Source organism: Oryctolagus cuniculus, chromosome 3 (genome assembly GCF_964237555.1).
Source record: "Oryctolagus cuniculus chromosome 3, mOryCun1.1, whole genome shotgun sequence".
Classification (NCBI taxonomy): domain Eukaryota; kingdom Metazoa; phylum Chordata; class Mammalia; order Lagomorpha; family Leporidae; genus Oryctolagus; species Oryctolagus cuniculus.
Window position 1 is genome coordinate 166,218,078 of NC_091434.1, and position 141,835 is coordinate 166,359,912.

Here is a 141,835-nt window from a genome sequence, read left to right on the forward strand (position 1 = left end):
TAGCAGAGAGCTAGATCAGAAGTGGAGGAGCCAGGACTCAAACCAGCAGCCATATGGGATGCCAGCATTGCAAGCGTCAGCCCCTGGCTGCTCTACTTGTGATTCAGCTCCTTGCGAATGGACCTGGGAAAGCAGTGGAAGATGGCCCAAATACTTGGGCACCTGCCAGTCACGTGGGAGTTCCAGGTTCCAGGTTCCCGGCTTCTCCCTGGCCCAGACACTGGTTGCTGAGACCATTTGGTGGAGTGAACCAGCGCAGGGAAGATCTCCCTCTCTCTTCCCACTCTGTAGAACTCCCTCCCCCGTGAAGCTCAAAGCCAAATTTGCTGTTTAATTTCTGAGCGGTAGGAATTCCTCCTCTGCACGTCCACCTTGTCTTTGACCTTGGTCTTGCGTGCCTGTCCTGTGATTTATTTTACGCGTCCCCGGATGCTGCGATTGTAAGCCGGTCAGGGCCGTGAGTGCACAAGCCCAGTCACCCAGCCATCAGTTACCTGTGACCGACCTAGGCACCCTGCTCCCTGCGCGAAAGGAGCCAGAGACGGTTTCTCACTGGGGGTTTCTTTTGTGTTTTTAAGATGGCATTTATCCCATGTCTGTGTTAACCAGCCTTCAAACTGCCTGCTGGCCCCTAGACGGCTCACCCTGGGACCTCGACCGAAACACAAAACAAAAACCCATAAAACCCAGGAATTCGCGCTTCTCACCCCACAGCTTCGGCTCCGCCCCCCAACGCCGCGGGCGAGCCCCGTCGTGTGACAACCGTCCGGAAACCCGATCTCAGTGTGCAAAACCGACGTTAGACTGTGTGGTCCCTCACATATGTACGACGTGCAGACCCTGCTGCTGACCGCAACGTTTAGGACAAACCTGGCGCCTGGCCGCTCGCTTTGCCGCAGGCGTGGCCTCACTCACTCGGCCTTCGACTGGCCTGCCTGAACTCGCGGGAACGCGGGCGCGCTCAGCGCGGTCGATGCGAGCAGCGAGTAGCTGCTTCTGCCTGTCTCTCCCCCCCACTTTTTTTTTTAGCCATAGCTATGGTTACCACGTCTCTCCCCGCCTCCCTCCACCTACCAAGAAGACGACTGACCATTGGCTTTCTGTCAGCAAGCTCTTCAGTCATTGGTCGCCGGTGAGACCGGGCTCTCCCCCCTTCTCCTGTCTCCCGGGTCTCTAGAGGAGCCCAGGAAGGAGGCTCCGCTGGTGCCGCCGGGTCAGGGTCTGCCGGGACCGGGCTGCGGCCGTCATTAGCGGGTCATGTCGGCCGCCCAGGGCTGGGACAGGAACCGCCGGAGGGGAGGAGGCGCGGCCGGCGGTGGCGGCGGAGGTAGCGGGGTCGGCGGGGGCAGCGGGGGCAGCGGGGGTCGGGGGACTGGCCAGCTCAACCGCTTCGTGCAACTCTCCGGGCGGCCGCACCTGCCAGGTGAGTCGTGGGGGCCGGGTCGTGCCAGCCTGGGGCGCGCGGGGGAGGGGATGCTGCCTTGTTTTTTCCTGCCTGTCTTTCCCGGGGGAGAAGGAAAGGCAGGCCCCGCGCGTAGCCGAGGGCGCGAGGGTGAGGTCAGCCCACCCGGGACGCGGTGTCCGTGTCCCGTGGAAGGCGCTGAGCCGGGAGTTGTGTTTTCAGGGGGAGAAGAGGCCGCCGTCCGGCTGACGTCCCCAGGCGCCCGGCTTCCCCGGCTCCCGGCCGCTGTCCCCTTCGGCGCCCGGCTGTGGGAAGTTATTCCCGAAAGGGCGCTCAGCGCAGGGGCCCCCCCAGGAAACGGCGTGGCAGAAGCCACCCCGAGCGTGAGAGGAAGAAAGGGGTGCGGGGCGTTGATGGTTGCGGGAGAGGGGACCCCCGGGCGCAGGGAGGTCGGCTGGGATCATCAGTATCGTGAAATGTCCAGAGACAGAGTGGATCGTAGCGTCCAGATTTCGAGGGGGCAAAACGAAGATCAAGTCCATACTTAGTAGGAAAAAAAAAAAAAAATCCTGGTGTCTACACTATAGAAACAACTGGTTGAGAACTGGGGAAAGGTGCCCAACCCAATGCAGTTATTTTACATTTTGGTCTGCGGTGCTGTATCCCGCAGTTCGGATGCCTTAAAAAGCAAATCGAGACTGGACGTGTGTGCACACAGTTGCAAAGAGGACATGGGTGAGCGAGGATTCAGGACAGCAGGGGAAGGCAGGGCGTTCCACAGTGCACAGAACGGCACCTAACATTGGTGAGCTTGGTTTTACCAGGAGGAGAACTGTCAGGGTTGATGGGTTCATCATTCACCATGTTTTTCTGTGAATGACGTTGAAGGCGATTCTGTCGGCCGTCTCTTTGTGTAGCTGATGAGTTTTGAGACCATGGCGGGCTGGGATTGTGTTTCGTACTGTGCCTTGTATTTTTTAAGTAGTCAGAGGTTATTTATCCGAAGACAACAAAGGGAATGTTGCCTGCGTTTGTGATAAGGCTATTGATGTGAGGAACGCGTTTGTCTGTGCCATGGAAATTAAATGGAGGCATTTGGAGGTAGTCAAATGTGAGATTAACAGAGTTGGGTTTTAGATGATAGTATTAGACCGGACAGCCTAGAATTGCTAACTATGTGATCTTTAACATTAAGAGGAAAAAAGGAGAAATCTTTTTTATTATCTGAAATTCGTAACAGGAACTTGGATTTTTGTGTACCGGCAGCTTAGAAGACAGATCTGTCGGCCGGCACTGTTGCCACCTCGCCCTCTCCTCCTGCAGTCTTTAGGTCTTTGGTCATGGATTAATTATTACACCACGAGCGCCATGGAGGCATTCTCAGGCTGTCAGGACCCGGTTGGTGCACTTCCTCACTCCCACCACCGGATGGCAGTGGAAGCCGTGCTTTCTGACCGGGGGCTTAGGTGTGGTGCTATTTCTGCATTCCCTTAGCACACAAGGCCAGCGACAGCCATCTGTCCAAAATCCGCCTGAACTGTGGAAATTCTTCAAGTGGGGTCAGCAGCCCCTTCTTTCTGCCTCTTGCACTCGATTGTCATTTCATTCCTCTTCCCCCCCGTGTGGGTATCTTGGTCTTTTGTGCACCCTCAAAATGGGGAAACGTGTTAGCGCAATAGCTACCCTGAAATCCGTTCGTATGAATTGTTCATTCTCCCAGGCATTGTATTTGAAAATCCTCCCCCTTCTATTTTGAGAGGTTGAAAACGATTTTCAGTGCCAGGGAGGAATGGGAACGCCAGGTCTGTTTATGGCTGACTCTGGAGGGCCAGCCTTGATTTTAAAGATGTACCCTAGCTAGCGTTCTCCTTCGACCTCTGACCCCACTTCCTAGTCTACTTCCCTCTCTACCACGAATTCCAGATTCCGAGCGCCCAGGGCCCCTTTTCCTTCATTTCTCCCCGGCACCCAGCCCTGTTTCCCCAGAGTGCTCTCTTCAGTGACAGCCTCTTCACCCGCCCAGCGATGCAGACCTGCAACTTGGGCATCCTTGTCAAGGTCGACCTCTCGCTCGCACTTCAAGCGTAATCAGCCACCAGGTCCTATGTGTTTCACTTCTGCCGTCACCCCAGTCTGTGCTGCCGTCACCGTCCCTTAGATCATCCGCAGAGCTTTTCCGAGCCTTCCAACCCGTGCAGACGCCAATCTTTGACAAGCACAAAGCTGTACTCCTTCCTGCATATCACCTTGCATAGGCTTTTTTGTTGTTGTTGCTCTTAGGATAAGGCGAAAATCCTTAGCATCGCCTGGAAGGCACCAGGTGGTCTGGCCCGTCCGCAGCCCCTCAGTTAATCCTGTGTTAGGTTTTCCTGCTCCGTGATTGGGCTCCACCTCCTTGGTGTGGCATGCTCCTGCTGCTGGCTGTTCCATCATCCCAGAATCCGCCTTCTCCTCATTCCGCTCTCACGTTTAGCTTCTCTGACCTTGGCCCTCTCTCAGCCACGCTCTTTTCCAGGGAAGAGTCCCCTAACTTCTCTGACCTGGTCATTTCTCCCTGTCCAGGCCCCTAGTGTGGTTCTCTGCTTAGCGTCTGTAGGGGATTCCTTGATAGGCACGGTTCGGTTTTCTTGAGCTGTGTATAAAGTATACATGTATATTCACACAAATACGTACACTGTACACTTAACATGTTTACATTCTAGGTACGTTGGCATTACTTCCGTGACATTGGATTGGTGTGGTGCAGTCCCCTATGGGTAGAGTCCAGTTCTAGACTCACAAGTGAGGTTTCTGTGAGCAGCTGCTTGCCTTTGTCGTAATTATGTGTTTGCTGCATAACCTAAACATTAACAACCTCTTGGGCCTGGAGTTTTCCCGACTCGTAATATCCGTGATAGGCAGCAGTGTTTTTTATAGGCTAAATATGCAGAGAGACCTTAGGAGCCAGGCAGTCAGGAGTACATGAAGTCAAGTAGTGTCATGACTTAACTGGAGTCGGTTTCACTAAACGCAAGGTAGTTGCGGGAAAACAGTTAAATGTGGTTGCTAACATCGAGACTGGGATACTGGCAACAAGGAGGAAAAACCCACCAACTGGTAAAGCTGGTTAAAAATAATGCTGAAGTCTTACGATCTAAAACAAGCAATATGTGTAGAAATCTAAGTGGTACAAAAGAGTGCAGAAAACTTTCCTCCTACCTTTGACTCCAGCTAAGTGACTGTTTCCCTAGAAGCAACCCATGATAAATTTCTTGTGTATGTTCCGGGAAGGGGCTCAGTGGATCTGTGTGGAGGGGGGAGGGCGGGGGCATGGTAGCATTCCTTTGTTTGCATAGGTGTTGAAAGTTTGCAGTCAGAGGTTGGGGTTTGTCCTGACCCCAGCTTCCTGCTAATGCAGACCCTGGTGGGGCAGCAGGTGACAGGTGATGGCTCAAGTCTAGGGCTCTGCTACCCACATGGGAACATGTGAGCTGTGTTCCTGCCTCTGGGCCCAGCCCCAGCATTTGGGAAGTAAACTAGCGGATGGGAGCTGTCTTTCCCTCTCTGCCTGGCAAATACATACATACAAACTTAATAAAATGTCTACAGTCTTGCTGACACAAATAGTGATACGATCAGTACCCCTGTACACGTCGCACTGTTGCACATAAGAGTGATTCTGCCTTGAGGATGGAATGGCTGGGTGGAAGGCTGTTTACTGCTTGCATCTGATAGATACCGTCAGGTTGCCCTCTGTGGAGGCTGCGCCAGTTGGTGTTCTACTGTGATCGTCGGTGTGCTGGCGACTTCCGTGTTCCTTTGGTAACATCGTGGGTTATTAAGCTTTTCAAGATTGTCAATTTAGTGAGAATATTTTTCTTATGTATCTTGTCAATTGGTATGAGCCATATTTGTTTCCTTTGTTTATATATCTTTATATTTTTGTCCATTTTTCTTGTGGGATGTTTCATATTGTTTATGGGGACCCTCTTTTAAGGAAATTCATTTTTAGTCTGTGGCATATGTTGCAGATATTTTCCATATGTCTTTTGACCTGGTATATTTTCTCAGCAGAAATGGAAAAATATTTTGTCATTAAATTTATCAATCTTCTTCAGATTCTAGGTTTTGTGTCATAAGAGAGGCTTTCTCTGTTTTGATATTGTTTCTAATTAAAATTGAAGTGAATGTTGTGTTTTCCCAATACTTTTATAATTTTATCTTTGTGTTAGGTGTACTTCTCACAATATATGCTGAGTTAAGTATAGAGGTAGGAGTCCAAGAACCCAAGTTTATTCCTCCCCAGGTAGCAGTTCAGCCACCACAGTATTAAGTGGTCAGTTTTTCTATACGAGTTGGTCCACAGTTGTTCTTAGTTCTTACGTATAACTTGGATTTGTTATTGGACTTTATCTGGTTGATCAGTTTGCCTATTTATGCCTAAAGAGCCCATTCTTGGTGTATTGTCCTCCCTCATTCTCTTCCTGTGTTTCTCCTGGTTTGTTTTTCCATAAAACTTAGAATGAACTAATCAAGCCCCCTCTTCCATCCTGTTGATATTTTTATTGGTACTGTGTTATACTTATAGGTTGACTTAGAGATGATTGATATTTTTTTGAGGTTCAAGGACACGGCATATATCCATGTCTTGTTGTTCAAATTTTCTTTTGCATCCCTCAATAACATATGTAAGTTTAGTTTCATATAGACGTTTCAGATTTCATCTTTATTCTTTGGTATTTCGCCTCTTTTGTTGGTGTTGAGATGGGGTTTCTATTTCTATTCTGTCTTTTATCTGGTTGCTTGAATATGGGAATGCCATTGATTTCTGAATATTAATTTTGTATCTAGCCACCCTTAGAATTCTAATATTGTCTGTAAGAATGAGTGTTTTTTTTTTCTAGAGAAAAGCAGTTGCAGTTAGTCATGTTTTACCAAATAATCATAATTTTATCTTCTCCTTTCCAATTTTTATCTCTGTTTTGTAAAACTGATTTGGCTAGTATGTTAAAAAATATTAAACAATAAGCTAATGGTGGATCCCTCTGTTATTCCTGACTTGGGTAGTATGCTTACAGTGCTTTCTTAAGATTTGATCGGGCTTTAGATCGAAGTGTGTGCCTTTTATCACGTTAAAGTATTTGGCTGTTACCATTGTAAAACAATGTTTTAATAAATGGAAGTGAATTTTGCCAGTGCCTCTCCAGCGTCTGTGGGGGTGAGTAAGTGATTGTCTCCCCTGACCTACAGCTGTAGTCGTGCTGATAGTGGTAGTTACTGAGCCCTGCTTGCATTCCTGATCAGCCCGCTTTGTCATGGGGTATTGCTGTTATAAACGTGCTGCTGGGTTTTGTTTGCTTAACTTAGAGATTTTCGTCACTCACATAAACTAAATTGATTTTTAGTTTCCTCTGTGTTATTTTTGTGGGATTATTTTACTTTCATAACAATTATTTTAAATACTTACTTCCTTCTCTATGCATTTTTCCTTCCCTTTGATTAAATGGCATTGCAGATAAAGGTTTGCCTGAATTTTCCATGAAATAATTTTGGGAAGAGACTAGCTCCTGGATAATTATGCCTACTTCTATGATAGTATAGCTGCTTACGATTTATATCTTTCGGGGAGATCAAAAGTCATTCACTTCATTCAGATTTTCAGAATTATTTGTGTGCAGTTGAGCAAGGTATTCTTTTACACTTTTATTTGTTTGCTTTGCAACTTAGCACATACTTTATTTACTGGATGGACAGCTCCCTTGTCAGCCGTAAGCATCGTGTGTGGTCATCTCCACTCTGTTCACGCTGACTGCAGGGAGTTGTGTTTCGGCTTTGCATCTAGCTTGCTCAGCTGCTGCATCTGCTGGTTGGTTTTCCTTCAGCACCAAGCTGGTTGCTTTCATACGAAATCTTATCTTTGATTGCTTGTATGGCCGTTCTTCCTGGATTCTTTACTTTGCGTCTTTATACCTGCAGTGGAGCCAGCACCGGAAGCCACCAAGGTGCATCCTCCAGCTGTGGCATCACTGGGCCTCCGATTTCACCTTCCTCGTCCCAAGCTTGCAGGGCTCTGGCCTGGCACACTCAGCTGCTGCAGGGCTGCTATTCCCCCGCTGCTGCCGAGGGCTGCTGGAGCAGAGACCTGCTAGGATTCTGAAGAGGTTTCCTGTGTCTGTTATTACTCATTTAGGAGTCCCTGTGTTCTTGTTTAGAACTAACTCTTAGATCTTTAGTTTTACTCTTTTCTCTATCTTAACTTTCTTCCATTGTTTTAAATCCTTTCCTTAACTTCCCATAGCTTTATTTTATGTTTTTTTTTTTTTTTTTTTTTACATTTTTAAAAAGATTTATTTATTTATTTATTTAAGAGGTAGAGTTACAGACAATGAGAGGGAGAGACAGAGAGAGAGAGGTCTTCCATCTGCTGGTTCACTCCGCAAATGGCCACAACGGCTGGAGCTGGACAGATCTAAAGCCAGAGGCCAGGAGCTTCTTCCAGGTCTCCCACGGGGGTGCAGGGGCCCAAGGACTTGGGTCATCTTCCACTGCTTTCCCAGTCCATAGCAGAGAGCTGGATTGGAAGAGGAGCAGCCAGGACTCAAACCAGCGCCCATATGGAATGCCAGTACCCTGCAGGCAGAGGATTAACATACTGCGCCACAGCGCCAGTCCCTATTTTTCTGCATTTTTATATTGGATATTTAATTTTTTTCCATGTGTTTAAGTTGCAAGATTTTTTTCTGAGTACAGTTTCAGTTGTTCCCTTTAGGTTGTAAACGTCTCAGTGTATTTACTGTGAAAGTATTTTGCCATTCTATTGTTGATTTATTTTAATACAGAATAATCATACTTAATTTTTCCTTAAATTTTCCCTGTATATGTTTTTTAACAGCGTTATTGAGATATAATTCATACACTGTACAGTTGACCATTTAAAGTGTACAGTTCACGGTTTTTAACTCACGGATATGCACAGCCATAACTGTTGTTAATTCTGGAACATTTCATCACTTCAGAAAGAAACTTCTGTGTCCTTTAGTTGTCATCCTGTCATCTTCCTTCTCCCTTGCCCCACCTCCTCACCCTAGCCCTAAGCAACCACTAATCTCTGTCTCTATAGCTTTCCCAATTATGAACTTGCTCATATGAATGAGTCATGTAGTTTGTGGTCTTTTGTGCCTGGCTTCTTTGATGTTTCCTAAGATTGTCCAGGTTTACCCATGTTGAAGCAGCTATCAGTACTTCATTCTGTTTTATTTGAATTGTGTACTGCTGTACTGGGTCCACCACATTCTGTTTGTTCATTCGTCTGTTGGTGCACATTTGGTTGTCTAGACTTTCTGGCCATTGTGAATTCTGCTGCTATAGACATTCTTGTACAAGTTTCTTTGAACAGGTTTCCATTCTCTTAGGAATATACTTAGGAATAGCATTGTTCTATGATAACTCTGTGTTATGTTTAATCGTTTGAGGAACTTCCAAATTGTTTACAAAGTAGCAAGAATTTTGTCTTCCCACCAGCACTGTTGAGGGTTCCAGTCTTTCCATAGTCTCGCCAACACCTGTTTCTCAAATTTTGTTCCAACCATCTTAATGAGTGTGAAGTAGCATCTCATTGAGGTTTTTGATTTGTACTTCTCTGATGACTAATGATGTCAAGCATCTTTTTATGTGTTAGGTGGCCATTTACTTTATGTGTTGGTCATCTCTTCTTTGGAGAGATATCTAGGTCCTTTGCCCAATTTTTATTGGGTTACTTGTCTTTTTATTATTTTAATAATTCTTTATATAGTCTTGATGCAAACCCCTTGTCAAACATGATTTGCATGTATTTTCTTCCATACTGTGGTTATCTTTTCACTTTCTTACCTGCGTCCTTGGAAGCACAAAATTTTAAATTTTAATGAAGTCTAATTACCCATTTTTTCATTTTGTGGATCATGCTTTTGGAGTCATATGTAAGAATCTTTTGTTGAATTAAGGCCATGAAGACATAACCTGTTTTTCTCTAAGAGTTTTATAGTTTTGCTCTTACATTTATGCCTGCCATCCGTCTTGAGTTAGCTTTTGTGTCTGGTGTCAGGTGTAAGCGTTATCTCAGCTACCTACCCAGTTGTCCCAGCACTGTTTGTTGAAAAGACTGTTCTTTCCCCATTGGATCATCTTGGCACCTATGTCAAAAATGAGTTGATAATGCAAGCATGGGTTTATTTCTAGACTGTTGGTTCTGTTCCAGTGATCTCTATGTTTGCTCATGTGCCAATGCCACATTGCCTTAATTATTGTGTCTTTGTAGTTAAATTTTGAAATTAAGAAGTGAGTCCTTCTACTTCATTTTTGCTTAGTATTGTTTTGGCTTTTCTGGGTCCCTCACGATTCTATACAATTTTGAGAATCAACCTGTTGGCTGGCAATACCAGAGAGCTGGATCAGAAATGGAGCAGCCAGGACTTGAACCGGCACCCATATGGGGTGCAGGCATTGCTGGTGGTGGTAGCTTTATGCACTAGGCTAATCCTCTGCCTGCGGTGCTGGCACCCCCGGGAAGGCAGTGGAGGATGGCCCAAGTGCTTGGGCCCTGCACCCGCATGGGAGACCAGGAGGAAGCACCTGGCTCCTGGCTTCGGATTGGTGCAGCGCCAGCCGTAGTAGCCATTTGGGGAGTGAACCAACGGAAAAGGAAAACCTTTCTCTGTCTCTCTCTGTCTAACTCTGCCTGTCAAAAAAAAAAAAAAAAAAAAGAGAGAGAGAGAGAGAGAGAATCGACTTGCCGGTTTATACAAATAAGCCAGTGGGTATTTTTATAGGGATTGCCTTGAATCTCTGGATCAGTCTGGGGAGTGGTGTGCTCTTGTTGTTTTTAAATTTGAGAAAAACGGAAAGGGTTAGAGACCTCCCATCCACTGGTTCACACCCCAGATGCCCGCAACCTGGAGCCAAGAGACAGACAGAAACTCAATCCAAGTCTTCTACATGGAAGGCAGGAACCCAGTTACTTGAACTACTTTCCAGGGTCTGCATTGGCAGGAAGCTGGAGCCAGGAATCACAGTGAGACACTTCAGTTTGGGGTGCAGGCGTCCTCACTGGCCAGATGCCCGGTCCGTGTTGCTGTATTGATAATGTTAAGTATATCAGTCCATGAATATGTGATTTTTCTTTAATGTCTTTTCTTTAATGTCTTTCAAGAGTATTTTGGGGTTTTTCAGAGTTCATTTCTATCTTATTTGTGTTTCTCAATCCTTTCATTCATGTTTCTTACTATGCTTTCAGTAGTGTCTGTACCTTCTGTAATGGCTGAAGCTGGGCTGATCGGAAGCCAGGAGCCAGGAGCTTCTTCTGGGTCTCCCATATGCATGCTGGGGCCCAAGCACTTGGCCCATCTTCTACTGCTTTCCCAGGCCGCAGCAAAGAGCTGGATTGGAAGAGGAGCAGCCAGGACTTGAACCGGTGCTCATATGGGATGGTGGCGCCGCAGGTGGTGGCTTCATCCACTGTGCCACAGCGCCAGCCCCAGTGTATCTGTTTTCTTGTGAAGATTTAATTTCTGTGTTGGCTTTGTTTTTTTTTTTTTCCCCATTCTTTCCTTCTGTTTTCTCTGCATATTTATAAGAGTGTTTTATTTGTTTATCTTTTTTAAAAAAGTTTCATTTATTTATTTGAAATGCAGAGTTACAAGAAGAGAGGGGGAAAGAGGGAGAGAGAGAAGAGAGACAGAAAGAGTAAGAGAGATCTTCTGTTTGCTGGTTCACTCCCCCAAAATGGCTGCAATGGCCTGTGCTAGACCAGGCTGCAGCCAGGACCCCCGAACACCATCTGGATTTCCCATGTGGGTGCAAGGGCCAAGTACTCGGATCATTTTCTGCTACTTTCCCAAGCACATTAGCAGGGAGCTGGAAGTGGAGCAGCTAGGGTTTGAACCTGCACCTGTTTGGAATGCCACCGTCACAGGGGCAGCTTAACCTGCTATACCAGTGTGCCAGCTCCTTTTATTTACTCGCTTGAATTGAAATCTCTTTAAGTCTTTTCTGCATGTGGGTATTATTTATTTTGGTATAGCTTGCTTTCTACTCCCTGTTACTACCACCATAAAAGGAATACAAGCTCCTTATTAAAATTGGGTTATATGGGAATATTGAAACAAGGAGAAAATCATCTATCGTAATTCCACTTAAAGACAATTATATCAATATTTTACTATCCTTTTAGTTCTGAGTGAATTATGAATTCTGTTTTATTTAATACTATATAAATTGCTTATCACAGTAGAAACTGGAGATTCTCTCGCTTTAAAAAAGACTTATTTATGTATTTGAAAGGCAGAGTTACAGAGAGGCAGAGGCAGAGAGAGAGAAGAGGCCTTCCATCCACTGGTTCACTTGCCAAATGGCCACAACGGCTGGAGCTGGGCTGATCCAAATCCAGGAGCCAGGAACTTCTGGGTCTCCCACGTGGGTGCAGGGGCCTAAGCTCTTGGGCCATCTTCCACTGCTTTTCCAGGCAATACCAGAGAGCTGGATCAGAAATGGAGCAGCCAGGACTTGAACCGGCGCCCATATGGGGTGCAGGCATTGCTGGTGGCGGTGGCTTTATGCACTTCGCCGCAGTGCCAGCCCCTGGAGAGTCCCTTAAAACTGTTCTACATAGGCCGGCGCCATGGCTCAATAGGCTAATCCTCTGCCTTCGGCGCTAGCACACCGGGTTCTAGTCCCGGTCAGGACGCCAGATTCTGTCCCGGTTGCCCCTCTTCCAGGCCAGCTCTCTGCTGTGGCCAGGGAGTGCAGTGGAGGATGGCCCAAGTGCTTGGGCCCTGCACCCCATGGGAGACCAGGAGAAGCACCTGGCTCCTGCCATCGGATCAGCGCGGTGCGCCGGCCGCAGCGCACTGGCCACAGCAGCCATTGGAGAGTGAACCAACGGCAAAGGAATACATTTCTCTCTGTCTCTCTCTCACTGTCCACTCTGCCTGTCAAAAAAAGAAAAAAAAAAACCAAAAAACTGTTCTATATAAAGGTTTAACTCACAAGACTTGTTTATGTTCTCAGTATTTTATTGGTGGACTCTTTTTCTCCTCAGCTTCTGGGGAGTGGGTTCCAGCTTATTCCTTTTCTTCACAGCCAAACTTTGATAAAGAATAAACACTTGTTACTTAAATTTTCTCTTCCTTTCATTCTGTTATGGTCTCACTCTCTCTTGTTCTATTTGAGTACTCTCGCTAAGGTAATACTTTCCTGCTTGTTAAATCCAGTAGATTTCTCTTAGTCCTCATCCTATCCGATTTCTCTAGAGTTCTATATTTTATTGTAACTATCTCTTCTTGTGCTAGACTCTGGGGATCCATAATAACTGGACAGAGTCCCTGTTGCTGCAGAGCTCCTGGTTGTCCTTTTGTCTCTTGAACTTTCTTATTTTATTTCACCTGCTCCTTTATATTGGAACCCAAGAGTGTATCTTTTATGTTTGTTTTCCCTTCTTGTATTTCCTGTTAATGCCATTACTATCCTAGTAATACCCAAATCTGTCTCCAACCTCGACCCCTTTTCCCGCCTGGTTTGCTAGTAGCTACTGGAGATTGCCACCGAGTGGCTGATAGGTACCTTTTATTTTTTTTTCTTTTTTTTTTTAAACTTTTATTTAATGCATATAAATTTCCAAAGTACGACTTATGGATTACAATGGCTTCCCCCCCATACCGTCCCTCCCACCCACAACCCTCCCCTTTCCCACTCCCTCTCCCCTTCCATTCACATCAAGATTCATTTTTGATTATCTTAATACACAGAAGATCAGCTTAGTATACATCAAGTATGGATTTCAACAGTTTGCTTCCACACAGAAACATAAAGTGAAAAATAATAGATGATTTTTTTTAAATGATGATGAAATCAGAGCAGACCTATTGTCATGTTTAATCCCAGTGAGAGTCAAGTTGGGAATTGATAATTTCTTTTCTTTTCTTTTTTTTTTTTTTTACAGAGGATCAGTTTAGTATGCATTAAGTAAGGATTTCAACAGTTTGCACCCCCATAGAAACACAAAGTGAAATATATTGTTTGAGTACTCGTTATAGCATTAAATCTCAATGTACAGCACATTAAGGATAGAGATCCTACATGAGGAGTAAGTGCACAGTGACTCCTGTTGTTGACTTTACCAATTGACACTCCTGTCTATGGCATCAGTAATCTCCCTATGCTCCAGTCATGAGTTTCCAAGGCTATGGAAGCCCTCTGAGTTCTCCGACTCTTATCTTGTTTAGACAAGGTCATAGTCAAAGTGGAGGTTCTCTCCTCCCTTCAGAGAAAGGTACCTCCTTCTTTGATGACCTGTTCTTTCCACTGGGATCTCACTCGCAGAGATCTTTTGCCAGAGTGTCTTGGCTTTCCATGCCTGAAATACTCTCATGAGCTTTTCAGCCAGCTCCGAATGCCTTTAGGGCTGATTCTGAGGCCAGAGTGCTATTTAGGACATCTGCCATTCTATGAGTCTGCTGAGTATCTCACTTCCCATGTTGGATCACTCTCCCCTTTATTTACTCCATCGGTTAGCGTTAGCAGGTACTAGACTTGTCTATGTGCTCCCTTTGACTCCCAGTCCCTCCACCATGACCAACTGTGAACTGAAGCTGATCACCTGGAACAGTGAGATGGCATTGGTACATGCCACCTCGATGGGATTTAATTGGAATCCCCTGGTATGCTTCCAACTCCACCACTTGGGGCAAGTCAGCCTGAGCATGTCCCAAATTATACATCTCTTCCCTCTCCCATTCCCACCACCATGTTCAACAGGGATCACATTTCAGTTAATTTTCAACACTTAAGAATAACTGTGCATCAATTACAGATCTAAACCAGTCATATTAAGTAGAACAGATAAAAAAACTACTAAGAGGGATAATGTATTAAGTTGTTCATTAACAGTCAGGGCTATGCTGATCAAGCCACCGTTTCCCATAGTGTCCACCTCACTCCAACAGGTTTCCCTCTTGGTGTTCAGTCAGTCGTCACCGATCAGGGAGAACATATGGTATTTGTCCAATATATATATAGTATATTTTTTTAAAGATTTATTTATTTGAAAGTCAGAGTTACACTGAGAGAGGAGAGGCAGAGAGAGAGAGAGAGATATCTTCCATCCGCTAGTTCACTCCCCAATTGGCCGCAACGGCTGGAGCTGTACCGATCTGAAGCCAGGAGCTTCTTCTAGGTCTCCCATGTGGGTGCAGGGGCCCAAGGACTTGGGCCATCTTCTACTGCTTTCCCAGGCCATAGCAGAGAGCTGGATCGGAAGTGGAGCAGCCAGGTATCGTCAAGGCCAAGGCATTAACCTGCTACGCCACAACGCCGGCCCCCTGATAGGTACCTTCAATTCAATATGCCCAGAAAATAATTTGATTAGTTTTTCTACCAAACCTCATCTTCCTTAGGCTCCTAATCCTGCCTGATACCACACTGGCTGCTTAGTTTAGTGAGGCAGGCCAGGAACCTGGGGATCACACTGGATTCCTCCCTTGTGCTCACTCCTTACCCAGTTGGTCACAGAGTCTTGTCAGTTTTTCCCCATGACCTTGTCCCCTTTTTCTCTTTGTACCTCTTCAGTGTCTTGATTTTATACTCGTGTTTCAGGTATGTAGGAATATTTGTAGTTAGTTGCCTTTAAGTTCTTCCTGGAACAAGGTACTTTGGGAAAGAGCAATTTAAAAGAAACATGACCATCTCCTGTAATGCACGCTGTCTCCTGATTTTGTGTTTCCCATTTCTTCTTCCTTGTCTCCTGAGGCCCACTCAAGTGTACTTATCTCTGCGGGGCTCTTTGTGTTCACTGTTCTAATGAGCTAGCTTGCACTTACTGGGGAGTTAGCTTTGTGTGTCTGGCTCCCTTTGAAGGGATCTGCCAAGCATTAATTTACACAGTCCCTGTCACCCTGAGAGGTAAGTCACTTCTCCATCCTCTTTGAGAGAAGACTTGGAGAAGCTACACAACTCGCTGACAGTTTACACAACTAACGAATGTCACTTAGGGGTCAGGCACGCTCTGCTGAGCCTTACGGCCCATGCCATTCTTCCTGTTCCTTGGGCTGCCACCTTTGGTGTGTCAGAGGTTCACTCTGCTTACCCAGAATTGCAGTATTGTCTGCTTACTAGCCCTGGGCTTCTTAAAGGCATAAATAGCACCGTGTCCTCGTATTTTCTGTAGAGTCTAGAATACTGCCTGGCTCATAGTGGGCTTTTAGTAAATGTTTATTGAATGAGTCACTAATGGTCAATGTCCATAGCTGTTCTTGCAAGAGTTGAATTTAGGTTATTCTACATAACCCAAATTTATTTAAGTAAAGACTTACTTTATTTATTTGAAAGACACCATGACAGAGAGGAAGAGACAGAGAGAGAAAGAGATCTTCAATCCGCTGGCTCCCTCCCCAGATTACTGCACCTCCTGGGGCTGGGCCAGGCTGAAGCAAGGGTTTCTTATTTGGATGGCAGGGGCCCACGCACCTGGGACATCGTCCACTGCTTTCCCAGGCCTATTGGCAGGGAGCTGGATTGGAAGTGGAGCAACGGGGACTTGACCCACCACACTGGCCCCATGACTGTAGCTCTTGAAAGTGAGAGGAAAGGAAAAGCAGGCAAGGTAGAGCTTTAAGACAGGAGGAAGCTGGGACTGCTTGTTGTCGCAGTGTGTCAGAAGGAAGGGAGAGTGTCAGTAAGATAAGGTTCTAAAGTGGTGAACTCTACTGCCCTCAGGACACTATCATAGGCTTTTGTGAGCTGCCTTAGGGACTGTTAACTGTTTCTAATGTGAGAGAACCAGGTTACCACTGACATTGTAACTTAGAGTTTACCATTTTTAATAGCCTTTTTTTAAAAGAAAACTTTAATAAATATAAATTTCGAAAGTACAGCTTTTGGATTATAGCATTTTTTTCCCCTATAACCACCCTCCCATCCACAAACCATCCCATCTTCTACTCCCTCTCCCATCTCATTCTTCATTAAGATTCATTTTTAATTATATACAGAGGATCAACTCAGTATATACTAAGTAAAGATTTCAGCAGATTACACCCACACAGACACACAAAGTATAAAGTACTGTTTGAGTACTAGTTTTACTGTTAATTCACACAGTACAATGCATTAAGGACAGAGATCCTACATGGGAAGTAAATGTACAGTGACTCCTGTTGTTTTAACAAGTGACACTCTTATTTATGACGCCAGTAATCACCCGAGGCCCTTGTCATGAGCTGCCAAGGCTATGGAAGCCTCTTGAGTTCACAAACTCCAACCTCACTAGACAAGGCCGGAAGGCTCACTTTGTTGATTTGTCTCAAGCATTTTTCTAAGCTCTCCTTAGTATCTTTAGATTTCTACCATTATCTAAACTGGGCAGGCTTGTAGAACATGTCAAGGTTGTTAAATATGTAAATATGATTTCCTATCATTGAGTTCATCCTGCTTTCCCTCCGGGATTTTTTTTTTTAGTTAATTTTTGAAACAGAAGCATTATGTAAGCATGATCAAATTGTAGAGTGTACAAGGGGAGGAGGTCTTCTTCTGCCTGAGCCCTCTCCTTTCCAGTCCCTCTGCAGATACTCTGCTTCTGTTGGAGCTTCTAATGCATCTTTTTTTTTTAATTATTATTATTATTTTTTTTTTGACAGGCCGAGTGGACAGTGAGAGGGAGACAGAGAGGAAGGTCTTCCTTTTCTGTTGGTTCACCCCCCAATGGCCGCTGCGGCCAGCGCACCGCGCTGATCCACAGCAAGGAGCCAGGTGCTTCCCCTGGTCTCCCTTGCAGGTGCAGAGCCCAGGGACTTGGGCCATCCTCCACTGTACTCCTGGGCCAGAGTCTAATGCATCTTGCCAGAAATAGAATTTGCATAACACACAGATACTCATATCTGGTATCTTAACAAAGTGTTTTATTTTTCATTTGAGAGGCAGAGAGAAAAAGAACGACCTCCTATCCACTGATTGACTCTCCAGCTGCCTGCAGCATCTGTGTGGGGAGGGCAGAAGCTAGGAGCCTGAATTCAGCCCAGGTCTCCCGTGTGGGTGGCAGCAACACAGCCCCTTCAGCCATCTCCCCTGCTTCCCAGGGCCCATATTACAGGAAGCCGGAAATGAGAGCCAGAGCCGAGGATCCAATCCAGGCGCTCCAGTACGGGGTGTGGGGGTCCTTACCAGAGTCAACTTCTAGGCAAATGGCCACCCCATCGAAATTTTTTAAAAGATTTATTTATTATTTATTTGAAAGAGTTACACACACACACACAGGTCTTTCATCCCCCACCTAAATTTTTAAACAAAATCACAAAGCATTTTTTCTGCATCTGTCTTTTTGTAAACTTAGAAATGTATTTGGAGGATTGTTCTGTGATAGCACATCTTAGATTGATCTCATTCTTCATGGCTGAAAGAGTTGTTTTATAAAAGTGCTGTGCTGTACCAGCCGCCTGGTTGGTGGATATATAGTTTCTGCTGCTAGAAAAAAATTTCTGCAATGTATAGTGATAAATATTGCCAACTTGGTCTTTAATATCTGTGTCTTTAAAGTTTTCTTTGAGTTATGGAACTTAGAAACTCAGACATATAAAATTTATTCCTTTGTTTTACCCAACTTTCCCATCCAGGTAGTCTTTTAAGTTGTTATGTTTTATCCCCATAATGATATTAGTTAGGCAACATTATTAGTTTCTAAAATGGGACCAGTGTTGTGGTGTAGGAAGTTAAGCCACTGGCACTGCTTTCGATGCCCGCATCCCCTGTCAGAGCACCAGTTCGAGTCCTGGCTGCTCCACTTCTGATCCAGCTTCATTTTTTAAAAATAAATAAATTTATTTATTTGAAAAACAGAGAGAAAGAGAGAGAGATCTTCCATCTGCTGGTTCACTCCTCAGATGGCTGCAACAGTCAGAGCTGGGCCGATCTGAAGCCAGGAGCCTGGAGCTTCTTCCGGGTCTCCCACGTGGGTGCAGGGACCCAGTAGAAGATGTGGGCCATCTTCTATTGCTTTCCCAGGTCATAGCAGGGAGCTGGATCGGAAATGGAGCAGCTGAGACTGCAGGTGGCAACTTTACCCACTACGCCACAGTGCCGGCCCCCAGCTTCATTTTAATGTGCCTGGGAAGGCAGAGGAAAATGATATAAGTACTTGGGCTCCTGCCAACCACATGGGAGACTCAGATGGAATTTCTGGCTTCTGACTTCATCTTGGCCCAAACCTGGCTGTTGCAGCCATTTGGAGAGTGAACCAGTGGATAAAAGATCTCTCCTTATCTCTGTCGTTCTGCCTTTCAAATAAATAAATAAGTAAATCTTTTTTAAAAAAAAATTAGCACATAGTAATTGTACATTGAAGTAGATACTTGGGCCGGCACTGTGGCGCAGTGGGTTAACGCCCTGGCCTGAAGCACCCGCATCCCATATGGGCACCGGTTTGAGTCCCAACTGCTCCACTTCCGATCCAGCTCTCTGCTATGGCCTGGGAAAGCAGTAGAAGATGGCCCAAGTCCTTGGGTCCTTGCACCCACATGGGAGACCCAGAAGATGCTCCTGGCTCCTGGCTTCAGATCGGCGCAGCTCCAGCCATTGCAGCCAGTTGGGGAGTGAACCATCGGATGGAAAGCCTCTCTCTCTCTCTCTCTCTCTCTGCCTCTCCTCTCTGTGTAACTGACTTTCAAATAAATAAATAAATCTTTAAAAAAAATAAAGTAGATACTTCTATGAACGTGTACTTATAGCCCAGTGGGTAGGTACTGCTGTTCCCTTTCTTATAGCTATAAGCTGAAGCCCATGGGTAAGACTTTGTCCAAGGACGTGTGGTTATTAAGGGACCAAAGGCGGGATTTGGACCCAGCCGCAGCTTGACCCACTGTGGTCTGTGCCCTCGTGTCCTTCCCAGCTCTTTCCGTTCCTACCATTATTTGGCTGCCTTCAGCTGGTCTATGCTAATAAAGTTTCCCTGCCACTCGTAATCTTCGTCTCCTAATCCATCTTGTATACTGAAACGAGATTAATCTTCCTAAAGTATAGCAAAATCCTTCCGTGGCTTTCTGCTGCATTTAGATTCCGGCTGGGTCTCGGGCCACTCCCCTCTCTAGTCAAGGGAGCTCAGTGGATCTGCTCCCAGCTCCATCGAGATGCCACCATCGGTTTGTCTGTAGGACAGAAGAGTGAAACGAGAAGTACAATGACTAGCAAGAAAACGAGGTCATAAATAATCCGTGGAGTAGAACGATACTTTGTCTTTGAGCTATTTCTCTTTTTTACTCACAGTAGCTCCTGCCATATGGTTTCAACAACAAGCTGCCAACTCAATTAATTTGAGTCAGATGTGTAATTGATCAAATGTTAACCACAAATATCTTGGTGTCACATAAAACAAATTCCTTAAAATACACATCACACAAGTCTGATACAGGAATATAAATTTGCCAGTGTGCATTCCGAACTTAATCGTTAAGAAATAAATAAAACATATTTAGGTTTAAATACACGCACACATGCAAAACAAAACATTGAAAACCATTCAGGGAGATAAATAATTTTTTAAAGCCTAAAACTTGCCTGTGCATTTAAAGAAAAATACTTTAATGCAGAAGTTCTTGTGAAATGTTATTTTTTGAAATTTGTATTTTGGTAAATCTGCTTCATGTAGATGCCTTATTAGAAATTATGTGTCCTAATCTGTGAAAAACTAATTACAAATTAAAATAAAAAAACATAAAAAAGGAAATGTTCTCCTTTGGCAGTATTCATAGCTGACCTTTTTTAGTTTTGCTTTTAAGCTATTTTTCTGCTTTTTGTACAACAGGATTCTTGTCAGTTATTCAGAATAACTGGTTTTAAATGTACTTTTATAATCAGTTTTACAATGTCAGGTATTAAAGATTGGTTATCTGGTGTCCTGTTTCTTTTTGGCAGACAGTCCAGTCCAGGCTTTTACTGCCTTTGGTTTGGTCAAGTCCCGGTATTTTCTTGGGAGGCCTTGCGTTTGCCAACAGAAAACAGCGACATGAGAGAAGGGACAGTGCGATCATGAGAACAGTTGTGTCTTTTTTTTTTTTTTTTAAGATTGTTTATTTATTTATTTGAAAGGCAGAGTTACAGAGAAGCAGAGGCAGAGCAAGAGAGAGGTCTTCCATCCACTGGTCCACTCCCCAAATGGCTGCAGTGGCTAGAGCCAGACTGATCTGAAGCCAGGAGCCAGGAGCTTCTTCTGGGTCTCCCACATGAGTGCAGGGGCCCAAGGACTTGGGCCATCTTCTGCTGCTATCCCAGGCCATAGCAGAGAGCTGGATCGGAAGTGGAGCAGCCGGGTCTTGAAGCAGCACCCATAAGGGATGCCAGCACTGCAGGAGGCGGCTTTACCTGCTAGTCCACAGCGCTGGCCCCATGTCTTCACTTCATAATCAATTACTTTTCTAGTTTTAATCAAGGAACAGACTGAATAGTGAAGCTATAAACGGCCTGAGTCCAGTCATTTATGTGTTGGAGATTGCATATTTGTGCTCAGGTCCTTAGTTTCACTTGCAGAGTAGGGAGGGCTCCCTGACCGGGAGGAGCTGCACACGCTGGGTCCTTCAGAGAGGCTGGCTGCACAATTTTGGTTCAGAACCCATTTTCAGAGTATACTAATTTAACAAAAATATATTGGGAATCTTTTTATATTTAGTCTCTTACATCTACACCTAACCTAGCATATAATCTTTTTCTTTCTTTTCTTTTCTTTTTTTTTTTTTTTTTGACAGGCAGAGTTAGTGGGAGAGAGAGAGACAGAGAGAAAGGTCTTCCTTCCATTGGTTCACCCCCCAGATGGCTGCTATGGCCGGCATGTTGCACCGATCCAAAGCCAGGAGCCAGGTGCTTCCTCCTGGTCTTCCATGCAGGTGCAGGGTCCAAGCACTTGGGCCATCCTCCACTGCCTTCCCGGGCCACAGCAGAGAGCTGGACTGGAAGAGGAGCAACTGGTACAGAATCCGGCGCCCCAACCCAGACTAGAACCCAGGGTGCCGGCACCGCAGGCCGTGGCGCTGGCCAGCATATAATCTTTTTCAAAGATGTTTTTGGGAGAAGACTAATTTCTGGATGCTCAAATTAGGTGCAAGGAATCTAGAAACAAGAAAAGACCAAGTATATATTCTGGCTCTTAAGTAGGCTATTGCTATAAAGTTTTTTCAGTATAATTAATACTCAAATATTTAGTTACTAGGAAAGGAACTGGGTTATAGTCCAGTACTGCAGGTTGTAACTTGTACTATTTTTTTTCTTAAAGAAGTTTTACTGGAGATAAAAAGGAAGGAGATGAGTACTGAATTACAAACAAGCTTTGCTGACTACAGATTGTATTTCAAGGCGGCACGTTTACACAGATACATGCAGAGTACCAACGCAGGCAGACCTTTTCCTTAATCTTACAAATACAGAAAACAGCTTACAAACCGAAAAAAAAAAAGGCTTTAAAGTGGACTTTTATCTTCTTCATCTTTCATCTTTCCTAAGGCTTCTTAGAACCATGAAATGTTAAGATTAAAAAGACCTTAGAAGTCATCTTGCCTGTCATCTATCTAATGTAGCAGGCCTCTCTTTTGAATCTTTTTTTTTTTTTTTAAGATTTATTTATTTGAAAGAGTTACAGAGAGAGGTAGAGACAGAGAGAGAAGTCTTCATCCTCTGGCTCACTCTCCAAATGGCTGATAGATTTTTAACTTTTATCTTAGGCTAGTGTACTTATTTCAGCCTCTGAGAGGAACTTACTTGGAGCATTGGGCTGCCTATTACTTCATGGACAGAGCTGCCAGGTCTTTGTAGGCACTAATTATTACAAAGGGTACCCTGACATTCCGCCGCAGCTTCTAGACTTTTCTCCTAGTTGTATCTTCTAGAAGCATATAGAACAAATTGGGACGGTGCTGTGGCAGAGTAGGCTAAGCTTCTGCCTGCGGTGCTGGCATTCCACTTGGGCACCAGTTCATGTCCCAGCTGCTCCTCTTCTGATCCAGTTCCCTGCTGTGGCCTGGAAAAGCAGTGGAAGATGACCCAAGTGCGTGGGTCCCTGCACCCGCGTGGGAGACCTGGAAGAAGCTCCTGGCTCCTGGTCCAGCTCCAGCCGTTGTAGGCATCTGGAGAGTGGACCAACAGTTGGCAGACCTTTCTGTCTGTCTCCACCTCTCCCTCTGACTCTACCTCTGAAATAAGTAAAATCTTTAAAAAGAAAAAAAATTTTTTAAAATATAGAACAGGCCGGCGCCGCGGCTCACTAGGCTAATCCTCCGCCTAGCGGCGCCGGCACACCGGGTTCTAGTCCCGGTCGGGGCGCCGGATTCTGTCCCGGTTGCCCCTCTTCCAGGCCAGCTCTCTGCTGTGGCCAGGGAGTGCAGTGGAGGATGGCCCAGGTGCTTGGGCCCTGCACCCCATGGGAGACCAGGAAAAGCACCTGGCTCCTGGCTCCTGCCATCGGATCAGCGCGGTGCGCCGGCCGCAGCGCGCCGGCCGCAGCGCGCCAGCCGCGGCGGCCATTGGAGAGTGAACCAACGGCAAAGGAAGACCTTTCTCTCTGTCTCTCTCTCTCACTGTCCACTCTGCCTGTCAAAAAAAATAAAAATAAAAAAAAATAAAAAAAAAATATAGAACAAATCTACTCCTCCTTCCATTGAACTGGTGCTTTGAAAACAGTTGTAACATTGTGACTCGAAATTCTGGAGCCGGTGCCTCCGCTCACTAGGCTAATCCTCCGCCTTGCGGTGCCGGCACACCGGGTTCTAGTCCCAGTCGAGGCGCCAGATTCTGTCCCAGTTGCCCCTCTTCCAGGCCAGCTCTCTGCTGTGGCCCGGGAGTGCAGTGGCGGATGGCCCAGGTGCTTGGGCCCTGCACCCCATGGGAGACCAGGATAAGTACCTGGCTCCTGCGCGGTGCACTGGCCGCGGCAGCCATTGGAGGGTGAAACAACGGTAAAGGAAGACCTTTCTCTCTGTCTCTCTCTCCCACTGTCCATTCTGCCTGTCCAAAAAAAAAAAAAAAAAAAAAAAAATCTCATTTTTGACCTGGGTCCATCAATTTATGAGTCTGTAGACAGTCTTCAAGAGATTATTATATATGTAAAAAATTGTGAGTATATGTCCGTATTTCTGAGAACAGAGCCAATAATTCTTTTTAGTATCAATGGAAACTAATCCTTCCTCTCCTGGCCCCCAGATAATATACTGGTTCTACTGAGCTAAGCCTAGTAATTGCCTTTTTATTTTTTCAAAAATTTATTTATTTGAAAGGCAGAGTTACTGAGGGGAGGAAAGGTGGAAGAGGGACACTGAGACAGACAGAAATCTTTCATCTGCTGGTTCACTCTCCAAATGGCTACAATGGCTGGGGCTGGGCCAGGCCCAACCCAGGAGCCTGGAACTCCTTCTGGGTCTCCCCTGTGGGTACAGGGACCCAAGCACTTGGTCCCTCTTCTGCTGCATTCCTAGGCACATTAGCAAGGAGCTGGATAGGAAGTGGAGCAGCCGGGACTTGAATTGGTGCTCATATGGGATGCTGTTGTAGTAGGCGGTGGTTTAACTGGCTGTGCTATAATGCTGAACCATTGTTTTTGTTTTCGTTTTTATGATTAAAAGTAAACTTGCAACAAGCCAGCTAGAATCATTGTAGTACATATTCTAAGTCTTGGGGGAGTTCTAGTTCCATTGAGAATTGTAGAATTTTTAGAGCTTTAGAGATCGTCTACTAAACATATGGTTTATGAAGTATTTAAAGTTAATTCTTCCCCAGCGATAGATGTTGCTGTGCGGTGAATTAAGCCATCGCCTGTGATGCCTGCGTCCCAGTTTGGATTGCTGATTGGAGTCTTGGCTACTCTGCTTCTGATCCAGCTTTCTGCTAATGCAGCCTCGGAGGCAGCGGATGGTAGCTCGAGTGCTTGGATTGCTGCCCCCCATGGGGGAGTGCCCATGGAGCTCCTGGCTCCTGGCTTTGGCCTGCCTCAGCCCTGGCTGTTTTGGGCTTTTGGGGGGTGAACCAGCGAAAGGATAATCTCTGCCTTTAGAATAGATGGAAGCAAATAGACGTTTTAAAAAGTTAATTCTTCAGGGCTGCGCCACGGCTCAATAGGCTAATCCTCTGCCTGTGGCGCCAGCACACTGGGTTCTAGTCCCGGTTAGGGCGCTGGATTCTGTCCTGGTTCCCCCTCTTCCAGGCCAGCTCTCTGCTGTGGCCCGGGAGTGCAGTGGAGGATGGCCCAAGTGCTTGGGCCCTGCACCCGCATGGGAGACCAGGAAGAAGCACCTGGCTCTTGGCTTTGGATCGGCCCAGATCCAGCCATTGAAGCTATTTGGGGAGTAAACCAGTGGGTGGAAGATCTATTTCTCTCTCTCTGCCTTTGTGTCTTTACCTTTCAAATAAATAAACAAATATTAAAAAAAAATAAATCTTTAAAAACAAAAATGAAAGCCAATTGTGAACCCTTGAAAGCAAAAGCAAAAATCAAACAGAAAAAAAGTTAACCTGAGCCAAAAGGATGGAGTTTTTGTTCTAAAATTTTTTTAAATATCTTTACAACCATTCATAAACATTAAGAATATGATGATACAATTTTATTAAACATTTATTTATGTATTTGAAAGGCAAAGTTGAAGATGGGGGAAGGGGAGAGAGGAGAGAGGGAATTGTCCATCTGCTGGTTCACTCCCCAGATGCCCGCAATGGTTGGGGCTGGACCAGGCAGAAGCCAGGAGCCTGGAACTCTATCCAGGTCTCCCATGTGGGTGGCAGGGCCCAGGTACTTGAGGCACCACCTGCTGCCTCCCAGGGTGTGCATCAGGAGGAGGCTGGGCGGGAAGTAGAGCGGGGACTAGGAGCCAGGCGCTTTGAAATGGAATGCAGGTATCCCAAATGGTTTCTTACCTGCTGTGCCAAGCTCCTATGTCCCATTTATTTCTCTCTTGGTGCCAAAAATATTTGGAGTGACATACAAACAAACATATGTGAAACTAGAATGTTTAAAATAAATTGATATATTGGGGCCGGTGCTGTGGCACAGCGGGTTAAAGCCCTGGCCTGAAACACCGGTATCCCATATGGGTGCCAATTCTAGTCCTGGCTGCTCCTCTTCCGATCCAGCTCTCTGCTATGGCCTGGGATAGCAGTAGAAAGTGGCCCCTACATCTGTGTGGGAGACCCGGAAGAAGTTCCTGGCTTTGGATCGGCGCAGCTCCAGCTGTTGTGGCCATCTTGGAAGTGAACCAGCAGATAAAAGACCTCTCTCTCTGCCTCTACTGCTCTCTGTAACTCTGCCTTTTAAATAAATAAGATAAATCTTTAAAAAATAAAATAAATTGATATATATATGATGCTGTTAAAGTCCGAAGATAAATGTGTCATGAGTGGGGGCAAATAGGTGCCCTGGCCCCAGTAGTGCAGCTCCCTGAAGGTGTATTTCCAGTGTGTGTGTCAGGGAAGTGCAGTGCAATGAACTGTCAGCAGCTCATCCTAGTAAAGGCATCAGAGTACATACATAGGCTGCAGCACAATTGTTCACAAACTTTTTTTTTTCCAATTGTGAAAATCTGAGGACTTTTACTAGGAAATATTAGTTATTCTGAAACTTACAATGACTTATTATGATTTAGATTTTCTTTTTTTTTAACTTTTATTTAATGAATATAAATTTCCAAAGTACAGCTTATGGATTATAATGGCTTCCCCCCCATAACGTCCCTCCCACCCGCAACCCTCCCCTTTCCCACTCCCTCTCCCCTTCCATTCACATTAAGATTCATTTTCGTTTCTCTTTATATACAGAAGCTCAGTTTAGCATACATTAAGTAAAGATTTCAACAGTTTGCTCCCACACAGAAACATAATGTGAAAAATACTGTTTGAGTACTAGTTATAGCATTAAATGATTTAGATTTTCAATGAGATAGTGTAATGGGTATATACCAGAACTTTGGGAGGAGAGCAACTTTTTTTTTTTTTTTTAAGATTTATTTATTTATTTATTTGAAAGGCAGACTCACGAGAGGCAGAAGTAGAGAGAGAGGTCTTCCTTCCGCTGGCTGGCTTCTCAAATGGCCTCAATGGCTGGAGCTGAGCCTTTCCGAAGCCAGGAGCCAAGAGCTTCTTCTTGGTCTCCTTTGTTAGTGCAGGAGCCCAAGGACTTGGGCCACATTCCTCTGCTTTCCCAGGAGCATTAACAGGGAGCTGGATTGGAAGTGGAGCAGCCAGGACTCAACCGGCGCCCATTTGGGGTGCTGGCACTGCAGGTGGTGGCTTTACCTACTATGCTGCAGTGCCAGCTCACTGCAGGTGGGGGCTTTACCCACTATACCACAGCACTAGCTCCCTCTCTCTGGTTTTTTAAGAAATCAGAACTGACTGAAGTCTTACTTGAGTGGGGCACAGCTCGTCACCTGCTGCCTTCCAGGTGTGTGTATTAGCAGGAAGCTGGAATAGAGGGCAGAGCTGGGACACTCGATATATGGGACACAAACGTCCCAAGTGGTGGCTTATGTGCTATGCCAGATGTCCACGCCTGATATTGCAGTGTTGAGTGTCAGTAAGATTTTGGGTTTTCTATTCTCCCCCAGTCAGTGTTTATTTAAATTTAAAGGTTTTCCTTGTTTCTTTGTTCTTTTCTTGTGTATTGTTTGTTTTTGGATTTTTTTTTAAATTCTGGATATATATCTTTGAGTAATTCTTTTACCAGAAACTGAAGGAAACAAATTTTTTGTGTCCTTGAACATCCAAAAATGTCTGTATTTCACTCTCCTATATGAACAAGAATTTGGGTAGATGTAGAGTTCTAGGTTTAAAGTACATTCAGTTGTCCATGACCCTTTGTTGAAAAGGCAGTTCATTCACCAGTGCGTAGTCTACATTCTGGACTACAAATGTTTGGGTTTACTTCTTGTCTCTCACTTCTCTCCCATTGATCTTGATGTCCATCCTTTGGCCAGGAACACAGTGATTTGACTACTGTATCTTTGTTGCAAGTTTTGGAATCACTAAGTGTGTGTCTTCCACCTTAGTTCTCTTTCATGATTTGTTTTGTTATTCAGGGTTCCTTGTGTTTCCATATGAAGTTTTCCGATTAGCTTGTACATTTCTGCAAAGAAAAAGAGAAGTTGGAATTTTAATAGAAGTTGCTAAATTTTTAATATACTGTCTCCTTTTCGTATTTCGGTCTTGTCTTTCTGCTCATTCATCTTTGAGAGTCCTAACTTGTTAGCCCTCCTGTGAGTGCTGTATTGACTTTACGTTGCCGCAGGTCCCCGCTGACTGGGTAGGTGTGGAATGTGTGTGATTTGTAACCATTGCCAGCCTACTTCAGTGACTGTCCCCTCTTCTGCTGGGTCTGATATCCACACAGGCCTTGTCCTGTCAGCTCCAACTGTTCATACTCAGTGTTCCCACCTAGTGAGTAACACCTTTGCTGTTAGTTGCCACTGTGACATCTGGGAGCAAAATCCTCTATTCTGTAGCACTTGACTCAGAGGTGGGTGGGTGGAGATGGTTCCTGCTCTTTCACTTCCTGCTACCTCCTAACCTGCCATGCTGAATGTTTTGTAAATTGTTTCAGTTCTTCCGTGGTCTTCTGTCTCTAACCTTCTTTTCACCGCGTGGCCGCCTCTGCACTGATCTGTAGGACTGTGGTTTACTTGTGTAGCCTGATTCTATCAGCTTTCTATCTTTCAAAATCCTTCATAGCTTTAGTCCAGTCAGGGCATCTCTTGGTTTCTTTTGATTATGGGTTTTTGAAGAAATGTCTGTTATTTGGGAGACTTCAAGGGAAGACGAGCTGACTTACCATCTCAATTGAGTAAATGACTATTTAATAAAGAAGAGAAAAACTTTTAACAGCTAGCCAGAAAATAAACTGTTGATGAAATTATTGAATAAATTACATTTTTTGTTTAGAAGGTTGCTTTTTTTTTTTTTTAAAGATTTATTTATTTATTTGAAAGCGTTAGAGAGAGAGAGAGAGAGAGAGAGAAAGAGAGGGACAGAGAAAAAGGTCTTCCATCCGCTGGTCCATTCCCCAGTTGGCTGCAACGAAAGGCTGGAGCTGTGCTAATCCAAAGCCAGAAGCCAGGAGCTTCTTCTGGGTCTCCCACGTCGGTGCAGGGGCCCAAGGATTTGGGCCATCTCCCACTGCTTTCCCAGGCCATAGCAGAGAGCTGGATCGGAAGTGGAGCAGCCAGGACTTGAACTGGCGTCCATGTGCAATGCCGGCACTGCAGGTGGCAGCTTTACATGCTACACCACGCCAGCGCCTGGAAGATTGCTTTTTAAGCAGTTGCTAAAAAGATAGGCAGTTTGAGTATATAAAAATGAAAACACTGAACAAAAGTTCAGACCAGGAATATATTTAAATAAAATTGAAAAGGATTGCTCTCTCTCTCTCTCTCTCTCTCACTATAACTCTACCTGTCAAATAAATAAATTAAAAAAAATTGAAAAGGATTATTTATTTTATAATAAGAACAAACAGGTTTCTCTTTGTTTCGTTCTTTGGGTGAAGAAGAAGCCATGAAGGATGAAGTCAGTGCCTCTGTTGCCTCAGTCGTCTCCAGAGTCAGCATCAGCCTGTGCCTGTGGTGCAGTCACGCTGGTCGCTGAGAGCGGTGTGCCAGAGGTGTTTGACAGGTGCCCCGAGAAAGCAGGAGAAAGTGTATCTGATTCAACTTTGGTTCAGTAATGCTCAGTGTTACTGGCTGTTAGTGTAATTTTAAGGTAGTTTTACATTTTTTCCATTATAAAATAATTTGTCATAAAATTTTTGGATAACATTGAAGGGGTAATAACTCCAATCATAACACTGTTAACACTTTGATATGTTTCTTTCTGGCATTTAAAAGTTATATGTGTATATATGTATATATACATATACACACACATACACATATGTTTTTCTAAATTAAAGTGATTTGGTATTATTGTTCTTCCAGTTTAAAAGTTATGCCTGCTTATTAAGAGAGCTGGGAAAATAAAGACCAGCACAAAGGGAAAAAAACAAAAATCATTCATAATAAACAACCAAAGATAACCACAATTAAAATTTGATGTATATCCTTCTTGTATTTCTCATTAATATATGCAAACACTCTTCTCTACTAAAATAATGCCATAGTTAAAACTATTTGATGCCTTGTATTTTTCATTTGCAATATATTATCAGTGTCTTATCATGTTAATAAATAGTCTTATCTATACTTTTTCAGTGTTATATAGAATATGAACATATCTAAGTATGTTTATTTAGCATACCTACTTAACCATCTCCCTGTCACTGGACGTTGAAAGTGTTTCTGATTTTTTACCATTATAGGTAATCCCATAGTTAATATCTTTGTCCATACATCTTTCCATGCCATCTATGATTATTTCCTTAGGAATAGATTCCTAGAAGTGGAATAGCTGGGTCCAAGGGTATGTACATCTTAATGCTTTTGATAAATAAAGGTGTCAAATTTTAAGCTAATCACTTGTATATTCTGTCTTGTATTGCTGTCTAATTGTTTATTGTGTCTGTCTGTTTCCCTAATTAGAACATAAGCTTCTCGAGAGTGAGGGATGTTTCTTAACACATCTCATGTATCCTTTGGCTGTGTGGACTCAGGAGCCATCAACACGTAGCTTCTTGATTTAAAGTAGTGGTTCTCTGGACTTTTGGACATCACAAACATCTAAGTTAAAAATATATATATATACACACACTTTTTTTTTTTTTTTTTTTTGACAGGCAGAATGGACAGTGAGAGAGAGAGAGACAGAGAGAAAGGTCTTCCTTTGCCGTTGGTTCACCCTCCAATGGCCACCACGGAGCCAGGTGCTTATCCTGGTTTCCAAGAGGCAGGGCCCAAGGACTTGGGCCATCCTCCACTGCACTCCTGGGCCACAGCAGAGAGTTGGCCTGGAAGAGGGGCAACCAGGACAGAATCTGGTGCCCCTACCGGGATTAGAACCCGGTGTGCCGGCGCCGCAGGGCGGAGGATTAGCCTATTGAGCCACGGCGCCGGCCAATATATACACACTTTTTAAAGGGTAGACACAGGCTTGCAAATTTTCTTTTTTTCATGAAAGGATATTTAGAAACACAGCCAACTACCATTTCCTATTTCACCATCTCATAAAATAAAGAATATGTGACAATAAAAGATTCTAATCTTATTTTAAAAAAAAGAGTAGTAGGCCTTTGAATAGAATGTTTTTGTTTTTTGAAAAACTTTCTACCTTGTCTGTATTTTTCTCATTTTATGTTGGACTGCTGCATCTCCACCTTAGCCTGGCATCATTTGGGAACCACTGATTTAAAAGACATAGAGAATTTAAAGATAAATTTTCTTGCAAGATGAATAATTTTCACCTTGCCCATGAATCTGTTTTGTCCATGCATTAAGGACACATGTGGAAGTAATGTCATCGCGTTACATAGAATTTGTGTATGTGTACACATTCTATAGTATGTGAACCGGACCATGGTGATGAACATCTGAATGTATTTCCAGTTGCCAAAAATGGAAACTGTTCTCTTTCTGGGCATTGGAGACAGGGTAAGTGGGCAGGATCTAGACTCTGAAGACCTGGGCTTGAATCCTGGCTGTGGCATCAAGTCAGTTTTCCCTTAGTTTCCTTACTTCTAAAATTATGATGATAATATCTTCTTCAAAGTGTTTTTATAGCCCCTGTTACAGTTACTTGACTGTGATGTAATTGGTTGCTTTCACATCTGCCTTCCTCACAAAGCCATGAGCTCTCTTAGGGAAGAAGTCATTGTTCTTTTGCAACCTTAGATCCTAGCCTAGGGCCCAGGCATAGCAGGTGATTAATCAAATGACTTGTTGAATCAATAGAGGGTTGTTGGGAGAATCATAAGGTTATATATGTGGAAGTCCTGTGTAAGCTTTAAACTTAGCTCTGCAAATGTTAATTGCTTTTATTTTATTCCAAGAGCCATCTCTGAGAGCCATCCAAACTTTGTGAAGACAGAAAATTATCTCATTTAAAAGTTTGTTAAATGCATTGCATTTTTCATCTGTTTTATAAGAAAGCAAATTTTTTAATTGGGGTTAATGTGGAGCCAGTTTGCTAACTGGGAAGGCTGATGAACGCTCTCTGCATGGAAGTGCCAAAATAGTAAATGTTTGTTTTATTTGGCTGTTGGCATATAATTTTAAGAATAGGAAGTTCAGCTTATTTCCTGTTTAAAGAGTGGTACCCACTGGCTTATCCTCTTAGTCATATAACTGATAAAGGAAGGATGATCCCACTGGCTTACCTCTTAGTCATATAACTGATAAAGGAAGGATGTTAAACCCTGAAGGGAACAGGCGTCTGTGATTTGCCCAGTTGGTTCTGGTCCGAGCTCCTTGTTTTTGGCTCTCACTGACTTAGAAAATGTCGTCATTTTTAATGTGTTTGTAAAGCTCTTGATGAATTTTAGCCACAAGATGGCATTGGTGATTGTTGAGTGCCCATAGTATTGAATCAGAATTAAAAAAAAAAAAAAAAAAAAAAAAAAGGGCACACAATTGTTTGTATTCTTTTGGGTTAAAAAGTTGAAAAGCTTCATCACTGTTTATGTATAAATTTTAATTTTTGCTTCCAAAACAGAGTTAAATGCTACTTTATGTCATTTCTTTCTGTATTCAAGTATTGTTTTGTTTCCTGTTTTTCTGTCTTTATAACTACAGTAACTTTGTATTATTTGCCATGTGTTGTATGTGTCTGACTTACTGCTGATAATTGTGGTAACAGGTAAGAAGAAAATACGATGGGACCCAGTTAGGAGGCGCTTCATTCAGTCCTGTCCCATCATAAGGATCCCTAACAGGTTTTTGAGAGGTGGGTGACAACTAGCAAGAGATCTGTGCTTCATGTGGGTTACAGAGAACTTTGAATGAATTTTCTAAACATGAAACTCTACTTTCTTAAAACTGTGTAGGCAGCTAAAATTGGAATAATGAAAGTCTAGAACTTAATTTTAAATCTCTGTTTCATCTTGACCATTACTGGAATTATAATTACAAGTTTTGGGGAGTTAGACTCATGTAATGTGTGTCAGATGGTAGAGGCAAATCATCTCACGGTCGTCAGTGGTATTCCACCCTAACTTTAGTCAAAAGGCCTTTGAGGAAATAATTTGTAAACTATGGGTATGGAAAGAATTTTCTAAATGTGATTCTAACGGAGAAATAAAAGATTAATTTATGTGATAGTATAAAATAAAAAGCCTCTTATGTCAAGTACCACAAATAAAAAGATAAATAAAAAAGTAAAATACTTATAACAAATGTTTAATGTCATGAATATATAAAGAGCTCTTATAAGTCACTAGTTTAAAACCAGATGCCTCCTAGAAGAACAGGTAGAAGGATATGAATGATCAATTTGTAAAACAATATAAATAAATAAATACGAACAAATACTTATTTTTACTGTTGTTATATACATGGCAATTAAAGAATGAAGATATTTTCACACATTAAATTGGCAGAGGCTCAGCTTAAGAATGGCCATTGTTGGTGGGAAGAAGAAACGTGTGCATTGGAAGGAAGCGTACGTTATTTTACACAAGTTTTCTGGGTTCAGTGTCAAAAACCCTAAAAATGTTCATACCCTTTGACCTAGCAATTACTACTTTCAGAAATGTTGCATTCCTGTTACTTGTGATTTCGTACATCAAACATACTGTATACTAAAAACAGAAAATGTGAGAAGAGTGTTGAAAACTCTGCTCCACATTGTTTTTGTAGATAGAACATTGTCAGGAAAACATTCTTAATGTTGCAGTTTAGACTGTACTCAATTATTTATAATCCAGTATATTGATTTTAATGGAAGAATTTTTTAAAAAACCTAGCTTGATAATCCTATAGCTGATACAGATTTTTCCATGTCTAGGGCATAACCTATTTTTAGCCACCACTTTGGAGCACACAAAGCATAAAATCAAGCCTCAGTCGGTCAACATAAGATAAGTAGGGTCATGTGCCATCTTTTAACATAAATAAGTAATTTTATTGACAAAAATTGAGAGTTTTATGTAACAACAACAACAAAAAACCATTGTACATGTGTGACCAAGCAGGCATTTCTAATTCTGTAATATTTTTTTCATTTATAAATTAGAATGATAATTTATTGATTTACAGTGAGAAACCTAACATGGGCTGAGTAAAGCATAAATTAAGGTTTATTCTATAATGTCTACTAAACAAGCATAATTAAGAAATTATTTAATCAGGATTTATAATTATATAAAAACATAAACAAATGGAGTAGTGAAATAATTGGTTGTATCTAGATGGTGGCATTGTACAGTCTGTTTTTTGGTTTTAATTGTGGGAAAAAAAGGATTGCACAGGTAAGTCACGTTCCATTGGTTTTTGTAGGCCCTCATCGGCTCAAACAGTGGCTGAGAGAGGTGCGGTCCGCGGTGAGAAGGGCAAGGTGGGAGTGCACTGCCCACCAGCAGGGTCAAGGTCACCGCGGCCTCCAGTAGCGCATTGTCCTTCTCTTGGCTCTCACCTTCTTTGAGCTGTGTGTGGTATCTGATGCGGATGACCCCTGTACCTTCTTGGACTTCTCTCCTCTTCTGGGTTGTTCTAATGTACAGTCTTGGATGTCTCCTTCCTGCCTCTGCTCATTCCGTGCCCTTCCCCACTCGAGACAGGTGCTGCTGCCTTGCTGTCCCCCTTCCCATGGTCTCCTTTATGTGTCGTCCACTCCCACGGCTGAACTATCTTCGTTTGTTCGTTTGTTCATGCTTCCATTCCTTTAGTATTTCTTGATTGCGTCCTACATGCCAGGCACTGTGCTAGCTTGATGGTCTAGACAATAGAACATGAGGCGAGCAGACAGTTACAGCATAACTTGACTGTAAGTCCTCGTGATGAGGGTCCTGACGGGGTGGTGTGACATGGGGCGCACGGGGAGGAGGGTGAGAAAGGAGTGGCGTGAGGATGGCTTTTCAGAAAGGGAGGGAGGGTGGGGACAGACAGCTTGAGTAAAGTATTTAGGCCAAACAAGGACGCGTTGCTGTCAGAGATCCATGGGGTGGGATGAAGACGGACAGTAGAAGCCAGAGAGGGCTCTGGCCAAGTGGGGCACCCCTCAAGGGGAGTTTCAGGATCAGATCTGGTTCTCTAGCTGGTGAAGAGATTTAACTGAAAAACTGTTAGGAGATTATTATAATTAGCAAGCTGAGAAGTGTTAGAGACTTGAAGCTAAGTTATTTTCAGGGAAATCTTCTCCTATAATGCTCAGTTGTTTTCAGGGAGACTTGCTTGGCAAGCCCGTCCCTCTTGCTTCTGATGGCACCCTCTTTCCTGCCTGGATCACAGCACTCACTGGTAGTTTGTGTGCTTGCCCTTTCGTCCCGTTAGACTGTGAGCTGTGTCAGGACTGGGACAGTGGGGTGGGTAGTGCCTTCATTTCTTCTATCCCCAGTGCCCATGCAGATACATCAGATGTATTTGAGTTGAATTGAATTATTGAAAAGGCCACTGGCAAGGAATAGGATGGGATTAAAAAGTTTAGTGTGCTCTCAGTTTCTCTCTGGTGGTAGTGGGAGTGAACTCAAATGATTGAGTATGGTGTAGTGAAAACGATACTGTAGCAGTGAATAAAATTTCACTCATAAAATGGTGGTCTGAGCACACCCATCACCTTCCTCTGTTCCTCAGATATTGAAAATGCCAAAGTAGACGAAAGACAGGTAACAAGTCAGTATTTTTAAGAAACAGAATAGGGAGGCTTGGAACCAGCTTACCCGCAGCTGAATTCAAGCTCTGCTCTTTACCACGTGTGTGGCCTTGGGCAGTTGCTGGGTTTTTTGTTTGTTGGTTTGTTTTGCTTCAGTTTCCTAATCTGTAAAATTAGGATGATGGTGCCTAACCCCTAGAATTACTGTGAAGACCAAGACCAAGAGAGATAATATATGTAACACACTTAGGAGAGTTTTTCACGTTTAACCAATGTTGAATGGATGTTAGCTGCTATCATTTTTGTTGTTATAATGCCAGAAATTTTGAGGACTTCCAGGTTATCAAAACCAATTGGAATTGTTTTGATTGAGAAACCAGTACAGAATTCAGGGCAGTTCAAAACGGGTACAGCTGCCGCATGACGGAAGTCCGAGGATGTCTTCATAGGGCTGAAACTTTTAGCGGAAGTCTGCAAGTTTAGGAAGATGGGGGCAGGTCTGGGGGGAAGTGGAGTGTCCGGGCAAGTCATTGAAGAACCGCCTTCCAAACAGTTACTTCTACCAGTCTCTCCCTCCCTCCATACCCAGAGCTCTCGCAAGGGCATTAGATCTCAGAGTGACGCCAGGAGAACAGCTCGGCAAGCAAAGTAGAGGATTTGGTTTGGGGAGTTTGGGCAGGCATGGTGAGCGTGGACTGGGGTTGGAGAAAGAGCCCACAGAACAGGGCCTTGGGCGCTGGGCCTCACAGTAGGTTGGAGGAGGAGAGTGAAATGGGGGCAGAAAGAAAGGGTGTTCCATCGAGGAGTGGTGCCCAGAAAAGGGCTATGCCTGCCATCTGTCTTCGTCCTGAGGCCGGGTCGTGTATGGAGAATAGAGGTTTGTTTAGCTCACAGTTCTGAAGTTACAGAGCATGCATCGGCATCTGTGTGGCTTCTGCTGAGGGCCCCGTGCTGTGTCGTGCGTGCCGTGGTGGGGAAACAGAGAGGGGAACTGGGCATGTGCAGAAGACCCTGTGTGCAGGAAAGGAGGCCGAGAAGCTTTGGTACCTCCCCCCACGGTGACTCCCCCCCCCCCCCCTCCAGACCAAGCCACTCTGGAGAAGAACTGACCCAGTCCCTCAGAAGGACCTGGATCCACAATGAGGGCAGTGCCTGATCACCCCCCGCTGACCTCTCTCAGTTCCTGCCGCCTCTCAGCACGTTACACTGGGACCAAGCTTCCAGCAGACGAGCCATATCCGAATTGTAGCAGGTCATGGTACCATAGTAACTGCCTTACTTGGCAGTAATACAGTCAATGTGCTCCCCCACACTTTCAAAGGGAAACCTGTGTGTCAGTGTACCGCTGACCTGCAGAGCCACGGGCCAGTCGGCCTCCCACTGGGAGGTTTTGGAGACAGATTGGTCCCACTGGTGAGGAATTACGCGCAGATGCAGCCCTTTGCTTACTGATGCGATTAGTGATCAGGGCTCCCAGGACATCTGAGGAAAGCCAGGCCTGGAAGAGTGTCACTGAGATGAGTAGCAGCCAGCACCCCGGCTGCCCGTGCTGGAGACGGAGGTAATGAGGAGGTGGAGAGGAACTCCAGGAAGTTCAAAACACCAGACGGAGCTGACAGTGAACTGCATCCATGGATTTGAAACCAGCTGCCTGGAGAAAAAGCAATAGTTGATGAATTAGTTAGGCTTTTTTATTATTATTATTATTATTATTGAAGTATGGATTCCTGAAATAAAAAACTCAGTTGTAGGGTTAAACAATAGACTTAAGACAAGTTATCTTTCATGAAAATAGAGGAAAATATGTAGACCATAAAGTGAGTAAAACAACGGATAGAAGGGAGTTTATACTTTGACAGCTCTAAGTGATCCAGTATTCATTTCATAAGAGCTCCAGAGGGAGCGGTCAGACGATGGAAGAGAGAAAAAGGAAGTAAAGGATATTTCTCTTACTGAAGACTGAGTTTTCAGGTATAAAAGGGCATCAAGAGCCAAGCAGAAAAAAATGTAAAAACAAAACAACAAAAGGCCTCTTTCCAGCACGTTACTGAGACACTTTCTGATTGCAGTAGACAGCGAGTTCCATGGAGAGACGCTTGTGTTGGGCAGCTCACCTGCACTGATGCTGCTGGAAGATAAATGCCTTCAGTGTTCTCAGAGAAATTATTTTGAAGGTGATTTCTGTATCCAGCCTCACTGATGTTTAAGCAGGGCATAAAAATAAATAAAAACTGAAAGTTTATGACCTACACCCATTTTGAGAAGATCAGAGGAAGAGAGACTCCGAATAAAATGAAGAAGAGGAAGCTTTGGATGTAAGAAGGAGTAGTGTGCACAGAAACCAGTAATTCTTAGGCATTCTAGAAATTTGGGAGTAGTACTAAAAGGCTTACAGTTTTTCTTAAAGATTTATTTATTTGAAAAGCGGAGGTACAGAGAGAAAGAGAGAGAGAGAATCTTTGATTTGCTGGTTCATGCTCCAAATAGCCACAACAGCCAGAGCTGAGCTGATACAAAACCAGGAGCCAGGAGTTTGTTCTGGGTCTCCCATGTGAATGCAGGGCCCAAGTTCTTGGGCCATCTTCCACTGCTTTCCCTGGTGCATTAGCAGGGAGCTGGATCAGAAGTGAGCAGTCGGGATGTGCACCAGTGTGCATATGGGATGCCATCGTTGCACACGGCAGCTTAACCTGCTACACCACAGTGCTAGCCCCAGTCTTAACAATTTTTTTGTGTAATTTACAAGTATAAGATTTACTTATTAAAATGGGAATTCAGATGATACGGAAATACAAAGGATGAAAAGTGAAGGTTACTTTTATAAGCATACATAGAAAATTTGTATAGAACATTTTTTACAAAAGACATCTCAATAGAAGAATATACAATTATAAGAAATTTCAGCAGGCATTTCCCAAAAGGAAAAGATCCAAATGGCCAATAAACATAAAAAGCTGTTTAACCTCATTAGCAAAGAGAGAAATGCATGTAAGAACTATGAGCTAGGTCTATAAATTCACAGGAAGCACTGAATTAAAGACTGGCAGTGACAATACCAGACATCGCACAGATGTGCAGCAGCAGGGACTCCACGTGCTGCTTGGATGTGTGAACTGGTGCCACCGTTTTGAAAGCACACTGGCCTTACCCAGCGAAGGTAGAGATTTCTATTCGCTAAGACTCAAAAATGCCGTTTTTAGACTTAGAACCAACTGAAATGTGGGCCCCTGCACACTTGAAAGGATGTACAGGAATGTGTGTAGCAACATTTTGAGTCAAATTTGAAACAATCCAAATGTCCATTCACACAATTTAGAGTGAAGCTGTGGTTTGTGTTCGTGCAAAGAAAAGGTATTTCGGAGTGGAAGGGAACAGACCACCTCCACCTCAGCAACTGGACTGTCTTAGACGTCTTTGTAAAAGGGCCCCAGGGGAATTCATAGTGCATCGGGCCACCTTGAATGAGACCAGTAGACAGTATTGTTGGAGATGCATACCTGGGTATAGTAAGAGTATCAAAAGCTAGCAGGCTCTGTGATCATCATAGAAATCAGTGGTTGTAACTGGAAGTGAGGAGTGGCCTGGTGGTGGACAGCGGCTACATGTTGCCTTGTTAGTAAGTTGCTAGATGCTACAGGAACGTGATGTTTGTTTTTGGACTTGGATGATAACTGCATGTTCCCATATAATAAGTTCTTTTATGTACATTCCTGGCTTATATTTCACAATAAAAGGAATTAAATAAAAAAGCAAAAGTCTTTTTTTCATCTTCACTCAACGTATTGCTCTTTCCAGAGATAACCACCATGAATAGGCAAGTTGTTGTTTTCCAGGCACTGCTTATTCTTAATGTCAATGGAAAAGTAAAAGTTTGTGTTTTACAGAAAGTTTGGGGGTATAGGATGGGGGAGGGGAAGTTTGATTTTTTTAGTGAAATCTGAAAAGTGGAAAAATGAAACAAGACAGAATGGTAAATAATACATATATATATGTATCATGATAGGGATAAATCTAAATTAAAAGAAATCAAGATCAGATGGGGTTTATCTGTGCAGTGTATTTAGTTTGTTACTTTAATAGGTTAAAGGAAGAAGTATGATTTTCCTGATATGAAAAAACATTTAATAAAATTTGATAGCATGTTCATTTTATTAAAATGCATCAAATTGTGTACTTATATGCTTTTTTTGTATGATACATTTCAATGCAAATTTTACTTTTTTAAAAATAAAATCAAACCCATTCCTAGTAAGAAAAAAATTCATAGGCATCTAGAGATAAAAGAAAATTTATAGTACTGATAGAATTATCTACAAAAATTGCAAACGTCATACACACTCACACACAATGAGACCCTACCAATATGATCTCCACTCTTCAAACTCGTTCTGGAGGTTTTAGCCGATACACTGGAATACCAAGAAGAGATAAGAAGCACGTATGTTGGAAGAGCTGAAAGTTGTCATTGGTAGCAGATGGTCTGCTAATAATTCAGATAAAATAATAAAATTCAAAACCGTTAATATTAGAGTCACAGTTGTATGGAAATGTATAAAGTGCTTAGAAATAAGAAGAAAATAAACTATAGTGATAGATTTTTTTTTAAAGATTTATTTATTTGAAAGGCAGAGTTACAGAGAGAGAAGGGGAGGCAGAGAGAGAGAGAAAGGTCTTCCATCTGATGGTTCACTCCCCAATTGGCCTCAATGGCTGGAGCTGCGCCAGTCTGAAGCCAGGAGCCAGGAGCTTCCCCTGGGTCTTCCCACGTGCATGTAGGGGCCCAAGGACTTGGGTCATCTTCTGCTGTTTTCCAGGCCATAGTAGAGAGCTGGATCGGAACTGGAGCAGCCAGGACTTGAACTGGCGCCCATATGGGATGCTGACACCACAGGCGGCAGCTTTACTGGCTATGCCACAGCACTGGTCCCGTGCTAGGTTTTCTTCTTTTTTTGTTTTTAATGAATGGCTTCAGATTCTGTCTCTTCAAGAGATGTCTCAAACAAAAATTCCCAAGGGGCTTTTTTTTTGGACAGGCAGAGTTAGAGAGAGACAGAGAGAAAGGTCTTCCTTCCGTTGGTTCAACCCCCAAATGGCCGCCAAGGCCGGCGTGCTGCACCGGTCCAAAGCCAGGAGCCAGGTGCTTCTCCTGGTCTCCCATGCGAGTACAGGACCCAAGGACCTGGGCTATCCTCCACTGCCTTCCTGGGCCACAGCAGAGAGCTGGACTGGAAGAGGGGCAACCAGGACAGAATCCGGCGCCCAACCAGGACTAGAACCCGGAGTGCTGGCACCGCAGGCGGAGGATCAGCCTAGTCCCTCCGTGGCACCGGCTGGAGGGACTTTTTGTAGATTTAAACAAGGTGAATCTAAAATTCATTGCAGGCTGGCACTGTGGCGCAGCGGGTTAGAGCCCTGGACTGAAGCGCCGGCATTCCATATGGGTGCCGGTTCTAGTCCCGGCTGCTCCACTTCCAATCCAGCTCTCTGCTATGGTCTGGGAAAGCAGTAGAAGATGGCCCAAGTCCTTGGGCCCCTGCACCCACGTGGGAAACCCGGAAGAAGCTCCTGGCTTCAGATCGGCACAGCTCTGGCCGTTGCAGCCATGTGGGGAGTGAACCAGCGGATGGAAGACCTCTCTCTCTGCCTCTCCTCTCTCTGTAGCTCTATCTTTCAAATAAAATAAATCTTTAAAAAAAAAAGTTCATGGAAAATGTATATAATGAAAACTTCAAAATCATTACAGAAAAATAATATTATCTTTCGAAAAAATAAAATAAAATTCATTGCGTCTCATCTCTCTGTAACTCCGACTTTCAAATAAACAAATCTTTAAAAAAGGGGGGGGGGGGCAGTGTTGTGGCACAGCAGGTTAACACCCTGGCCTGAATCGCCAGAATCCCACATGGGTGCCGGTTCGAGTCCTGGCTGCTCCACTTCCGATCCAGCTCTCTGCTGTGGCCTGGGAAAGCAGTAGAAGATGGCCCAAGTCCTTGGGCCCCTGTACCCACGTGGGAGACCCGGAAGAAGCTCTTGGCTCCTGGCTTCGGATCGGTGCAGCTTGTGCTGGAGCCGCCATCTGGGGAGTGAACCATTGGACGGAAGACCTCTCTTGTCTCTTTGCCTCTCCTCTCTCCGTAACTCTGACTTTAAAATAAATAAATAAATCTTTCAAAAAATTTCATTTTAAAAGTCAATGAAGAAAAATGCCTAAAAAGGTTTTTTTAAAGATTTATTTATTTGAAAGAAAGTTACAGAGAGAAGTAGTGACAGAGAGAGAGAGGTCTTAGCAGAGAACTGGATCAGAAGTGGAGCTGCTGGGACTAGAACTGGCGCCCATATGGGATGCTGGCGTTTTAGGCCAGGGCTTTAACCTGCTGCACCACAGTGCCAGTCCCTTTTTAAAAGATTTTATCCATTTATTTGGGAGGCAGAGTTATAGTCAGAGGGAGGGAGAGACATAGAGAAAGGACTTCCATCCACTGTTCACTCCCCAAATGGATGCAAAAGCTGGGACTGTGTTGATCTGAAGCCAGGAGCCTCTTCTGGGTCTCCCATGTGGGTGCAGGGTCCTAAGCACTTGGGCCTCTTCCACTACTTTCCTAGGCCATAGCCGAGAGCTGGATCAGAACAGGAGCACCGAACAGGAACCTACGCCCATATGGGATGCTGGCGCCACAGGTAGAGATTTAGCCTACTATGCCACAGCACAGGCCTCCTGGAAATTTTTTTTTTTTAAGATTTGTTTTGGGCCTGGCGCTGTGGCATAGCAGGCAAAGCCGCTGCCTGCAGCACCAACATCCCATATGGGTGCCAGTTTGAGTCCCGGCTGTTCTGCTTCCTATCTAGCTCTCTGTTATGGCCTGGGAAAGCAGTAGAAGATGGCCCAAGTCCCGTACCCACTTGGGAGACCTGGAGGAAGTTCCTGGCTCCTGGCTTTGGATTGGCACAGCTCCGGCCGTTGCAGCCAATTGGGGAGTGAACCAGCAGATGGAGGACCTCTCTCTCTCTCTCTGTAACTTGTCTTTCGAATAAAATAAATCTTTTTTTAAAAATTATTTTTACATATTTCAAAGGCAGAGTTATAGAGAGTGATGGAGAGACAGAGAGCTTCCATCTGCTGATTCATTACAGCCAGGGCCAGGCCTGTCCGAAACCAGGAGCCAGGAGCTTCTTCTGGGTCTCCCACATGAGTGCAGGGGCACAAGCACTTGGGCCATTTTCCACTGGTTTCCCAGGCACGCTAAGCAGGGTGCTCAGTGGGAAGTGGAGCAGCCGGGAAAAACCAGCACCCATATGGGATGCCGGTGCTGCAGGCAGTGGCTTAACCTATACCACAGTGCCAGCCACAGGAATTTTTGATAAAGAACAACAAAGGATAATTTGTCTTACTACGTACCAGAAGATAACTTCAAAACTACAATGATTAGACAGGGTGGTAGTGCTGTAGGGATAGACAGTGGAACTAAGTAAGGGCAGAACCCATGCATGCTTCCAGTATTTTCTTTTTAAATTTTTATTTATTTGAAAGGTAAAGAGAGGGGCAAAGAGGGGTCTTCCATCTGCTAGTTCACTCCCCATATCCCTGCAACAACAAAGGCTGGGCCAGGCCGAAGCAAGGAGCCCAGAACTCAATCCAGGTTTCCCATGTGCATGACAGGGATCCAAGTATTTGAGTCATCACCCGCTGCTTCCCAGGGTGTACATTGACAGGAAGCTGGATCGGAAGTGAAGGTGGGACTCAAACCCTGGCATTCCAGATGGGAAGCAGGCATCCCAAGTGGCATCTTAACCACTGTGCCAGACGCCCACCCACACGTGGAGTGTTTTCAGAAGGAGGCATCTCTAGGGTGGTGGCAGCTGTCTCAAGTATGCTTTACTCAGCACTTGAAATTAACTCATGATAGGCCGGCGCCATGGCTCACTAGGCTAATCCTCTGCCTGTGGCGCTGGCACCCAGGGTTCTAGTCCCGGTCGGGGCGCTGGTCCTGTCGTGGTTGCCCCTCTTCCAGGCCAGCTCTCTGCTGTGGCCCGGGAAGGCAGTGGAGGATGGCCCAAGTGCTTGGGCCCTGCACCCGCATGGGAGACCAGGAGAAGGACCTGGCTCCTGGCTTCAGATTGGCGCAGCGGCAATTTGAGGGTTGAACCAACGGAAGGAAGACCTTTCTCTCTGTCTCTCTCTCTCTCACTAACTCTGCCTGTCAAAAAAATTAAATCATGCCGGCCGCAGCAGCCATTGGAGGGTGAACCAACGGCAAAGGAATACCTTTCTCTCTGTCTCTCTCTCTCTCACTGTCCACTCTGCCTGTCCAAAAAAAAAAAAAAAAAAAATTAAATCATGATAATCCTATAGTCTGTCACAGCAAGTTTCTTTCATTGATGCTACCTTGACACTAAGATGACCGTGCCTAGAGAAGCCAGCAAATCCTTACGTACCCACTCATACAGTGTATGGAGTCCCTATGGAAACCAACAAGTGTGAATGGATTGCTTTGGTCTGAGCACCTGGGGGTTCTGTCTGCCTGCTGGTAGGGGCAGAAGCCAGCTGGACTGGCCTTTTTGACTGTCCTGACCAGGCTAACAGGTATACAACAGAAGACCTGTCTTCTCAGGTCAGGGTAGTGCTGTCCTGTGTATTTTAAAAGAAGCAATCAGTTAAGTAGATGTATCCTTTAGGTTGTTTGATACAAGTAGTTAGCCCTTTTAGAGATAAAAGTGTGTGGGTTTTTTGTTTGTTTAAGGAGAGGCAGAGACAGACAGGGGTCCTCCATCCACTGGTTCACTCACCAGTGGGCCACAATGGCCGTAATTGTACCGATCCAAAGCCAGGAGCCTTTTCTGGGTCTCCCACATGGGTCATCTTCTATTGCTTTCCCAGGCCAGCAGAGAGCTGGGTCGGAAGTGGAGCAGCTGGGACTTGCACCAGCACCCCATATATGGGATGCCGGCGCTGCAGACTGGGGCTTTAACTGGCTGTGCCACAGCACTGGCCCCAGTGTGGGGTTTTTTTCTACCAAAAATGTTCAGTAGCTTGTCTGGAGGTGGGTGCTTTTATAAATAATACTTATTGGCCGGCGCCACGGCTCACTAGGCTAATCCTCTGCCTTGCGGTGCCGGCACACCGGGTTCTAGTCCCGGTCGGGGCACTGGATTCTCTCCTGGTTGCCCCTCTTCCAGGCCAGCTCTCTGCTATGGCCAGGGAGTGCAGTGGAGGATGGCCCAAGTGCTTGGGCCCTGCACCCCATGGGAGACCAGGAGAAGCACCTGGCTCCTGCCTTCGGATCAGCGTGGTGCGCCGGCTGCGGCGGCCATTGGAGGGTGAACCAACGGCAAAGGAAGACCTTTCTCTCTGTCTCTTTCTCTCACTGTCCACTCTGCCTGTCAAAAAAAAAAAAAATATGTAAAAAAAATAAATAATACTTATTAAGCAATTGGTAAATATTGGGAGCTACTTTATGTAAGCTGTTGCAGTTAAGAGTCTAGGATGTTGCTTTGTATCTATATATAATTTATGTATCTTCTTTTAAAGATTTATTCATTTTATTTGAAAGGCAGAGTTACAGAGAAAGAGAGGGAGAGACAGGATCTTCCATCTGCTGGTTCACTGCCCAAATGGCTGGAACGACCATTGCTGGGCCAGACCAAAGCCAGGAGCCTGAAACTTCTTCCCAGTCTCCCATGTGGATGCGGAGGCCCAAGCACTTGGTCCATTTTCCTATGCTTTCCCAAGTGCATTAGCAGGGAGCTGGATCAAATGTTGAGCAGCCGGGACTCGAACCAGTGCCCATATGAGATGCCGTCACTGTTAAGTGACGGCTTAACCTGCTACACTACAGCACTGACCCCATAATTTATAGATCTTAAAGAGCCATCGATTCTATATACAAGCTGGCGACTTGAATATTGGGATTGTCCTAATTCTACTTTAGGCATGTTGATTTAGGATATGGTAAAGGTAGCATTTCAAATGGGTGTAGCAGGGATAACGTTCCATTAGTGGTTTGGGAACAGCAGCCTGTCTGTTTTGTGTGTGAGGAATTAGAGCCCTGCCTTATACCATGCACTAAAGCATTCTGGATGTATTTTAATAATGAATATAAAAATGGGAAATTACTAGAAACAAGTGAGTGTATTTTATTAATTTTATAATGACGCAAGGATAAATGAGATGTAAGGGATCTTGAAGAGAAAAAATTAAGTGATTCAGTTACACAAACTCTGTGTGTGTTGAAAAATACCATAAACAAATTAAATGGCGGGAAACGAGCTGAAATAAATATAATAATTTCTTAAAATCTGTGAAATAATAGAGAAAATGATATGCTCAAGCAGTTCCGAAATGCAAATAGATCCATAAACACGTGAGGCAGTTAGATCAGGAAATGCAGATTTATCGACACCAGTTCTGCCAATCAGATTGGCACAAATGAAGAGGTTAAAGGATGTGAATAGATACCTCCATACATATCGCTGGCATTATAGATTGTTCCAGTCTTTTTGGAGAGGAATATTGTGTCTGTAACAGTTTTAATAAAGAAGTTACTTATTTATTTGAGGGGCAGAGAGACACAAAGAGAGATCTCCCATCTGGCTGGTGGTTCACTCCCCAAATGCCCACAGGACTGGGCCAGGCAGAAGCCAGGAGCTGAGAACTCAGTTCAGGCCTCTCATCTGGGTACCAGGAGCCCAAGTACTGAGTCATCACCCACTACCTTGCAGGGTACACATCAGCACAAAGCTGGAATCAAAAGCAGAGCTGGGGGGCCAGTGCCTGCAGTGCTGGCATCCCATATGGACGCCGGTTCAAGTCCTGGCTGCTCCATTTCCGATCCAGGTCCCTGATAATGCACCTGGGAAAGTAGCAGAGGATGATCCAAGTCCTGTACCCACGTGGGAGACCCAGAAGATGCTCCTGGCTCCTGGCTTCAGATCAGCCCACGTCTGGCAATAGGGGCCATTTGGGGAGTGGACCAGCGAATGGAAGATTCTCCTTCCTTCCCTTCCCCTCTCTTTCCCTCCTTCCCTCTCTCTCTCTCTCTTTCTGGCTCTCTGGCTCTGGCTCTGGCTCTCTCTAACTCTACCTTCCAAATAAATAAATAAATATAAAAAAAAAAAAAAAAAAAAAAAAAAGCAGCGCTGGGTATGGGATTCAGGGTCCCAGGCAGTGTTTTAGCTGCTGTGGCTAACACTGTCCCCACCCCTGTAACAACTTTGAATGTGCACACCTTTGACCCAGAAATTGTATTTCCAGAAGCACTCATACATTTACAGACAAATAGATACATGGGGGAAGCAGTACTATCATATTATCTATAATAGTGTAAACGCTGGGAACAACCAAGCATCTGACAGCTAGCTTTCTCCTGCTTTGGGACTAGAAACTAAATCCTGTTTCTCTGGTTACCGTAAGCTGTTGCTTATGAGACCCAGGGTAGAGGACAAGTGCCTGTGACATGGAGGAGAAGATGGTTCACACCTCCTAGGCTAGGTACACATCCCAGAACTGCATATTCCCTTCTGGGAATTAAGTTTACCTCTGCACCCAGGTTGAGTTTGTACTTTTTTACTTCTGCATTTTCTAACATGAGTCCCTGAGCCAGGTAACCCACATCTGTGGGGAATTTTATTAGCAGCAAGTAATTTTTAAGAAAGAGATTTGTATGTGGCGAATCTAGAGGCTGCAGAGAGCTACTTTAGATTCTGACACACACTTTCATCCTTGTCAAGGCTGAGGAGCCTGTGTCGTACTCCACATAATGAAAATCATAGCTTAGTCTCCATGACCGTAGACCTGACAAATTCCTGTGATTTCCAAAAATGGAATGGCTTCCTAATACGTTAGTCACTCTAGGGCTGTAAATACAAGACAGAAATCTGCAGTCACTGACAAGAAATAGGAGGTCCCTCTGTACACCCAGCTGTACGACTCCTTGACGGGATGTTTAATATTTATCAGACATTGATTAGAATCTCTTTACCCAGGAGTTTAATTTGCATTAGGCATGATGTTACTGCCAGAAGCCAGCAGTTGGGCTACACTCATGCTGCTTGACAGAAATAAGTGGGCCACAAAACCTCAAAGTGTCAAGTAGCCGCAGTGAGTAAAAACAACAGGTGACATGAATTTTAGTACTTTTTTTTAGCCTAATATATTAAAACTGTCAACCAACATATAATCGATAGTTAAAAGTTTACACTCCTGTTGGGGTACTGAATGCTTTGAGGTGTAGTGGGTATTTTGCATTCAGAGCTTCTCCACAGTCAGCCCAGGATGCACTGCCCTGTGTGGCTAGTGGCTGCTGCACTGGCCAGTGTGGGCGAGGCTGTGGCTCCAGGGTACCAAGAGAGTGATTATCTTACCATTGCACTGCCAGCGCTTAGCACCGAGCATGGTAAGTGCTATTTTTAATTCAGTGAATTAGTGGATAAATATAAAACCATCTTTTTCCTAACCCTTCAAGGTGTCATCCATGTGAGTTCCATTTGTTACCAAAATAGTTGGCAGTACACTTTGAACACCATTCATGCCGTGCAACCAGTTAGAAAAAAAATCTTAGAATATACCATGTTGCCTAATAGCCACTTTAAAATTATCTGTTGGCTCCAAATAACACAGCAAATGACCTGATATTCCTTTTTTGATAAAACATTGCAAGACATGAAATACTTTCATAGGTAAGGTGTTCTTATTAATTTTTTTAGATTTTGTTTATTTATTTGAGAGGTAGAATTACGGACAGAGAGAGACAGAAAGGTCTTCCATCTGCCGGTTCACTGCCCAAATGGCCACAATGGCTGGAACTAGGCTGATCCGAAGCCAAGAGCCCGGAACTTCTGGGCCTCCCACGCAGGTGCAGGGGCCCAAACACTGGGCCATCTTCTACTGCTCTTCCAGGCCTTAGCAGCGAGCTGGATCAGAAGAGGAGCATCTGGAGCTAGAACCAGTGCCCATATGGGATGCTGGCACTGCAGGTAGAGACTTAGCTTACTACACCACAGTGCTGGCCCCTTGATAGAGATTCTGAAGACTTGTTTGTTGAACATAGCAACTCTCTCTCTCTTTTTTTTTTTTTTTTCCTTTAATTTTGTCTTGCTCGGGGGTGGCGCTGTGGCTTAATGGGTTAAAGCCATGATCCGCAGCACCAGCATCCCATATGGGCACTGGTTCGAGTCCTGGCTGCTCCACTTCTGATCCAGCTCCTTGCTGATGCGCTTGGGAAAGCAGTGAAGGATAGCCCAAGTGCTTGGGCCTGCACCCATGTGGGAGACAGGGAGGAAGCGCCTGGCTCCTGGGTTTGCCCTGGCCCAGTCCTGGCTGTTATGACCATTTGAGGAGTGAGCCAGCAGATGGAAGATCTCTTTCTCTGTCTCTCCTTCTCTCTCTCTCTCTAACTCTGCCTTTCAAATAAATAATCTTTAAAAATTTTTTTTTGACTTACTCATTCTTAAAAAGAAGCATTTGTGTCTTGGAAAGGTCATTGGGTATTCTAACACCTGTCCCCTAAAGCTTGTCCCTCGAGCATAGTAGTATCAAAAGCACACTCAGAGTTGGACACTGTTTTGATCAGCCCTGTTACCATTTACTTTGGCCTGAAGTTCAAGTCAACAAAGCTTTCAGTACCTGTTAGACAGCCCCAGCTCTTTCAAGTGTTGTGATTGACACAGGGTAATTGTTACACATGCCCTTTGCCCTTTGAGGAGTTTATAATCTATTTGGAGAAGAAAAGCAAAGTGACGAAATGCATGGAGAAAAGCTAAATGCCAGATTGTTCAGTGTTTCCTGTATACCCTTGGCTTGACTACAGAAAGTTTAACACGAATACATTCCTCTTCCTCAAATAGCTCCCAGCCTGCTGGAAAGACACATGTAAACCAGAAAGCATGTTGGAACCTAACAGATGTGTAAAGAGGTACGGTAGTATCCCTAAGTACACTGAGACTCAGGTCAGCAACTTGTCCAGAGTCAGAGAGAACTTGGGTTCAGACCTGGATATTTAAAGAGCCCTTGCTCTTTCCTCCATGCCACACTTTGTGTTTCAGGAAAGAGAAATTGATGTCTCCACTTAGGGTAGATCACAGCTCACTAGTATATTTGCCAACTGATTATAGTTTGACTCGTATACTACTGTGTTTACATAGTTGTGATGTAATCATGTTGTTAATTACGTGTGTACCCTAGTAATTGAATAGTATGGTTCTGAAGTAGAGGAGCCCTAGGGGTTTTGTTTGTTTTGTTTTGATGAGACAGAGCTGCACAAGGTAGACTTGGAAGCACTCCCACAAGTAAGGATTGATGGGCACGGAGACTAGGCCAAGGTGTAAGGGAAGGACTGTGGGCTTTGCAAGGAAAGACCCACTGAAGCAGGCAGTAGTGAGTGTGAGAGGGGGTCCAGCAAGGCCAGCAGGGGAAAGGCTGGGCGGCGCCGGGCAGCAGATGTGGTCCTTGAGCAATCGGCAAACAGGAGATGGAGGACTGAGTGACTCTTGATTCTCTGTTGTTTTGTCTTTTCAGTTGTTGTTTGAAAGGGTAGTGTAGAAAGTGGGAATTTGATTTGAAAAGTAAACATATGAGGCCTTTTATTAGGTGGCCTGTAAATACTTATGTACATGTATAACATATTTATTAGGTATCTAGCATTGTCCCGAATATTCATGACCATTACACTGATATCTTGTTACTAACATACAAAAACAGATATATTTTTAGGGTTAACAAACAACCACAGTAACTTCTTATTTTATCCAGTATATATTTAAGTATCTTTGGATCTGTAGCTACACAAAAGTTTGCCTGGACTGGCATAAAAAAAAATTGGAAGCATAACAGAGATAACGTAAAGGTTGTTTTGTTACTCTAAAAAAGCCTTGAAGTAATTGTTAGCGAGCAGTTGGTGTAATTTAAACTTTAGAAGGCTTTCAGATACAAGTTGTAGAAAAGCTTTTCCTAGTCAAGTTCTTAGTAGGCTGAAAGCTATTCTTTGAGATGAGTGTAAGGATTTTCTTCGTCAGCCGCCATAATGTCTGGAATGGTGTTTAGATTCTGAATTTTGCTGGAAGTCCTTCACAGACAGTTTTTTTAAAATATGTAATTATATATTGTGGGGAAATCCTAGGTTTTATATGTGTATTTTTATTTATACATGACTCATTCACATTTGTGATTATATTTATGTAGTTCTCTAATATTCACAGTTTAATTTAGTTGACCTGTGTGTGTGTGTGTTTCCTTTAAAGAAATAAGAAAATTTGTCATGCTAGCTTTTTGATTATCAAACAACTCCTTCTCCTCCTCCTCCTCCTCCTCCACTTCCTTCTCCTTTTCTTAAAAATTCCAAGTTGTCAGCCGTTTTCTTGAGTTTATCACGCTGTTTTGCCTCCCTTGGGAAGAATCCTTTTACAGTTAACAAAAAGCTGAAAGTAATTACACGACATAGAAATGGAGACTAGCTCCTTAAAAAAAACCTTAAGTAGTATGTGTGAGTGCATGAAAAAAAAAAAGCAGATTAAAAAGTACACCCATGTTATAAAGCTTCCCTGGCCCCCGTTTGTAGCTAAAATGGTCGTTGCCTAATTTTTGTGTGCTTTTAGTCTGTGGGCCATGGTGAGACCCTGTCTTCTTCTCTCCTAGGCCACAGACCTCCACCAGCACGAAGTGGACATCGTTGTGTGGCAGATAACACCAATCTCTATGTGTTTGGAGGTTATAACCCAGATTATGATGAGTCAGGAGGGCCAGATAATGAGGACTACCCTCTCTTCAGGGAGCTTTGGAGATATCATTTTGCTACAGGAGTATGGCACCAGATGGGCACCGACGGCTACATGCCCCGGGAACTGGCGTCCATGTCACGTGAGTGCATGCAGTTCTGAACTTCTGAATTTACGAAGCGTCTGGGAGGACCACTTCAGTATCATGTGTTCCATGTCAAGAATTTATAATACTGCAATATGACTTCACTTTAGTGGATAGACTTGTTTACAGTGGTAGTAATATATAGTATGATGGTTCAGAATGAGCTGGGGCATGAGTTCGAATCCAGCTGTGCACTGTATGTTTGCCAGATTTATTTTAGCTTTAATGTCCTTACCTGGAAAATGGGATGAATAGCATCTCAGAGGGTTCAGTACATGCTGTCTCAGATAGGCTGGTAGATCAGCAAACGAGGTTCCTAACGATGATGATGGGTAGCCACTGAGCGGAGTACTCCTCACCCATGGTCGCTCATCCTCACGGCAGCCCTGTGATGCAGGCACTGGAGCGACTGCCGTTTCACAGGTGAGGGAATGGGGGTCGCAGAGAGGCCCTGCAGGGTCCCAGCTAAGCGTGGAGGCTCTGGAGCCAGACCACCCAGGACGGAATCCAAAGCACTGTCCACCTCTGTTTCAGTGTCTACAAAAATGGAGAAGGTGAGGACAGTCCCTACCTCGTAGGAGTGTAGTAAAGATGAATGTAGGGAGGTTAGGTAACTTGTGAGGTCACACTGGAATTTAAGCCCGGATCCCTGTTTCCAGAGCCTATGCTGTTGCCCACGACATTGTATCAGAGAATTAAACATTTTTTTAAAAAGCTACCAAAGCAATATAGTGGCCCTGTTTTGTAAAGAAGATAGTGTGTGTGTGTGTTTGGTGATGAGTGGTTCGTGTGTGTGTGTGTGTGTGTGTGTGTACGTGGAGGGGGGCAGGAACAGAAGAGATACAGAGAGGAAGAGCAGCACTGTCACTTGCAGGATGTTGGTATATTGCTTTTTATCTGGGAGAGGATTAAAATGGCAGAAACCATAATTTACAATGCAGAGATCATCCCCTGGCAAACCAGAATGAGCCTGTAATCCCTTCATCCAAGTCCCACCTGGTCTTGCCAAGGCAGACGTGACGCTTCCTGTCCTTTGTTTTGCTGCGCACCGGAACCGCCTGGAGCAGCCCTGGCACGCTATAGCTCATGTGGCCCAGTGTTCTGCGCCGTGCACGGCACCCCGGGTACTGCGCGCATGTCGCACAGCTGCCGGTGGACTGAGAGATGCTCCGGTTCCTGTGAACAGGCCCTTTTTCCTTTGTAGTACTTAGATGTCAGTGGTTTGAGCGCATGGCAGGAGACTTCTTGGCATCGCTCGGGTATTCGGAGTGGATGTGGGAGCTGCAGGCAGCCAGTGTGTGAGTGGAATCCATGCTTCTCCCTCCCCAGTTGTTCTGCACGGAAACAACCTGCTCGTGTTCGGAGGCACGGGCATCCCGTTCGGCGAGAGCAACGGCAATGACGTCCACGTGTGTAACGTGAAGTACAAGCGATGGGCTCTGCTTAGCTGCCGCGGGAAGAAGCCCAGCCGCATATACGGACAGGTACCAGTCTGCGGCCAGCTGCGGTCGACGTGTTTATTCGTATCTTTTTACTCTGGGGGCGGTATCAGAATATTTATATTACTACCCATATTTTTAGTGAAAAATAAATTCAGTGTGGTTAGTGTTTACTTAGTCCTGATGTGAACTATAATTTTTAAATCTTGTTGCTTGCCATTTCCTTCCCTTTCTTGCCCTCACTCCTTGTGTCTGATCCAATTTGGGGTCTTGACCTAGGCCTAAAAGCAAGTTTCTTTCAGGTTCAGAACCCTGCCCCCATCCCCACCCCCAGTGAGAAATTGGGCTCCAGTCGGGTGTAGATCCTCCCCTTCTTCGAGTGGTAGGGTTCTTTGGGGAGCTTTCTGACCTAATGAGGAGAGTGAATGTCCCTGAACTTGGTTAAGAGATTTATGTGTGGATCTGAGCTAACACAGATTATGCTGGGATTAATGTGGTTCCAGCGCTTCAGACCTTAGGTTTGCAAAGTTATATCCAGGAAGACGGGGAGCACCATACACCAGAGACTGGGTGAGAGTGAGAGTGATGGGCTAAGCTTAAAATGACCACGCACTCAAGCTCTAAGAAGTGACCATAACATAGCTGAAGTCACATTGAAGAAGAATCAGCGGAGGCTGTTAAGTGCCTTGGGCTGCTACCAGATTTTAGTGGCTAAAGTTCATATTTGCTTCCTCCTCTTCTTTTTTTTTTTTTTTTTAAATATTTATTTACTTGAAAGGTGGAGTTGCAGAGAGGCAGAGGGAGAAAGAGAGAAAGTCTTCCATCTGCTGGTTCACTTCCCAGATGGCTGCAATGGCCAGAGCTGGGCCAGCCTGAGCCAGGAGCTTCTTCTGGGTCTCCTGCACGGGTGCAGGGGTCGAAGGACTTGGGCCATCGTCCACTGCTTTCCCAGACCAAAGCAGAGAGCTGGATCGAAGTGGAGCAGCTTTGAAGCGGATGCCGGCACTGCAGATGGAGTCTTTACCTGCTACCCCACAGCACTGGCCCCCAGAGCAATTTTCTTTCGATTGCTTAGAAAGGGAGAGGGTTTTCAGTGGAAGTGCTCATGTCAATATCTATAACTTCTTGGGACCTTCCTAAGGATCATCTAACTCCTCTCCTGTGTAGGTAGAACTTGTTTTCAGTTGAGTTCAGACGACCTTCCTAAAGGTCGTCTCCAGGTTCTAAAAATACTCTGCAAGTTCTTCAAAATCTTTAGTCCTTTAAAAAGGGAGTCTGATGTTTTAAAAGGTTAAAAAGTACAAAGAATTTCATAGACCCTGACTTAATCTAATATCAGATAATAAAGAATTGATATTCTTTAATCAATGCTAATGAGTAAGTGCTGTTCACGTCTCCTTGTTATGCAGGCTATGGCCATCATCAATGGCTCCCTTTATGTCTTTGGAGGAACAACCGGCTACATATACAGCACAGACCTGCACAAATTAGATCTCAACACCAGAGAGTGGACACAGCTGAAGCCCAACAACCTGTCCTGTGACCTACCAGAAGAGAGGTGAGGTTCCAGGTTACAGCACACTGATTACTTCTTGGAAGATACGACCTCTTTCAGAATGTGGGTAACATGAAAGAGACCCTTTGGCCTTAGTTAAAATAGCTAACTGGCTCTTAGGTCCTGGGTCAGCCCTAAGAAAAAGGTCTTCTGGTGAAAATAGTGCTACATTAGCTGAACTATAGAATTTTTTCATGTTATTTCCTCTTATCCTTTAGTCTTTATATGTTAGGAAGGTATTAACACTTTGGAGAAAAAATCAAATTGCATTTAACAAGTGGAAACAGTTACTTTCCAGTTGCTTTTTTATTTCCCTTATTAACTTGTATATTAGGACTCTTTGGCCTATTTACTTGCACTTGTGTCTGCAGAACTGGGCACAGTGCTATACCCATGGTGGTGCTCGGTGACGTTGGTTGGATGGGAGAAAGGATATATGGGAAGATGGATGGGTGGATTGGTGATGGATGGGTGTATTGGTGATGGATGGGTGGGTGGGTGGGAGGGTAATGGGTGGACGAATGGGTAGATGCATGGTTGGATGGATGGGTGATGTATGGATGGGTCAGTGATAGGTGGGTGGATGGACAGGTGGGTGAGGAGTGGGTTTGGGTGCTCTGTTAGACATTCAGACGAGGAATGGTTCTGTTCTGTTGCCTTCTATTCGGAGTCCTAGCTCTTTGACTCTTCTGTCAAATAGCAGTAGCCTCTTTAACATTAAACTCACTGAAAAACTTGAAGATTTTTCCCCCTCCATGTTAAAAGCAAAGCCAATAAGCAAATAGTTATTCACTCTACGTAGACTAATCCAGTGTTTCTGTGTTACTTTAGACAAAACGGCATCTGAGTGCTAAGGAAGACTTTGCCTTCATTGTAGGATGTCAGTGGGCTGATTATCGCAGAACCACCAGGAGAGGGTCTGGGAGCTAGCTTGTACTGGAACGGGTTTTTGATGTAATTAATTTTATCAGCAGAAGGGCCTTTAGGGAAAGGAGGAAACTGATTGAGTGTTCAAAGCACTTTGAGATGGTTGTCTTCTTTAAATCATTTTGTCGACATTTTATGAATTGTTTTAGCTTACAGCTAGACTTCATGTATAAAAGTTCCCATAGTCTTTCATATTGTACCCACAGTCCTCTGTACCATAATTTTCCCCATAATTTATGGGGGTACTTCAAAAAGTTTGTGGAAAAGTGAAATTAAAAGAAAAATTTATTTGGGTCAAAAATTTGGCATCTATGCAAGCTTTTTCATTATATGCCTTCTCTGTTAACTTTTTTAAGTCCCTGCAAAGATATTTTAATTTGAAATTCCAGAGTCTAGGGCCTCTAATTATATATAGTCAGGTCATTTTTTAGAACTGTGACCATTCCCCACCTTATTCAAAATTGTCATCAAAAGATGATAGAAAATCTAGAAAATACAAATAAGCAAAATGAAGAAAATGACAAAATCGAAACTCAGAGATTAACCAGGGATAACATTTTGGATTATATCCTTATAATCATTTCCCGTGCATGTTTGTGTATATGCAAGTTAATAAGACTATAGCCTGTTGGCCTATATAACTTTTTTTCAGTTCCTGAGGTAGGGGAAAGGAGAGAAGAGCAGCTCTCAATATATTAACCATCCTTTATGTCTACATCCTTACTCGATGCATGATAACCCATTTTATGTATTTATTCTGTAATTTAGTCAGTTCTGTTAAGTGCTTATACTATTTCGAGTGACTTATTATTACAAATAATGTTGGTATAACAATCTTGCAGGAGTGGACATTAAGCCTAGTGGTTAAGACTCCTGCATTCCATGTTGGAGTAATTGGGTTCCATAGCTGCCCTGGCACCCCCATACCCACATGGGTGACGTGGATTGAGTTCTTGGTTCCTGGCTTCAGCCCAGCCCTATTCTGGCCATTGCAGGCATTTGAGGAGTGAACCAGTGAATGGGAGTGCTCTCTGTCTGCCTCTGAAATAACTAAATAAATTCTTAAAAAGATTTATTTATTTATTTGAAAGGCAGAGTTAGAGAGAGAGATCTTCCATTTGCTGGTTCACTCTCCAGTTGGCCGAAACAGCTGGAGCTGGGCCAATGCAAAGCCAGGAGCCAGGAGCTTCTTCTAAATCTCCCACGTGGGTTCAGGGGCCGAAGCACCTGGGCCATCCTCTCCTGCTTTCCCAGGCCATAGCAGAGAGCTGGATTGGAAGTGGAGCATCTGGGACTCGAACTGGTGCCCACATGGGATGCTGGCACTGCAGGTGGTGGCTTTACCTACTAAACCACAGCACTGGCCCCTAAATAAATTTTTTTTTAATTAAAAAAAGGGTTACGCCACTACTTGCAACTCCAGCATCCTGTATCAGAGAGGTGGTTCAAGTTCCTGCTGCTCTGCTTCCAATCCAGCTTCCTGCTAATGATCTTGGGAAGGCAGTGGAAGATGGCCCAAGTGCTTGGGTCCCTGCACCCACATGGGAAGCTGAGATGGAGGCCCTCTGGTTTTGGCCTGACTCAGCCCTGGTTGGGGCCTTTGGAAGATTTTTCTGTCTGTCTCTCCCTCTCTGTTGCTCTGCCTTCCAAATAAAATAAATCTTTGGGGAAAGAAATCTTACAGCTGGATCTCAGGTAGATCATTTGTCGCTTAGTCATAAACATTTTATTGTGTATTTTCAGATACAGACATGAAATTGCACATGATGGGCAGAGGATTTATATCTTGGGAGGTGGTACTTCCTGGACAGCTTACTCCTTGAACAAGGTATGCTCTTTTAAAAAAGAAGGGCCGTGTTTGATTTAGCAGTTAAGTCAGTGCTTGGGAAACTCGCATCCCGTATGGGAGTGCCAGGTTCAAGTCCCAGCTCCTCTGTTTCCGAACCAGCTGCCTGCGGCTCACACCCTGGGAGGCAGCAGGTGATGGCTTAGGTGCTTTTGTTCCTGCCACCCCCTTGGAGACCCGGATTAAGTTCTGGGCTCCTGGCTTTGTCCTGACCCCGCCCTGGCTATTGTGGGCTTTCTACCTTTCAAATAAAAGGAAAATAAAGCAATAAAAATCGTGATGGTGATGCGGCACAGCAGGTTAAGCCACTGCGTGGAGTACCCATATCCCATCTTGGAGTCCTGGCTGCTCCACTTCTGCTCCATGGGTCCCTGCCACCCATGTGGCATTGTGGCACAGCAGGGTAAGCCTCTGCCTGCAACACCAGCATCCCATGTCAGAATTCCAGGCTTCTGGCTTTGGCCTGGTTCAGCCCTGGCTGTTGTGAGCGTTTCAGGTTGAACCAGCAGATAGAAGGGTAATAGCTTGCTCGCTCTCTGACTCTGTGTCTCTCTCTGTCTCTGTCTCTATCATTCTGGCTTTCAAGAAGATAAGAAACATAAAAAACATTTTTGAGAAAAAAGAAAACAGAGAGGGATAAGGCTAGAAAGAGGTCCACACCACACCAAGCAGGCGGCTCTGTCACGTCAGGTGTTCTGATTTCTGAGCAGCTTCCTGAACACCTGTTTTGTGTTAGATGCTCTTTATATTGTAAGGTCATATTCTGGGTCCCTGATAGCTTTCCAGTGGACAGCATTCACCACACTCTGAAAATACTTTATGGAAAGTAGGCCCATAACACTAGATGAGAAAAGTGGTGAAAAGGCAAGCTGCACCGCTTGAATGGGACAGCTAATGAGAGCTGGAACCAGGACTCTGGAGAGTGTCACGTCCTCCCCGTCGTCAGTCCTGTGGATCTCAGAAGCACAGGTGCGGTCAGGGCTGCGTGTGTGAGCTTGGGAAGCTGAATCCTGGAGGACTTCCCTGACCCCTGCGCGTGGCATTTCTGAAATGTCACGACGGTAACGTATCCCGGTGAGAATCGTGACCAGGCTGCAGAGTCCTTGGTCTTCTGCAGAACCTTTCTCGAGTCTTGTCAGAGCTGCATTCCCACATTTCCTTACTGGCACTTGCTGCTTCTCCATTATGAAGACGAGTGTGAGTGTTGGAGCCTGGTGTCCTCTGACACTGGCATCCCATATGGGAGCCGGTTGGTGTCCCAGTTGTTCCACTTCCGATCCATCTCCTTGCTAATGGCCTAGGAAAGCAGTAGAAAATGGCCCAAGCAATTGGGCCCCTGTCACCCTTGTGGGAGACCTGGATGAAGCTCCTGGCTCCTGGCTTTGTCCTGGCCCAGCCCTCCCCATTGTGGCGATTTGGGAGTGACCCAGCGGGTGGAAGATCTCTCTCTCTCTCTCTCTCTCTCTCTCTCTCTCTGCCTCTCTGCCTCTCTGTAACTCTTTCAAATAAATAAACTCTTCCAAATAAATAAATAAATCTTTAAAAAAAAAAAGAGAGAGAGATCATCTATCTATTTCCTGAATGCCCAAAACAAGCAGGGAGCCCAGAGCTCAGTCCAGATCTCCTACGTGGGTGGCAGGGACCAAGCACTTGAGCCATCATCTGCTGCCTCCCAGGGGGCTCGTCGGTGGGAAGCTGAAGCAGGGCCAGGCAGGCACTGCAGTGTGGGGTGCAGCCATCCCAAGCAGCCTCACCGCTGTGCTAATGTCTGCTCCAAGATGTTTTAAAATCCATTTCCAGACCACGTCAAAGCATAGTGACTTATTTCTTTGTTTCTTTCCCCAAGATCCACGCATACAACCTTGAAACGAATGCGTGGGAGGAAATCGCAACAAAACCCCATGAAAAAATAGGTAAGTGTGAATTATTGGTGCGTTTATCTCCAACAAGCGTATTTTATACTTTTCCTTGTCTGGGAAGGGAAGAAGTAATTGTTTGGAGTTGGCAAGTCTAGGATCTGTTGAACTGGTGTTGGGGATTATTTACACTCCTTGAGCCAATTACCATTTTGCTTAGCAGCAGAGCAGAGACTTTTACTGGGGGATTGTTGCGTTCTGTGCAAGTGTGGGGATACGCATGGAGTAGGAAACGGGAGCTTAAGTCAAGCTCTGCCTGTCTGCGCGGGAGGTGCTGGGAGAGCCACGAGTGACCCCCGTCTCCGGCACCTTGGCATCGTGTTGCTGTGATGGATTCTGAAATGAGGACCAGGCCGTGTTTGCCTGGTGCCTGAGTTATGCGCATGTCTTTCATTATGTCCTATCGGTGTTACTCCCAGTGTGGCTGTGAATAATGGAATTCCTTTGTCTGTGTTTGGCAGGGTTTCCTGCAGCCCGGAGGTGTCACAGTTGTGTTCAAATAAAAAATGGTAAGGACTTTCAAGAACACTTTTATTCCATTTCTGCACTTGTGTCTGCTGGGACTCTTGTTTCCTAATGGTAGCTGCTCTGAAGAGGCGGGTGGCTCTGGGATAGGCCTGCTTCTGGTAGCTTAAACCTAAAGGGAAATGCAGAGGTAGGCATCTCAGCAGTTTCCGAACGATAAACTGGTCTGGATTGGGCTTTATTGTGTCACTGGAACTAGTTATCCGCCCCTCAGCAGGTATCTGTGGTTATGGCAGAATGCTATAATCTAGGCTGCCTCTGTAGCAGAGAGCTCAGGGACACTGTATTAAAATGGTGAAAACTCCTTCAGCGTGTGGCTTCCCAAAGTTTATTCTGTCCTCTGTCTGAGGCCAAGTAGAACTCTCAGCTCATTCTTTGGCCACGTTAAAACAGCGGCATTGGCTGGCTTCAGGAAACAGCTGCAGCCACTTTCTCTATGTGTTAGAAATGATTCTTTTCATTTGTAGCTGACTGGATAGCCTGGTGTGCTGACTGGAGGAGGGCGTGCATAAATGAGTGTGATAGCCTGTATCCTTTCAGGAGCTTGGTTCCGGCTTAGCTAGGATTACTCTGCCATTTCTAGTACCGAGAGACTTTAATTTGCTTCTGCTTTATGGATAAGATTTATAGATAGCATTGTTTACCTTTGCAGCTCTGAGAGTGGAGCTGTACAGTAAAGTTTTCCTTAATCCAAAGCAGAGAAGTTTTTGGTGCGTTTTCTAGTTTCATTAAGTTTTGTCTTAAACTTCATCTAGACCTCAAGGAAGGCGTGTATTCATTTGACCCTGAGGTCAAGCACCAGCCAAAGGGAATTCAGCCGTAGTGCTGGACGTTCAGCCTGAAGATTCACATAGCCTTGGTTAGACGTTGCCTGATTAGTTACAACTAACTGACTTTACAACGAACAAACCGACAGCTTTCACTTTGGGAAGATTTTGTTCCTGACCCAGAGCCGTGCAGATCACACGGAGCTGCAGATTGTCCTTTGGCCAGAAAGGCTGGAAGAACCTCTTTTGTGCTCCCAAGCCGAGCACTGCGGTGCGCGCTCCTACTCGGGGTAAATGTCTCCTTAGAGGGCATTTATCTCCATGAGCAGATAAATGTGTGTTCTTTCTAGGACATTAGTTAAAAGAGCAGTTTGAAAGCTGATGACCTGTAGATCTGTTTTGTTTTAACTCGTATGTGTGTTAAACTTTTTTTACATTAGTGGCTAACACTCAAAAAATCAAAATGTTTCTTAAAACAAAAATCTAGATTTTTCCAGCTTCTCTTAAACAATGGGAAGTTCCGGCCACTGCAAACCTTAAATCCGTTGTGGGATGAGTCAGCCTGAGCGCACAGGCGTTGCCTCTTTGGAAGCTGGGGTGCTTCTGTTCATCTGCCCCAGACCCCATGCTCATGGGCTTCCTGTGCCGGGGACCTGCGGGTGCCTGAATTTGAGAACCGTGACAGGAAGCCTCCGTAGAGGCGTGCACCCTTAGTCCCAGTCAAGACCCTGACATAGTGTCCCGGTTCAGCTGGGGGACATGCCAGTGGCACGAGACCACACAGCTGAGGTCCTCTGTCGCGGGGCAGCTCACCTCCCTGGCCGACTGTCACCAGCTGTGTGATGTTCCCGGCGCTTTTCCTTTGTGTGATCCTGGCTTGCTTTCCCCGGTAGACGTTTTCATCTGTGGCGGCTATAATGGAGAAGTGATCCTGGGAGATATCTGGAAGCTGAATCTGCAGACGTTTCAGTGGGTGAAGCTCCCAGCTACGATGCCAGAGCCAGTTTATTTTCACTGTGCAGCTGTCACACCGGTAAGTTTGTGTTTTCACATCTTCCTTGCGTTTTTACAGATGAGAGGGAAATCTTTTTAGGGAGATTAGCAAGGAAAAATGATCTGATATTGGCAAACTTGGGGTCACAATGTTTCTAAAACTTCCTCCCAAAGCTAGTTCTTCCTCTGAAAAAAGAGGAGGAAAAACCCCATCATATGCCCATTTTAAAAAATAACGCAAATGAGGCCAGCGCCGCAGCTCACTAGGCCAATCCTCCACCTTGCGGCGCCGGCACACCAGGTTCTAGTCCCGGTCGGGGCACCAGATTCTGTCCCGGTTGCCCCTCTTCCAGGCCAGCTCTCTGCTGTGGCCAGGGAGTGCAGTGGAGGATGGCCCAAGTACTTGGGCCCTGCACCCCATGGAAGACCAGGAGAAGCACCTGGCTCCTGCCAATGGATCAGTGCGGTGCGCCGGCCACAGCGCGCTGGCCGCAGCGGCCATTGAAAGGTGAACCAATGGTAAAGGAAGACCTTTCTCTCTGTCTCTCTCTCTCACTGTCCACTCTGCCTGTCAAAAAAATAAATAAATAACACAAACGTAAAAGAAGCGTGTGGCACTCGGGCCCTGCGGTGACGTCAGAGGTCAGCCTAGGAGGGCAGAGCGGTTTTACGCCCATGATACCATAATGTTGGAGATGCCGCTAAAAAGACCTTTATTTTCATCATTGTATTCCCAGTATTTGGCACTTGAATACTTATTATAGTTTCAGTTTTATATTAGTTAATAGCAAGTAAAGTTGTTTTTGAAGTAGGTAGAAAAAGCTACAGTGTTTCCCATCGTAACTCATTCATTGTTTAAAGCCCTGTGGATCTCTGCACCGTGAGGAATCCTTGTTATCGTGTCTCATCTGAATTCAGCCTGCTCTGCATTTTCTGGCTGAATCTGCAGCGCCGGTGTCCGTTCCTCTCCCATTTCACTTTGTCCTCCCCCGACTGCTGTTTGTTCGTAGGCTGGTTGCATGTACATTCATGGAGGAGTCGTGAACATCCATGAAAACAAACGGACTGGCTCGTTGTTTAAGATCTGGCTGGTGGTACCTAGCCTGCTGGAACTGGCATGGGAGAAGCTGCTGGCCGCCTTCCCGAACCTAGCAAACCTTTCCCGCACACAGCTTCTGCACCTGGGACTCACACAGGGACTCATCGAGCGCTTGAAATGAGGATGTATGAACTGTTCATTGATACTGGAAATGTTAATTTAAAGAGACTCCTTTATTTATGGGCAGTGTAGAATGTGCTACAAAGAGGATTGGTTACCCTGATCAAGGCCTTATTCAGAAAATACATCAGATGCCTTTCTGTACATTGGTTTTTTAGTTTATGGACATCACCTTCCCATGTGCTTTCTTCTTTGCTTCTCTCTCCCGCCCCAGGGTGCACACACACTCACATACTCCTTCCCTCTTGGTGGAGTTGCGGGCGAGTCTGAAGGCACCTTGATAATGTTGTGAATCAAGATGAGATAAAGAAATTTTTTTTAAAAGGAATGTTGAACATATGACCATGTCAGCCAGCGCGCTACAAATTAAAACAGCAGCAGCAGCAGCAAAAATAATTTTAAAATCCAGCAACAGCTACAAGAAGTAGTCTGGAGGACAGAGCGAGACAGCTCAGCTCCAGATCCTGCCCGTTGTACGTGCACCAAGATGCTGACCGAGGGGCGTCTGCCCGAGGGGCTACCGTGAAAGCAGGGCTGACGCGGCTGCACAGATGGAGCCCCAGGACTGTCCTGGGCTCTGGAGCAATTCTCGGCGAGTTGTCTTTTCCTTACCTTGGTGGCACCAGCAGTGGTGCAAGCTGGCCTGTCAAGAGACAGTTTTCGAGTGGAGAAACCGACGGCGGCCAGGGTTGGAGTTTCTGGGCAGTTCTGAACGTCTCCTCTACCTGTTGCTGGTTGTGGAAGTCTCTCTGATTTCTTCATGGAGAACTGTAGGCCCTAAGTAAACAGGATCAGTTCCGTGGGAGGTTAGGCCAGAGGCGCGCGGGCCAGAGAACCTGCCCCTCCTGGGCGTGTTAGCTGGGCCTCTGCTTGGACTGTCACGGGCCGTTTGCTGCTTCTGCAGTTTCTGGACCGTGTGCTAGCCATTCTCTAGCAGTCGGTCCTTGATGTCCCCCTTACTTGTTGCCGCCTTCTGTCGCTGCTTCAGTGTGCGTGGTGCTGGGAGTCAGTGGCCGGCGGTTGGGTCAAAGGCCTTAGGGGAGGAGCCACAGATCCCCCTTCCCCTGGAACCAGTATCGTTTCCAGGAGGACAGTGAGTGCCATTTGGTTTTTGTGGTGCGAAACTTCACTTCTGATTCCTTTCATGTACTTCTAACAAGAAAGCTGACTTCATTGTCAGTCGCTTTGCCGCCTGCTGGTTCCCACGCAGGGCCTCACGGCGGGACCCAGCGGGGGGTGAGAACCCAGCTCTCCTTGAAGTGCCAGCTTTTAAAGTCACCCTTCTTTTTCCTTCATCCCAGAAGGGATCTCTTCAGTTCATGTGTGGATTTAAAATCACCTGGGAGTCATGGCCAGAAAGCTACCCTCGAGTGTTCAGTTCTAGGGAAGAGAGTGCCACGGCCTCTGGCTCCTGCCTCCTAGGCCTTCTCACAGCCTGACTGTGCTGAGTGCACCCACGGGAGCCTGTGCTCTGTGCTGACCACACGGCCTGAGTTTGGGTCCTTTCTGGGGAGTGAGGAGGCTGGAGGAGAGGCGGGGAAAGCCCTTGGCGGCCTGTGCACCTCTCCCGCCCACCGCTGAGGCGCTGTCTCCAGAGCAGGTCAAAGCGAGCGGCTCCCTTGGTCCAAGACAGAGCTTCGCTGCGTGGCTGCAGCCCGTTCTGTGGCTCTTTGGTGGGGCAGTGTCCCAGGTGGAGCAAGTCAGGCTGTCGAGGGTGGGGAAGGGACTTCTGTCCTCCATTTATAGAGAGAGGGACCAAAGACGGAGGGCTCAGCCTCTGTGCTTAGACGTCTGTGGGCCTTGGGATGCGCTCAGGTCTCCAGCTCTGCTCCGCTAGAAAGCTGGAGAGGCAGGGATCTGGCTCAGTCCCTGCCAGCTCGTGTGCTTCTGAGGCCTGACCTGAGGACCTGGTGACGGTGTCGGGATGTCTAAGGAGTCTCGTCACCTGACACTGGGACAGTGACGTAGTGTGACAGCGCTGACTGCTGTCGAGCCGCACGCGTGCACGTGTTCCGGATGCCAGATGACGCTCTGTGCAGTGGAGCGGAATGCAGTACAGGGGTCGCCAGGCACTCAGTCCGTCCGTACCCAGCACACGGGATTCCGCACACTGCTGCTTGATTTGGGAGAGTTTGCGCCTGCCGCTTCTCTGTCTCTTCGAGAAACTCCCAGCCGCCTTCTGCGGTCCTGTAAATGTAAGTGCAATATGTAGAAACGCATTTGAATAGATACAGATTATATATATAGGGTATGACTATAACGCAGGTCGATTACTTTTTTGCCTCTGTCTTGGGGAAACCAGTTCATTACCGGAGAGTTGAACTATGCCAAGAATTTCTGGTATGACTGGCTGGCTAGCGTAAGCCGACTCCAGGGGAAGCTGGGTTTTCTTACTCTAGGTCTTAGAGACTTAGTGTTCCTTGGCTTTGTCAGAGTTGAGGGTTTTTTCCCCCCACTCATCTTTGTACCACCTCATGTTTGCCTGTCTTGCCCTGGAACAAGGAAGTCCACCTGCAAGGAGTTCCCTACGTGGAGAACTGAAATCTAATAGATAATACTCTCAGTTCTCCTGTGTGTATACTAACTTCCCTGCGAATGTCAGTACTTTGTTAGATGAAGAGAATGGCGATGTCTTCATTTAATAAGGTATTTTCCACATCCTACGAAAGTTATAAAACTCAAACAGAATAGATTGAAATGTTAACTGTCCTTCAGGGGCCAAAGAAAACCCTTTGCACTGGCAGAATCTTCATTTTTCAGGCCTGAATGACATGATCTAAGAATTTAAGCCATTCATGTCCATTATTACATAGCGAGATTTAAAAGTATAACAATAAGCATAGTCATATTTCTAAGTAAAAGGTATGATAGCAGGGACCGTCGGTTACCCAGAGTAGCACGATTAAAGCACAGATCATTGAAACCCATAGATAATCAGTGTTTCAACTTTCCTATCAAACAATTGATTGATTTCTGTTTCCTCCCTACTCCTTTCTCACAAGCACGTCTCCTTCAATGGGACGGGGCGAACCGGTAGTTAGAAAAGGAGAAAGAAGACCCACGGAGGGGCTAGAAACCAGGAAACTGACAGCAGTCAGCTGTGCTTGGTCAGTCGACAGCCGTTGGGCTCTGGAAGTTAGGGACCGCGGCGGTGATCCCGAGCGCAGCTGTGACTGCTCGGCCTGACCCCTGCCCTGACCTCCAGGCTGTCTGTCCTGGAAGCACCAAGCCCCCGTGGGCAGAGCAGCTGTGGACGTGCAGGGGCAGTCCCCCGCCTGAGCACACTGCGTGGATGCTGACCAGCACTTGCTGTCCTTCTCGTCCTGTGGGAGGCCTCTCTCCTCTAGCACCTGGGAAAGGTCCGATTCTCCTCGGATATGATGTTGGTCTCCTGCGGTAAAGCCAGCGCTCTCACGGATGTGTACAGAGTGGCACAGGGGGTCGCGGGGGCTACCTGCCAGCATTCTGATGTAGCACAAAAAGCCATTCTCCTTTTTTTTTTTTTTTTTGGTCTATTTTTCCGGCGTTGAGCTTGGGGGTGGATGAGGGTTTATGGTTCCATGCTCACGAGCCCCCAAACTAGTCACTGGCCAGGGCCAGGGCGCCGGCAGGGCGGAGGGAGGCTTGGCAGGTGTTGGCCATGGCGACCCCCTTCTGCAGGTGCGCGGTTCGGCGGTGAGCGACCTCTCCCCTAGTCTGGTGTTAAAAGCTGAAGTCCTGACTTGTGCTTCAAAAGTGGTACCCATCTTTTGAGTGTCATATTTCGTGTTTTTAATTTTGTAAAAACTTTGAAGAAGTCTTGGAAAGGCCCTGCAGAGCCAGGGTACAGGGTGCGTCACAGGCAGTTTCCAGAGAAGACAAAGCGGTCCCACCCGAGCGGTCCCTGCTCTCTCACTGGTTCCGCACTTGGAACACCAGGAGGCGTCAGAAAACGTTTGTTTTCTCCGAAGCCACTTCCTGTACACAGAGCGTTTGCGGGGGGGGCACGGCCTCCCCCGGTGAAGGCGCCCGCGAGCGAGTGACAAATGTGCCGGAAGGGCCTAGGCAAGGAGGGAAGCCTGTGTCTGAACCGCACTCTGAGGGGGGAGCCGAGGGCGGCTCGGGCTGCACGGGCGCGTGAGGTGGCGTGGAAGTCCTTTTGCAGTCTGGTGTGCATGCCGTGTGATCAGGACAGCTTCTCCACTCTCCTCGGTTTCCTGCAGGCAAGTAGGAAACACAGTGAATTTACCCGAATACGTCCTATCTGTATTTATGTACCTTGTCAGTGTTTTGCTGTTGGTTTTCTAAAACAATCTGATCAATAAATCTTACCCAAATCTATCCGGTTCAAGGCTGCTTTGATTGTCTGCTAGGAACCTGCGAACATGTGTGAGCTCGCATAAAATAAGTGACACAGCGTCAGTGCTCCCCAGCCCCTCACCTGGCCAGGGGCAGTTTCCTGTGTGACACCTCGCACTCCCCAACCCTGCCCTGCCAGCCTTGGGCTCCTGTGTCTGCCCACCACCTGGAGCGCCGGGCCCGCAGCAGTGCCTGCAGTAGGACACGGCTCCCTCTACCAGGACGACAGCGAGGGAGCAGCTCAGGGGGCAGGCCACGCTCCCGCCTGGTGCCCATCCCACAGACAAGTTAGTATGGGGGCGTCGGGGCTCCAGGGAGCCGGAAGGGAAATTGTGACCTTGCACTTTACGGAGCCCGAGGAACTCTCTTCATGACCCGCGGGGGAAGCCCCAGAGGGGCCCCTGAGCTCTGTGCAGGTGCTGTGGGGAGAAACCACAGCCTCTGTATTCCAGATGCTTCCCTCTGGTGCGTTTCCCTGTGTCTCATGTCCAGACGAGGCAAGGCCACCTTCAAGGTCTCCCTTCCAGAATCACACGTGTGTGTCTGATTGTTAGGGTTTCTGTTGGCTGTGCCTCAAACAGAATTTTAGCTACTGCAACGTAAATCTTTAAGGAAGAAGAGAGACAATTCCTACCCATTCACCCACCCGACGGTTAACACATCAGTGCCTCAGAGCAGTCTTCTTCCCTTTGACATTTTTCTCCTGTTTCTTTTAAAGCGCACTGCCCTCACACCTACCAGGCATGAGCAGTGTGCCCTCTACCCTGTAGAGTTTACATCAGCCAGCGCTGTGAAATGACCCTCTTCCCATCTGATTTGGTTCTTGGAAAAGGCAGCCAGCCCCATCTTGGCCTGGAGGGCCGGGGCTTTTTCTTCTCCTGACAGGTAGAAAATTCTAGCTTGTTAGAACGCCAGTCCTGAGCTATTCCAACTGAACCACACAACCACATTGTCCTGCAGTCCATCTTCTGCGGTAATTGCTTGAGGGGGGTGCGTGGACATCACTGAAACCCCCGGACTACCTTCACATGGAAGGTCCAGATTCCAGCCCAGCACTAGGGTTCTAGAGCTTTCTCTGCACTAACGGACATGTTCGGTCTGTGCTGTCCACTGCAGTGCCAGCCTCTGGTCAAGGTGTGGCTATTCAGCACCTCAGCTGCGGCTAGTGTGGCCGAGGAACCGAACTTTGAATTTAATTTTAACTCACTTAAATATAAATAGGCACAGATGGCTGGCGGCCACGTATTCGTGTAATTCTAGAAAGAGATGACCGGAGTTGGGAGGCAGGGCTGTTCTGCTCTGTATGCCACACTAGTCCCAAAGGTTTGGCTTTATGTATGCTGTTTTCACACACGCTGCAGTCAGTTCCAGCCAGCTGGCTTAAGAGATTTGGGGTTCTTTTTTTTTTTTTTATTAATACTTATTTATTTTTTAATTTGAGTTACAGAGAGAGATAACTTCCATTAACTGGTTCACTCCTCAGATGGCCACAACAGCCAAGAGTTGGGCCAGACTACAGCCAGGAGCTTCTCCTGGGTCTCCCACGTGGGTACAGAGGCCCAACCACTTGGACCATCTTCCACTGCCCTCCCAGGTGCATTAGCAGGGAGCTGGATCTGAAGTGGAGCAGGGGCCAGCGCTGGCACGATGGGTTGACACCCTGGCCTGAAGCGCCGGCATCCCATGTGGCCTGGCTGCTCCACTTCTGATACAGCTCTCTGCTGTGGCCTGGGAGAGCAATGGAGGATGGCCCAAGTCCTTGGGCCCCTGCCCCCGCATGGGAGACCTGGAGGAAGCTCCTGGCTCCTGGTTTCAGATCGGTGCAGTTCCGATCATTGCGGCCAACTGGGGAGTGAACCAGTGGATGGAAGACCTCTCTCTCTCTCTCTCTCTCTCTCTGTGTGTGTGTGTGTGTGTTGCTCTGACGTTCAAATAAATAAATCTTAAAAAAAAAAAAAAAAAAAAAAAAAAAAACACAAGGAAGTGGAGCAACTGGGACTTGAACCAGTGCCCATATGGGATGCCAGTGCAGCATATGGCATCTTAACCCACTGTACCACAGAGTGACCCTAGATAAGTTTGTTTTTTTTGTTTGTTTGTTTGTTTGTTTTTTTTTTAAGACTCTCTAATGTCATAGTACAATAGCCCTACTTTCCTTTTCCTTCAGGTGGGTCGGGTAATAGTCACCCGTCTCTTGCTACCATTGATTGTGTGCTTAGAAGCTGTCTGGCAGGAATAGACTGTAGATTGTTACAAAGTGTTCGCTCAGCAGTGCAAAAGTAGCCCCTGAAGGAACTGAGCCTGAGAGGGTGGGGGAGGTGCACGGGCTGACCCCTGCTGGCTGGCAGGAAGCAGTGCCAGGGTCTTGGCATTCACGGGAAATGTGTATGATGAGAGCACGAGGATGGACTTCCAGTGTTTATTTTTTTGCACCAAAATGGACTTACCTTCTAATTGCATTTTCCTCGAACTTTTTGAATGTCTCATCTATAAAATACTTCAAATTGAAATAGCCGGGTAAGCATATTAATTAGAGACGTGAAGGGAACCATCCCCTCTCCCCCCAAAATAAAACAGCTAAAAAGAGTATTTTAAAGAGGCATTGTTGGCCGGCGCCATGGCTCAATAGGCTAATCCTCCGCCTTGCGGCGCCGGCACACCGGATTCTAGTCCCGGTCGGGGCACCGGATTCTGTCCTGGTTGCTCCTCTTCCAGTCCAGCTCTCTGCTGTGGCCAGGGAGTGCAGTGGAGGATGGCCCAAGTGCTTGGGCCCTGCACCCCATGGGAGACCAAGAGAAGCACCTGGCTCCTGCCTTCGGATCAGCGCGGTGCGCCGGCCGCAGCGGCCATTGGGGGGTGAACCAACGGTAAAGGAAGACCTTTCTCTCTGTCTCTCTCTCTCACTGTCCACTCTGCCTGTCAAAAAAAAAAAAAAAAGGCATTGTTGCTATTATGGGATTTTTTTCCTGGAGAGGCAGTGAGATTGTGCATGTCCCCATCCTCTGCTGGTTCATTCTTCAAATGCCTGCAGAGGCAGAAGCCAGAAACTCAATCCAGGTCTCCCATGGGGGTGACCAGGACCCAGCTACCTTAGCAACCACCTGCTGCCTCCCAGCTTGGACCCTCCAGTGTGGGATGCAGGCTTCGTTCGCAGCCGGAGTCGGCCACTGCTCCAAACAGCTGCGCTCAGCCAGAAGACAATTAGGACTGGGTGGGAAGTGAGAGGACAGCACGAACCGCTGCTTTCAAGTGTGTTCCTGTTACACTGCTTCTCCTGTCTGAAGCAGAATCTTTACTGCTTAGTTCTTCTTCTTAGATTAAACCAGGCTGTGCCGGTTTGCTGGAGAACTAATATTTTAAGTTCCTCACTGCTTCAGATGCAGGCTGACGTGTTGGGGAGCCTTTGGTTTAAAAGCCGGGCCAGCGCCGCGGCTCACTAGGCTAATCCTCCGCCTGTGGCGCCAGCACACCGGGTTCTAGTCCCAGTTCGGGCGCCAGATTCTGTCCTGGTTGCCCCTCTTCCAGGCCAGCTCTCTGCTGTGGCCAGGGAGTGCAGTGGAGGATGGCCCAAGTACTTGGGCCCTGCACCCCATGGGAGACCAGGAGGAAGCACCTGGCTTCTGGCTTCGGACCGGTGCAGCGCACTGGCCATAGTGACCACTTGGGGGGTGAACCAACGGAAAAAGGAAGACCTTTCTCTCTGTCTCTCTCTCTCACTGTCTAACTCTGCCTGTAAAAAAAAAAAAAAAAAAAAAAAGCCAGTCGTGGGGGCGGGTGTTGGCGCAGTAGCTAACCCGCCACTTGGGATGCACCGCATCACGGTTCCCTGGGTTTGAGTCTGGACTTCACGGGTTCCAGCTCCCTGCTGATGCACACCCTGGGTAGCAGCAAGTGCTGGCTCTAGTACTTGGGTCCCTGCCACCCACATGGGAGACCCAGACGGAGTTCTAGCCTCCCGGCTTTGGCCTGGCCCAGCCTCAGCTGTTGTAGTATTCAGAGAGTGAACCAGCAGATGGGGAAATTTTTCTCTCTGCCTCTCTAATTAATTAATTAAAAAATAAAACCCAGCCCTGGATGCTGGTGGGAGGAGAGCCTTTTGAAGAGTTTTTAAAAATAAAACCCAGTCTGTCAAGTTTTAAGTGTGGTTTTCATCCTGTTGCCCAAAGCCTGTTCCTCACCAACCTGTCCATTCATAAAATCAAGCAAGGACATTACTGCAGGGCAAAGGCGTCTGACATATTTCACAGACGGCTGGGAGGGTGGGAGTGGGGTGGGGTTCCTGAGTGAATCTACAGCAGACCCAAGAAACCTGGGCACAGGCCTAGCATCTGGCCCCGCAGTCCCCAGTGCAGAAAGGAGCCCCAGTCCTCAGGTGCCCCGGCAGCCGGCTCAGCAGCAGGGCCTTGGAGCCCAGGTCGGAAGGAGACAGCCACTCGGGGCTAGGAGGAGACAGGGCACCTGCAGCTGGGACCCCACACCAGCGCCCAGGGGCTTCAGAGCAGTATGGCAGGCGGCATCTGTGAGAAGAGAAGGCAGCTGTCCGTCCCTGTCACCCCAGTGGGGAGGCTGTCACTGTGAGTGCTGTACAGTGTGCTCTAACTCTGCCCCACCTCATGGGAGGCAGCAGGTTTCTTTAGTCTCCCACACCCAGACACATAACACCCCGGCCCACAGGCACCTGCTGCTCCCCGGTGCTTAGCTGCTGAACCTCAGCAGGAGCAGGCCAAGGTCGGGTCATGGTGCACATCAGCGTCCACTCCTTGGGAACCCTGCGCTGTCCTCACACGCGACCAGGAGCATGAGGGACGCCAAAGCTGCCAGGGCACTCCGCAAAGCCACAGCTTTGCGCCTGATCTAAGCCACCTCCCCTGAGAGCCCGCCTCTGCCCAGCGGGTGCCCGGCTCCCTTGATGGGCCAGCCCTGTCCTGGAACAGAAGCCGAGCCGTCTTCCGCCCATGTCACAGAACGGTGGGTGAAGGCAAGCTCAGGTAAGTGGCTAGACAAGCAAGTTACCCAGACCCTCGAAGCCGGGAAGAGGGTGCCGATGCCGGCAAGGCTGCGGGGGGCCTCCCTGAGGACGTTCGGGCTCCCGGCCTTCTGCCCAGAGCCGCCCAGGCGGCCTCTCTGCCTCCCCCTGGCGGGGAGCGCGCCGCCGTGGCCGGAGCGCAAGGGGCGCAGGCGAGGCGCCCGACCCCGGCCGGCCGTCGTTCCCGCCCTGGGCGCCCAGCGTGGCGGGGGTGCGCCTGCCTTCAGGGAGCTTCCATCGGGGGCGGCCGAGGAGCTGAGGGAGAGGAGCCAGGGGCAGGGGACACAGGAGTTGGGGGTCGGCCTCGCCAGGGGCCTGCCAGTGCGCGCGGGGGCTGGGGTTGTGTCCGTGTCCAGGCCAGAACTCGGCTGCTGGGGTCTTCGGGAAGGGCAGGAGCCCGGGAGGCGAGGCCGCGGGAGTGGTCGTCCCAGCGTCCCGGGTTCAGAGCAACGCCAGGGGGCTCCTGTGGCTGCAGCAGGGCGCGCGCCCAGGCCCCGCCGAGTGAGACCCAGGGCAGGCTCCCCTCCACCCGCGCACCGTCCACGTGCGGGACCCAGGGCAGAGGCCACGGGGCGGCGGGGAGGGGGCGCCGGCCAGGGCAGCCTCAGACCCCGCTCAGTCGGCCCCCGGGGCGCACAGCCTCCGCCTGCAGGCCCCACGCCCTCTAGGAGAGGGGAGCCGCTCTGAACCGGAATGATCTGGTTCCGAGCCGACTGGCTCCCCGCCCCGCGCTCCCTCTCGCTCTGCGACAGGCGGGCTTTTGCCGCAGTCCCCGACCAAGGTAAACAGAGCGAGGAGGGGGCGAGAGGGAGCGCTGTTTTCATGGCAACCCCCAGGGTGGTCGAGGTGGCCGTGGGGATGGGGGAGAGAAAGCCCACCCTCCCAGAAAAGCAACAGGGAGGGGGCACCCTGGCCCACGCACACGGTGCGCCTCGGGGTGGGGGTGGGGGTGGGGGTGTGGTCGATGACCAGGGGCCAGGGGACACGGGGGCCGCCGTCCACCCCGGGAGCTCGCACAGCCTCTCCGAGCCCAGGCCTGGCGGGCAGCCACAGAGGGGACCCAGGCCAGAGAGGACCCAGCTGGGAGACCGCCCTGTGTCTGCGCAGGTCTGCGTGCCAGTAGACATGGGGCGCCCGGAGGGTGTGCCTGGGCTCCTGGCAGCGCCCTACTGCAGCCAGGGGCAGAGGGGGCCGGGAACCTGCTACTAAGATTAGAGTAGAGCCTCAGAAACGCGGGCCACCCACCCATCAGCTGGCCGCTCTTGGGCAGGGGGTGGTCTTCTGTCCCCTGTGTACCCAGGACTGGGCGGTGTGGTGAGCTTGCAGGAAGCAGGACGGAGATGCCCTCCAGCCTCAGTTTCCCCACGTGGAATGGTGGGTCCTCTAGACCCCAGCTTCACTTCTTTTTTATTCTTTTAAAGATTTATTTATTTATTTGAAAGGCAGCGGCAAAGAGAGAGAAGTCAGTCTTCCATCTGCTGGTTCACTCCCCAGTTAACCTCAAGGGCCGGAGCTGAGCCGATCAGAAGCCAGGAGCCAGGAGCTTCTTCTGGGTCTCCCATGCAGGTGCAGGGCCCAAAGACTTGGGCCATGCTCCACTGCTTTCCCAGGCCATAGTAGAGAGCTGGGACTGGAACCAGTGCCCATATGGGATGCTGGCACCACAGGGGGTGGGTTTACCTGCTGGGTCTCCCATGCGTCGCTCCCCCTCTTCATGGAGGAACGACACTAAACCCCGCCTAGGCTTCATATCCAAGTCACGGCACCATTATGTCGCTCCCCCTCTTCGTGGAGGAACGATACAGGACCCTGCGCTGTTCTTTTGTCTGCTCGGCCCTCCCCGGGTTTGCTGCTGGTTCTTCCCGGGTTGGCTACCGTCCCTTCCACCTCCGTGGAAGGGCGGTTCCCCCTAGCCACTTTCCCCACTTCCGCGGGGGAGTGGCATACCGCCGGCCGGCTCTCTCGGGGGCTGCACAGGTGTTCCTTCAGGTAGATGTTCCCCTTAGATGTTCCTGGTGCATGTTGTCTCTCTCCTCCTTTATAGTCCTCTTCCACCAATCCCAACTCTGCTACCCACACGCCAAGTACGCTGCTCTCCTCCAATCAGGAGCAGGTCCTACAGTTTATTGGTTGAACTGGAGGCAGCTGTGTAGAAGCTGTTTCCTCCTCTCCCAGCGCCATATTGTGGGAGAGCAGATGCATAGAATAAGTCTTAATTCCAGTAACTTAGTCTAGTCCGAGTTGCTCCCCACACCATGCAGGTGCAGGGCCCAAAGACTTGGGCCATGCTCCACTGCTTTCCCAGGCCATAGTAGAGAGCTGGGACTGGAACCAGCGCCCATATGGGATGCTGGCACCACAGGGGGTGGGTTTACCTGCTACACAACGGCACCAGCCCTCAGCTTTGCCTCTTTTTTTTTTTTTTTCCTTTTGACAGGCAGAGTGGACAGTGAGAGAGAGACAGACAGAGAGAAAGGTCTTCCTTTGCCGTTGGTTCACCCTCCAATGGCTGCCACGGCCGGCGCGTTGCGCTGATCCTATGGCAGGAGCCAGGTACTTCTCCTGGTCTCCCATGGGGTGCAGGGCCCAAGCACTTGGGCCATCCTCCACTGTACTTCGCTGGCCACAGCAGAGAGCTGGCCTGGAAGAGGGGCAACCAGGACAGAATCCGGCGCCCCGACCGGGACTTGAACCCGGTGTGCTGGCGCCGAAAGGCGGAGGATTAGCCTAGTGAGCCGCGGCGCCGGCCAGCTTTGCCTCTTAATGTGGGCCTGGGAGCCACGTCCAGGACAGAACCACGTGTTGGCAGAGAAGCCGGAAGAGGACAGGAGCAAGGCGGACCACCTTTCCCTGTTTCCCTGGGCCTCACCGGGAAGCGCCCCGTTTTCTCTGCCCCCTGTGCTCGCTCTGCTCCCTCTCCCTCGAGCTCTTACCTCCATCAGCACCTCTCTCGACCTCTGGATTGCCGGCTGCACACCTCCCTCTCTGGCGCTCCCTCCTCTTCCCGCCACCCGACTTGGGATCCACGTGTTTGCTGTCTGATTCCGAGAATGGCGGTGCCAGTGCCGGGAGGACAGGGCTGTCTCCGCCTGATCTTGTCCTGTCCATCCTGAGCTCGGCACGTGACAGGTGCTCAGTGGCTTATGGTCCTCACCTGTGCTCCCCCGAACAAGGGAGAAGGGGGCTGCTGCCTTGGCAGAGATCACCAAGTAATGCCACACACGGGGACGTCAGGGGTCACTGTGCAAAACTAGCTTTGAACAAAGAACCAAGGTGGAGGAGGCTGCTGCTGCTAACACCAAGCCTGGTAGCACCAGCCCAGCTTTGAGTCCTTCCATGGCACAATGGGAAACCCGGGTCCTGGCCCACTAGGTACAGCAGGGTGGAGGGCAATGACTATGGCCTCCCTGCCCCTACCCAATGCCGAGGGCTCAGGGGGATTGTGCAGGGTGGGTGGGGGCGGGGCAGCTCTCTGTGCTCTGAGCCCTTGGTGCTGGGAGCCTGGTGGTATCAACAGGGGATACAGGAGTGGGGAGAGGGGAGAAGGGCCCACCGTTGGCTCTGCTCTTGGCAGGGGGGCCTTGCCCGTCCGCAGCCAGGTCGCCGGCGCGCCCGCTGTGTGAGGCTGCCACTGTTCCCTGCTGGGTGTAGCCGTGGGCAGCAGGTTCTCACAGCAGAAACCCCTGTTTGTGGAGTGAGTCACCTTCAATTTCCTGCCTGCCTGATGGACCTGATAAATCCAGGACACCTTTTATTGCTTTTGGCGAAAAGAAAAGGGGAAAAAAAAAATACCTGCGGTTAAGATTTACGGAGCCAAAACTGGTACAATGCAATCTTCAGAGTAATTTACACACTGAGTTTCCAAAGATGAGAAGTGAGCATTTCAGAGGTAATTTCATAAAAAGGGTCATCAGGCTCATCACGATGCCACTTTAATAGTAGTGTCTGAAATCGTTAATTAGCTTTCTTGGAGTCAGCAATGCAAAAAGGGACTGGAAAAGGACTACACATGGCAAGGTCAGACAGTGAGTGTACGTGTGGGGCAACAGATCTTGAGAGAAGCCTTGCCGGAAACAGCCGGGTGGGATGTCTGGCCTGGGCTCATTGGCAGACAAAATCAGAGCGGCTGGAGACCGGCGGTGGCTTGTCTGGCTTGTCCGTGCCGAGCCGAGGCTGGCCTGCCACCTGTTGGATTGTCCTGCAGCACCTGGGAAATGCATCCCGCCGAGCGGTGCACGGGTGTTGACAGGTGGCTGTGATGGGACCTGCAGGTGTGAGTTGCGGCCCGCGTGGGAAATGGCCTGGGAGTGCTCCAGCTCGGACTATGAGCAAAGCCACCTGGGCTAGTTACAAACACAGTCTTCACAGCTCCGCACAACACGGTGCCGCGCCGGCTGCCTGGCGGGGCAAGGTTGACGTGAGTGGGCCTGGTGGGCGGAGTGGGTCCCTCTCAGAAACGGTATCTCGCAGTTCTGACCTGCGGCCCCCCGGGATGTGACTGTTTGGAAGCTGGGTGTCTACAGAGGTCATCTAGTTTAACTGACGTCATTGGGATGGACCCCAAAGCAACACGACTGGTGTCCTTATTAAAAAGGGGGACGGGGCTGGGGCTGTTGCATCACCGGTTAACCTGTGGCATACGGTTCGAGTCCCGGCTGCTCCACTTCCCATCCAGCTCCCTGCTATGGCCTGGGAAAGCAGAAGATGACCCAGGTGCTTGGGCCCCTGCACCCACGTGGGAGACCTGGAGGAAGCTCCTGGCTTCAGAACGGTCCAGCTCTGGCCATTGCTGCCGTTTGGGGAGTGAGCCAGTAGATGGAGGATCTCTCTTTCACTTCCTCTTTCTAACTCTGTCTCTCAAATAAATAAATGTTTTTAAAAGGGGGGGTGCTTTTGGAAGGAGTCAGTGTTCTGGTGTGGCGGATAGAGCCACCACCTGCCATGCCAGCATGTCTTATGGGTGCCAGTTCATGTACTGGCTGCTCCACTTCCGGTCCAGCTCCCTCCTAATGCACCTGGGAAAGCAGCAGAAGGTGGCACAACTGCTTGGGCCCCTGCACCCATGTGAGGGGACCTGGATGAAGCTCCTGGCTCCCAGCTCTAACCATGGCAGCCACCTGGGGAGTGAACCAGCAGATGGAAGACTCTCTCTCTCCTTCTGCCTCTCCTTCTCTGTAACTTTTGAATAAATAGATACATTTTTTTTTTGACAGGCAGAGTTAGAGAGAGAGAGAGAAAGGTCTTCCTTTTTCCGTTGGTTCACCCCCCCAAGTGGCCGCTACGGCCGGCGTTTTGCGGTCAGTGCGCTGCGCCGATCCAAACCCAGGAACCAGGTGCTTCCTCCTGGTCTCCCATGTGGGTACAGGGCCCAAGGACTTGGGCCACCCTCCACTGCACTCCCGGACCACAGCAGAGAGCTGGCCTGGAAGAGGGGCAACGGGACAGAATCCGGCGCCCCGACCAGGACTAGAACCCGGTGTGCCAGCGCCGCAGGTGGAGGATTAGCCTAGTGAGCTGCAGCGCCGGCCTAAATAGATAAATCTTTAAAAAATAAATAAATGAAAGGGGAACTTTGGGCACGCACCATGCTCAGGTGCAGTCAGAGCCTGGGGGTGGGTCTGTAAGCCAAGAGCGGCACAGATGGCCCAGTCACCAGAACCTGGGGTGGGGGTGGGGCTGGGACATGTTTCTCTTCCGTCTCAGATGGCACCAACCCTGCTCACACCTGGGTCTCGGACTACAGCCTCCAGATCCGGGAAAGAATGAATTTCTGTTGTTTACGTTGTCTTTAGCTGTGCTGTTTCGTTATGGTAGCCTTGGGTTTCATCATTCTTAGTGTTCCTGGATGTCTTTTTATTTTCTTTTAAAATGCAGGCATTTGGCACAGCCAGAGGTCCTGCCACCACTGCTATTTCCGGCTTCCTGCTAATGACACTGACAGGCAGCAGGTGACGGCCCAAGTACTTGAGTCCCTGCCACCGTTCGGGGAGTGAACCAGCAGGTGAAAGATCTGTCTCTCCCTCTCTCCCTCTCTCCCTCTCTCCCCTTCTCCCTCTCTGTGTCACTCTGCCATTCAAATGTTTTTTAAAAAATGAAATGAAATGAAAAATCTGCTCTCAAAATATTGTTTCAAGAACCAGGATAGGCCGGCGCCGCGGCTCACTAGGCTAATCCTCCACCTAGCGGCGCCGGCACACCGGGTTCTAGTCCCAGTCGGGGCGCCAGATTCTGTCCCGGTTGCCCCTCTTCCAGGCCAGCTCTCTGCTGTGGCCAGGGAGTGCAGTGGAGGATGGCCCAGGTGCTTGGGCCCTGCACCCCATGGGAGACCAGGAGAAGCACCTGGCTCCTGGCTTTGGATCAGTGCGGTGCGCCGGCCATAGCGCGCCAGCTGTGGCGGCCATTGGAGGGTGAACCAACGGCAAAGGAAGACCTTTCTCTCTGTCTCTCTCTCTTACTGTCCACTCTGCCTGGGGGGCGGAGAGGGGGGAAGAACCAGGATAAAAATGAGGAGATGGCGGTGTGGCCCAGTGAGTTAAGCTGTTGCTTGAGACCCAATAGTGGAGTGCTAGTTCGAGTCCCAGCTGCTCCACTTTTTTTTTTTTAATTTTTTTTTTTTTTGACAGGCAGAGTGGACAGTGAGAGAGACAGAGAGAAAGGTCTTCCTTTTTCTGTTGGTTCGCCCCCAAAGGCCACTGCAGCCGGCGCGCTGTGACCGGCGCACCTCTCTGATCCGAAGCCAGGAGCCAGGTGCTTCTCCTGGTCTCCCATGCGGGTGCAGGGCCCAAGGACTTGGGCCACAGCAGAGAGCTGGCCTGGAAGAGGGGCAACCAGGACAGAATCCAGCACACCGACTGGGACTAGAACCCGGGGTGCCGGTCCGCAGGGATTAGCCTAGTGAGCTGTGGTGCCGGTCACTTTTTTTTTTTTAAGATTTATTTATTTATTTGAAAATCAGAGTTACACAGAGAGAGGAGAGTCAGAGAGAGAGAGAGAGAGGGAGAGGTCTTCCATCTGCTGGTTCACTCCCCAATGGACCGCAATGGCCCAGAGCTCCACCTGGGTCTCCCCCATGGGTAGCAGGGACCCAAGTGCCCGGGCCATCTTCCATGGCCGTCCTAGGTGCATTAGCAGGGAGCAGGGTTGAAAGCAGAGCCGCCAGGACTGGAACCCGCGCTCTTGACACGGGATGCTGGCCTCACAGCGGCATAGCCGCCGCGCCACAGTGCCGGCCCCTGGAGTTCAAATCCTTGCTTTAGTTCAAGGCGACAGGATCATGTTCGAGCCAGGATGGACTTCTTGACCCCAAACAGCGGACAGAAGGCGGCTTGTTTGGGTGGGGCCGCGGGATGCAGGAAGCCCGTGGCAAGCTCGGGAGCACAGCTTCTCTTTCTTTAGGGAGTGACTTTTGGTAAATTTGGATCCTAAAATGGTGACCCTGCTCACTGTTCCCGGGGAGCGAAGTCATTCCCGTTGGCGTGCGATGCATTTCCCACCCTCCCAGGCATGGTCAGCGTAAGGGCGAGCTGGTGGCCTCCTTGTGGCCAGGAAGTCCCTTCTTGCAGCCGGATGGGGGCCAGTGCCATGGCCCTTTTTGTGTGCTTTGAATGGTCGGGCCTGGGAGCGAGCGCGACAGGATGGGGGTGGCGAGGCCGTCTGCCGGGGACCCTGGGACTCACTACCCACAGCCCGGCGAGCCGCGAATTATGTTCATCTTCCTCCCTGCAGGGAGTGCTGTCAGTCTCTGTCTTCCAGAAGATTCTTGTAATGACTTCTCTAAGAGTTTGGGCTCCACGCGCTTCAGCTAAAATTGGACTCAGCTTGGGAGTGAAGAGGCTGAGGCCTGTCCAGACACTGGACCCAGAAGACCCCCAGAGCCCCCTGCCCCACCCAGGGGCTGCTTGGCACACGAGCGGGGAGAGCAGCACCGAAGGCGTGCCGTCTGCTCCCCCAGATCCTGCTGCCCGGGGTCTCACCAGGAGGCGCAGTGCCAGGGCCCCTCCCTAAAGAAGGGCACCCCCACTTCTCCTGGGCTGGAAGGGCCGGGCACAGAGACTGGGGCAGGGCCCACGCTTGTTCTCGTCAGCCACCTGCCTGCCTGTCCCCAGCCTCAGCTGCACCCACGTCTGCTCTAGGGGAAGCGGGGAGGGTGGGGGCCAGGCCAGGCAGGTGCAGCAAGTGAGCCATCACAGAGGGAGGCCTCCCCCGCCCACCACCGCTGCCCCAGCAAGGCCCACAGGGCCATGAAAGTGTCCCCAGGGCCTCCTGACGTTGTCGCCATTTGATGTTAGCAAACAGCTTCGCTGGGCTGTGTATGGAACCCCACACTGGGCTCTGGGGAGCATAAAGGACATGAAAAGGAGCAGGGACTGGGGCTGCTGTCAGGGGTGTTACAAAATCGTTAGAAAACACGCATGTGCCTGATGGCCTGTGAGCGGAACAAAGCCCTTGGCTGTGAGTATTTGTGCCTTGCAAACCATGGCCTTCCAAAGGGTGCAGGACAGTGGCGACCAGTCCAGGCCCCGGGAAGCTCACGAACACTAGCGTGCGAGCACGGCCGACCCAGGGAGGAGTTTGCCTCCAAGGCAAAAGTGCTGTCTCCCCGGAAGTGCACACCAGCAAGTGCACCTCATCTGGGGCATCTCTGTTGTCCCTCGCTTTGTAACTCTGCCTTTCAAACAAATTCATAACTTAAAAAAATATTCCTTGCTTGAGAGAGAGAGAGAGAGATTTTTCATCTGCTGGTTCACCCCCACATGCCTGGAACAATCAGGGCTGGGCCAGGCCAAGTCCAGGAGCCAGGAACTCCTTCCCACATGGGCGCAGTCCCAAGGATTTCGGCCATCTTCCACTGCTTTCCCAGGTGCATTAGCAGGGAACTGGATCAGAAGCTGAGTAGCAGGTCTTCTTTTAAATTTTATTTTAATAGATTTATTTATGGGGCTCAGCGGGTTAAAACTGCTGCCTGCCTCACTGGCATCCCATATGGGCACCGGTTCGAGTGCCAGCTGCTCCACTCCCATCCAGCTCTCTGCAATGGCCTGGGAAAGCAGCAGAGGAAGGCCCAAGTGCTTGCGCTCCCCCCCCCCCCCGCCCCCAGCACACACACACATGGGGGACCTGGATGAAGCTCCTGGCTTCAGCCTGGCCCAGTCCAGGCTGGGAAGTGGATGGAAGTCCTCTATCTCTCTTTTAAAAAAAATTTAAATTTATTTGAAGGCCTGAGTTACACACAGAGAGATCTTCCATCCTCTGGGCCATCTTCTACTACTTTCCCACGCAGGGAGCTGGACTGGAGGTGGCGCAGCCGGGACTTGAACCGACGCTCATAGGGGATGCTCGCGTGGCCGCCGGCCCCCACAGCTGCGCCTTTAAAACAGTCCGCAGCTGGTTTGCTGTAAGAGGGGCTGCAAACCACTGAGAATCATTCAGCCCTAAGGAGCGCTCCTCCAGCAGCCCCAGGCAGGGGAAGGAACGGATTCCCCAGTGCGGAGGCGCTAGCAGAGAGGACCGGGCGCCGCAGGGCAGCACAGCCAAGGCCCCAGTGCTGTTCCTTTCCCGGCTCCGCTGTGAGCCTCTTGCCTCAGTGGCGCCAAGATTTACTGACCTCACTTCCGGGGACAGAAAATGGATACAGGAAGGTGCGGGCAGCCAGGGCCGTGGTCAGGAGATCCAGGTGACGCGCGTGGCTGGGAAGGCACGTGGGGGTGTTGGTGGCCACTCTCCTCTGGACAGCCGCTGGCTGAGGCTGGGGCCCTGGCTCTTCCCCCCTCGGGGGTGGCCTCCAGCTTCCCCAACGCCCGCAGGTGCCCCCAGTCCCCAGCCAGGGCGGAGGAGCCTCTGGCGGCAGCACCCAGGATGTGAACAAGTCCTCTGGGGCCACGCTCAGCGTGTGGCTCTGGAGAGGCCGCCTGCAGCCAGAGAGGGCTCGGAAAAGTCCCAAGGCCTGGGCAGAAGCCATCTTGACCTCCTCTCTCTCGGCCCATGGCCAGGCGCAGGGCGGGAACAGCCCGCTGGCCACCGCAGGGAAGACTGGCAGCTGCTCACTATGACCCCCTCTCCCCACTGCTGCCCCCTCCCGGCCCATGGCCACCCTGTCCCCACACTGCCCCTCTCAGGGCCTCTGGGCTGAGTTGAGAGAAGATGGAGAGGTTCCTTGTCATTGTGAGGAAGGGTGGCGGGCGGTCAATTCCCAAAAGCTTATTCTAGAAACACGGGCCAGTGACAGCCTGTTCAGCGTGGCTTTGAGGGGCCCACGGAGAACCAGAGGTCACCAGGCAGGCGGGAATGGCCATGTGGGGACGGCCAGGCTGCCCCAGGACCTCCCTGAGGGGCCACAGGGAGTCCCCTGCAGGCCCAAGGCTGTCCTAGCGCCAGAAGGGACGCTATGGAGCGTGAGCACTCGGGAGCAGGGCCACTTCTGCCCTCTCCCCCCGGCCTGGAGCTGTCTGGGAAGCAGAAAGAACTGCAGCGTGTGGCAGGCCTGCTCAGAGGCCAGCAGAGGGGCAGGCCAGGCCGGGGGCTCTGAGCCAAGCCTGAGCAGGTGGCCCTGCCCCCTGAGGTCCCGCAAGAGCCCTGGCGCCTCTCCCGGTGCCAGCTGTGTAGCCTGGCACGGAGTCTGCACCCAGGAGCGCTTGTAGCGCAGGCGGCTGCCCAGGGCACGAGGGGCGCCTGCTGATCACTCGGCTCTCCTCCACCTCGCTCCTCGCAGAGCCCTGGGGTAGAACGTGCCCACCTGACACCTCGCCCAGCCTTGCGGCCTCTGCTCCATGCAACCCCTGTGCCTTCCAGCTGCTGTGCCTGCGCCCTGCTCCACCAGGACGCCTGTCCGGCACGCCCGGCCCGTCAGGGGTGAGCGAGCCCTTAGCACCTGGTGGGCACACAGTACACCCTCTCTACCCACCTAACACCCCGGGCATGGGCCCCTGCCCGGAGGCTCTGTGGGGTGGGGGCTGTCCCTTCCCGGCTACCACATCCCCCCCCCCCCCCCCCGCAAAGGAAGCAAGTCCAGAGTGGCCTCTCATCTCCACTTTGACCAGAAGGCCTGGGGAGAATCAGGGGAGGCTGGGGCCGGACAGGGGCCAGAGGAGAGGGGGCATCGACCACTCCCCAGCCTGGAGGCTGCACTTCTCCCAAGGCCCCAGCACCAAGCAGGCCTGGGGGGCTCCGGGGTCTTCTGTAAGACCAGACAGCACCATTTCCGAGCCGTGACAAAGGGGGAAAAACTCTGCCCTCTGCCGGTCCACTATGCCTGCCTTTGGGCGACTGAGCACGGGGTGGCCACTTGCCCACCCACTGGCCGCTGCCCCCGGAAGAGCTGTTGAAGGCCATGGCCTTGAGAGCCTCCGACAAGGCGGCCTGTGTTTCCCTTTTGTTCTGGGTCCCGCGGGCTGTGCCGCAGTGTGGGCTTGAAACACAGAGAATGCTGGTCAGGATGCAGCTCCGCCATCGCAGCGGCTGTGGTTTGTTGGTTTGTTAGTTTTAAAGATTTATTGTATGTATTTGAAAGGCAGAGTTACACAGAGAGGTCTTCCATCCACTGGTTCACTCCCCAAGTGGTTGCATTGGCCGGGCTGTGCTGATCTGAAGCCAGGAGATTCTTCCGGTTCTCCCACGTGGGCACAGGGGCCCAAGGACTTGGGCCATCTTCCACTGCTTTCCCAGGCCACAGCAGAGAGCTGAATCGGAAGTGGAGCAGCCGGGACTTGAACCGGCACCCATATGGGATGCCAGCACTGCAGGCGGTGGCTTTACCTGCTACGCCACAGCGCCGGCCCCTGCCGTGTTTCTTGCTCTAAAGGATTCCCGCATCTGGAACATTTCATTCCCTGTCCCTTGGGAAGGGCAAGAGGCTGGGCCCATTAAGTGCATGTTTTCAACGTGGCTGCTGCATGCGCCACCCCCAGTACAGCAGCCAGGCTGTGGGGGTGCGCTGAGTCCCCTCCCGCAGCGTGGACTGTGGCTGCCCGGTCACCTCCTCCCCCCCTTCCCTAGGGCTGGGGTTATTACCTAGAGCAAAATGGCTTCTCCCCCGTGTCCCCACAGCAGGGCGTGTCCACGTGATGAAGTGCTGAGGAATCTTCCCTTAGAAACAAACGGGGTGGCCTGCGCCGTGGCTCACTAGGCTAATCCTCTGGCTGCGGCACCGGCACACCGGGTTCTAGTCCCGGTCGGGGCGCCGGATTCTGTCCCAGTTGCCCCTCTTCCAGGCCAGCTCTCTGCTGTGGCCCGGGAGGGCAGTGGAGGATGGCCCAAGTGCTTGGGCCCTGCACCCCATGGGAGACCAGGAGAAGCACCTGGCTCCTGGCTTTGGATCAGCGCAGTGCGCCAGCCGCAGCACTGGGGGGTGAACTAATGGTAAAGGAAGACCTTTCTCTCTGTCTCTCTCTCTGTCCACTCTGCCTGTCAAAAATAAATAAATAAATAAATAAATAAATAAATAAATAAATAAATAAATAAAAAAGAAAAAAGAAAAGAAAGCAATCTGACGTGGGAAAGTGCTTCCAGAAAGATGGAGAACAGAAAAACAATACCCACGGGCCCACTTGAACAAGCGAGCTCCCATTAGGGTGTTCTCATCTGGCCCTGGGCGATACACAGGCATACGTCTACATCATTGTAATCACATAGACATCACATCTGATTTCTCTTTCCTTCTACCCAACATTTCCCCCACCGACCTATTCACAGTCTTTTCAAAGTGGGAGGAGTTTTTAAAAGAAGTTGAAATCAAAGTCTGGTAGCATCTCATCGTAGCATCCCCAGGTGTTATCTCCCTGAGTTGATGTACTATACTTTATTAAACCATTTTATTACTGGGCAGTTATGATTAGGATGTGTTTGTTATGGTTTGAATTCCATGAACATTCTTTTTTTTTTTTTTTTTAAATCAAGTTTATTTATTCATTATTTGAAATGCAGAGCGACAGGGAGAATGGTTTATCCAGTGGTTCACTTTCCAAATGCCACAACAGCCGTCATGCTAGTGTTACAGACCAGAAACTGTTTGAAGGAAAGAAAGCTGTCTTAGGTGTTTCCTGCACTCCTAGCACCTGGCGAAGTTCTGCAGTCAATAATTCTTGGATGGGGGATGGGAGGATAACTGAACAAATGCGTACCAGGAACAACTTTACTCAAAGCTGCTTTCTGTTGAATATTTTTCCCTAAGATGAGTTTTCCTGAATCAATGAGCCAAGGGGTGTTAGTAGTTCCTGGCACTGCATGTGGCAGATTGTATTTTCCACCAATGAACATCCCAGTATGCGTCCTGTCCCGCCCCTGTGCTGCTGTGTGGGCCTCCCTCCACTGAGCGATGGGATCAGTGTTCCCTCCCCTTGAAACAGGATGCTTCTTTGTAGCTGCCTTGATTGATGGCGTGCAGGGAAAGAAACGGGTTCAAGGCTGGGATCTTAATAAAAGGCACACTTGCCCTGGGAACTCGGAGATAAGGAAGCCGAGGTGCAGCTGTTCTACTGGTATCCCCAGCTAGGCCCCAAGGCAGCGTCATCAGCTGCCAGACCCGTGTGTGCACAGGCTTTTGGATGCGTCAGCCTTCCAGGCCCAGCCGCTGTGGAGCAGAGGAGCCATCCCCGCTGCACCTGTCCCAGCTCCTGGCCCGGGCTCATCACGCAGGGGGCTCATCACCGCAGTCGGCCCCAGCGGAGTAGGCACTGCCACAGCACCACCGCTCACGAGGGCAGGCGTTTGTGGGACTGGCCTGCCTGGTTGGACAGGATCAGACTGAGGCTATCTTGGTTCCCTTACCCGAGAAGGCAAATGCAGCGAAGCTCCGAAAACACGTCCTCAGGTCGTGAGTCTGGTGCAGTGGTTAGGAGAAGGAGCGCCTGGGTTCACGTCTTGGCTCTGCTTCTCATGCAGCTTCCTGCTGATGTGCACTCTGGGAGGCAGCTAGTGATGGCTCAGATATTTGGGCCCCTGCCACCCATGTGTGAGGCCTGGATTGAGTTCCGGGCACCTTGCTGTGGCATGGCCCAGCCCTGGCTGTGTAGCCATTTGGGAAGTAAACCAGCAGATGGAAAATCTCTGTTTCTCTTTCAAATACTTTTTTTTTTTTTTTTTTTTTTTTTGCATAGGCAGAGTGGACAGTGAGAGAGAGAGAGAGAAAGGTCTTCCTTTTCCTTTGGTTCACTCCCCAATGGCCGCTATGGCCGGCGCACCGCACTGATCCGAAGCCAGGAGCCAGGTGCTTCTCCTGGTCTCCCATGGGGTGCAGGGCCCAAGGACTTGGGCCATCCTCCACTGCACTCCCTGGCCACAGCAGAGAGCTGGACTGGAAGGGGGCAACAGGGACAGAACCCGGTGCCCTGACCAGGACTAGAACCCGGTGTGCCGGCGCCGCAGGTGGAGGATTAGCCTAGTGAGCTGCGGCGCCGGCCTCAAATACATTTTTAAAAGAGATCTATTTATTTATTTGAAAGGCAGAATTACAGAGGGAGGGAGAGAGAGCGAGCTTCCATCTGCTGGCTCATTCCCCAAATGACTGCAATAGCTGAGGCGTAGTGAGTCCAAAGTCTGGAAGCTGGGAGCCTCATCCGGGTCTTCCACATGGGTGGCAGCAGCCCAAGCACTTGGGTCATCTTCTGCTGATTCCCAGGCACATTAACAAGGAGCTAGATTGGAAATGGAGCAGCTGGGAATGGAATCAGTTTTTTTTTTTTAAAGATTATTTGAGGGACCAGCACTGTGGCATAGTGGGTTAAGCTGCCGCCTGCAATGCCGGCATCCTATATGGGTGCCTGTTCGAGACCCTGCTGCTCCACTTCTGATCCAGCTCTCTGCTATGGCCTGGGAAAGCAGTGGAAGATGACCCAAGTGCTTGGGTCCCTGCACTCATGTGGGAGACCCAGAAGAAGCTCCTGGCTCCTGGCTTTGGATCAGCGCAGCTCCAGCTGTTGCGGCCAATTGGGGAGTGAACCAGCAAACGGAAGACCTCTCTCTCACTCTCCCTATGCCTTTCCTTTTCTCTGTGTGTAACTCTTTCCAATAAATAAATCTTAAAAACAACAACAACAACAACAAGAGGTTATTTGAGAGGCAGTTACAGACAGAAGGAGACAGAGAGAGGTCCTCCATCCACCGGGTCATACCTCACATGGCCACAACGACTGGAGGAGGCTTGATCCAAAGCCAGGAGCCAGGAGCTTCTTCCAGGTCTCCCATGTGGGCGCAGGGGCCCAAGCACTTGGGCCATCTTCCACTGCTTTCCTAGGCCATTAGCAGGGAGCAGGATTGGAGGTAGAACAGCCAGGACTTGAACCAGCGCCCATATGGAATGCTCACACCACAGGCGGAGGCGTAACCTACTGTGCCACAGCACCGGCCACTGGACCAGTGTTCTGATATAGAAGGCGGGTGTTGCAGGCGGTACTGCTTACCCCACCGTGCCACAATGCCGGCCCCTCCTTGGTCTTTTCCTTCTCTGCCACACTCCCACTCACCAGCCAGAGAGCTCTCTCAGCATGAGAGGCAAACTCTGAAAATTCCAGTCCAGAGGAGGAAATGATTGCCTCCTTGACCCTGTTGCTAATGCAACAAATGTTTACTGAGCACTCATACACACCTGCCCTCGAAGACCCCGGGGACCTGCCGCCCAACAGAAGCCTGTCGCTTGCAGGAGCTCCATCCACCCAGGGACCTGCAGCTTTCCATGGGTATTTGTTTTAGTAGAGCCGCACCACTGCACCTGCCAAGGCACGGCAGGAAGGGCAAGGCCACAGCAGCTGTACCTCCCTCGCCAACAGACATGCTGGGAGTGGGTGAGTGCGAGGGGTACACGTGGACAAACACGAGGGCACTTCCAGAAGTCTGTGGAGGGACAGGCCCTGCGCAGTGGGCTGAGCCGCCCCTTGGGACACCTGCACCCCATATCAGAGGGCCTGGGGCGCAGTCCCACCTCTGCTTCCAAACCAGCTTCCTGCTAACGCGCACGCCGGGAGGCAGCAGGTGACGGCTCAAGTACAGAGACTTGGATGGAGTCCTGGGTTCGGCTTGGTCCAGGCCCGGCTTTTGCAGGCATTTGGGAGAGAGAACCAATGAAGATTCTTTCTCTGCCTCTCTCTCTCTCTCTGTACCTCTCTGTTGCTCTGCCTTTCAAATAAATAAAAATGAATAAACTTAAAGAAAAAAGTTTTAATGGAAAATAAATTAAAAGGTATGTTTACTTTGTGACAACATTTTTTGAAATCCATGCGTAACTTTTTCTAATATGCATTTTTCATAAACTTAGAGACAGAGATCTCTCGCCCACTGGTTCACTCACCAAATGTCTGCAACAGCCAGGGCTGGGCCAGGCCAAAGCCAGGGGTTTGGAACTGAAACTAGGTCTCCCACATGGGTGGCAAGGCCTCAGGTCCTTGCGCCGTCACTTGCTGCCTCCCAGTGTGTGCGTTAGCAGGAAGCTGGATCAGAAGCAGAGGAGCCAGGACTCACACCAGGCACTCCACTCCGGGATTTTGGTGTCTCCAGCAGTGTTTTAACTGCTGTTAGAAGCCTGTCCCTTTCAGTGACTTTTTGAGGAACTCCTGTAGGCATATGGGAAAAAGTAGCAGCTTGCTCAGAAAGATGCAACAGTTAAATGAAAGACAAGCTCTCTGTTTTTTTTTTTTTTTTTTTTTTTTTTTTTTTTTTTTTTGACAGAGTTACAGACAGTGGGAGGGAGAGACAGAGAGAAAGGTCTTCCATCCAATGGTTCACTCCCCAAATGGCAGCGACAGCTGGAGCTGAGCCAATCCAAAGCCAGGAACCAGGAGCTGCTTCCGGGTCTCCCACACAGGTGCAGGAGCCCAAGGACTTGGGCCATCCTCCACTGCCTTCCGGGGCCACAGCAGAGAGCTGGGTCGGAAGAGGAGCAGCTGGGACTAGAACTGGCGCCCTTATGGGATGCTGGCACTGCAGGCGGAGGATTAACCAAGTGAGCCATGGCGCCGGACCCCTGGCGTCTTCTTTAAGAGACGTTTTATTGTAGGATGTGGTTCTGCTTCCCAGTTTGGTTGTAGTACTTGGCCTAAGTGGAAGTTAACCACCACTTTAAGGCAGCTTACTCCAGGAATTTCCAAGACAGCATTAAAAAAAAAAAAAGTTTAAGAACTTGTGCGGAGTATTTAACTGAAGGCAGAGCATTGTACCAAGTTTCTTTTTAAGGGTGGTTAAGTAACTCGGGTTGGAACCCACGTAGCACCTTCGCGAACCACCGGGGCCGGGGCTGGGCTCAGTTCAGACTTGCGTCTACCACGTCTTTCCCGAGTGAGCTGGGCTCCCGACCCCTGCGCTGTCCAGTGGGTGAGCCCTCTCCTCCCCAGGAACACAAGGGGCCTTTCTCCGGATCTCAGCTCAGTACGCTGGTGCCTGTGTTCTGCGCCAGAAGTATCAGAGCGCTGCCTGGTCCCGGTCTCCGCGCCGTGTGCGTCTGAGCAGGAATCCAGCCCGGCTGGGCCCCTGCGAAAACAAGCTTCGCCCCCAGCAGAGCGGATCGGCCCCCTCCGCCTTCCCCCTGCGGGGTGCAGCTCCTGAAAGCAGGGCCTGATTCAGGGCTGTTATTTTTTCCTTCTGGTTTGGGAATGGGAAGGGAAGGAGACAGTACTTTCTCAGTATACCAGAAAGCGCAGCCTTCGGGACACAAGGCCGGCACTGTGTCTGACTGGGGGAAGGCCAGGTCTGGGGGGTGTGGGAGCGGAGTGGCACTGTGTCTGACTGGGGGAAGGCCAGGTCTGGGGGGTGTGGGAGCGGAGAGGGGGCTCCAGGGGGCGAGGCAGCTGGGCCCCGCCGGTTGGCGCAGGTGGGTGGGAGTTAAGGCTGCTACGGTCTCCATCTCAGTACAGGCCCAGGATGAGATAGTTGACATCAAATGCCAGAGAGGCCATTTTCAAATTTTACACTATTTGTTATTCTGAAAGACTTAAAAACATTTAAAAAATGTATTTATTGGGGCCGGTGCTGTGGCATAGCAGGTAAAGCTGCCGCCTCCAGTTCCAGCATCCCATATGGGCACTGGTTCGAGTCCTGGCTGCTCCTCTTCTGATCCCGCTCTCTGCTATGGCCTGGGAAAACAGTGGAAGATGGCCCAAGTGCTTGGACCCCTGCACCTGCATGGGAGACCCGGAAGCAGCTCCTGGCATCCTGGCTTCGGATTGGCTCAGCTCCAGCCGTTGTAGCCATCTGAGGAGTGGACCAGTGCGTGGAAGACCTCTCTCTCTCTCTGCCTCTGACTTTCAAGTAAATAATTTTTAGACAGGAGAGAAAGAAAAAAACATTTTCTAAAAATGTCTTTATCTGATAGGTAGAGAGACAGGGAGAGAAAGAGACAGAGAAACACCCACCTGCTGGTTTACTCCCCAAAAGCCTACAATGGCTGCGACTGAGCCAGGGCAAAGCTGGGAGCCGGAACTCAGTCCAGGTCTCCCACATGGGTGGCAAGGACCCAGCCACTTAGGCCATCACTGCTGCCTCCCAGGGTGCACCCCAGCAGGTCGCTGTGGCAAGGAGCTGGAGCAGGACTTGAACTTGGGCACTCTGATATGGGACTCAGGCGCCCTCACCTCCAGGGGGAATGCCCATCATGAAAGACTTCGTAGGGACATTTCCTCTTCACTTCCAATCACCGCCAGTCATCATGTTCACTTTTAGCTTCTCAACTGCTGCTGAGGTGCAAAGAGGCCCTGTGGCTTGGAAGCAGAGCTCACCTGTGAAAGATGAATTACCCCGCACCAAGTCCCAGTGCTCTCCTGGCCAGAACGGCTTCGCAACATTCACTTTGGCTTTGGGGCAGGAAATTTGAATTTTTTTTAATGATTTATTTTATTTGGCCGGCGCTGCGGCTCACTAGGCTAATCCTCCGTCTAGCGGCGCCGGCACACCAGGTTCTAGTCCTGGTTGGGGCGCTGGATTCTGTCCCAGTTGCCCCTCTTCCAGGCCAGCTCTCTGCTGTGGCCAGGGAGTGCAGTGGAGGATGGCCAAGGTGCTTGGGCCCTGCACCCCATGGGAGACCAGGAAAAGCACCTGGCTCCTGGCTCCTGCCATTGGATCAGCGCGGTGCGCCGGCCGCAGCGCGCCGGCCGCGGCGGCCATTGGAGGGCGAACCAACGGCAAAGGAAGACCTTTCTCTCTGTCTCTCTCTCTCACTGTCCACTCTGCCTGTCAAAAAAAAAAAAAAAAAAGAGATTTATTTTATTTATTTGAAAGAGTTACAGAGAGAGGTAGAGAGAGAGAGGTCTTCCATCCGTTGGTTCACTCCCCAGATGGCCGCAACGGCCGGAGCTGGGCCAATCCGAAGCCAGGAGCCAGGAGCTTCCTCTGGGTCTCCCATGCGGGTGCAGGGGCCCAAGGATTTGGGCCATCTTCTACTGCTTTCCCAGGCCATGGCAGAGAGCTGGATTGGAAGAGGAGCAGCCAGGACTAGAACTGGCGCCCATATGGGATGCCGGCGCTTCAGGCCAGGGCTTTAACCTGCTGCGCCACAGCGCCGGCCCCTGACTTTGATCTTAAAGCTTTACCTACAGTCGTGCCGGGGACCGTTTGCTGAGAAGTCTCCTGGGGTCACTGCCATCCTTGATGGTGTACCAGGGCCACATGGACCTGATGTGCTGGGACTCTTCCTTAATCCCTGGTTGAGGTCCCACTCATGCTGATGATGGTTCAAGGGAACAATAAGAGACGTGGCTCACGGACAATGCCTAACGATCTCGCAGATCCAGCAGAGAGCCCGGAACAGGCCAAGCATACGGCCTGGTGGTGCAATCCCCCACACCAGACGGACAGAGCAGGTGCCACACCAGTCCTCCCCAGAAGCCTTCTGCGAGGGGCTGCTTATCCTCAAAGGCTTCTGCCCCTACCCATAGTCCAGGGGCAGCTGCGACGGAGGGCACCCTGACCCTGGGGGTGAGTGGGGGCCTGCCAGGCGGCTCCTGCTCCTCACCACAGCCCCCGTGTCCTTGGGGACAACGTGTGACTGCGGCGTGGTGGCTCCCAAGAACACATGAAATTAGCTGTGTCGTCCTCCTATTCCAGTTCCTTTTTAAGCAGTCTCCTGCCCCAGGCCCAGCCACAAAAGGAAATTCAGGGTGTGCATCTGGCTTAAAAGGTCTTTCAGAGGGGAGAATGCAAGTCACTCCCAAGAGGTGGCTTCTGCCAATGACCAGTGTTCCTGAGTAGCAGCCCTGCTCAGGCCAGTATAAAACTGAATCCTTGCATGAGGACGAGACAAGCTGTGACGACCCAGTTGGAGAGGCTGAGAGTCACTTCTGACTCCTTCCTATGGTTCCTGATTGCTAAAGAGGGGCCCAGATTAATCACCGCAGGGGCGCCTGGGCTGCCAGCTGGGGTGGTCAGGCCCAGCTCCAAATAGCAGCTTTCATTACACCGAGTCCCAGGTGGGAGGGGGTGCAGTGGCCTGGGAAGGGCGTCCCCAGGGTGTGATCAGGGGGAGCAGGAGTGAGCAGCCTGCATTAGCTGGAGCCGGGGATCTGGGTGCACAGGGCCAGGTTGAGGCCAGATTGTGGAGGGCTTTAAATGTCAGGCTAAGGAATTTATCAGGGGAATGAACTGATCAAACAGGTGTTTCAGGAAGATAAATTGGGACAGAATGTGCAGGATGAATTGGAAAATCTGGAAGTGTGGCAGTCAGGAGGCTGTGAGACTCATTAGACTGCTGCAGTCCTGGGTGAGTCAGGGAGGGTGGAAATGAGCACCGTGGTGGCAGCTATGGAAGGGGACAGCTGTGAGACTTTGTTAGGAAAGAACGGATGAGGTTTGCTGCCTGATTGGACTGGGGACCAGGGAGCTAAAGGAATCCGAGATGACAGCAGCTTCGGGCAGGGCTGGCTGCATGCAGTGCAGGGAACGGAGGCCTGGAGAGCAGGGAGCTGGTCTGAGATGTGACCTCAGCCCCGGGCGCGGAGCATGCGGGACACCGCTGGGCGTGGCCGCTGGGTTTCACTGTGTTTAGACTTCTTTCGGTTTGAGAAATCAAGCAACGTAGCCTTCTTGTGTGTCATGGAAACCAATCCGGCTTAAGCAAAGGCCGAGAGTGACCGAGGAGAAAAGGTGAACCTAACGGAGATTAGTGGACTCCATGAAGACAATCAAGCGCTGGAAAGAAACACGTGTGACGCGCAGCCGGGCACTGACATCTGATTGGCCGTTTACTCAGCCTCTCACAAGGGCTCCCTCCCCACCCTCTCTGTTCTGTTTGCAGTGCATTGTCTTCCTGAAGGGTGAATTCGAACGCATTCACCAAAGTACTGTTTCTGAAAATGATAATGTAGGGGCAGCATTGCGGTGCAGGGGGTTAAGCTGCGCCCTGAAATGACGGCATCCCACATGGGTGCCGGTTCAAGTCCTGGCTGCTCCACTGCTAATGTCCTGGGAAAGCAGAGGGAGACGGCCCAAATGCCTGGGCTGCTTCACCTACGTGGGAGGCCTGGATGGAGTTCTAGGCTTCCGGCTTTGGCCTGGCCCAGCCCTGGCCATTGTGGCCATTTGGGGAGTGAACCAGCAGATGGAAGATCTCTGTCTTTCTCTAACTCTGCCTTTCAAATAAATCTTTACAAAGAAAAACCCAAAAGGTTTTCTTCTATTAAGAAAATGATTATTTAAGTACAGACTGGCTCAAACATCTGTAAAGAAAAGTTAACAAGCAAAAAAGCTACCCCGGGTGCAGGAACCCACACTTCACTTCGTATGTAAACGAAAACTTTTCCTTTTTAGTGTGTATCCCAAGTCCTTTCGTACTTTCAGATAGTCAGCTAAAACATTACAGCTTTGCATTTTTGAGCTAAAAGCTACCTTCAGTCCCTTAAAGAAAAAAAGACCTTTTTCACTTGTGTATTTTCTTCTTAATGCTTAATAAAGTACACACAGCATACAGCTTAACAGCGTCGCAGCTGTACTGCATGCCATCTTCCTTAACTCCTGAAATTACAGACTGCGATTTTAACATGTTCTCACACATAACATGTTTAATTAAATGTTTTTAAACAAATATCAAAAGCAGTTAAAATACGGGAAGTTACTTTTATTTGGAGATCCTCTTTCAAAATATGGGAGTAACTTATGAAAAAGACTTGACAAATTACACAAAACGGTATGCGTAGCAATCCTGACGCATGGTCATTCACAAAGGCCTGGTGTTAGCTGCTTTCAAGTTTCTATGAAACAGCGGAAGCCGTCAATGTCGATCAAGAACACGCAACTTCTGCCTATGCAAGTATTTACAGAAAACCCAGACAGAGGCAACCTGACAGGCCTGGTAACCTCTCCTCTCCAGTCTGAGCACTCTCCCTAGTAAAGTTACACAGCAGGGGCCTCAGTGTGATCTCACAGAAGGCCGTTCTAGAATAACGTCTCACAGAAGGCCGTTCTAGAATAACGCAACGTTACAGAACAACAGAACTGGGCTTCTAAAACCAAATGGGGGGTTTTCCTGACGTCTCAAACTTTTCACTAAAACCCAAGTAGTTTAATTCTACCAGTGACATTTTATCCAAGAGGTGATTTTTAAAAACACAGTACGTCAAACCTCTTTTACCCGCATTTAAAAAATATCCATGGGCTAATACATTACTTCTAAGTCAATCTCCTTTCTTTGAAGACGGGACTTGGGGGCTGACTTACAAAAAATGAGAGACACAGAGATTCAAAAAGCTGAATTCATACTTTTCTTTCGAACACTTACCCTAACAAACTTTTTGCGGTGTCCTGAAGAGTCAAGTGGATGATTTCATGTGTGGGTGATAATGAAAAAGGGCTCTATTTAGTTAAAGGGGAACTGTATTATATATTTAGCATCAACAAAAATCCAAAGGGTTGTAGTTTTATAGTCGACTAAACTTCTGCAATGTAACAGAAAGGCAAAGGCAGGGTGTCCGGCTACGGGCTGGACGACACATGGGAGCTGCACAGTGGCGGCAAGTCCGCGACGTGTGCGTGGTATCTTATTTCAGGACACAACACATACAGGCTTATTCTGCTTCAGTGAAATGAAAGTCCAAATGTTTGGAATTAAACGACTCGCTACTCTCCAAAGATCCACAAAATATTCACACCGGATAGGCCGAGATTAACTCTCCTATAAAGAGAAAGAAAAAGTTTTAGCAGAATTGCTTGCCAAGCACTTAAGGCCTTTTTCTAATAATGAAAACAAGTGTTTATAAGGAGAACATGTTTAATTGATGACATTTAATGTGATTCTGCAATGAATTATGTTACATATGGTTTATCAGGTGAATTCTAGTAACAGTAATTGTGTTCTGAACTGTGCTTAAAACCCAACTTTAGAATAGATTTATGGAGTGTTGGAAATTAATTTTTCAGTGGACTTCAAGAACTATTACCCCAGATAATAGAAAGTGCTAACAGAATGATTTCAGAAGTGAGGTGAAAGTAAAGTGTCAACTTTAGAAAATGGAGCACACGGGCCTCATGATTACCTATTTGACCTGAATGATGAATTCACTAATCAGGGTTGCTAGAGTGAGTCTGTATCTGTATTTTATTAACGTATCTTAACTAAACCATACTGCATATAATAAAAAGACAAACCACTCCAGAGGGTGGTATAACCATTCAAAGTACGAAGGGAGTACGAAGGGAGAAGAGGGATAAATTCTCATCTAGAGAAACAAGAAGTTAACAGACAATATCCAAACCAGACGACAGAGCTGCACACCTGTATTGCTGGAACCATGAGAGTGATCCCAGGAGAAAAAGCTCACGTTTAAGGGACTGCCTTAGCCCTGTCACTTCTTACACTATGAGAACACAGTAATTCTGATAAAAATTTAAAACATGGCAATGCTGCCAAAAAGTCCTTTCAAAACTGGAAACTTCTGCTAACAATGTTTTCTCATTTTGTCCAACACTCGCCTCAACACCGGGAAGGATTATTCCCGATGGAGACGCTGTGTCTGAGCTTTGGCTCGCCCACAGCCAGTGTTTTACTAGACCTGCAGGACGCTTTTCCGTGAAAAGGTCTTCGTGTCTTTCTCATTTGTCTGTATTTTCTTTTCTAGTTGATGCCATTATGTGTTCTTCATAGATGACAAATACTAACCTGGGTTTGCTGTATGTATTATAGTATGTTTGGGCTCAGTCTATCAGTCGGCAGTAAAGTTTATTTGATGCCTTTTGCTGAATAAAACATTTGAATTACTGTGGAGTCTAGATTTTTTTTTCTTTTGGAAGTAAGACATTCATCTAAACTCAGTGACTACAAACATCTGGCACTAAACTGATAATAATCTACAGCTTTATGGTTACGATTCCCAATGGACTATATCTGAGCCACTCAATGCTTTTGTTACAGGACAGGGGTTTTTAACAAAACATTTGTTTTAGAATATGTTAATCAGTCATATTAAGAGGTTAATATTTTCTAAGTTTTTCCCCTGGTTAAAAAAACACAAATAAGTAAAACATTAATTTCAGTCTAAAATGTTTCATTTTCCAAGCTAGTCACTCATTAAGAGAGGAGGAGGGGCAGGCCTTTTGGCCTGCTCGTTAACATGCCCACAGAGGACACTGGAGTGCCCGGGTTCCAGTCCCGGCTCTGCTTCTGGTTCCAGTTTCCTGCTAACACGCGCTCAGGGAGACAGCAGATGATGATGGCTCAAGTGGCTGGGCCTCTGCCACCCAAGGGGAAGATCTAGACTAAGCTCCTGTTTGGTCTGTCTCTGTCTCAAATAAATAAAAATTAAATTAAGTGAGAGAGAGAGAGGGAGAGAGAGAGAATTCCAAAATTTATAAATTCCTTTTGGCCTCTGAGTAAATTACCGCCCCACTAACCACTTTCCAAGTTTTCATTTCAATGTAAATTACAAATTATATATGGCACTCAACACCAACTTCTATCATGACCAATCATTTCTGCACCAAAACATCAATTTGGACCTATAAATAAAATATAAATTTTCAAATAAAACTATAAGTTATTTATTTAAAATGTTTCTAAGTTAATACTTCACTTCAAAATAGCTGAACACTATAAACAATAATTACAAACATAATTCCAACATATTCTACCTAATAAATATATATACACATATTCATAATCCTCAAAAGTTTTAGAAAAAGAATTTCTTTTTGACATAGGAAAATGTCCAACATATGAAACATTTGGCATAGCAGGTTAACCCACTGCCTGCAATGCTGGCATCCAATATTAGTGCTGGTTCAAGTTCCAGCGGTTCCACTTCCGATCCAGCTCTCTGCTAATGCACCTGGGAAAGTAGTGAAGAGAACCCAAGCTTGGGCCCCGGCCTCACATGTGGTAGATGTGGATAGAGTTCAGGGCTCCTGGCTTTGGCCTGGCCCAGCCCCAGCAGTATGGCTGTTTGACAAGTGAACTAGTACTAGTAGATGGAAGATCACTTTCTCTCCCTGTCACTCTGCCGTTCATGTAAATAAAATCTTTTTAAAAATATTTATTTGAAAGGCAGAGTGACGGGGGGGGGGAGGGGGTAAAGAGGGGGGGGGAGAGAGGGAGGGAGGGAGGGAGGGAGGGGTCTTCCATCTATTGGTTCCCTCCCCAAATGGTCACAACAACCAGGGCTGGGCCAGGCCGAAGCCAGGAGCCGTTTCCAAGTCTCTCACTTGGGTTCAGGGGCCCAAGCACTTGCGTCATTTCTGCTGCTTTCCCAGGCACATTACTAGGGAGCTGGATTGGAAGTGGAGCAGCCAGGATTTGAACTGGTGCCCAAATAGGATGCCAGTGCTGCAGGCAATGGCTTAACCTGCTATACCATATTGCCATCCCCAAATTATCTTAAAAAAAAAAAAAAAAGAAAAGAAAAGAAAAGAAAAAAGATTAAAAATCGGGTCACAGGGGTGGACACTGTGGTGCGTCGGGTTAAGCCACCACTTGAAATGCCCACACCCATATCAGAGCACTTGGGATTAAGTCCTGCCTCTGCTTCCAATCGTTTCCTGCTAATGCTATGGGAAAGAAGAGATGCTGGCCCAAGTACTTAGGTTCCTGCCATCCACATGGAATACCCACAGGCAGTTCTGGTTCCTGGCTTTGGCCTGGCCCAGCCCTGGCTGTTGTAGCTATTTGGAAAGTGAACCAATTGATGGAAGACCTCTCTCTCTTTCACTCTTTCAAATAAATGAATCTTTAAAAAAAATAAGAGGTCATGGGCCGGTGCCGCGGCTCACTAGGCTAATCCTCCACCTTGCGGCGCCGGCACACTGGGTTCTAGTCCCGGTCGGGGCGCCGGATTCTGTCCCGGTTGCCCCTCTTCCAGGCCAGCTCTCTGCTGTGGCCAGGGAGTGCAGTGGAGGATGGCCCAAGTGCTTGGGCCCTGCACCCCATGGGAGACCAGGAGAAGTACCTGCCATCAGATCAGCGCGGTGCGCCGGCCGCGGCCATTGGAGGGTGAACCAACGGTAAAGGAAGACCTTTCTCTCTGTCTCTCTCTCTCACTATCCATTCTGCCTGTCAAAAAATAAAAAAATAAAAAATAAGAGGTCAGAAGTAATCAGTAAAGCAAAGTGAAAATCAAAAATAAGAAGAAAGCATCCTGGAGACACGAGCCTGAAACTGCTGACATCAGGTGCTATGGGGGGACTGGGACTTAGGCCGATGAAAACAGTTTCCATTGTACAGCTGATACACTGCTGTACTATTCAAACATTTTTCTACTAAGCATGCCTTACTTTTGTAATTAAAAAATAAAAGAGCTATATTAGTTTAAATGGCTTACAAAACTGAGTTTCCTATTTAAAATTTCTTTACATCAAAAAATATGCAATTAAAGACGCTGGTAAATGCTTGTGATTGTTTATACACTTCTGTTCATGTCTCTTTTAACCTTTACATCCAATAAAGGACAGGAGCTTTGCTTTCTCCAGAGCAGTGCTAGACAGAAGATCATATGAGCTGCCGATGTGAGCCACATAAATCATTTCCAATTTCCTGGGGTGGGTACTGGCCTAGCAGGTAGGATGTTAATACACTGGTTACCCATATTGGAGTGCCTGGGTTTGATGCCCACCTCCAGACCAACTCTGGCTTCCTTCTAATGCAGACGCAAGGAAGCAGCAATGGTGGCCTAAGTCACTGCATTCCTGACCCCTGTACGGGAAACCCCGATTGAGTCCTGGGCTCCCTGGTCTGGCCCAACCCTGGAAGTTGGGGCATCTGGGGAGTTGCCAGATGGGAGCACTCTGTTTGCATCTCAAAAAAAAAAAAAAAAAAAAAAAAAAAAAAAAAAAAGAAAGAAGAAAGAAAAAAAAGGGGAAAACTCCTTGTAGATTCCTTAAAAAGTAAAAATAAATGGGTAAAACTAATTTTAACAATATATTTAACCCACGGTAACCACTCAGTCAAATGTATAAAATTATTAAGGAGACACTCTATTTCTTCTGTACTTACTCCTGATCATTCCATGAGTGTTTTCAGTTATAGGATGCTGCCTTCTGCAGAATCTTAACACTGGAAGAGAAAGAGTTAACAAACCGAGAACTTCCGTTGTTACACAGCACAAACACCTACCCAAGCATTCCTGACTCTCTGGTCTTTATGATGTAGAGGAACATTAACAACGTGTGGAACATATTATTTCTGCCCTGGAACAAAGACAAGAAAGAACACAATACTCAACCAGACCAGAAAGCTTCAGGCTAGTAGGTGATTACAGGTCTTACCAAACCACATCCTACTAACTCAGAATTCCTCCTAATTCAGAATTTCATTAACCAAAGGGCCTCAACCCTGTGTAGAAGTGGGAACACTGGTGAATGACAAAGGATCCACGTAATAAGCGAGCTCAGAGCTGGTAGGAAAGGCAGGCAGTACACCAGGGATTGCAATAGCCTGTGACGAACCTTCTGCGAGGTGTAGGACGCCACGGGAACACATAAAGCCATCTGGTTTTTAAAAAAATATTTATTTGAGAGAGAGAGAGAGGGAGAGAGAGTCTGAGATTGAGATCTTCCATCTGCTGGTTCACTCCCCAAATGACCGTAATAGTGGGGGCTGGGCCTGTCCTAAACCAGGAGCCTCTGGGTCTCCCATAGGGCGGCAGGGACCCAGGTACTTGGGCCATCTTCCACTGCTTTCCCAGGCTCACTGTCAAGGAGCCTGATCAGACACGCAGCAGCAGGGACCTGAATGGCACTCCAGCTGGGATGCTGTTGTCACACAGGGTATTTTAGCTCGCTCTGCCATGATCCTTAAAGCCAACTAATTGTTGTTCTGCCAAAGCAGCTAATTCATATTTTCAATTTGCTGATGAACGTCTACTTGCTTACTCTGAATAATGCTATTTCCTTTATTCCAGAAGCAAAGAAAGAGAGCTGCGATTCACTGGTTCACTTCCTATATGCCCCCAACAGCCAGGGCTGGATCAGGACAAAGTAGCAGTTGGGAACTCAACCCAGGTCTCTAAGTGGGTGGCAGGGACAAAATTACACAAACCATTATCACCTGCTGCCCCCCAGGGTACACATCAGCAGGATGATAGAATCAGGAGTGGATCACTTCTCGGCCTTTCAGCTAAGATCAAGAATAAGAGTGGAGGCAGGACTCAAAACCCAGGCACTTTGATATGGGACATAGGCATCCTAACCTCTAGGCCAAATGTCTGCCCCTTGATTTATGGTGTTTTTACTCAAGAGTCTAAGGGTTCGTGTGATTTTTACAAGATAGTATTATTATTTATTTTATTTATTTGGAAGACAGAGTTACAGAGAAAGGTAGAGACAGACAGAGTGAGGGCTTCCGTCCACTGGTTTACTCCCCAAATGGCCACAAAGGGTAAAGCTAAGCCCATCGGAAGCCAGGAGCCTCTTCCAGGTCTCCCATGTGGGTGCAGAGGCCCAAGGACTTGGGCCATCGTCCACTGCTTTCCCAGGCGCATTGCTAGGAAGCTGAATTGGAAGTGGAGTAGCCAGGACTTGAACTGGCGCCCATATTGGATGCCAGCACTACTGGCCAGGGCTTTAACCTATTGCACCATAGCGCCGGCCCTGATAGTGTTACTTTAAAAAAAAGAAAAAAGGAAGAGTCCCAGCTGGTCCACTTCTGATCCAGCTGTGGTCCTTGGGTCCCTGCATCTTCTTGATAGACCCAGAAGAAGCTCCTGGCTCTTAGCTTCGAATTGGCCCAGCTCCAGCCACTGTGGCCATTTGGGGATTGAACCAGTGGATGGAAGACTTCTCTCTTTGCTTCTGCCTCTCTGTAACTCTGCCTTTCAAATAAATAAATCTTTAAACAAAGTACAAGGGGGTGGGCATTATGGTGCCACCACATCAGAGTCCCAGTTCAAGTCCCAGCTACTCCATTTTGGATCTAGATCCCTGCTAAAGTACCCGAGGAGCAGTGGATGATAGCTCAAGTACCTGAGTCTCTGCCATCCATGTGGGAGACCCAGATGGGAGTTCCTGGCTCCAGGCTTTAGCCTGGGCTGGGCCATTGGGGGCAGTGAACCAACCAACGAAATCTGTCTCTGTCTTTGTTTCTCCCACGTGGGAGCTTCTTCCAGGTCTCCCATGTTAGTGCAGGGGCCCAGGGACTGGCTTTCCTAGGTGCATCAGCAGGGAGCTGGATTGGAAGTGGAACAGTTGTTGAGTCGAATGAGCACACATATAGGAAGCCAGCACTGCAGGCTGTGGCTTAACCTGCTGTGCCACAGCACTGGCTCCACAGTAAAAATAATATATAGGGGGCTATGCCTCTGCTTATGGTGCCACTTCCCATATGGGCAGCTGGTTCGTGTCCCAGCTGCTCCTCTTCCCATCCATCTCTCTGTGTATGGCCTGGGAAGACAATGGAAGATGGCCCAAGTGCTTGGGCCCCTGCAACTACATGGGACACCTGGAAGAAGCTCCCAGATCCTGGCTTTGGATAGGCTGGGCTCTGGCCGTTGTGGCCATTTAGGGAATCAACCAGTGGATGGAAGACCTTTCTGTCTCTCCCTTTCTTTGTCTGTAACTCTACCTTTCAAATAAATAAATAAAATAATAAAAAAATATAGGAAACATTTCTCCCAACTTTAAAAAAAAGATTTTTTTTATTCGATAGGCAGAATTACAGAGGGATTGAGAGAGAGCAAGCTTTGCTGGCTGACTCCCTAAATGGCCACAACAGCCAGGGCTGGAGCAGGTTAAAGCCAGGAGCATCCCCTGGGTCCCCAACACGTGGGCCATCCTCTGCTGCTTTTCCAGGCACATTAGCAAGAAGCTGCAGCAGTCAGGACTTGAACCGGAGCCCTTTTGGGATGCCAGGGCTGCAGGCAGTGGATTTATCCACTGTGTCAACACGCCACCACCCCCTCCCCCCCACTCTTAAAAATGATTCATTTATTTGAAAGGCAGATCTAACAGAATGAGAGAGGGAGTTAGAAAGATAGCTTCCATCTGTTCACTCCCCAAATGCCTACAATAGCCAGGGCTGGGCCAGACCAAAGACAGGAGCCAGGGTCTCCCATGTGTGGCAGAACAGCAGATATGTGGATACTGCTGCCTCCCAGGGACAGAAGCAGGAAGCTGGATTGGAAGCAGATGTGGGACTCAATCCCTGGCACTCCAGTACGGGATGCAGGTGTACAAAGTGGTGGCTTTACCTGCCGTATCAACACTCGTCCTAATTTCCCCTAACTTTAAAAAAAGTTTACTACCTACTCTACACACAAGAGAGATTCTGATTTTTTTTTCTTCTAACCTGTGAAGCAGAGAGACATACAAAGAGAGCTGAAAGAGAGCAAGCGAGCGCCCATCCTCTGGTTTACTACCTAAATTCCTGTAAGAGTCAGGGTTGGGGCTGGCCTTGCGTTGGAGCTGGGAGTCAGAAACACAATCCAGGCCCCCCACAAGGCTGCCAGGAACCATTATCTGAGCCATCCCCACTGCCTCCATGGTCTGCTCTGGCAGGGAACTGGAGCCAGGAGCTGCGGCTGGACATCAAACCCAGGCATTCTGATGTGAGATGCGGGCGTCTCGGCTAAATGCAGGCTCTAAAATCTTTACGAAGGAAAGACATCTGTGACGTTCCCCAAGAGCAACCTGTATACACAGAAATACCTTTGGAAGATTGTAGACATGGCGCTGGTAGATGAGCTCGTAATGGGGAGGGTTGATAGTACTCTGATAAATGCAAAAGACATTCTCATTTGTAACATCTGTAAAGGAAACATGTCACATTAAAAACTGGGCCACTAGAGCTGTTTCATGTGAAAACCTCACCCCATTCCTGTAGGAGAGCCCTCATACCTGGCTTGTTTGGGGTCTGAACCAAGTGCTGAGAGGTGAACGTTTTCCCGTCAGGGTACTTAGGATGCGGAGGCAACCTGGAGTCGAGGTAGGTGCAGAAGACATGCATGATGATCTGAAGACAAGAAACAGCCGCTCACAGTCAGCACGAAAACCCAGCTCAGTCTTTTCACAGAAGTCTGTACTGAAATTATTCTAATGAAAAAACTTTCCCTAAAAAAGAGAATTAGCAAATATGCTTTCAAGTGGTCTATTTATAAAATGAAATCTACAGGCCGGCGCCGCGGCTCACTAGGCTAATCCTCCGCCTAGCGGCGCCGGCACACCGGGTTCTAGTCCCGGTTGGGGCGCCGGAGTCTGTCCCGGTTGCCCCTCTTCCAGGCCAGCTCTCTGCTGTGGCCAGGGAGTGCAGTGGAGGATGGCCCAAGTCCTTGGGCCCTGCACCCCTGGGAGACCAGGAGAAGCACCTGGCTCCTGGCTTTGGATCAGCGCGGTGCGCCGGCCGCAGCGTGCTGGCTGCGGCGGCCATTGGAGGGTGAACCAACGGCAAAAGGAAGACCTTTCTCTCTGTCTCTCTCTCTCACTGTCCACTCTGCCTGTTAAAAAAAAAAAAAAAAAAAAAAAAAAAATCTACAAAATAAAAAAGATAAAACATAATTCAGACAACATACCGATTTTAATCAAAAATGTTATATTAACAAATGGAATTCAATAGTAGAATCTCTTTTATCATAAAGGAATTCAGTATGTTTAAGAGGTGAAGCCAGGCTTAATTCAGAGAATCCACTGAAAAGTATAATAGAATACATTCACTATCAAATCAGTCTGTATTTTGATGAGGTTTTCTTTTCAAATTGAAAAAGTTTAAATATTCCAGCTTACAGAGTTGCCACTACCTGTGTGTGTGTGTGTGTGTGTGCGTGTGTGGCAGGTTAGTTTAAATGCCAGGCTTCTATTCTATAAATATTTATCCTTCATTTTTTGTTTCTCATAGCAACCCTAGAAAAACTGTTCATCTGTTAAGTGGGTCATTCATACTCATAGAATTAACAGCAAAACCAAGAATACATAAGCATTTAATTCTCAATTTGAATATCAATATTTAAAACTTTATTTTCACACAATAGTTACTACAAAAAATAAAGAGTATGATTTTATAAATAAACTTTTTAGGCCCAATATAGGAAAATGGTTAAATGACAGTGTATGATAACAATAAAAAACCACTTAAATATTGAAAAGTTGAAGAAAAAGTTGGATACATAATTTTACATGGAAGATAATTACAACTATGATTAAAAAAAAAAACACTGAAAATGACACCACCTAAATAAAGGAGACAAAAGAAAGTACACAAAAATATTAACAGTGTTTGGGTTAAGTGCTGGTATTATAAACTATCTGTCTTAATTTCTAAATTCTTTTGGTAGTTATTTTTATAACAGAAAAATAAGAAAATATAAATCAGTAACAAAGCTTGAAAAAAACCGAACACAGACTCACAGCAGAGTCAGTGGGCAGGTCTGTGTCCCACTTGCGTCCTTTGAAGTCTCCACCTCTGTTCCATCGAAACGAGCTCATACAGCCTCCCTGAGAAAGTTCTTGACAGCAAAGGTGGAACAGAAACAGCTGCGATTACGCCAGGGGCAGGGAGAGCAGGGGCAGCACGTCATCGCAACACCAGACCCAAGCACCCAACACAAAGAACCGTGTGATGCCGAAGCGCACGTTAGACATCACAATGAAGAACCAGACAAATCCAAAACGTGGGACAAGACCACAACTACGGATTCTTCAGAGTGATCAGACAAGAGGAAAACTTGAATATGGACCGTATACTGGATGGCATCACCGACCTGCCGTCAGGGTTTAAGGTGCGGACAGTCTGCTAGTGCTTCTGCGGGAGAATGCGCTCATTTTCTGCAAATGCATGTGAGAAGCATGTGCCTGCCATGTGGCAGAACCTTCAAACGGTCCAGCAAAACCAAAATGTGTGTTTGTGAATACAGGTAGCGAGAAACTCAAATTTGGCAACATAATGCTAATTCTTCAATCTTTAATAGTATAGTGTTCACTGTATTCTTTTACACATTTTGGAATATTTGATACATAGTCTATACATCTGACATACATACTTTTTCTGGTTGTACAAATATCCTGCTATCTACGAGGAAATCTTGCCAAAAAAACTGAACTTGACTTTAGAGAAAATACCAAGTTGAGTGAAACGACACCATGGGGAAGTGCAGAGTGAAATCCAGACTCTGGGGACTCTACAGGACAAACAAGTTGTTCAACAAATAAACCGCAAAGAAAAAAATGATGTGAGGAAATCTGTAGTTTAAAAGAAACTTAAATATTGCAAGCAATCACAACAAATGATATTTGAATCCTAATTCAAACAAACAAAAATATTTATAAATTTTATGAGACAAGTTGACATTTGAACACTGGGAATTTTCACAATATAAAGAAAATGCTAAAATTACTAGATATGACTAGATACAGTTCTATCAGTTTCATGAAATGCCTTATGTCTTAGAGATACACAGGGAAATATTTATGGATGAACTGATACTGATCCGTATACAGGATATGCTTTAAATAAATCAGAAGGGATTAAGCAGGTGGGGGTACAGACAGGGCAGGCGCTGCCCAGGGAGTGAGGGACGTCAGGGCTGGGTGACGTGCAGTATCTTGCCTGGTTATGTGTGTTTGAAAGGTTTTACAAAGTCATGAAAAATGCTTATTCCTGAACCCCAATCCAAGCCTAGGGTCAGGAGGAGGCAGCACCATAGCACTTGCAAATGAAGATCACATTTCCTCCCGAATATTAAGAACCCAACAAGCAGAAGGAAGGCACATACGCAACAAGAATTTTAAAAGTTAGAAGGAATAAGGATTATGAAAGCATGCTGAATTATAAAGAATGTCAAAGCGGTACCATCTTTGGTGTTCTAAGAGGAGAAAAAGAGTGAAGTACTCACACGAGCCTGTTTAGCTCAAATTTAGGATTCCTATACAGAATATTATTATTAACCTATTCAAGGATAACTGTTATCTTAACATTTCTTAGCACGTAAAATCTAAAAGTTGTTCAAGTATAAGCTTTAGTGAAGCCATAATTAAATATGTATTTATAAAATATAAGATCACAGTTTAATTTTAAAACAAGGTTTGTTCTTTGTTGTCCTGTATTTATAAATCCCAGTACAATGAAAAGGCTCCCAGATTTTCCTCTTCAAATCAATAGTTACCTTTGATCCTTTCAAATAAGTACTCCTGGTTTGGTGTAAGGTCTAGATACTGCACAATCGTGTTCAAAGTAGGCATGAGAGGGGCTTTGACCAGGGCAGCTTGCTTCAAGCTGGTAATACTAGCCTCTGTTAAAAACAGACACACAGAGAACACGTGTCAGTCCTCGGGAGGGTTTCTAAGAAATCATGCAATGCTCTTCCTCACTGGTCCAACAGCTGTTCTCTTGGGCCTTCGGTCTTCTCACAGGTCAAGGCGGCCTTCCCTGGCCACTCTACCGCAAATGTCAACCCTGCTCCCCGAACACTGAAAACACCACCCTCCCGCGGCTTCCTCTCTCCTTAGCACTAACCCTCTCAAGGTACTTTGTCTTGTTTCTTGACTGTCTCATCTACTAGGAAAAAAACCAGGGCAGGCACTTCGGTCGTTTTGTTCACTGCTGTTTTCAAAATACCTAGAACATTACTTGGCACAGAGTACTCACTAGATATTAAAGGAATAAATGAAAACAATAATAATTTATGTTAATTTACATTATCTGTTTTACCTACAATTTATCATTTCAGGTACAGTAGCCAGATTTTTTTTTTAAGATTTATTTGAAAGGCAAAGTGACAGCAAGGGAGGGACACAGAGAGGTCTTCCATCCGCTGGCTCACTCTCCAAATGGCCACAATGGACAGGGCTCTGCCGGGTCAAAGCCAGGAACCAGGAACTCCATCCGGGTTATCCACGTGGGTGGCGAGGCCCAAGCAGTTGGGCCATCTTCTGATGCCTTCATAGGCACATCAGCAGGGAGATGGGCTGGAAGGAGAGCAGCCGGGACTTGGGCCGGCCTGCACCGTGGCACAACGCCAGTACCACAGAGTGACTAGATTTACACTTGCATATATTCACATCTAAAGAACCAGAAAAATGAACTGGAAAAAAAAAAGTTAAGCCCAGGTTCAAGTAACATCACAAAGACTTAGAAAGTGCCCAATGTGGCCTCGGAGCCACAGCTCTGCCATCAACTCACTGCACTGGGCAGACTACTTAACCTCGCTAAGTCTCAGTACCTTTATCCATAAAATGGGGCTTTAACAGCTAGCTTCCAAAGTTAATGTGTTTACCCTAATTACATATGAGACATCTGAATACTCAATAAATAGGTACTCTAGGGATGCACGTATTTATTCTGTCTGCTGCCCATCCACCCACCCACCCACCCATCCATCCAGGAGAGAGAGAGAGAGAGATGCAATCATGCATGAGCTTCCATCCACTGGCTCACTCCCTAAATTTCCATGATGGCTGAGACAGGCCAGGCTGAAGACGGAAGCTGGGAACTCAACGTAGGTCTCCCATGTGGGTGGCAAAAACCCAACCACCAGGGCTATCATCACTGCTTCCCAGGGTTCACGTTAGCAGGAGGTTGGGAGTCAGGAGCCAGAGCTGGGAATTGAACCCAGGCACTCCAATGTGAGACATGGACATCTTACCCAGTGACTTAACCTCTACATCAAACATCCATCCCCACATTCTATTCTTCATCCATAGAATAAAGGTTAATTAAAAGATACCCAAGGTAGAGGCTGGCGTTGTGGCACAGCAGGTTCAGCCACTGCCTGCAATGCCAGCATTCCATACGAGTGCCAGTTTGAATCCTGGCTGTTCCACTTCTCATCCTGTTCCTTGCTAATGCACTTGGGAAAGCAGTGGAATATGACCCAAGTGCTTGGGTCCCCACCATCCCCAGGGGATATCCAGATGGAGTTCCCGGCTCCTGGCTTTGGCCTGGCAGAGCCTCGTCTGTTGTAGCCATTTGGGGAGTGAACCAGCAGATGGAGAATCTGTCTCCTGCTCTCTGCAACTCTTTCAAATAAACAAACAAAACTTAAAGGAACAGGAAAAAATATACCCAAGATAAATGTAAAGTGCTGATGTGCAATCTAAAGCACTTAATGTATCTGAAGGAGAGACTTACCATCTAGGAGGAGCCAGTTGACTAAAATATTCCTTTTTTATTTTGAAATCTAATTACTTGACACTAAATAAGTTCTGGCATATCTATTTTAGGCAGTTTATAGGGTCCCTCAGGAGTTTTAATTTTTAGCAGATAAGAGAGCTGAAAATAGGTCAATTTGGGGCCAGCGTTGCGGTACAATGGGTTAAGCTGCCAACTGCAATGCTGGCATCCCATATGGGCACCAGTTTGATTCCTGGCTGCTCCACTTCCGATCCAGCTCCCTGTTAATGTGCCTGGGAAAGTAGCAGAAGATGGCCAAACATTTGGGCCCCTTACCCACATGGGAGACCTGGATGATGGTTTTGACCTGGCCCAGCCCTGGCCGTTGCGGCCACTGGGGGGAGTGAACCAGCAGATGGAAGATCTTTCTCTGCCTCTCCCTTTCTCTCTGTAACTCTGCCTTTCAAATAAATAAGTTTTTTAAAAAATAGGTGAATTAAATTCACTATTGTTACAAAATCTTTATGCTTCATACAAGCTTGTAATTAATATCTGATAAGAGTCTTGTTTATAGAATATATAAAAAACACCTACAACTCAACAATAAAGACAATCCAATTTAGAAATCATAAAGGATCTGAAAACATTTATCCTAAGATATACAAGTGGCCAATAAACATATGAAAAGATGTTCACCATCAAGAAAACGTAAGTTTAAACAACACCAGTGAGCCGCCATTTCATACCCACTACTAGGAATACTCGAAGGCGCGCGGTAACGGGTGTTGGTGAGGATGTGCAGAAGCTAGAACCTTTGTTTACTAGAATGTAAAATGGCACGACTGCCTTAGGAAACCATCTGGCAGCTCCTCAAAAGGCTAAACACAGGGTTACCGTGTCATGTAGCAATTCTGCCCTCCCCTGGAGAAATTAAAGCAAATGTCCACAAACACTTGTTCATGACTGTTCACGGCAGCATCACAGACAGTAGGGACCAAATGCGAATCAACTGATGAACCGGATAAACAACATATGGCAGATTAATTTTGAATATTATTCAGCAATAACAATAAATGAAGCACTGATAAACGCTACAACATGGATGGAATTTGAAAACATTATGTTAAGTAAAAGAAGTCAGTCACAAAGGAACACATATCAGATTATTCTATTTATAAGAAATATTTAGAATAGGCCCATCTAAAGAGGCAGAAAATAGACTGGTGTTTGTACAGGGCTGCCGTGGGCGTTGGATGGAAGTGACTGTTAAGGGTCTGGGGTTTCTTTTTTTGGGTGACAGATTGTTTTAAAATCGATTGTGGTGACATCTGTACAACCCAACCATTGGACTGAACACTTAGAATGGGAGGACTGTTCGGTACATGAATTCTATCTCAATACAGATGTTACGGTAAAAAAAGATTGTAAGCATTTAGGTTTTCCCTTCACCTCAAGACAACGAGAGCTCAGTTTCTCTGTGGTAGATTTATTATGGATAGTAAATGATAGTAAATCAAAAACACTGGACTCTATTTTCACATACCTCCTATTTGTAGCTCTGGACAACCCATTCTTCTCATCTGAGTGCTGACAGACTCAATCTCTTGTACAAGTGGCACTAATATGGTTTCATTGATCCACTAGAAAGAAACGAGGTATAGATTTTGCACACATAATTCCAAAATACTGATCAAATCACTATTTTCATTTTTTTACAAGCAACTCTAAGAGCTTTTTTATGGTCTTATTCTTGAATATTAGCAGAATCATACAGTATAGTGAAAGAACAGAAGTCACACCTATCTGAAGTCTAGAAAGAGCTAAGTAAATATGCTTGAGTATAATTAAATTATATTCTTTTTTCTTAAAACTTATTTATTTATTTGAGACAGAAAAAACCACCGGTCTACCCACCCAAAAGCCCATAACGGTCAGGGCTGGGTCAGAGTAAGGGAGCTGAGAATCTGACCCAGGCCAGGGACACAACTACTCGAGCTCTCACTGCTGCCCACCACTGTGCACACCAGCCAGACTCAGAAATGGGAACAGAGCTGGGGCTCAAGCCCAGATCCTTCAGTGTGGGCTGTGGGCGTCCCGATGGGTGGCTTAACCACTAGGTCAAATGCCTGCTCTCAAGCACCATTTTTCATGGTTAAAAACCATGGGAAAAAACCATCCAAGAAGCTCCCCATCTGTCTGTGTGTTGTTTTATGAGCAACCTCAACCATCACTTGTTTCCATGCGTTTATTTTACCATAAAATAAAAGATTAAAAACTGTTTCAAATGAAGTAAGTCCACAATTCCTTATAAATAATTTGAACTCAAAAGCCTCTGAAAACCGAAAAGTGTTTTTATAATCCATGCTGCAAGCAAAAATTTGATAGATTTGCAAGAGCTGAAATGAATTCACATGACACTACTGACACAGCCTTTCTCACCCAGGTTGGCTATTCACACGCTTTGCTGCAGAAATATTCATGTGGCTCATTACTGGATGCTGGCCAGACTGCCAGTGGTTTTACCAAACACACAGTACACACATATTGCTTCTAAAACAGTCTATGAGACTCTTAGCTTCAGGACACTGTGGCCTAAGGAGTTCAAATGAGGAACTGTAGTATTTCACATTTTTGTCTAGCTTGTAACAGGAAATATAACAGAGTCAAATTCCAGGACATCATTTCACTCACTCATTCTTCCACCATGTATTATATGCAACCTACTTGCCAGTCTCTGGCTGCAACAAAATTATCTAAGTGTTCAGAAAAGAGATCTAGGCCTCACCCCCAGAAATTGTAAATCCAGCAGTTCGGGAATTTTATTTTTAGAATGCTGTCCAAGTTTCTGGTTCAAGTAAGTAGGCTACCATTTTCTATCCCTTCCTCTTGATACTCTATTTAAATTATAGTGAAAGGATAAAAAATGAGTCCAAGTGATTTCAATATGGTTCTAGAAGGTGCACAGTGAAGGAGGAGTGTTGAAGGATGAAACAGCAAGAGTAGCTTCTACAGCACCAACGTGGAGCCACCTGTAGGGAAGAGGGACCCAACCTGCCCGACAGAAGCCGCGACACAGGTGCACAGGGAGTGGGAGAAGAAGGGGGTTGAACACAAGGGATCTGAATCTGAGTCTGGAGGAACTGACCTCCAGGTCAAAGACTAGAGGGTTCTCCCCTAGCAAAGCTGAAGAAACTGTATTTCCTCTTAAGTAGCATCAAGCATAGTCTACCTTCTCTCTCTTTTTAGAGTGCAAGAACTCCATTGTTGTTTCCCTCACAATTCTAGACTCTGATAGAGAAGTTCCTATCTTCAAAATACATTGGTTTACAAAATGAGGGGGAACAAAATCCAATGGAAACAAAAATCTCAAGGTAAATGTCACATTTATCATTAGATATGTACCATTCACATTATACTTTTAATAACAGCTAATTCTAATATTCTCATTAATAACAACTCTGATACTCTAATAACATACTCTGCATATTAACAGGAACTAACATTGTCCACTGAATGATATTAGAACTTACATTTCTAAACTTGGCTGTCCAAGAATCCATATGATCAAGAAGTTGTCTATTCATTGTCACTCTTGCCCAAACCTATTAAAAATATGTTTAAAATGAAGTCAGAAAGAAAAAATTTCATCAGAGATCATTTTTCCCACCCATAAAATATATGAAAAAAATTCAAACATTAATATTCATCTCATTTTGTTATTACCCATTTATGGTTGCTGTTCAAGCAGAGATATATCTTTAAAGTTCTTACACTGGTATGCTTGAAGAATTTCTTGTTTTTAAAATAAAATCAAAATCCCATATTTGGCATTACACTGATCAAACTACAGCCTGACATTTGTATTTTAAAAGCAAGAGTTCTGTATATTGAAAACATTTTTATAATGAATGCAGAAAAATGTTTTAGGCAGAGCACTAATTTCAACTATATGTCATAAAGAGTAAAATGTATAATATAATTCAGTTTTAGGTACACAGAGAAGACAAGAGAATTTCCACTGTTTAATGCATGCCAGATTTGTATTAGTATCCACTGAAACTGGAGATTACAGAAAGAAGAGAAAGAAAGGAAGAAAAAAGCTCCAGAAGGAGAAGGGAATTCTTTTTTGAAATCTGTAAGTCATAGATATTAAGCAGTTTTTATTTTCCACTTACCTCTTCTGCAGCTTGTTTAGAACTGAGATCAGCTTCATCTTTGTTAGCACTAGGGGCCTGAGACCTACAGGCAAGCTGGTACTGAAACTTCTTTAAAGTCTGTGCATAATCCCCCACAGAACGACTGTAGTTCCAGAACGTAGGACTGGAGGAAGGAGAGGTGGAATCTGGGCTCCCTACAATCATTAAACAGTTTCAGTTTGTGGTAGTAACTTTACATCTAGAGTTCACACAGGAATACTGGGCATCTACATACACAGGCAACAGAAGTCCAGAAATCGGAAGACAACCTTCAAAGAGCTTTTCTTCATCTACCTCCTCAACATTTTCCTCGCTTTAGGGAACTTGGACTACTTGTGCTAAAAATTTAAAAAATGGGCCGGTGCTGTGGCAAGTGGGTTAAAGCCCTGGCCTGCAATGCTGGCATCCCATATGGGCGCCGGTTAGAGTCCCAGCTGCTCCACTTCTGATCTAGCTCCCTGCTAATGCACTGGAAAAGTAGTGGAGGATGGCCCAAGTCCTTGGGCCCCTGGCTTCAGATTGGCTCAGCTCTGGCCATTGAGACCATTTTGGGGAGTGAACCAGCAGATGGAAGACCTCTTTCTCTGTAACTCTTTCAAATAAATAAAATAAATCTTAAAAAAAATAAAAAAGAACATTTTCTGGGCCGGCACTGTGGCATAGCAGGCAAAACCACCACCTACAGTTCCAGAATCCCATATGGGCGCTGGTTTGAGTCCTGGCTGCTCCACTTCCAGTCCAGCTCTCTGCTATGGCCTGGGAGAGCTGTAGAAGGTGGCCCAAGTCCTTGGGCCCCTGCACCCATGTGGGAGACCCAGAAGAAGTTCTTGGCTTCAGACTGGACCAGCTCCAGCTGTTGCAGCCATTTGGGGAATGAACCAGTGGATGGAAGATCTCTCTGCAACTCTGCCTTTCAAACCAACAAATATATAAATAAATGTTTTAAAACATTTTCTGAGTATTTTAAACTTCAGAGCCATAGGACTCTAAAAGGTAAAAATGTATTTTTGTAGTAAAATTAAGCTTGTTAAAATGATTTAGTTAGAAACAAACAAAACACAAATTTCCTCAGGAAATAAATGGGTGGAGCAAGTTCCTTGCTTGAGTTTTCAGAAACTCATCCTGAGAGGGATAACCACAGTCCCCTACTAACAGACCACCTCTGGGCGACAGGTAAATTTACCTATCCTCTCACCACACTGTGCTTTGTTTCAGTTTATAGTAATCCTCGTGTTACATGAAGACTATCTTCTGATTATATTACTAAATCTATAAATTCACAGTTAGGAAACGTCTAAAAGTTACATTTAGAAATCTATTCCCACAGAGGCCTCTACAGAGAACTAACCACACTTCAGGATTACAGTTTGCTTTCTTACATAGAATTTGCACTCCTTGGGGGCATAGAGTATTTTTTCCCCTAGTATTTTAATTAATAAGCAAATGTTCAATGACAATTATAAGATGTTTATGAAGGACTTTTTTTTCAGGCTTAAGCAATTTAAAAAATAAAAATTGGACCTATCATATAATCCAGCCATCCCACTCCTGGGAATTTATCCAAACCAAAAGAAATCAGCAAATGAAAGAGTTATCTGTATCCCCATGTTTATTGCAGCACAATTCACAATAGCTGAGACATGGAATCAACCCAGATGTCCATCAACTGAAGAGTGGATAAAGAAATTATGGTATATACACACTATGGAGTACTACTCATCTATAAAAAAGAAATGAAATCCTGTCTTTTGCAACAAAATGGATGCAACTTGAAACTACTACACTCAGTGAAATAAGCCAGACCCCAAAAGACAGATATCGTGTGTTTTCCCTGATCAGGGTAACTATAGAGTACCTAAAATGTAATGTACTGAATGTACTGGAGTGAAACAGACATTTTGAGATTCGTTGACTATTTACAGCTCCTGTCTCTTTCGTTAAGGAACAGTGTTATTTTTTGTTTTGTTTTTTAGTTCATACTATTTGTTGAACCTTTTCACTTAGTGTAAGGTTAACCTTACGATCATTAAGTAAACCGAAAGTAAAACTCTGTAAAAATTAACAGTAGGAATGGGAAAAGGAGGAAGAAGGGTTGGAGCGTGGGTGGGAAGTATCACTATGTTCCTAAATCTGTAAATATGAAATACATGAAACCTGTATAACTTAAATAAAATAAATAATTGGTCTTTTATGCTCACACGCAAAAATCACTAATAGAAATCAGTTATTTTCTTTTTTTTTTAAATCGTAGCAGAATTTCTAAAAGGAGTGACTATCAAATACTAAAATTTGCTCTCTTTTGATGTTCACAGGCACAAAGGATGAAAAACCATAAAATGGGTATGTGGCAACATCTCCGTTCACCAAAATCTTTAAAGTCTGTGCTAGTTGTTCTGGTGAATGCAGTATGTTTTTCACGTTGGCACAAAAACAAATTGTTACATGCAGTAAAGAAATACCAGGCTTAAGTGTGAAGTTAAATTTCCAAGCAGCACTTCTGACAAAATTGAGTTCTAAGAATGAATTAATATCAAGAAAAAACTTATAAGCCAACACAAATGATTTAATAAATAGGGACCAGAACAGGAATATGTGAAACATGCTCACGGTAGAGCAAAAAATTAGCCTATTTTGATTAATCATTTTGGTTACTAGCTTGAAGAAAGATCATCAAGCTTTCTATGAAAAATTTGAACTTGAGAAACATTCCAATGCAGATTGGTTTTAGATAAATGAATAGAAACGGGATGTTTTAACACCTGTGCTACATTAGCCAAAATAAGTAAAGAACTAGATAGACGGACAGACAGACAGACAGGCGGGCAGGCATTTGACCTGCTGGTGAAGACGCCAGATTAAGATTCCATATCAGAGCGCCTGGCCTCAAGTCAAAGTTCTGTTCCCAATTCCAGCTTCCTGCTAAGGTGCACCCCAGAAGGCAGCAGGTGATGGCTCAACCAGCTGGGTTCCTGCCACTCAAGCAGAAGACCTGGATTGAGTTTTTGGCTCCCAGCTTTGCTGTGGGCATTTGGGAGAGTATAGGACCTCTGTTTCTCTCTGTCTCTAATAAGTAAAAATATATGTATAGCAAGCAGTAATAAAATAGAAATTCTCCATAACAGGCACTACTACTACTGACAATAAAACACTGCAAGACCTATAGCTGGACAACCTCAAAGACCTCAGAAATTTAGAAATCTAGCCACAGAGCAAACTACATAACCTAAAATATCTCCCACTACAATTATCAAAAAGCATTTACTGGGGACGGAGTTGTGGCACAGTGGCTTAAGCTGCTGCTTATGACAGAAGCATCCCATATCTAGGTGCCATGGTCCCTACTTCTCGGCTTCTGATGCAGCTCCCTGCTACCCACATGGGAGACCTGGACGAAGTTCCTCACTCGTGGCTTCTGCCTGGCCATTGTGGGTATTTGGGGATGGAAGATGGAATCTCTCTGTCTCTCTAATTCTCACTGCCTCTGAAGTTCTGCCTTTCAAATAAATGAACAAAAATAAATAAACTTACTAAGTAAAACATCATTTAAATGAATAGAGCTTTCAAAAAAGGGTATGAACAGTCAGTGGCTAAAAATGAAGAGGGAAGTCAAATCTAGGGAGTCTGTGAGGCGATGCCTCAGCTGCTGGGAGAGAATTTGGAAGGTTCTGAGACACCAGCAGCTTAGATTTCAGTGCTGGAGTGAGAACTGGAGATAGGGATTTGGACGCAGGGAAGGCAGAAATTTGGATTGAGACCTTTCTTCTATCCCGATTCCTGGCGCCCAGCCTAGGGCCGGGAATTTCAAAGGACATTCTCTCAGTGGGTAAGAAAAAAGAAAAATGGACAAGGGCACCAGGAGGTAAAGGTAGCTTGTCCGTACTAGCTTGTAGGGAGACTGAATGAAATGTCTTTAAGATTTTAAAATTACAGACTCACTCTCACATGGGGTATCGTACTCATTTATAGCACCTGTAAGGTCCAGGAATCTGCAAGTCTAGAAATTAGTTACATCAGCTTAAAGTCAATTATATTTTGTGGGTACCTCACAGAGGCAAACACAAAACAACTGTAAAGAGAAAAGTTGTCTTTTCCAGCCTGTTCCCAGATGGACAAAGCACTTCTATAGCTCAGCTTACCAAAACCAAAAATGACACAAATTAGAAACAAGTCTCCAAAGCATAAAAGCCAATGTGACAAAAATGTCAGTTATTTAATTCCCAAGAATTTTAGATTATTGAACTTCTGGATGAAGACTTTTTTTAAATGTTTATTTATTTATTTGACAGGTAGAGTTACAGTGAGAGAGACAGAGAAAGGTCTTCCTTCCATTGGTTCACTCCCCAAATGGCTGCTATGGCAGGAGCTACGCTGATCTGAGGCCAGGAGCCAGGTGCTTCCTCCTGGTCTCCCATGCGGGTGCAGGGACCCAAGCACTTGGGCCATGCTCCCCTGCCCTTCCAGGCCACAGCAGAGAGCTGGACTGGAAGGGGAGCAGCCAGGACTAGAACCCAGCGCCCATATGGGATGCCAGCTCCGCAGGCGGAGGAAGGCAGTGGAGGATGGCACAAGTGCTTGGGTCCCTGCACCCACGTGGGAGACCAGGAAGAGGCACCTGGCTCCTGGCTTTGGATCAGCCAGCGCCAGCCATAGCGGCCATTTGGGGAGTGAACCAACAGAAGGAAGACCTTTCTCTCTGTCTCTCTCTCTCTCTCACTGTTTATAACTCTACCTGTCAAATAAATAAAAAAAAAAAGAAAAAGAAATAATGACCGAAATATGAAAACTTGATTAGTTAGCTAAACAACAGTTTATAAATAATGCTAAAGAAAGGGCTGCCCACGAGTCCAAAGTGACTAAAGCAAAAAAGTGGGAGGAGGGGAAAAAGATAATGTTGCATTACCAAGAACAGGACAAAACAGTAAGTATCATGTAGCTCCTGATGTCACACTGAAAGGAACACCCGGCACCTAACTTCTATTCTTGGCAGGAAAAAACATTTAATCTGAACCTAATAATGAGAAAACGATCAGACAAATCTGAATTTGCAAAGTAGCAGCCTGACCTCTTTGAAATATAAATGTCATAAAGGCCCAAAAGACAAAAACACCAACATTTTAAAGATAAAAGCAGCATGACCACTAAATGCAATACATCCGGATCCTGCAGCATAAGATAAGCAGAGCTACAAAGGTCATTGTTAGGTTAACTGGGGGAATGAGAATATGAACAGCAGTACCTCAAGTATGACACAATTATAAAGGAAGCGCTCTTGGTCTTGGGAGATGCATATGAAATGGCCAGGGATGAAATGGCTTTATGTCTACAACCCACCTTTAAAGGGTTCAGCAAAAAAAAGCACGTGTATGTGTGTGCATGCATGCGTGAGAGACAAAGCCAGAGAGAAAGGGAGTATGAACGCCTGGCTTCTCAGCACGGAGAAAGGAGTTAAGTTACGGAAAGGGGAAGGCTAGCATAAACACCAGGCAGCCGGATTGCAACTGGAGGTGTGAACATGAACGATTCCCTGTGTGCGTTCAGAGGCTCTACAGCGACGATGCCTCAGTAAAATGGCACAGCCAGTACCCAGATGTGAATTTCTAAGTATCCTTCTCCACTAAAAGGAATCAGAGCTTACAGAGTGACTCCAGAACCAGCCAGGGAAGTGCAAGTGAGACTGCGATTGGTTTTTTTTCAAGATCTATGTATTTATTTTTGACAGAGAGTTACAGAGAGAGAGGAAAGGCAGAGAGAGAGAAGAGAGGTCTTCCATCCACTGGTTCACTCCCCAAATGGCTGCAAGAGCTGGAGCTGCACCAATCCAAAGCCAGGAGCCAGGAGCTTCCTCCTGGTCTCCCGTGCAGGTGCAGGAGCCCAACGACTTGGCCATCCTCCACTGCCTTCTCAAGTCACAGCAGGGAGCTGGATTGGAAGCAGAGCAGCCGGGACTTGAACCAGCGCCCATATGGGATGCCAGCACTGCAGGCCGCGGCTTCACCCGCCATGCCACAGTGCTGGCCCCAAGCCTGGGATATTTTGTGATATTAGGGTAGGGGGGAAAAAAAACCGCTCAGAGAGTGATGATGTCATGTGAAAAGAGCACAGAAGCGGGCTGAAAGAGGTCCCAGTAGCCAAATCTGGGATAATTTAAGCATCAAAGTAAATGACAGACTGGGGAGAAGAGAAAGCTTTATCTTAAAATCGTATACCAACAAATCAATGTGAAATGTTGCTGCACTCACTGAATGTATTATCACTGAATTATAGACCTAAAAACCATGAAAATGGTAAATTTTACTACAGTAAAAAAAGGGGGGGGGGTAAATATCGAAGGAATAATAAAATAAAATCCCCCTAACAGCAAACATTGCAATAATGTTCTGAGAATCTTAGCTGGGGGAGGCTGTGACAAAATAGGTTAAACTGCCACTTGGAATACCCACATCCCATTTGACATTTCCTGGGATCAATTCCCAACTCTGCTCCCAATCCAGCTTTCTGTTAATATGCACCCTGGGAGGCAGCAGATGACGGCTAAGGACTTGGGTCCCTGCCACCCATGTGGGAGACACGGATGGAGATCCTTGTTCCTGGCTTCGGCCTAGCCCAGCCCTGGTTGTTGCGTGCCATCTCTCTCTCTGTCCCTCTGCCTTAAAAAAATAAAGCAAAGATATATTTTTATTTGAAAGGCAGAGGGATAAAGAGAGAGGGAAAGACAGAGAAAGTGAGATCTTCCATTTGCTGGTTCACTCCCCAAATGGCCCTAACAGCTGGAGCTGGGCGGATCTGAAACTAAGCGCCAGGAGCTTCATCTGGGTCTCCCACCTGAGTGCAGGGGCCCAAGCACTTGGGCTTTCTGCTGCTGCTTTCCCAGGCACATTAGCAGGGAGCTGGATTGGAAGTGGAGCAGCCGGGACTTGAACAAGTGCCCATATGGGATGCCAACACTGCAGAGGCTTAACCCATTGCGTCAGAGCACCAGCTCTGAAAAGAATCTTAAAAGGATGTTAAAACTAGTAAGGCAATTTTAAAAAATTAATTTATTTATTTGAAAGTCAGAGTTACACAGAGAGAGAAGGAGAGACAGAGAAAGAGAGGTCTTCCATCTGCTGGTGCACTCCCCAAATGGCTGCAACTGCTGGAGCTGTGCCTATCTGAAGCCAGGAGCCAGGAGCTTCTTCCAGGTCTCCCACATGGGTGCAGGGGCCCAAGGACTTGGGCCATCTTCCACTGCTTTCCCAGGCCATAGTAAAGAGCTGGATTGGAAGTGGAGCAGCCAGAATTCGAATGGGCACCCATATGGGATGTCGGCACTGCAGGCAGCAGCTTTACCCACTACGCCACAGTGCCAGCCCCAAGGCAATATTTTATAAGCAATAGGATATTTATATTGTCTGAGATAGCTCCCTACAAAATACTTACTACTTATGAATTAGATACTTAATCACTTTTTTTTTTTTTGACAGGCAGAGTGGACAGTGAGAGAGAGAGAGAGAGAGAAAGGTCTTCCATTTGTCGTTGGTTCACCCTCCAATGGCCACCGCGGCCGGCGCCCTGTGGCCTGCGCACCACGCTGATCCGAAGCCAGGAACCAGGTGCTTCTCCTGGTCTCCCAAGGGGTGCAGGGCCCAAGGACTTGGGCCATCCTCCACTGCACTCCCTGGCCACAGCAGAGAGCTGGCCTGGAAGAGGGGCAACCGGGACAGAATCTGGAGCCCCGTCCGGGACTAGAACCCGGTGTGCCGGCGCCGCAAGGTGGAGGATTAGCCTAGTGAGCCGTGGCGCCGGCCTAATCACTTAATAAAACCTAAGGGCATTGACAAGTTCAAAGTATAGCACTAGACATAGATGTACCAGGCCATCCTAACCAAAAGGAAATTAGCATAGCTGTGAAAATGTCAGACGAAATAAGGAAAATGCAAGAGATAAAGGGCATGATTTACCAGAATGAAGTAAACAATTCTGAGCTTACATACATTGATTATAATCTCATATATGTGTAGCAAATGTGAGAGAATCATGAATAACACGGAATGGGAGACAGTCATGGGAGCTCCAGATGCACTGTCTTAATAACTGGTAGGTCAAACAGATACAGAGAACGACTGAGGAGCACCCTCAAGAATCCTGCTCAATAAACATGCAGTCCCCAATTTAGGGGTACACATTCTTGCCAATACATTTTGGGTAAAAACTGTTAAAAAAAAAAAAAAAACCTGAACATATACACAGCCTGAAAGCAAGTGTCAAAAAAACAAAAGAGGGCTGACGCTGTGGTGCCCGAGTTCCAGCTGCTCCTCTTCCGACCCAGCTCTCTGCTGCGGCCTGGGAAGGCAGCGGAAGATGGCCTGAGTCCTTGGGCCCCCGCACCCGAGTGGGAGACCCTGGGAAGGCTCCTGGCTCCTGGCTCCGGACTGGCTTAGCTCTGGCCATTCAACCACCTGGGGAGTGAACCAGCGGATCGAGGACCTTCTGTCTCTCCCTTTCTCTGTGACTCTGCCTCTCAGATACATAAATATTTAAAAAGCAAAGCAAAACAAAACAAAAAACCCTCCAAATTTCCAAGTACAGATCAGAATCTCTAATCAGTGTAATTTGGGGAGAAAAAAAGCTATCTAGCCTCTTCAGGCTTGGAAATTAAAACCAACACCAATTAACACTTCCAAACAACAATACTTTCAAGTAACTCTTACAGGTCAAAGCAATAAAAAATGAAGTCAGAAAATATCTGGAAATCACAAAGATGTGTAGAGAGTATACACACTGCTCTTCGTATTATGCTCTAAATAATTTTCAGCACACTTAAAATATTTCAAAAAAGAAATACATGTTTGAAAACCAACAAGAGAACACTGATCTGTCTCTGACATTTGTGGGGCACTGCATCCCTGGGGAGGTTTCAAGGACACAGAGCCGTGGTCCAGCTAGTGGCTTCCTCCCTCCGGCCACGCTTTAGCACCTACTGTGCTTCCCGTCAAAGCTCCTGAGGGCGAAAATCATTATTCAGCTCAATAACCTAACTTGGTTTCAAATAACTGACTTGGTAACAACCAAATTCACCCCAAACAGATTACGATTTGTTAACATTTTTCCTGAAGGTAAACTACAGGTTTTAAGTAAATGCTAAAGGGCAAACGAAAGTGCTCTGAAGACAGCGGCACCTCTAGAGCAGACATGCTTTCTCATCCCGCCTCTCTACACTGCCTTCCCAAGGACAACCTGAAAAGAGGCAATTACCATCGGAATACACTTCGCAAGGTACTGCTTCCCAAACATTATTTTATAGATTCAACTTCAAACAGAAACTGTAACTTACATTATATGTAAAGGCTTTCAATCTTATTGTAGATGAACGGTTCACGATTTCTCAGTTCAGCTACATTTTACTTCTTAAATTGGGTGAATTCTAACTGCGTAAAATTGTATTACAGATAAAGAGGAACAGAATGTGTTTCTCTTCTAAGCTACACAGATGTATTAGTAAAGGAGACATAAAAACTTACATTCAGGTATCAAAGCAATAGTACACTGAGGACTATGTAATGTGACAGAGAATGAGTATATTAAATATAAACAAAAATACGTGTACCCAGCTTAACTCTATGCTGTTTCTCTTCTTCGCTTCTAAGGAAAGTGTCCAAAGTCCGCAGGTCTGTCATGTAGTCCTCCTTGTCAGCGGGCGAGTTATAGACGGTGGGTGAAGAACGGTAGCGAGACCTCAGCCCGCTGCTCTCCACTGGCCCAACAGTGGTAGGGTACGGGGAAGAAGGAGAGGGGCTGAAACTCGCCAACTGTACAAAATAAAAAAACCCTTGCTTTATTTTTAATTGACGATAATAAATGCTGGAGAGGTTGTGGTACAGAATCTCTGTCATTGCTGGTGGGATGCAAAATGGGACAGCCACTTCAGAAGCCAGTCGGGCAGCTTCTCCCACAGCGAGACATGCTCTTACCATAAGGACTTAGCAGTCAACGGAGCTGGAAGCTGAGGTCTGCACAAAAACCCACAAGTGCATGCTTATAACAGCTTCATTCATAGCTGCCGGAAGTCGAGAGCAACCAAGATGTCCTTCAGTAGGTGAATGGGTAAATAAATGCTACGTTTTATTTTGTTGTTCACATTTTATTTATTTTTAAATCTTTAAAATATACATAGCTATGCCACTATATTTTTGTTTTTATAAAACTGAAACAATACTGGTTGACTTTATATCTTCTTTCTTTTTTAAGTTAACTAAGCTTTTTCTACTAAAATCCTTTATAAATATTTTCATACTGGCTGTATGTTTCAAAAATGCAAACATATCATAATTTATTTTTACATTTTCTTCTTCTGGACATTCTGATTGTAATTTTTGGCTATTGTAAATAATGTCATGATAAACACAGCTGCACTTAAATCTTTGCTTGAATTTCTGATGATAGATTCCTAAAACTGAAATTATGTGGTCAAACCATATAAATATTTTTAAATACCTATTCCTATCCCTTAAATGAAATGTTACATGAAGTTATACTCCTAGAAAACGCGGATAGGAGCACTTAATTTGGTATACATTCACCAACATTACAACTTTAAAATATTTATGTGTTATACAAGAATTTTTGAAAGCACATTTAATTTGCATTTCCTTTAATTTATGAAGTATTTAAAAAAAAAAAACAACTGCTGATTTTTAAAAAAGGATTTATTTATTTGAAAGGCAGAGTGAGGGAGAGGGAGGGAAAGACCAGAAAGACCTTTCATTCACTGGTTCATTCCTCTAATGGCCATAAGGGCCAGGCCAAAGGCAGGAGCCAGGAACTCCCTCATGGTCCCCACCTGGGCCATCTTCTGCTGCCTTCCCAGGTACATTAGCAGGGAGCTGGATCTGAAAAGGAACGCTGGGACTCAAACCAGTGTCCAATATGGAACCCCAGCTTCTCATGTGGCAGTTTAACCCACTGCATCTCAATGCCAACCCTTAATCTTTTAATTTTTTAAAAGATTTTATTTATTTACTTGAGAGGTAGAGTTACAGACAATGAGAGGGAGAGACAGAAAGGTCTTCCACCCACTGGTTTACTCCCCCAGGTTGGCTGCAACGGCTGGAGCTGCACCAACCTGAAGCCAGGATGCAGTATCTTCTTCCAGTCTCCTATGTGTGTGCAGGGGATCCCGTATGGGATGCTGGCGCTGCAGGCAGATGATTAACCCACTGCACCACAGCGCTGGCTTAACTATTTTTTTTTATTATTTAATATTTTAATATTATTATTATTTTAATTATTTATTTTATTTAATATTTTAATTATTAACATCTAAGTTTTACTCAAGATTTTCTTGGCTCTTTTCATCAGTATTAACGTTAAAGAAATCAATGAATACTTCATAAACCTACCAAAAAACTGGCTTGTTAGGATTGAAGAAATTGTGTGAGCCTTAGACATTAACGTGGGAAGAAAAGCTTAGCTTTTTTTAAAAAAAATTTATTCGTTTGAAAGGCAGAGTTAGAGTGCGAGGAAAAAAAGAGAGACAGAAAGAGAATTTCCATCTGCGGGTTCACTCCCACATGGCCTCAACAGCCAAGGCTGGGCCAGGACAAAACCAGGAGCCTGGAACTCCATCCAGGTCTCCACGTGGGTTCAGGGGCCCAAGCACTTGGGCCATCTTCTGCAGCTTTCCCAGGTGCATTAGGCAGGGAGCTGGATCAGAAGTGGAGCAGCCAGGACTTGAACTGGTACAAATATGGGATGCCAGCATTTGTGCTACAACATGGACCTCAGGAAGAAAATCTCTGTAACAGTATCTTTATCCAAGTAAATGTTTTTTCTTCGTAGAAATTTCTTGCTAATATTTATATATTTTTTTCATATACTACCTATTTCTAAAGCTTAATTTTGGAGCCTTGTGTTTTTTAATCAATTATGAAAGAACTTTTGAACTCCTCATTAGATTTAAATGAATACTACTAATATATGACTATAAGCTATTGATTCAGAGTGTCTCTCTTGTATGAGTCACATAAGCAAAGCTTTTACTATTAAAATGGGTTAAAGAAATAGCATTTTATAAATTTAGCTTTTAATGAACTTTTGAATAAATATATTATTGTAGCACTGGGATAAACATTACTTGGTCATCAATTAACATTTAAAAGTAACTTTGGGGGCCGGCGCTATGGTGTAGTGGATTAGCCCACTGCCTGAAGTGCCAGCATCCCATATGGATGCCGGTTCGAGACCAGGCTGCTCTACTTCCAATCCAGCTCTCTGCTATGGCCTGGGAAAGCAGAAGATGATGGCTCAAGTCCTTGAGCTCCTGTACCCGTGTGCGAGGCCTGGAAGAGGCTCCTGGCTCCTGGCTTCGGACTGGCTCAGCTCCAGTTGTTGCGGCCATTTGGAGAGTGAACCAGTGGATGGAAGACCTCTCTCTCCGCCTCTCAAATAAAAAAGAAATAAATCTTTTTTTTTAAAGTTACTTTGGGGGTGGCTGTTACAGCACAGTGGGATAAACTGACCACTAAAACCCCTACATCTGGTGCCAGCACTGTGGCATAGGTTAAGCCTGTGCTTGCAGTGCTGGTATCCCATAAGGGCACTGGTTGAGAGTCCGGCTGCTCCACTTCCGATCCAGCTCCTTGCTAATGCTCCTGGGAGAGAAGCGGAAGATGGCCAAGTGCTTGTTCCCCTTTACCCAAGCGGGAGACCTAGAAGAGGCTCCTGGCTGCTGGCTTCGGTGTGGTCTAGTCCCAGTTGCTGCAGTAATTTGGAGAGTAAACCCTGCCTTTCAAATGGATATTTAACGAAAAATAAAAGTTATCTGGGGGGTGGCAGACATTCGGTGAAGCAGTTAAGATACTACTCATACTACTCGGGATGCCTGCATTCGTTATCAGGGTGCCCGAGTCTGAGTACTCGTTCCAATTCAAGCTCCTTGCTAACGTGCACAAGGTGAGGCAGCATGCAATGGGTCATGTAGTTGTGTTTCCGGCACTTGGGAGATCTTGAGATCCAGGCTCTGGCTTCGGCCTAGTCCTGCCCTGACTGTTGTGGGTATCTGAGTCAATCAGTGGACGGACAGTATTTCTCCCTAGTTCTCTGCACTTCCAGAAAAAAAAAGGCAGTAAGATTTACTTATGAAGTAAGTAAATGTCATATTGGAAAAAATTAGTGATAAAAATTTCTGTGAATTCAAACGATTATTTAACTTACAACTTTCCTAAGACTGTCTTTAAAGAATGTTTACTCATTTGAAATGCAGACACACACACACACAGAGCAAAATGACCAACATCCTATCTACTAGCCTGCTCCCCAGAAGCTCGTAAAGGCTGGCACTGTCCTAGGCCAAAGCCAGGAGCCAGGAACTCAATGCAGGTCCCCCCCATGGGTGAGTGTCAAGAACTCAAAGTTTCTGAGACATCACTTTGTATCCAAGGTCTGCATTAGCATGAAGCTGGAGTGTACATGGAGAGGGGTATTGAATCCAGGCAGATGTGGGCATCTTAATCACGAGGTCCATTATCTGTCCCTTTTGTGTTTTCTTAATTTTTTTTTTTTTTTAATTTTTTGACAGGTAGAGTTATAGACAGTGAGAGACAGAGACAGAGAGGAAGGTCTTCCTTCCGTTGGTTCACTCCACAAATGGCTGCTACGGCTGGCGCTGGCTGATCTGAAGCCAGAAGCCAGGTGCTTCCTCCTGGTCTCCTATGCAGGTGCAGGGACCCAAACACTTGGGCCATCCTCCACTGCCTTTCTGGGCCACAGCAGAGAGCTGGACTGGAAGAGGAGCAACCGAGACTAGAACTCAGCGCCCATATGGGATGCCGGTGCTGCAGGTGGAGGATTAACCAAGTGAGCCACGGTGCCAGCCCCAGCTTTTTTTTATTAAGATTTATTTTATTTATTTGAAAGACAGAGTTAGAGAGAGAGGTAGACCCAGAGAGAGGTCTTCCATTTTGCTGTTCACTCCCCAAATGAATGCAACAGCCCGAGTTGAGCTGATCCAGAACCAGGAGCCAGGAGCTTCCTCCGTGTCTCCCACATGGGTGCAGGGGCCAAAGCACTTGGCCCATCTTCTACTGCTTTCCCAGGCCATAGCAGAGAGTTGGATTGGAAAAGGAGCAACCGGGATTTGAACCGGTGCTCATATGGGATGTCGGCACTGCAGGCTGGGGCTTTAACCTGCTGCGTCACATCACTGGCCCCCCTTTTTTAAAAAAAGATTTATTTATTTATCTGGAAGTCAGAGTAACAGAGGCAGAGAGGTCTTTCATCTGCTGGTCCACTCCCCAAATGGCTGCAATGGCTGAAGGCGGGCCAATCTAAAGCCAGGACCAAGGAGCTTCTCCCGAGTCTCACGTGGGTGCATGAGCCCAAGGACTTGGGGCATCTTCCATTGTTTTCCCAGGCACATCAGCAGGGAGCTGGATCAGAAGTGGAGCAGCTAGGGCTTGAACCGGCGCTGATATGAGATGCGGGCACTGTAGGCAGTGGCTTCACTTGCTACGCCATAGTGTCGGCCCCACTTGAGCTTTTATTACTCCAAAAAGTGAACTGAGAAGTGGTAGAACCATCTTTACCATTTTTGGTCATAATTTATAACATTACTATGGATTTATCTACCAACACTATGCTAATCGTGCTACAGTTTATCCTCTCATAACAGATAAATACTATTGTATTTATTTTCTGAGTTTAGGCAACTGGCAGAAACAAGATTTCCACCCAATTTTTTAACTCTAGAATTTATTTAATTAGCATGTTGTTTATTAGATCATAATTAGCTGTTCATGCATTAGCAAATTGCTAGCTATGATATGTAACAGATATGCTGGAGTTCGTTATGCTAGTCTCTTCACTTCTGTGGGTAAAAAAAATTTCCAAAATAAAGTTTATAAAGTAACTTCCTTGAAAATTTCAGAGAACTCAATGGCAAAACCTCAGGGCCCTAAAGGTCTTCTGTAGATTATTTGATGGTATTTGATAAATAATCCTTAAATTTTCTTTCTTGATTTACTTAGACTTCATAGCTCTTAATTTTGGAATTTTTTCTAGAAAAAAATATTCATTTCATTACTTTGGCTCAATAAACATGTATGCAGCACTGCATTCCATACAGAGTGGTAAGGAAATAAACATCGTAATTCTGTGCTGAAGGGGGTTACAGTCTAGTAGGAAAAGACATCTAAGCCATGTAATGAACTGGAGGCTTGTGTCCCCCTAAAACTGGACTTGCTGAAGCCTTAACTCCCAGTGTGGCTGTATTTGACATAACCAAGTAATGAAGTTAAGTGAAGCCTCGGTCCAGAGGATTAGTGTAGTTCTAAGATACCCCACACAAAGGTCACGTGTGGACACAGTGGCTGGCTGTAAGCCAAGAGAGCCCTCACCACAAAATAAACAGGCTTTGATCTTAGATTTCCCTAACCTTCAGAACTTGAGAGAGAAAATAAAATTTCAGTTGTTTCAGTCATCCAGCCTGTGGTATTCTGTTATGCGAGTACAAGCAGATTAATATAATTATTTTAAAAGATCATGCTAAAATGGGAGGACAAAATGGTACACTGCCTACACAACACAATATGGTGTTTCCCTACAAAGTTAAACAGAGGCAGGCACTGAGGCCCAGCAGGTTGTGCTACCACTTGCCACGCCTGCATCCTGTATCGGAGTGCCAGTCTGAGTCCCCACTCCTCTGCTTCCAATCCGGCTTCCTCTAATGCATCCCGGGAGGCAGCAGTTGATACCTCAAATGCCTGGAGTCTCAGCGCTCTTGTGGATGATCCAGATGGATTTCTGGACTCCTGGCTTCAGCCTGGCCCAGCTCTGGCTATTGTCAACATTTTGGAAGCGGACAGTGTGGAAGAACTCTCTGTCCCTCTTTCATCAAGTAGATGAAAATGAACATTTTCCTTGTAGATTATTTTGAAATTTTATTTTATAATTGATCTTGTGATATGTTTTAAAAAAATACAAATATCTCCAATAATGAGTTTTCCAGATTTCTTTTCTTGTAGCCTAGACAGTGTTAACTTATTTTCTAATCCAGTAAACTTTTATTGGATCTTCCTACAGGTTAGGATGCTGCCCTAATAGGCTTGAAAAGTATTGAATTTTCAGTGTCTAGAAAAATTACTCTCAGAAACCAACAAGCAAATATATCTTAATTCTTATGTACAAAGTAGCTAAAAATAATTGGGGATTCTGAGATAACTTTATCTCTTATCAGAGATTTCAATATATATAAGGAGAAAGAAATACAAAAGCTGTATCCATAAACTAAAAAGAAAAAATTGAAAGAGGAATGTGGAAACAAAGTAATAACAGTAGAAAGATGTCCTTTTCTTGCCTCTAATATTCACTGGTGATTGTTCAAACATCTTTGTAAACCAGGTATAGATTTTAAAGTCAGATTGGAGAAAAACATATGGAAAAATTTTCTTTTTTTTGAAAATTCTTTCACTATAACTAATTTTACCTTACTCTGGAACCCTAGTCCTGCTCAGCAGGACAAAAGGTAGGCCAATTCAATAATTATTTCCAGCTAAGTTCAAAATCTTTTAATTGCATTCCTGTTTTAAGAAACATTTTCAGGCTTCGTCCCCAGCCTTTCTCTGGGTTTTTCAGTGATGATGTCTATTCAGCCAAGGGGGAAAAACACATCTGCATATTTTCTAGATGCCTCTGCTGGCACCCTGGGATTTGGTCTTTCAGCACAGACAGCGGCTGAAAATGACTCTACCGTCTGGCATGAGTGTTTCCCATAGATGCCTCTCACTTCCTGTGTGGCTTCCCAATATCCACTGTCCTACCGAGATTTCCCCTATGCTAGGGATTGATCAAACATGGCTGATTGGGGCCGGCACCGTGGCTCACTTGGTTAATCCTCCACCTGAGACACTGGCATCCCATATGGGCGCCGGGTTCTAGTCCCGGTTGGTCCTCTTCCAGGCCAGCTCTCTGCTGTGGCCCAGGAGGGCAGTGGAGGATGGCCCAGGTGCTTGGGCCCTGACCCACATGGGAGACCAGGAAGAAGCTCCTGGCTTCAGATCGGCTAGCGCCATCCGTGGTAGCCATCTGGGGAGTGAACCAACGGAAGGAAGACCTTTCTCTCTGTCTCTCTCTCCCTCTCTGTCTGTAACTCTGTCAAAAAAAAAAATGCAAACAAAAAACAAAAAACAAAAACAAAAACAAAAACAAAAAAACATGGCTGATAGCCTGAGAAAATAAAAATCTTTTTTTTTAAATAATCGTGTGATGAAATGAGCACTCTTATCTCTGTGACAATGTAGATTGGTACAATTCTTTTGGATAGCCACCCCAAACTTTCCAAGAGCTTTTGCAAACAGAGCTATTCAGTGCAATTAAGAATAGTTTTTGTAAAATGAAAACAATTTGAATATTTATCAATAAACTATGGTGTGCCCACTAGAGGAGTGTTAAATAACCATTAAACAGATTATTTGCTAGCAATAGGACTATGAGAAATTTTCCTTCTATTTTATTTGTCTGATTTTCTGTAATGATCATAGTTCTTGTAGGAACAACTTATTTTACATTTTATTTTATTTATTTGAAAGAGAGACAGAGAGGTCTCCCCTTCACTGGCTCACTCCCCAAATGTCCACAACAGCTGGGATGGGGCCAGGCCAAAGCCTAGAGCTGCGAACTCATTCCAAGGTTCCATGTGGGCAGCAGGGACCCATGTCATTTTGTTAGCACCTGCTGCCTCCCATGACTACAATGAGCAGGAAGCTAGAATCGGGAGCAGAACCAGGACTCAAAACCAGGTGCTCCAATAGGGAATGCAGGTGTCACAAGCGGCATTGTAACTGCTAAGCCAAATGTCTACCCCCAAAATGGTTTTTTAAAGTCATATTTATGTATAGGTCATGAATTATCATCATATACCCACTTTTTGATGATACCTAGTTTGCAAACAATTTTCTAAATTCTATTACCTGCCCACACTAATACTGGGTTATCAACAGTATGGAGTTTTATTACCCAGAAATACTACACAAAAGGCTAAGGGCAGTGCATTGGTTTCTCCAGATGTTCCTCTTGCAACCAGCAGCTGTAAAACTTTGGCCAACACAACAGTGAGGGCGTCTGAAACACCCCGCCTTCACACTTAGGATTCAGGGAAGAGTCACAATCTCAGTCTGACAACTTTGTTCCTGATAAGCCTAAACCTCAGGGCAAAAGCCCACATTAGTGTGGGAGCGGGAATGCGGGTTCTGTTCATCACACGGAAATGGAGATGCTGCACACTCAGTCACACCACACACAGTCTCAGTCTTCAGCTAGGATTCTCCAGCATGATAAAGAGCGTAACATTTAGAAGGACATATGGAGGCTTTACACAGAGAAGTAGAGAAAGGGAAAACAAAAGGGAGGAAACCGACCTAAAAAATTATCCTAGTTTCAACTTGTTTTGTAAAGACTATGAAAAATCCTAGATGGTGAACCTCATACCTCCTCACCTTTGCAAATGCCTTTTCTCTTTAAGATGATGTGTAAAAAATTCTAACTAGGTGTCAAGAAACCTGGGTTCTATTCTTGGCTCTTAAATGAGTGATTTGGGCAAGTCAATTACCCACTGGTCTTCACTTTCCTGACTTTTTAAAGATGATTTTCAATGTACCCCCCAATTTTAAACTAATGTGCGTGGCCAAGAGAAAAGAGTCATTACCTTGCTGTAACCGCTGACAGGCGAGTAGGTCACTCCGGGGCTGTAAGAGCCACTGCCACCAGAGGACAGACCTTGCAGTTGAGGGCTGTATCCGGTCATACAGCTGGTGAACTTGGGGCTCGTGCTGGGTGACCGAGATGGGCTATAACTCAATACACTCTGACCCTGAATTGAAGGAGAAGACGGAGAAGGAGGGATTGGTGTTGCTGTCAGATCATGTGGAGGAGTAGTCTGTACAACTAGAAGGGGGGAAAAAAACATACATATGTGTGTGTAAGCATGAAATCAGGTTAAAGAAACTAACGCTTCAGTAAAACAGAAAGTAACATAAAATACTATTTCCAAAGGACACACATTAGTTGTTTGCCATTTCCATTGAGTTCAAAATAAGAAACTGATTTAGTGCACCAAGTTAGTCATTTAATTTTAATTAACAAAGGAACAAACTTCAGTGAGGTTGCTGAATGCTGGGTCCATTCAATTTGCACAAATAGAAATGATAATTTATTATAGACCTGCTTAATGCAGTCGAACCAGATGGCCTTAGAAGTCCCTTCTAGCTCTGAGTCTATGAAAAGGGAAAATTAAATTGAGAAAGATTTACTGCCAACCTTTGCCCTCACCTTGGCAAGGGATATGAAATACTTACCAGCTGTTTTCAGCCCTAAAAGTGTTTGCTGTCCAGGACTAACAACCAGACTTGTTGGTGCCACAGTATATTTGAAATATCTCCAAAAATCAAATAAGGCATTAAGGCTGAAGAGAGATGCGAGGGCAAGTTCTGGAAGAGAATGACAATTAATTTTTTAAAGAGGGGGACACTTATTGGGGGGAAAAAAGCCTCCCATACGTTAGGAAATTCACAACAAAATTGAAAACTATTCTCTGACTCCTCATGATGGCTGCCACTCATGAATGTCTATTACATGCAGGACTTCACACACAAGGACTACGAAAGAGTAGGCAGAGAAGAGCAAAGAATGGAGAGAATGAGGAAGGCATCAGTGGAGTAGACACGCTGGCTGGCTTGAGGGTGAAAACAGAGATGTCGAGAGCTGAAATTTCAGGTGACTGAAAACATACAAATCTCACCTCTGACAAATCTCACTGCTTTTCTTTATGGCACTCATTTACCCCGATTTGCACTGTTTATTAATTTGGAGGTTTCCTCCACCAGAAGCTTCCTTCCAAAGGGGTTTTACCCTGTTGCTTTTCACTGGAAGTAAATCTAAATTACAGCGAAAAATCACTTACCAATATACCAAAGGGGCCAGTATGTCACATTATAATATGAACTAATCAATTTTCCAGTCCTGAAAAAATTAGGAAGAATTTTCAATAACTTAAAAAAAAAAGGGTGGGGGAGACTAAAAATCAAAACAATGAGCCACCGGCTCCTCAGTTTCCACCTGGTGGGGCCGATTAACTTACATTTCAGTATATATCATCCCGGCCACAGACACATTCAGCAGTCCCCAGGCTAAAACCACCTTCCTAGCTTCCGCTTCTTTCCTCATCTTGATGGTTCTGTCAATGAGAGAAGCGCTGGGGTTCGGATCCCCCTGCATCTACTCAGAAACAAAAGACAGAGGACATGAACCAGAAGCACTAAGAAGCCACCCTGCTGTGTCCTTCCTAAAGCGGCACGCTCGCTCGTTTCATCTTTAAAATCTTAAGCACAGGAAAAGGGAACTTTTCATAGGAAAAGCGAACTCCAAGCCTTCCCTGTACCGCGGTACAGGGAGCTGGCTACTGATTGCAGAGGTCAATTTAGGGCCGCCCGGGAGTACCGTGTCCCAGTTCCTAATCGAAGGGCTGGTGATTGCGTGTGCTAGCACTCTGCACTCCGTGGCACGCGGGGCAGCCCCGCGTGGGGTCGCCGGATACCCGGGTGGGAAGGGAGCACGGGGGCCGGCGGGGAACGCGCGTCTTCCGCTCGGGCCCACGCTGGGACCTGTGTGTGTCTTTTGCTTTGTTAGACTCATCCCTCGCAGACACGCGGGGCACTCCTAACAGGGATCGTGGCCCGGACGGGAGAGCTGTACCCTTCCCGCCACCATTTCTCCCCAAGCCGGAGGGCTTCCCGCCCTGGCTCCCTCGGCACCAAGTTTAGCAGCTTCTATTGCTTCTTTCTTCCTCTCCACTCTGAGTGACAGGAGGCCTGGCCACCTCCTCCCACGGCTGAACCCCGAGTAGTTTAGCTGGCGTGGGACTCCCACAGCCCGCGCGGATGCTACATCCAGGAAGCACGAAAACCACCCCAAAAACGCACCATGCTCTTCGGCCGGAAGCCGCTGGCTCGCGCCTCTCTCTATTGCACATGCGCGAAACCCGGCTCGAAGGCGGAGGAGGCCGGCTGGCGGAACTACAGTTACCGGAAACACGGGGCCGTCTCTTCTCGCGAGAACGAAGGGAGGCGGAGCGCGCGCGAGGCGCCCTAGCTGCGTTACCAGGGAAACAGCGCTCCGGTTTGGGGCTCTGCTCTGCTGCCGGGACGGATGTGAGGAGTAAAACCGAGACCAGATTCTGAACGCGCGCGAATAGTAATGACTCTAACAAGACGGATTTTGTACATATTAATATAATTTTCCTTTCCTTAGGGCCTTTAGCGACCCACATTTTTAAGCAGACTTTTGTAATTGTAGGATACGGAGGGCGTGCTATTGTGTACGTACGCAGTCAGCAGTGACAAAGCATTCTTTTCCCTGCATTAAAATAGGTCTATTTCAGGTATTCTGACCGGGTGTACACCCTACATATCCGTGTGGAAGGGCTGTAGCATTCACAGGAAAAATTCGTTTCATCGAAGTGGCTAGTGCATTTCGGGTTAAGACACTTTAATTTCTCCGCATATTGTTTGGAAGAACTTTTGAGTCCTGAGGAGAAGGTTGGGGTTCATCGGAGACTGGAGTTGGGTTTTCTTTAAGAAACAAGATGCCTACTGTGAGCCCCGGAGCCGGGTGCGGATGTGGGAAGGAAGAGATCCTGGTTCCGGCCCCGGGGACGGGGCCGTGTCAGGCCAGCAGGTGCAGGTGCAAGAGCAGGGCGTGTGAGGCGCCCAGAGTGCACCCGAGGAGGCAGGTCCAGCCCAGCCCCAGCTCTGGGGAGCTTCTTGGAGGTGGTGACATGGGCTGAGGCTGATGCCACAGCTGGACACTCAGGGCCTCTGGGGACTCTGTGTGTGGAAAAGTGGGCCCCGTAATAAAAAATCAAGCTGTCTCAGAATAAGCTAATGAATAATTACGTCATGTATGCCCAATGACCAAAAAATTCCCGAAATAATCCTATTAGAAGCAAATGAACTTTCCTTATGGCGTTGCTCACAGATTAATGAAAATCTAAAGATATGCTAGCCTCTTTATCTCACTTTTAAAATATTTTATTTTTTTATTTTTTTTTTAAAGATTTATTTATTTGAAAGGCAGAGTTAGAGAGAGGCAGAGAGAGAGAGAGAGGTCTTCCATCCGCTGCTTCACTCCCCAAATGGCTGCAACGGCTGAGTCTGAGCTAGTCTGAAGCCAGGAGCCAGGAGCCAGGAGGTTCTTCTTGGTCTCTCACGTGGGTGCAGGGGCCCAAGTGCTTGCGGCATTTTCCACTGCTTTCCCAGGCCATAGCAGAGAGCTGGATTGGAAGTGGAGCAGCCAGGACTTGAACTGGTGCCCATAGGGGATGCGGGCACTGCAGGTGGTAGCTTTACCTGCTGCACCATAGCACCAGCCCCAAGATTTTATCATTTTTAGATTGCCTTAGCAACAATGTTGTTTTGCTCTAGTTTTTGATTTAGAGTTGTGCTAACTTGAAAAATGTTTAACATTGATGTCATTTTAAGAAAAGTATTCATTGCAACATTTGGGAGAGATATTGGCATATAACTGCAGTTATGGGTACATTTTAGCATTTTATCCAATTACAGGTTATAACCATTGTGTTATGTGTACTGGATATATAATTGAAGAGTTTTTAATAATTCTTTAAGACATTCTAGTAACTTAATCTTTCTGTCCTGTTGAGGGTAACTGGAGTTTGTATCATTTTATGGTATCAGCGAGTTAAAACAGACATCTTGGGAGAAATTTGGCAGTGTGACATCAAAGGAGAGTATTAGAACAGGGTGTAACTGAGCGCTAGAAGTTGGATTCCAATGGATATAGTCTTTTCCAGCAGTTAGTACTCTTTTCTAAATCCGTATAGCTGCTTATCACAATTCTGAGACCTGTGAACTGACATGGAGAAATTGTAAAAATGGGACTCCTGAAAGAATGTGAAATAAGAGCATAATTGAGGGGCATTTAAGTGATTCACAGCCTCCCTCTTATCATCTATTTAAGCTGAAGAGGCGGACTGATCTCTCCTTCCTGGTACTTCCCAAGTAGTTAAGAATAAATAAGTTCCAAAGGAATCTGCAGCCAGGCTCTTGCTACCAACTCTGCGTGGCTGGCTGAGTCGCTTGCCGTGCCCTTAGCTGTGCTCTCTGCTACCTTATTAACTCACCGCAGGCTCTGGAGGGGTTTTGCTTCAGATTTGGTGAATTTCTCCTCCGGATGCATGCCATATATTCTCAATAGAGTGTATTCCCAGCAATCAGTAAATGGACACACATCCTCTTCCCCTTCCCCCCACAAAAAAAAAGGGAAAAAAGAAAAATCCTCAAAGTAAAAGGGTCAGGTCAATGTACAGTCAAAATTATACCAGTGGCCCACCTCTCCCATGGCTGATTCTTCCTGAAAAGAAATTGTATACATTTACTATAATCCTTTGCAAGTACATCTGTACTTTCTCCTCGTACTGTAAACAAGACATTTTTGTGCATTTATTTGAGGCTTAAAAAAGAGCACTACTGACCAAATTTGGTAGACAGTTGGCATTATATATTAGGGCTGCCGCAAGGAAGTTATCACAGGGTGGTGTAAACAGCAGAAATTTATTTTTTCAAGTTTGGAGGTTGGAAATTCAAGATGAAGGTGTCAGCAGAACCGGTTTCTCTCGAGGCTTGTCTCCTCGCGCACTGGCTTCCTGCTCTTGGGTCCTTACCTGGCCTTTTCCATTCTGTGCTCAGAAACTCTGGTGTCTCTCCCCCTTCTTTTTATATTTTTAAGATGCAATATTATTAGGCAGAGTGACAGAGAATGAGAGATATCTTCCATCTGCCAGTTCACTCCCCAAATGTCTACAATAGCCAGGGCTATAGACCAGGCCAAAGCCAGGAGCCAAGAACTCCATCCTGGTCTCCCACATGGGTGGCAGGGGCTCAAGTACTTGGGTCATTTTCTGCTGCATTCCCAGGTGCTTTAGCAGGGAGCTGGATTGGAAGTGGAGCAGTCAGGACTCAAACTAGCTCTCGTATGGCATGCTAGGGTTTCAAGCAACAGCATATCCACTCTACCACAACCCTGGCCTCTCTTCTTCTTTAAAGGACTCCACAATTCCACCCTTATAACTTTATTTAACTTTAGTTATCTTTTTAAAAGATGCTATCTCCAAATAAAAGCAAATTGGGGGTGAGGTTATCAACATACGAATTTTGGGGATTATAGCTCTGTCCATAATACATTAGAATTGAAGACTGAAAAAAATGAGAGATAACTAACGCACTTAAAGACTTTGAAAATGTATTTATTTGTTTTGAAAGGTAGAGAGATCAGCTGGTTTACTTCTCAAATGGCTTCTACAGCTGAGACTGTGACAGGAGCCAGGAATTCAATCCAGGTCTCCACCTGGGTAGCAAGGACCAACTATGTGAGCCATGCCTGCTGCCACCCAGGGTGCTCATTGGTAGGAAGCTGGAATCAGGGAGCGGAGCCAGGCATTGAGCCCAGGCACTCTGACATGAGTCATGGGCATCTTAAGTGGCTTCTTAACTGCTGTATACAAGTCCTTACACCACATATTTAAGATAAAGATAAAAAAAAAAAAAAAAAACCACCTACAGTCTGCTCTCTGTATCTGTGGATTCAACCAACCACAGATCAAAACTCCTTTAGAAAAAATTGTGTCTGTACTGAACGTGTGCACTTTTTTCCTTGTCATTATTCTCCAAATAATACAATATAAAAATATGTACATAGCACTTAGATTGTTTTAGGTATCATAAATCATCCAGAGATTTAACGGATGTGGGAGAATGTGGATAGGCTGTACGCCAGTACGACTGCCATTTTATTGACAACGCTGGAGCATCTGTGGATTTTGGTGTCTGCAGAGATCCTGGAGCCATTCCCCTCAGACACCGAGGCACGATGTATATAGTTTTTATAGGAAAAAAAAAAAGTATAATAGATCACACCCTATTGAGATATGGAGGAAATCACCGTAAACCTCCATAGAAATAATTGGGATCAATCTCCCAAAGCCTTAGAAGTTCAAGAAGTGTTTGTCAGTTCCTGTAGTGGTTGCTTAAGTAGATGTCACAATAGGTCGCCAAGGAAGTAGTTGTGTGGCATGGAATGAGCCAGTTCCCAGTCATCTTCATCCCCTTGAGCATGTTTTATTTGCTAAGCAAGGAGCCATCATGGGAGACCTCTTTTCCTTATTTTGGGAGGTAGATCCTCCCCCCATACCTTTAAGTCTTACCATTCCAAACCAGGATGCTGAGTGCCGGAAGGATGACTCTTGTGGGACGATAGGGAGCTTCCTGCTTTGGTATTTTGTCGTTATCTTGGTCCTGATGCTCTGCTCTCGGGCTTCTATCTGGGTAGGATATCCTTTTTCTTTTTAAATAGTATCTTTACCAGATGATTTTTCATAAATTGACTTTACTTTGATGAAACTACTTTTTAAAAATCTGTGGTTTTTAGTTTGAAAAATAATGTAGGCTCATTCTAGAGATTCCAAGAATATAGAAAAGGAAGAAGCGGAAAATTTAAAACTACTGTAATCCTATTTCCCAGAGATAATCGCTGTTACCATTTTGGAGTATGTATTTTTAGGGTTGTTTGTTTTGTTTTGTTGTATTGGTTCTTTTTCTCTATCCCAGTATCTCTCCATCTCTCTTTGCTCTTACAGGGTTGGCATTGTATTGTGCATATTTTCATATCCTGCTTTAAAAAGATTTTTTTTTCTATTTGAGAGGTAGAATCACGGAGACAGAGAGAATGTCACGTAGAGATACATACATATGGAGAGAGACCTGTTCATGTCCCAGATGCTCATGATGGCCAGGAGCCATCTCAGTCCAGGCCTCCCTGGCATGGTGGCAGGGGCCCTGTGACTTGGGCCATCACTGCTCCCTCCCAAGATCTGCATTAGTAGGAGGCTGGAATCCTAGCTGGATATTGAACGGGCTATGTTGTGGTGGGATGTGGGCATCTTAACTAGCAAATTTTTTTAAAAAAATATTATTTATTTGAAAAGCAGAGTCACAGAGAGAGAGGGGAAGAGATGGATCTTCCATCCACTGGTTCACTTTCAAAATGCCTGCAGCAGTCAGGGCTGGACCAGGCACATATCAGGAAGACTCATAAGCAGGAAGCTGGTTTGGATGCCCAAAGTAGCAGGAGTTCTAATATGGGATGTGGGTGTCCCAAGCAGTGGCTTAACCTGCCCACCCCTCCAGCAGGCTACTAGCCTAAAAGCCACCCTATATCTAGCTCTTTAAAAACTTAATAATGTATTGTAAATACTTTCCCAAATTACTTGCACTCACCATTACTTTTAATGATTGCATAATTTTCTGCCTGTGGTTGTACTATAAAAATCTGCAGTGTTACGTAGGTTGTTTGCAATTTGTCCATATCCATAAGCTGTATACTGTAAACTTCCCTACTGGTTTATGACTCCCAAATTCCTTTTGTAGTCATGTAATTATTTCTTTCTTTATTTATTTGAAAGGCAGAGTGACAGGGGGTGGGGTGAGGGAGAGAGAGAGAGAGATTGATTTTGTATCCCCAAATGGCTGCAATAGCTGGTTCTCTGGGAGGCTGAAGCTAGGATCCAGGCACTCTGTCCTGGTTTCCTATGTGGACCATCTTCCACTGCTTTCCCAGGTGTATTAGCAGGAAGCTGAATCAGAAGCTGAGCAGCTGGGACTCAAACCGGTGCTTCAATATGGGATGCTGTTGTCACAGTGACACAACCCACTGTGCCACAATGCTGGCCCACATAGTAGTGTAATTCTAACCCAAGATACAAAAGTTGTTATATTGATAGGAGATGTGTAAATAAAGCAGTGTACTTTTCATCTAGGGTAAGACGAAGAATTAAAGTCACTTCTTCTTACTACCTAATAGCAAAAGAAAAAGCATCCCCTTAGGAGGAAAACAGCCCACGTTAACAGGACTGTGATGCCTCAACATATTATGAATAACCAAGTTTTTAAGAACTGCTGATGTGGAATCCTTGCTGGCCTTCCCAGGCTGATGGTTAATCAAACCACCATCATTTAGCATTACAGCCTGAGCTCTGCACTGGCAACAGCCAGCTAGACTGAGTGCTCTCTCAGCTCTGTGTAGAGAAAAGAAAGTTGGTTATGTGCGTGCCAGCTGGATTCCATTATAATAATCAAAGACTCTTCCCACCACCTCCCAGCCAAGAAGTTTCATCTAAAGTCTAAATGCTTCTTAAAGTAAATACTTTGCCAAAAAGAAGATTTAGAATAATGATCGCTCAGATGTGTCTTAGACTCCCTAGTTAAGTATATTGAATTTGTCTGGCTGGCAAGAAAAGCTACTTTAGAAAATTAACAAAAAATTGAAATTGATCATGGCAGTTTCATCACTAAGATGGCTGAAGAGGTCTGAGCTGTTCCTCTGCCCCTTTGCTTGCATCAGCTCTTTGGAGTCACAGAAGCCTGAGCTTCTAGGACCTCAAGCAGGCCTGTGGTCCAAGTCAAGTAGGGCCTCCTTCCCCACTCTCCTCCTATTACGGATAAAGCGCAAGGAAATTAAGTGACGTGTCTAGTGTCACACAAGTGGTCAGTGACAGAGGGGGAGCAGCCATGGATTTCCTGCTGCGGTATTTGTTTGCTTCAGAGCATAGTTTGTAGTGTCGAATTAAACCTTTTCAGGACTGATTAAAACCTTAATTATCTTCGAGGTTTCGTCTTTCGCTTTGCAGCCGTGTGGCAGCTCCAATCGGCTAGACCGCTTCTTCTGAAGGGTCCCAGATTTGAAATCTGAGAACCATATGAGAGCTAGTAAGGAGGTTGGGATTTTCCCTTCACTTTGAACTTCTTCATTTTCTCTGCTGAACTATGAGCCTATTTGCAAACCTCGAGGTAATGGGAAAAGCATGATGGAAATGTGGTGATTACCTCCAGTATGAAGCACTCCGATCTCTGGATTTGCCACTTTTTTTCGATGCAGTTAAACTCTTGATTTCAGAGACCATTAATACTATAATTCGCTGATGTATTTGTTTAGTGTGTATTCAAATCGCTAGTGCTGGTGTTCTCTGGACTGTACTAGGCCAAACTCCCGATTCTGCCTGTAGAGACTGAGCTTGAAAGGAGTTGGTAGGCAGCTTGATGAGCTCACAGAATCGTTGAGTGGCAGAGAGACAGCACAGCCCAGATTTTCTCCCCTGCCCCTCAGGGATCTGCTGCCACGCTCGCTCGCTCGCTCAGTCACACGCGAAGACAGCTCGTAGGGTGCTTTCTGTCACTAAGCATAGTTCATGTGATTCCACTTAACTTCATGTAATTCTTTCTTTTTATTTTGTGCTTATGTGTTGATTTGACATCGAATGTGGAATCTTTCTTTGGAAGTGATATAAATCTAGTGAGTGTTTTAAACACCTTCCTCTCTCGTTATAAATGTATAAATTATAGAAAATGTGGAAATGTTATAGATAAAATACAAATTATTCAGATTATATAGAAATAACCAATTGCTATTAACTTTTAGTCTTATAAACTTCTAATCTTTTAATTATCTTTTGTATATATAGTATATTTAAAATGCTTAAGGCTCTCCCCAAAGCATTTTTTTAAAAAGAGATACATTAAAAGAGAACTCTGTTCTCAAGGTTTCCAGAGAATAGTTTGTGTAACACAAAAAGCAAAGAGGTAGGTCACTGGAAATACTTGCCTGCCATTAATAGAGATCAGATATTACAGAAGGAATAGGACAAGGATCTTACATTGTAGTTATAAATACCCAAGTATGGCACTGTTGAAATCAAAGAATGTCTGATTTTCTACATAAATTCATTTTTTTCTAACTGTAGACAGTTTTTAAAAATCAAAGGAAAAAATCTGTTTCACCACTTAAACTTTAAAAAGTTTAAATTTTATTTTCTTCAAAAGAGATAGACAGAGGGACACAGAGATCTTTTATCTGCTGGTCACTCCCCAAAATGCCCACAACGGTTGAGCCTGGCCAGGCTGAAGCCAGGAGCCAGGAACTCAATGTAGGTCACCCACGTGGGTGGGAGGGACCCAAGCTGTTGAGTATCACCTGCTGCTTCCTAAGGTATGCATTGGCAGGAAGCTAAAGTCAGGCAGAGCTGAGACTTGAGTGTAGGCACTTCTGTATGGGATGTGGGCAATACAAATGGAGTCAAACCCATGCCCTAAGGGATAGAACTAGTTTCACTTGGAACTATTCAATGAAATTCATTTCTCTGGTTGCCATATTCACAGATAATAAGTATATTGTGGTTGCATTTTGGATAACACTTTCTGAAGGATTAAAGAGATATTGAATCCAGGTAAAGGACTTTGTGAATATAGATGTCTTGATCAGACATTGTAATTTAAAAAAAAATCATTTATTTTTGCTTTATTTGAAAGGTAGAAAGAGAGAGAGAGAGAGAGAGAGAGAGAGAGAGAGAGATTTCTATCCACTGGTCCACTCCCCAAGTGCCCCAAGCAGCCAGGACTGGGACAGGTTGAAGCCAGGAGCCTCAAACTCAATCCAGGGCTCCTGTGTGTGTGACAGAGCCATTATCTCTTGCCTCCAAGGAAATGTATTGTTTGGAAGCTGGATTGGAACGCAGGGAGCTGGGACTTGAACCAGGTCTTCTGATACAGGATATGGAAAATTCCAAGCAGCATCCTAACTGCTGCACCAAACACCAGTCCCTAGAATTTTTTTTTTTTTTTTGATAGGCAGAATT

General features: G+C 46.6%; 3 protein-coding genes and 2 long non-coding RNA genes across 14 annotated transcripts in view; 4 read left to right on the forward strand and 1 right to left on the reverse strand.

The window, feature by feature from the left end:
• Positions 1 to 1,139: 1,139 nt before the first annotated feature.
• KLHDC10 (kelch domain containing 10) lies at positions 1,140 to 66,446 on the forward strand. Of its 3 annotated transcripts, none has more exons than XM_002712009.5 (10): positions 1,140 to 1,423; positions 32,141 to 32,227; positions 50,715 to 50,936; positions 52,269 to 52,423; positions 53,788 to 53,936; positions 56,604 to 56,688; positions 58,553 to 58,619; positions 59,084 to 59,131; positions 60,808 to 60,947; positions 61,918 to 66,446. In XM_002712009.5, exons 1-10 carry the CDS (start codon positions 1,258 to 1,260, stop codon positions 62,125 to 62,127), a joined length of 1,329 nt encoding a protein of 442 aa, XP_002712055.1. In that variant the 5' UTR covers positions 1,140 to 1,257; the 3' UTR covers positions 62,128 to 66,446. The 3 variants fall into 3 exon arrangements, with proteins under 3 accessions (XP_002712055.1, XP_008256421.1, XP_051704912.1); XM_051848952.2 differs by lacking the exon at positions 1,140 to 1,423 and adding an exon at positions 30,728 to 30,936; XM_008258199.4 differs by lacking the exon at positions 32,141 to 32,227 and having other exon boundaries at positions 1,141 to 1,423.
• Positions 66,447 to 72,149: 5,703 nt separating this feature from the next.
• On the forward strand, positions 72,150 to 77,492 carry LOC138849067 (uncharacterized). Its single transcript, XR_011387450.1, has 3 exons — positions 72,150 to 72,271; positions 72,791 to 72,864; positions 77,365 to 77,492. It is a non-coding gene; the product is annotated as an uncharacterized lncRNA (long non-coding RNA).
• A 16,001-nt stretch (positions 77,493 to 93,493) lies between these two features.
• On the reverse strand, positions 93,494 to 133,168 carry TMEM209 (transmembrane protein 209). 7 transcript variants are annotated; one of them, XR_011387449.1, is made up of 16 exons: positions 133,056 to 133,168; positions 132,215 to 132,351; positions 132,038 to 132,096; positions 131,433 to 131,564; positions 130,784 to 131,022; positions 121,694 to 121,895; positions 112,087 to 112,262; positions 111,442 to 111,513; positions 109,455 to 109,551; positions 105,966 to 106,091; positions 104,212 to 104,309; positions 102,709 to 102,823; positions 102,520 to 102,617; positions 98,993 to 99,066; positions 97,830 to 97,933; positions 93,494 to 94,567 (listed from the first exon to the last, which is right to left on the reverse strand). XR_011387449.1 is itself a non-coding variant. In XM_051848953.2 (16 exons), the coding sequence occupies exons 1-15, from the start codon at positions 133,056 to 133,058 to the stop codon at positions 97,836 to 97,838; spliced, it is 1,722 nt and encodes a 573-aa protein (XP_051704913.1). In that variant the 5' UTR covers positions 133,059 to 133,168; the 3' UTR covers positions 93,494 to 94,567; positions 97,830 to 97,835. The 7 variants fall into 7 exon arrangements, 5 of the variants coding, with proteins under 5 accessions (XP_051704913.1, XP_051704914.1, XP_008256418.1 ...); XM_051848953.2 differs by having other exon boundaries at positions 97,830 to 97,929; XM_051848954.2 differs by lacking the exon at positions 133,056 to 133,168 and adding an exon at positions 132,738 to 132,857 and having other exon boundaries at positions 97,830 to 97,929.
• On the forward strand, positions 111,156 to 114,317 carry LOC127491665 (uncharacterized). Its single transcript, XR_007920522.2, has 3 exons — positions 111,156 to 111,282; positions 111,896 to 112,046; positions 113,726 to 114,317. It is a non-coding gene; the product is annotated as an uncharacterized lncRNA (long non-coding RNA).
• SSMEM1 (serine rich single-pass membrane protein 1) overlaps positions 132,999 to 141,835 on the forward strand; it is a 13,395-nt gene continuing 4,558 nt past the window's right edge. The window contains exon 1 of one of the 2 annotated variants that reach the window (XM_008258195.4): positions 132,999 to 133,283. In XM_008258195.4, the coding sequence (XP_008256417.3) occupies positions 133,014 to 133,283 (270 nt within the window). In that variant the 5' untranslated portion in view covers positions 132,999 to 133,013. Of the gene's footprint in view, positions 133,284 to 137,215; positions 137,475 to 141,835 lie in introns of those variants that run through there. The other variant, XM_002712091.5, reaches the window with a different exon arrangement.

Bases quoted from the DNA above. Each gene is read 5' to 3' on its own strand.
- KLHDC10 (XM_002712009.5), top strand. From the start codon at position 1,258: ATGTCGGCCGCCCAGGGCTGGGACAGGAACCGCCGGAGGGGAGGAGGC. The intron at 32,228-50,714 runs GTGGGTGACAAC...CTTCTCTCCTAG, and splicing joins CCCTAACAGGTTTTTGAGAG to GCCACAGACCTCCACCAGCA. The intron at 58,620-59,083 runs GTAAGTGTGAAT...TGTGTTTGGCAG, and splicing joins AAAACCCCATGAAAAAATAG to GGTTTCCTGCAGCCCGGAGG.
- TMEM209 (XM_051848953.2), bottom strand. The intron at 112,263-121,693 runs GTACACGTATTT...TAATGATTGTAG, and splicing joins ACAGCATAGAGTTAAGCTGG to GGAGCCCAGATTCCACCTCT. The intron at 111,514-112,086 runs GTAAGTGGAAAA...TATTTTTAATAG, and splicing joins CTAAACAAGCTGCAGAAGAG to GTTTGGGCAAGAGTGACAAT.